The sequence below is a fragment of the Populus alba genome, chromosome 14, assembly GCF_005239225.2.
Source record: "Populus alba chromosome 14, ASM523922v2, whole genome shotgun sequence".
Lineage (NCBI taxonomy): Eukaryota > Viridiplantae > Streptophyta > Magnoliopsida > Malpighiales > Salicaceae > Populus > Populus alba.
The window spans coordinates 16,906,181-17,050,359 of record NC_133297.1 but is presented as its reverse complement, the minus strand read 5'-3'; the positions used below and the strand labels follow the sequence as shown (position 1 = coordinate 17,050,359).

The window sequence follows — 144,179 nt, the reverse complement described above, 5'->3', positions numbered from 1 at the left end:
CTTAGGATGTATGTGATATCATTATTTGCATTAGTACAAACTCTTCTTGAAGCATCTTGAACTCAAGACTTGTGGGTGACACAATGGTTGTCACTCAGAAAATTTTCATTGTAGAGTTTGGGCAAAAATCATGATTCTTGTTCCATCATACAAGAGTTACGACCATATTGGCACCCCTCGAAGGGCGAGTTCATCATATAGATTACATGTTCATACATTTGGCATGCATGCATCCGGATGAAAGATAGGTCCCCTACGAGTCTACAACACCTGACACAAAAGATGAAAAGTGTGCTCGCCGTAAAGTCCATTTTTTAAGAGGAGTTAAAGTTTCTGAATACAAGTTTGACCCGTCTCTAGCTTACTCGAGCATATACTGAAAAATAACTCTAGGGAAGTTCCTTTCAACTGACTTATCATCTTTGTTCAAAACCCAACAACGACTCAGCCCGAGGAAATTGGGGGCAAACATGGTTAAGATGCCTCAACACAATCTAGCATTTCTGCAAAAAGCTTTTGTACGAAGGCTGATCAAAGGGGAATGGCACTATTGATGCAGAATGGAGCCTGTTCTTGTTCTGCAAAAAAAAAAAAAAAAAAAAAAAAACACCTCAGTTTGATTATGCCTAGAAAACTTCTTGATTTTGATTTAACCTGTTCCAGTTTTTTGTTGATAACTTGGCTTAAAATTCCACAACACTTTCCTTGTCAAATGAGCTTTTCTTGTTAATAAGATCATGTGTTTTCCTGTGTTCATAACATATCTTCATTTTTGTTGTTGTTTCATATAAAGAACATTTTGAACATAATTGTTAAGCATGAAACCATTACATCAAGAATCCTTGGGTATGTTTCCCCTTTCTTCCAAAACTATGCATGATCGCACATGAGGATTTTTGAGAATTCAAAGTTTAGTACAAAAATAGAAATCATGTTGATGTTTGTCCGAAACAAACGAGTTCTGGAAATTCAGGTGATTCCTTAGAAAGGTAACCATATGCCTAGAAAACCTTGAAAAAATCATGAAGTGACTCCAAAAGCTAAGTTTTATTTGAATGAATAATGAGAAATTACATTGTATACTCGCATGAAAGCAAGGCTTACCGATCCTAAATGCATGAGTTTGAAATGAAGAAATGCCATCTTTGATAATCTTTTCACGAGGCTAAAATATATCCTTTGTAATCCCCTTTTGAGCCTGGTAACATTTTTTGGAAATAACCTTGGCTAGGATCACACTCCACACTAGGGGCAAGTGCGATGACATAGCAGAAAAAAGCCTTAATGATTGAAAGTGTCAAGCAAAACTGGGGGTAATAAAAGAAAATTCTCAATCATCAAAGGTGCCCAAACATAGCTTGGGGGCATGAAGAAAAATACAAAGGATCCAAAACTTTTGAGCAAAAAAAAACCAATATGATGATGCTCAAAACCATATGAAGAAAACAAAGAAAAAGAGAAAAAGCCCAAGCCCAACACAAGAGGGCACGATAGACAATTTTGAAAAGACATTCAAATGATAAAAGGTCAAGAAATAAGCATAAGTGATCCTTAGTCTTCAAATCCCTTAAACACCTTTTGAGCCTACAGGTATCATTTTCTTCATAGCCAATAGCCCAAGCCTACATTACGTGCCTAATCAAGCCCTTTCTGATCAAAGGCAAGCAATCTGGATCGGTAGGCAATGCTTTCTAATGTGAATAAAATCACTATTCATGCAAATAAGATAAATTCTTTGAAAATCAGTTCTCTGTAACCCTCAAATTGAAATTTGAACCATATTTGACTAGCCAAATGTCACTTCATATTTTTCACCAAAAGCAAAACAAAAAGTTTTCATCACTTTTGATAACGTCTCAATAGGAATCACTTGAATTTCTTCAGAATGAGTTCGCTTTGAATCGATGTCAAAATGATTTCTGTGTTTGGAATAACTTTAAAATTCCAAAAATTACTGCATGAAAACAACCCTTTGTCAAACCTTCCTTCATATAGCCACATCCCCAAACCCGAATTGAACACTTGTAAGCATGATCAAGCTGGGGGGCAAAAAAAAAATGCATGATAGGGCTAGCTCCACGATTCTTTTTAAGAAAAAATGCCGGGCAAAATTGGCAACCCCTTTAGATAAAAGGGTAGAGGACAAAGGAGTATGACGACATCAAGTCTTCCCTAGAGGTCAAGATTGCAGGATATTACTCGAGTAAGCAAGAGGGATAAAAGCCATCGAAGTTCACTGCCAACACTCCAACTTTTAAGAAAAGAAAGACATCATGAAGAAATGGGGCCTTATATTTCTCAGGTACGTGTACATGCATAGTGATCATAATGCATTGTTTTTAACATTGTTAGATCGGTGTTTCATCATCATTTTTTAGGTAGTGCATTTTCTAACTCTACCTCATTTCGAGTGCGCCTTTGAGCCCTCACTTCATTTTTTTTGTGCGCCTTTGAGCCATCATTTTTTAGGTAGTGCGTTTTCTAACTCTACCTCATTTTGAGTGCGCCTTTGAGCCCTCACCACTTTAGGTAATGCGTTTTCCAACCTTACCTCTTTTCGAGTGCACCTATAAGCCCTCGATCACTTTCGGTAGTGTGTTTTCTAACCCTACCTCTTTTTGAGTGTGCCTTCAAGCCCTCAACCACCTTGGGTAGTGTGTTTACAAACCCTACCTCATTATGAGTGCGCCTTAGAGCCCTCAAAAACGTTTTGTAGTGCGTTTTTCAACCCTACCTCTTTTTAAGTGCGCTTTAGAGCCCTCAACCACTTTCGGTAGTGCGTTTTCCAACCCTATCTCTTTTCAAGTACGCCTTTGAGCCCTCACCACTTTAGGTAATGCTTTTTCCAACCTTACCTCTTTTCGAGTGCACCTATAAGCCCTCAATCACTTTCAGTAGTGTGCTTTCTAACCCTACCTCTTTTTGAGTGCGCCTTCAAGCCTTCAACCACTTTCGGTAGTGCGTTTTCCAACCCTACCTCTTTTTGAGTGCACCTTGGAGCCCTCACCTCATGGGAAGTGCGTTTTCTAACCCTACCTCCTTTCGAGTGCGCTTTGAGCCCTCAATCACCTCTCAGGTAGTGCGTTTTCTAACCATACCTCCTTTCAAGTATGCTTTTTAGCCATCGTTCCTCTTTGAGTCCTATCTCTTTTCGAACGTTCCTTTGAGCTTCCATCTCTTGAATAATGTGCTTTTAAGATCTATCATGTCGCCTCTTCAAGACATTTCATTTTTTTTCACTTGGGTAGGTCACCCATCATAATCAGACCTCTTTGAAAACTCTTTTCATCTTTCATTTTTTGGGTCGGTTACCCATTACAATGAAACCATTCTCTGAGAAATCCTTGCATTTCTCACCACCTTCAAAATCTTCCATTTTTTGGTCGGTTACCCATTACAATGAAACTATTCTCTGAGAAATCCTTGGATTTCTCACCACTTTTAAAATCTTTCATTTTTGGGTCGGTTACCCATTACAATAAAACTATTTTGAGAAATTCCCGCATTTCTCACCACCTCCAAAATTTTCACCTAGGCAGGTCGCCCATTACAACAAGACCATTTTGAAAAATCTTTGTATTTTTCACCACTTTGAAAAATCTTTTCATTTTTCACCATTTTGAGAAATCTTCGCATTTCTCACCACTTTGAAAAATCTCTGTATTTTTCATCTCTTTGAAAAATCTTTGTATTTTTCATCACTTTTCATCTGGGCAGGTCGCCCATCACAACAAGACTACTTTGAAAATTTTTGTATTTTTGAAAAAATCTTTGTATTTTTCAAAACCTTTCACCTGGGCAGGTCGCCTATTACAACAAGACCACTTTGAAAAATCATTGCATTTTTCACCACTTTGAGACATCTTCACATTTCTCACCACTTTGAAAAATCTTCGCATTTCTCACCACTTTGAAAAATCTTCGTATTTTTCACCACTTCGAAAACTCTTTTCATTTTCAACCTGGGCAGGTCGCCCATCACAATAAGACCACTTTGAAAAATCCCTGTATTTTTCACCTCTTTGAAAAATCTTTGTATTTTTCACTACTTTGGAACATCTTCGTGTTTTTCACCTGGGTAGGTCACCCATTACAATGAGACCACCACTTTGAGAAAACATCGTATTTTTCATCTCTGTAAAAAATTCTTTATGTTTTTCACTTGGGTAGGTCACTCATTACAATGAGACCACCTCAAAAATTTTCTTCGCTGGGTAGGTCACCCATGACAATTCGACCATTTCAAATCTTTGAATTTTCAAAAAAATATTCCAGTTTTTACTCTAAGTGCGCTTTCTAACCCTCAAGAGGATTCATCATTCCTCAACAAGAAGAGTCAATCATATCTCATCCTTTTTCTTCTTCTTTACAACGCTAAGTCTCTTACGAGACTTTCTATCATAAGCATTGTAAAGAGGGGGGCAATTGTCATAACCCAATTCTTGGTTATTCCCCAAAATTCACTTTGTTTTACAAAATAAAAATTAAAAAATAAAATAAAGGCTGGCAATGTGGAGAAAGATAATAAAAAAAGACTGCAAAAATAGGCAAAAATCAAGCTGCAATTTTCAGAGGAATTTCAAGGCCTAATTGTACCCCAATATGCCCAAGAATAGAAAAATGCAAATTCGAAGGTCAAATTAAATGATTATTGGACGAATTTGCATAACAATTAAGTCCAATGACATAATTAAATTTTTAATGGGCCAATTTGATTTAATCATGGGCCAAATTAAATTTTAATTATATTTAAGAATTAATTTAGGTCCAATTGAAGGATTTAATTAAGTGCAAGGAATTAATTATACTTTAAATGGGTCAAATTAATTTGGGGGCTTAATTGGTGAAAAATTAAGGTTGGGAGCCTAATTTGGACTTAATTGAAAAGATTGAAATTTTAAGAGACTCAATTTAATTTTTACCAAGTGAATTGATTGAAATTAGGGGCCAAACACAAAAATTAAGGGACCAATTTTGAAGCACAAGTAACATTTTGCCTATAAATAGCAACCTTCAACACACAAATAAAAGGGGAGGCAATTTTGACAAATAAAAAAAGGGAAGAGAAACCCTAAACCTATCTCTTTCACACCCAGACGCTGCCGCCCACCAAAGAAATTTTTCTTCTCTGCACACAGCTCCCGGTGGCCTTCATTTTTCGGACCCGGCTGGTTCCACCATTTCCTTCCACTCTTCACTGTTTCCCCCTCTCTTTGAAACTAGCCTCCACGTCGTTCCCCTATTTTCTTCTCCTTTTCCAGCCAACAACACAGAGCCCCTCCCATTGCAACAAACTGGAGCAACCACCCAGCTTTCGTCTCTCCCTCTTGACAGCCATTCGCCCCTTCTCCTCACCCAAAAAAAAAAGACCTTATTCTTCTTCCATTTCCCTCAGCCGGTTCTCTCCTCCTCTCCTTCACCAACAACGCCCCCCATCTCCTTGACCTCTGCATTTTCCCCCTTGAACCGACAGACTCGATGCTCGATCTTTTCATCTCCATCAACCCGAAGCCTTCCTCTCAGCAGCGTCTTCTTCACCTTCGATCTCTTCAACAGAAACAACCACAGATCAACCCTCGGCCGCGCGCTGTGCACCAAGCCTCCTCCCTCCCAACTGCTCTTCAATCAGCCTCCAGCGGTAGCTAAACTCAGCAACAGCACCAGCACCGGCAACCACCGGTCTGTCCATTCCTCTGCCTCAACACCGCCAGCGAGCCCATCTCCACCGTGGTTTCAGCAACCACGAACGATAGCCGCTGGATCAGAAGAAGGAGAAGACCGAGAACAGACCTGCCACCAGTTGAAGACGGAATGAACGGACGCCACAAAGAAGAAAGATGACAGAAAATAATAGATCTAAAAAAGGAAAATCAGAATAGATCTGGACAAAAATGGAGTAAAATCAATTGTTGTGTGTGTTCTCTTTTCTTGTTTATAGGTCGCCGCCGGCGAGAAAGAGAAAAGGGGAGCAACCCGTTTCGAGCCACCTTGCTGCCTGTGTTTCGCGGCGACGTGTGAACCCACGCACCGCCACTGTTCATGTTGTTCCAGAAGTCCTTCCCTGGAATTTCTGGAGTTTTTAGTGACTATTTTGTAAATTTTAAATTGATTAATGTAATTTTTATTTAGTTGTTTGAATTTGTATTGTGTAAATGTGGATGTAAAAGAAAAAAAGAAAAGAAAAGAAAAGAAAAATAAATAATAATAAAAAGAGTTGTGTGTGTGTGTTTGTATTTATTTTGTTATACATGTAATTGAATAAAAAATATATTTAATATTTTAATGCACAAATATCTAAGGATAGATAAAATCATGTTGTATTTTCCATGAAAATATAAGAACATGTTTCTACATATATTCTGGGAATTAATAATTGATTTATCAAAGCCTTAGAATTGGGCTAAAATTTTATTTTTAAAATTACATCAAGCCCACGAAACTTGAAAGTGAATGTGTGGTGTGTATTTTGTTTGTGAATTTTTTTTTTATGATAAAATTGCAAGAATAAAGAAGAATTTAATATTTTGATTTGTTCATGGATAAAAAAATATAAACTTACCTCAAGTAAGGTGCGTAGGGGTGCTAATACCTTCCCTAGCCATAATGAATCCCTTACCCATGAATCTCTGACAAGACCAGTACATCCGGTTTCCTAGTATCCCTTAATAAATTACTAGGTGGCGACTCCTAAGAAACCAATTGAAGCAATGCAACAACGAGAAAAATCGTCAGCCGATGTCGCGTGGAATTTTAACGTGCAACAAAGGGCATGAGTAAACTTGGTTTAATAGATAGACTTTATGGGTTTATGGGCCATTTCAAGAAAGCTTATTTTTAACCAGGATAGTTCATTTTCAGAATGATTCAATGTGTTTGACATTGCTTGATTAGATTTATCTCTAGTTTAGTTAATCCAGTGTTGCAGCTTGCTGTCATGAAAATGTTGAAGCTTGCCCCTTTAATTTTGTACTTATTGTAAACTTGTTCTGTTAACGCTAGAATCATTATGGAGATTGACAAAATTGTCAAGCTGAAGAGTTTTCTCAAGGTTCTTCCCCTAGTTGGATTTTGTTGCGTCTATGGCTCATCTCTCCATCCAAATCATAAAGACAAGGTTTTGGTTTTCATTTTTCCAATTCTATTGATTTGTTTCTTTACGTTTCATCTTTCTTTAAATTTTTTAAATATATGGTCTTCTTTATCAGTGACTATTGGTTGTTTAGTCATCCATGGTAGATTATATTATTGGCGTATCAGATCCCAAGCAATAACATTCTGAGGTAGATTTATACTATTTAGAAACATACATAGTGATGTCTCTCCTTTTCAAGTTCTAATTATTTTGTATATCTCATTCTATTTTTGGTTATCACACTTTCAAGAATGCCTACAACCTCTCCTTTACCAATAGAATCAATATATCATTTGTCATTCATTATCATAAAGATCAATTTCATTGTCCATTTATAATTCAAATTCTCAATTTAATCACATTGGCAATCATAAATTCTTGCGATGCATAATTATCCATTTATTTCTTTCTTTTTTATTAAAAAAAAAACTCAAATCAACACAATTCTAAACAATTATAGCAAAAGTTTCCAATCTATTAAATTTTTTCCTTGGTCGAAAGCAATAAATGATGAGGGAGGAATTTTCATTCTTTTTTCTTCTGTCCCATTCTTTAAATTAAATCATTACCCACCCTTATTTCATGATAACAAACCTTATTCAATCATAATAGCAACATTTCAACAATCAAAGTCACGTAACACTACCATTTTCAATCTTCAACAAAATCACAAAATAATTCAAATTAATCTCTTTGGGTGAGTCTCTTACCTTAATTGGATGATGGTTCAAGTGATGAATACAAGAAAGTCAAAGTTCCCTTCATTTTTATTTTCCTTCGCCTCAACCCTCCTAAAAAAAAACCCTACCTCATTATTTTTTTCCTTCAAAGAACCCACTAAAACACCCAATCTCCTCTTTCGATTACTTATTTATACTTTTCTAACTCTACTTTAACCCTTTTTTTATTGATTTATGAAGAAACAAGAAAAAAATAAAATGATTCTCATCCTTTCTTGGAAGAAAAAACTGCCAGCCACAAGAGGAAAAAAAAAGGTATTTATAGTCTAAATTTCTATTATTTGCATATTGACCCTATTTATGTCATATATCCTATTTTGTCCCCACTACTTTTCCTTTTTAATTAATTACACCATATCACTTTTTTCCTTTATCCAATTTCACCCCTCTCATATTAATTAAATTTCTTTTATTTAATTTAACCCATTTTATTTTTAAATTAATTAATTAATTTTTTATTTCACTCAAGAAAAGTTTTAATTAGGTTTTACAAAGGCGATGTAGCAAAGGTTGTCTTAAAACAAGTGGATGACCAATTTCTCATTATGGTCAACTTTTGTCATCTTATTACGATAGGCTTTTAAATGAGTTAATGGACATTGAGTTCCTATATACTTAATAAACTTAGGCATTTATAATTTCTTCAATACTACAACAATGGGGCTTAGGAACATTTATACTGATTTTACTAGATCATATAGTTAGACCCTTCTATCACCCTCATTCTTTCTATTAAAGCTGTCTATTTTTCATAAGCCTATTCTTCCATTGGCTTCTCTTTTAGAACTTCTTCTCTAATCAAGTCTACCAAAGCGTCTTATCAAACAAGCAAGTTAGATATATAGATAGTGGCCTATGAAATGGGATTCTAAAGATGGTCCACTAGGGCTCCAACTATGTTGATGAAAAGGAGTCATAACAGTTAGATGAGTTGCTACTACTGGTTAATTATTTGAAGCTCTTACATATTTTTCCTTTAACACCTGCTCAAGTAGGCTGATGAGCCTTACTATATACCCTTTAAGGATTTACATTAACCTCCTAACAAGCTTGTTCCTTTTTTTTTTATTAGTTTTATTTTGGATTTGATATTATAAGTTCGCTGCAAATGAGGATCTATATTTCAATATTTTCAAGCACACATGACATTTAAGACTTAAAAAATGTTGAGTTCTAAACACATTATATGACAGAAGGTGGGTTGTAACCCTTTCATTACATAAATTCATCCATGTCATTCATAGCATTTTTCCACCTTGGTAATGTGGGGTAATTCACCAGCATTGAATCTTGGATGATTTCCCTCAATCAACTTGGCTAGCTCATATTCTTGCCCGAATTCTTAAAAACATATGCATTTTACGGAAGCCATAGTTTCAACTCAAAATATTGTAATACATGATTTTTATGGTCAAGTTTGCCTTCAATGCAATATGAATATTTAGGAACATTTACCTATATGCAAGTTTTAATCACTAAGTGAACGATGAGTAGGTTTACTACCTAGTCTCAAAAGGTTTCAAATTTGCCACCACAACCACCAAAAAAACCTCCAACATCATCAATCCATTTAACACTAAGACCTTAAACATCCCTTAACCTCCTTAACTCTAATTCAAAACAACCCTTAAGGAAAAACCCTACCACCACCCACATTAACACTATGACATTAAAGAACACCAACACCACTAACTCTACCCCTAACACCTCATGGGTTGATAGAGTAAAAGTTTCAAACTTAAGAACCAGAGCTAAGATAGCCTCTTTCCATGATAAAAGATTGACACTATTATGGAAATCCTAGATAATGTCATTGATAAGAGTACATCGAAATGGAACCAATGTTTAGTGAGATTTTTCCTTGATTATAGGATGCTCTACCATGCGACCAACTTTATTGCCTTTTAGGTTTGGAAGAATTGTGGCCTTAAGAGTGTTATAATGACACAACAAGGTTTATTGATTTATAATTTCAAAACTAAGGATGATGCTTAGTTAGGAAAAATGGTTGTGGATGTTTGGGGGAAAGATCATTATCGTCTAACCATGGCACCCTCACTTTGTTCTTGACAAGAATAAAATCTCAAAAGTGCGTACATGGATTCGCCTTCAAGAGTTACCTTTTCCTTTTTGGAATGAAACGGGCCTAACATGTTTGGAAGACCTTTTACTTATGATGAAAAACACCTAACAATAATTGACTTGACTATGCTCGTGTTTGTATTGAACTAGATAACTTATTGCCCATGGTTCATAGTTTCCAACTGAAATGTAGGTTATCTTTGGACTATATCAAAGTTATGGTTAAGTATGAATGAAAGCCACAAGCCTGTGACACTTGAAATGCACTTAGGCACTCCAGCAATGCCTCGGTTGAGGCCCCAAATGTTTTCAATAAGGACATGTTGAAGATCCAAAATGGGGGTGATGTCTTACATGCATGTAGCTCCCTAGTTAATATTGCTTATGGGGTTGCATCCTCTTTGAATTTAGTTGCTACCATAAAATCAATATTCTAGACAAATAGTTCTAGAGAAACCAGTTGACTGGTTCAAACTTGCCAGGAACTGAACAATCAATTGGATAAGACAAAAGCCCCAAGAGTTACTATTCAAGGAACCAGCCGACCGATTAAAATTCTCTAGAAATTAGTCAATCGGTTTAATGTTGTTGAATTTTCTGCCCAAACTACTAGAGAGGACACTTTGAATGATGATGTTGGGTTGGATTAAGACTCAGATGGGAACTATTCACAGCTTGGAAAGAACCAAGTTGGTTTTATTCAAGCAACTAGCAAAACTCTAAACTTTCCAAGTAGTGAGACTATGGATACCTAGGTACTGTTACGACTTTGGGTGTGAACACGAATGTTAAAGATGAGCTTCAACTAGAATAATCAAACCCATCTTCTAAAACTATTGATGAAAAGAATATGGTGAAAGGTTCTAATAACCGTTGATTTTGTTTCTTAATATCTCCTTACTATCTATTATATATGATAGGTTGTCGAAATATTTAGGGTCTAAATAGCCCATAAAAATATAAAATGATAAAGGATTGAATTAATAACTATAAATTGAGTTTTGTCAATCTTTTTTAAGCTAAGATTACTTTTAATAAGATGAAGGGAGTTGAAACAACTTGTAATCCTTAATTATAGTAGTCTTTAACTAATGTCTCGAATACAGTTAATTGTTGTATTCTTATTGGTTGCGAACTGATGCTTATATAATGTCTTTTTTATGCATTCTTTTTTTTTTTAATGAGTAACTTTTAAGGCTTCTAATTTGGTTGATGGGTGCTCTTTTGGTGTCACTTGTATTTTTTTTCCTCAATACATCTGCGAGGCGTTAAGCCTTATAGGATTATTTGTCATGTCACACTTGCATTTCAATTTAGATCATGGCTTATTTTGGAAGACTTTAATGCAATTATGAACGCTTCTAAAAAAATATGGGGGGGGGGGGCTTACCTGGCATGAAAACATGAATGACTTTGGCAATCATGTATAGACAACAAAACTAGTTAAAGTTCCTTACTTGGGATTAAGATACACTTGGCATAATTGTTAGCATGGTGGGGTACTATTCATGAGAAACTAGATTGGATATTTGGTAACTCATATTGGATCTCTACTTGGCCGGTTATTTGTTTTGAGTTTTTCCTAAGGATTTATATCATAATGATATGGTTATCCACTTTAGTTGTTCTCTTATCAGGGTAAAAACAACTTTTAAGTTCTTGAATCTATAGGTTGATATGGATGATTTCCTGGGTTTAGTTGTAGATAAATTGGAGAAGTACAATGGATGGTAACCATATATACAAGCTTACCAATAGACTAGTTTTGCTAAAGCCTAAGTTGAAGTCTTTTGCATTAGCAACACACTAGCCACATTTCTAATCGAGTGGTTAATGCAAAGACTAATTAGGTTATAGGATAGATACTTCTTTATGGTTTTCCTCACTTTAAAGAGTATCAAAAGGCATAAAAAGAGAGCTTGTTAGGGAGTTCTTATAATTGAGTAAAGATAAGGAGGTTTTTTACAAGTAGAGGTCTTAGATTCAGTTGCTAAACTTTAGAAATAGAAACACCAAGTTCTCTCACTTATCACTACTTTATAGATAGGTCAGGAACAAGATCTATTGGTTGACTGATGAAACAGGGTCTCGGGTTTAGGATCAACAATTCCCCGATGCTTCTCTAATAGGATTCCTCCTAACATTATGCCTATTTTGGAGTTATACATTATAGATTATGAGATATAGGAAGCTTTATTCTTTATCTTATATGATAAGACTCATGGTCTAGATGGTTATACTTCCTTTTCCTTTAGAAACGTTGTGACATTATTGGTAAGGATTTCATTGCTACTGTGAGGTACTTCTTTGATATATCTACTTTACCTAGATGTGTTTAAGCTAATGCATATCTAAAGTCATTGTGAGAATATTAAAAGGGATTTTTTTGTATGTTACTAGTCCTGTTGAGACTACCTTTGTCTTGGGTAGAAAAATATTAGATGTCATCCTGTTGACTCAATAGCTTATGCATATCTATTACTTAATTAGTCTTATACCTAGATATGCTTTGAAAATAAGCATCAGAAAAGCTTTTGATACAATTAGTTAGGATGTTATCTTAATAGGGCTAAAAGGTATTGGAGTGTCTAATGTCATGTTTAGATGGATTGAAATATGCATGTCTATAGCTCATTTCTCAATGGTCATGAATGGGGAAAGTCACGACTTTTTCCCATCTTTTAGGGGCTTTCATCAAGGTGACCCTTTATCTTTTTATTTTTTTGTCTTGGTTATAGAGGGTTTAAAAGGCATTCTTCAAGAGGATTTACAAAACATGAGGTTTTGATACCACTAGTGGTGTCAACAAACTATCGTTACTCACTTTTGTTTTGTAGATGACCTTATAATTTTCTATCAAGCATATACGGACTTAGCCAGGATTTTAAAGAAGGCTTTAGATGATTTTGTTAGGTAATGTAAACTTGTTACAAATCCAAATAAAAGCCATTTTTTCTTCTCAAGAGTCGATGATGAGTTTAGGGTCGTTTTGTGGACTCTTTTGGGTTTTAAAATGAGTTCTCTGCCAGTCAAGTTATTAGGAGTCCCATTGGTCTCTACTAAATTAACACATAGTGATTGTTTTCCTTTGTTGGAGTGAATTCTCTCCAAAATTAAATTATGGACTTTAGTTTCTCTTGCATGTCTATAATTGATCAAATACGTTCTCTTTTCCATCCAAGTATACTGGTGTTCCATGTTTATTCTTCCCTGCTCTGTTATCAGAAGGATTAAAGAGTATATTAGTTGCCATTCTTTGGAAGGGTTGTTCTCCCATTTATGGGCTAAAATAGTCTAGGCTTTAACTTATTATTCTCTCAATAAGGGAGGTCTAGGGATTAAGAGAGTTGGGACTTATAATAGAGCAGTTATTCTTAAGCACATCTAGACTTCTTTTAGAGAGATCATAGGTTTAGTTAGGATGTGTTCATATTGTCTTATTCAAGTGTGGATCTTTCTGGCATGTTAGGCCTCCTTCATAAAGAGATTTTTCTCATGCATTGTTAATAAGATTGTTACTTCCTTATGGTTAGACTATTGATTACTGGATGGGCTACGGTTCTATGACCTTTTTCCTTTCAAAGTGCTATCGTTAATTGGGCTTCCTTGGGATGCCAAAGTGTCAAACATCATTGAAGAGGGCATTTGGTCTTTTCCCTTAGGTAGTTAAGAGTTTAAGCCTATTTGATACTTAATTTTTTTCCATCCTATGATTGTATTGTCTAATCATTATACTTGAAAGGGTCATCCACCAGGGATATTTTCTATCGATTTGACATTGGAGGTTTTTAGAGACATAAGACCCATAGATTCTATGCATGACCTCCCCTAGTTTCTAGGTCATATTTTGAGATACTCTTTTATTCTATGGCTTGCTTCTATGGGTCACCTACACATCATGGACATACTTCATGCTTTTTAGGTCATCAGATCCATGATATGTAGCTTTTATGGGTCGCATGTTGAGACACAACACCACCATTTATTCTTTTAAGATGGGTTTGATAGTGTGGTAGCAATTTCTTTTTAAAGTGTTTTTCACTCATAAATGCATCAAAATAGTGGTTTATTTATATATATTTTTAACATCAACACATCAAAATCATTTGTCATTATAAGTTGGCCTTGTATGCCATGAAGACCTTTGCTTCATGGATATACATGCACTATAGGCACAATAAAGAGTTCATACATATGCTAGTTCGGTTGGTCCTCTCAGTCATGGTTTACTTCATCTAGTATGAGAGGAATAATCAGGATTTTCAATAGGTGTATCGGTCTCACCATAATAGTAGTAAGGAAATCTTTGAGCTTATCCGATCCAAGTTAATTGAGCTAGAACTAAAGTATCATATTTTTGTCACTCTTAGGTCCATATGGCGTCTACTAGAGTTATGAGGTACTTTTGCTTTACTTTCTTTGAGTTTCTTTTAGCATGTTTTCTATTTTTTTTTTTGTTATTGTCAAAGGTCAGATGGATCTAGGTGACAGGATGATGTACATCTTAGGGTATGTCTCTAGTATTTTTGTATACCTTTTCCCTTTAATACAATTATAGTTATCTAAAAAAAGTTATAATTGTACGATGAACTGATAGAAATCTCTTGTTTACGTGGGTTTTCCTAAAGCACATAAACTCAAAGCATTATTATATTTAAAAATATATTTTTCCAAAACAATATAAAAAACAAGATAGAAACACCAAATTACATCAATCAACATAGCATTGAAAACATGAGTTGACAACTAATTTCCTCCCAGAGCTTTTATCATTAGTGGTGAAAGTTCGTTTAGTAAAAGTAAAGACTAGACGTGGACTTGTGCTATGCCACGACGCCAAATTATTTTTTCTTCATAAAAAATGATGTCATTTGCCGCAAATGTATTTTTTAAAAAGGAAAGAAAATTCACAACTTGGGTTATAGACCTGACTAGGTCAAATAAGTTGGTTTTTATATTAATTGGACAAATAAAATATGCAATGACAACAAATTAACCAGATAAAAAAAGTGATCACAATAATTTAGAAAAAAAATATTTTTCCAAAAGGAAACAAAATTGATGTAGTTTAATTTTTAGCCAATAGAATACAAAATGACAAATTTGAGTAAAAGAAAATAAGAAAAATGACCTGAGTTAACCCAAGGTAACATGACAAACATGTAACCCAATAAAAGCCAAGTCAACCTAAGTTAACCTATCAAACCCACGACATGGTTTAAGAAATTGAAATAACCCAATAGAAAATAAAACAAAAAAAACCACAAGAAAAAAAAATTAAAATGATGTCAACTTGCAATAAAATCTCAAACTCATGAATCAAGTCAATAGACTAGAAGCATCATATCTTGAAAATTCACGAAACTCAATTTTCAATCAACTAAATATTAAAGCAAAAATTCAATTATACAAAACAATCCAAAACCAAAAATAGCAATAAAAGAATGAGGATCAAAATTGAAATTAAAATAAATTAGAGAAAAACTATAAATTTTTAATGAAGGGTTAAATTAAAAAAAAAAAAATCAATTTAACAAAAAGACAAAAAAAAAACAAGATCAAAATTAGAAATTGTTTTTATAAAAAATCAGGATTGAATTATGAAATTGAAAACAAATCAAAATTTTACAAAAGAGTCAAGAACAAAAACTAAAAATCAAAATAATAAGGACCAAAGTGAAAATGTCAATAAATAAAAAAAAACAACTTTGAAACTTTGAATGGCTAGTGTGAATTTCAAAAAAAGAAAAGAGAGAAAAATAAGGGGGGAAAAAGCACTGCAAATCACAAACCATCTCATTATTGTTGCAAGGCAATGCTTCACTTGGAAAAAAACACCACAATAATTTAAATGACATGACGGAAGGTAATTTTTAGCTTATGGGAGAAGTTGCACACTTCACCAGAAGATTTAGGGTTTAAAATAAATAATATTCTATATTTATAAAAAGATCAAGTTGTCCTTAATGAACTTAATAATTACAAAAAGTCATAAAAAAAAGATTAAAAAAAAACATGGATTCAAGTTTAAAAAAGTTTGCTTTTAAGAGTAATTGGGTTATTTTTACAGTGTTTAAAAAAGTTAAAAGACAAAAAAAAAAACTCAAAAAATTTTCTTTAAAAGGTAATTTAATCATTGAATTATGCTTAGAAAATAAAAAAGACAATCCTAAAGCCATGGAATCATCCTAACACCGAGAATATTGACTCTTTTTTTTTTTTGTTAAAATTTAATACAGTTTGTACTTTTTGAATTGTTTTGATATACTAATGTCAAAAATAATTTTTTAAAAATAAAAAAACATTATTGGCATGTATTTTAGCATGAAAACTTATTTAAAAAATAATCATTACTACATTATCAAACATGCTCTAATAAAGTTTATAAGAAGGATATCACTTTGACCAAATTTAATGTTTCTACATGCTCCATAGCATCTTTCATGCAAAACACGGTCAAGCTAGGACGATAAATGCAGATATGCATTCATAGCCCGCATCGCATGTCACCATTGATAACGACATAAGTCAAACAAAAAATCAAAGGGACTTCGGAACACTACTAGTCTACGAACAATAATTTGTCAGCTTCTAAAATGATTTAAGGCCAAAATTCAGCTTTTCATAAAAATTGTGATTCATCCTCCAAAAATAAAACAGAGAAGAAAGATATTGCAATATATAGCTCTAAATCAACAATACATTTCACTTTGTTGAATGAACACATTAAATTCTTTGGTGTCTATAGGAACAAAATTTGAATCAAATGTCAATGGAATTAAGCTAATCTCGTCAACACATAATAAAATATCAGCATGCTCATTTGAAACTTCATTGTCACAATCATCTTTAATCTCATTAATATTTATGACATCTACATTTAAAACACAATTAACAAATAAATATTATGTGTTAAACAATACTTTATTTAAAATAATATTTATCACAAAATGATCATTCATTAATTATCATTGTTTAAAGTATCTTGTATGGTCATTGTTGATAGAACTTGGTGAAAACTCTCTATTTCTTCATTTGTAAAAATTAACTGGTCATCTTCTACTATCCAATTTTCAATGTCACAAATTGTCTTAAAATTAATTGGATCATAATTTCATCCTTTTCAATAATTCCTATATATTAAAAGTGAAGGTAAACACAATATAAGTATTGATAATGCTACTAAATAAGATAAAATGATATTTAAGGAATTAGATAAAAGAAAAATACTTTCAATCTTATATTATAGTGGACGTAAACAAGGTCATTAAGCCTTTGGCTCCAATATATTGCTCTTCTTGGAGTGAATATGTTTAAAATACTTCAATTTCTCTTGCATCCCGAAGAAATACAAGTTTGACTTAACACACGGATAACCAAATGTTGTAGATTTAGAGCACTGGTTCCATATATCATTCACCATTCATCTATACAAAAAAATAATAAGTAAGACTATGTAAAGTAATATTTTTAAATATAAAAATTATATACTTGGAGGCATAAGGGTGTGATTATTTATTGCGGACACTCGACCAAAGTCATGTTCAACATTCCTAAACAATTTCATCCCATTTGTAATCTTACTTTGCAATGGTAGATTTTCATGTGCATACTTCTCAAAAACATATAGAAGTCCATAAATGGTACTTGTATGTTTATCCATTATATTTGCATCATATTGAAATCGAGGATTCAACCAAAAAGCCGCTACATTAAGATTTCTATATAGTTGTTCATCCCACCAATTATTGATAATGTCTATGAAAGGTTTCACTCTAGCCTTTCTCTTTTGAAATCTCCTTAACATTTATTCTTTTGCATAATGAATCGCATCTTACAAATATCCCATTGAAGGTCTATCATCACCATCAACCATTTATAGAACTTGAACTAAATGTTCACTCATTCGCATAATTATTGCACATTGTTCCTAAAATAAAGAGTCTAGCACACTCTCAACAAACTTTTTTCCTTTGCTATCTTTAGCGTAAGCAGATGAGACCCATTCCCTAGATGTCACCATAGCTCTCAACTCATTTTTATGAGCTAAAATGCTTGCAATGCAATGAAATTGGTAGCAAAACGAGTAGGAGTTGGACAAAGTATTTATTTTCCTCCAGTGAGCTTCCTTGTTAAATATAATGGATAACAATGATTATAAATGTACTTTGTGATACTAGAAACATGCTTAATAATATAACAAACTGACTATAATTTACCAATGCCCTAGAGTATGAGGTTGATGCAATGAGCAGCACAAGGAGACCAAAATATTAAAGGACATTCTTCTATCAATAACTTGCCAACAATAACATAATTTGCAGCATTATCAGTCATCATATGCACAATGTTTTCTACCCCAATATACAAAACAACTTCTCTAAACAACTGATGTAACAATCTAGCAGTCTTTGAGACATCTAATACATCTACAGTTTTAAAAAAAATTGTTCATTCAGGACAATATACTAAGAAGTTAATTAAAGTCCTCCTATTCTGATCTGTCCATCCATCAACCATTAATGTGCAACTAGTCTTCTTTCAAATCTCTTGATAACTCTCAACATAAATCTTCACTTCATCAATCGCTTTTACCAAGTAATAACAACGAATAGCATGCAAGTTTGGTCATTTATAACAAGGACCTATAGTTGTTATAGCATTTATGGCATGCTGATAATACACAGTCAACAACATTAAATGGCACACATGCATCAATCATCCACTTTGCTAAAGCAAGATCACACCGTTCAACTGCTTCCTTCCTTTGCCAACAATTATAAAGAGACTTTTGAGCACCAGGAGTTGTTCTTGACATGAAATATGTCCTTAATGTTGCATATTTATTCTGCTTTTCATAACTTGTAGTTACTTGTTTTACAATATTGGTGCTTAGAATCTTTTTTTTTTTTCAACCTTTGATGGTAAAATATGTTTTTTTAGTATTGACATCCTCATCATCATCTTCTAATTGCCTAATCATCATCTCTTCATGCTCCCTTTGTTGTGCATTAAATGGATTGAAATCTGCTTGCATTTCTCTAACTCTTTTTTTTTTGTTTCAACATTTCCTTTAAGATTCAAAAGCATTTGATGTCGAACATCAAGAGGACATTTGTGACATTGTTTTTCTCCTTTTGCTCCAACTAAATGTTGCTTAAATTGATTAATTCTACCACTCGCAAATACTTTAGCACAATATAAACATACTAATTTAGTTTTTTTTACATGTAACACTGTTTATGAGCTTCTTTACAATGACCCCATGCCAAATCTATTCTTCCTCTACTACCACTTGACATGGAAATTAAAGGTTGAGATAATTGGGTCGTTGAAGAATCACTTCTTGGAGTACTACCATCATATGAAGACATTTTAAGGACCTATATTAAATCAGAAAACAAAAGGCTCACAATATGAAAAATAAAGTTACATAATAAGGGGCATTATGGGAAGAAATAGAAACAGAAAAATCTATTCAATAGAGACTTCAAAATTAATTTGTTATTATCATATAAATGTATGATTTCTTAGTGTAGAGTTGTAACACCAGATAGTGCTATGTGATGTTCCATTAAGTTTTCATGATTGGTTATATATTCAAGATTTACAAATTTTATGCAATAGCTATTAAGAAACTGCTAGACTTTAATTATCTTTCTTTTTTTACTATATTTCTACTTAGAATCATCTCTGGAAACAATTCGGGTAAAGATCTGTTTTCATGTTTTGTATCTCCAATGTTGATTCTCCTGGCTATAAAGTTGCTTGCTTTTTTATTTTATATTCCTACACTAATGTTGCAGAATGCAACAAGTCAATTTGTATCCTGGAAAGAAGAAATGAACTGGAATGGGGTTGCAATTGGCTCTAAACATGTACTGTTGACATCAGTTAACTAATTTGTCTTTAAACATTGCACTCAAAAGAATAAATTGTCTCTAAACATGTATTATTGACATAATCAAAATTTGAGTTGCAATAAACACCAGCTAACTAATTTCATGTAGGAGCTGTTAAAAAAATAACACAAATTATCAAGATTGCAGAGCGATAAGGCTTGCACTACTAAATTGATCGACTAAGTCCTCTTCTTTGTTAGGGACATCAAACGAACATAAAGAAGAAAAATGAGACAGTTAACTAATATGAAACTTACAAAGAAATAAATCAAGAAAAAATATTTTTTTATTAAGCTGTAGAAATAACAATGAGACAAAAGCTTTATTAAGTTACAAGGAAAAAAAAATAAAGAAACATACATGTGGGTGTGAGAATGGTGAAGAATCGATGCCATATCAAGATGTTGTGATGTCGCGGTCGCACAAATTAATTATCCTAGCTTAAAACACAACACACAAGATAGTATAGAGCAAGCAAGGGGTCGATCCCACGAGGAAGATTCAAGTCAGATTTTTATGCTAGATGATATGCAATTTGGGGGGGGGGTGTTGGATGTTATATAGGCTAAGGCAAAAGAGAATAGAAAACTATCAAATAAAATTTAATAAAATCAAAAAATTATCAAGAGAACAAACCTTGGTCGCAAGCACACATCTACCTATAGAAATCAGAACTGATCCTTGAAATGAAATTCAAGTTTATATTCTGAATTTTTATCTTTTCTTAACATTGGTTAATTAACAGATCCGTCGTATAACTAACCCTAACCAACAAATAATCACAGTGTCTGCACTAATGATTTAATCCAATGGCAGCATTAAGATCTAGATAAATTCATTAATCTTAACAACTAAGTTGTCTGCTTATGTTGCTTTGATCGAATGTTCTCCCTAAGATTAATAACGTAGATCCGCTACAATTATTAAACTCAGTTGCTTCACAAGTTCATATACCACAACTCTGGTTTTGATATCAAACTTAGCAATAAATTGTCTACAATAATAACTTGGAATCCGCTCTAGCAATTAAAATAAACAATCATAGGATAAATAAGCATAGGAGAACAAACATATTCATCATATAAACTGAAAAGAAAATGTAACATAGATCTCACAGTTCTTGAAATCCGAAGGTTTTCGTGTCCTCGCAACCAAGAAAATGAGTTTAGCCTTGCATGTTTGTTGAACAACTAATCAAAAAGATGGAAGAATGCATGATTTAGGATTTCTTAGAGTAGGGGGGCGTTTTTCTCTTCTTGGGTGGTTGCCCCCCTTCTCTTCTCTCATTCTTTTTATATGCTAGGAAACTCTAATCTCTATTTTACAAAATAGTCCTCCCTTAAGTAGACAATTTACATTTAAGTAGTTCAATAACTATTTTCCTAAAAAAGGAGAAATAGCTTTGCATGAAATCTTCAAGCTTTGACTTAGAGGAGCTACATTGCTAAAATAAAAACTTGGATATCGGTTTAGATTCTTCAGAACGTAATTTGGACTCGTTTCTTCACAAAACCTGTTTGCTGGCAGAATTCAGTTGTCATTTTTGAAAAATCATATCTTCCTCATATGACATCGTTTTTGGCTGAAATTTGGAGCGTTTATAGGTCTTTGAGTCAGGAATCCAAAAAAATTGAGTTTGCATCAATTGGACTTCTGTAGCTCCAGCTATTCAAGTTGGAATAACCGAAGGTCAACATTGGCAGATTGCGAGATTTGACTTTGAAAGCTGCGATTTCCATGCTCTTCCTTATTTTATTGTCTTGCCTTAGATGTCCAGAAAGGTATGGATGTTAGCTTTTTAATGCCACTGGAATCACTTCATTTCAACCTTTAGAGCTCACGCTCTGCACAAAACATCTACTAAACGTCAAATCTGCCAATTACCTTCAATTTACTCCTTTTTGCATCTTTCATCCAAAAGTGCCTTCAAAACACAAAACAAAGAATATCAAGGCATTTTATATATAAAACATAGGCAAAACACTAGTTAAATGTGGGTGAAACTATTGAATAATATGGTTGCATCAAATACCCCCACAATTAGCTCTTGCTCGTCCTCGAGAAAAGATAGGTAAAATCAAATTGAAGTTAAATTAAATCAAATCACTATGACTAATCTCCTAATCTCCCATCAATATCCAAGAATATATGCATTATAAACAAGAATAAAGTCAAGAAGGATAAATAGTATAAATTTTCATGAATTTATTTACATGGAAATTTCAAAACTCAATTAATTGTCAGGATTTAAATGAAATCTATGCCATGCCAAAGTGATAGGTCCTCTCATTGATATACACTCCAACACTCACGTGTTTAGGGTTTATGTGTTTAAATCACTCAAATTCAATCAATGAATATGTTCTACTATAAGCTTGCTCTTCAATCTCATCTCCATTACTAACATATTACAAGCAATGCATGAATCAAAAGGTCTTATTTCCGGTTGTAATGGGGCCAAGGTTAAGGTGAGGTAAAAGAGAGTAAAAGAGAAGGTTCAAATCAAAGAAAGTATAGCATTCTAAAAAATAATATTTCAAACAAGATATTCCATCAAAGCACATAAATTTTTCATCTTTAACCACCAATGCTTAACTTCTTTTGATTTCAAGCTCTTTCAATATAAAATCTTAAGAACATAAAGGAACACTTCTTTCTTTCTTTCTTTCTTTCTTTCTTTCTTTTTGTTTTTTTTTTTTCACCTTTGGCAACTTGCTCATATTTTCATCAAGCATCACTTCTTCTTTCTTTTCACATAATTTCCAACCATAATTACATAAGATATCACAAGTATATGCTCTACTAATCCTTGGCCAGGGGAAAAGGAAAACATATAAAAAGTTAAGGCTTATACATGGATAAAGCAAAGAAAAGATAAACAAGCTCAAAAGGGGCTCACTAAGGATAATATGCTTTAGGTTAGCTTTTTTGGCTCAAATGGTTAAAATTCCTAATGCATTTATCATCTTCATGTATATATGTAATGCGAATGTAATCTCAACAAGATATGAAGCAAGTTCTAGAGATACATATCATTGAAAGAATGCACACTCAAAGAATATAATGTTGAAGGCTCAAAAGCTTACATTGGTATAACACTATAAAGTCAACATGGCATATTCTCAAAGTCAATCCTTAAACCAATTAAACCTTAAAATTTGCATGCATACTCCTTCATTTGATTTATATCTTCATCTATCTCAATTAATTCTCATATATAATACTCATATTCTCAAAAACCAATGGGAGTTAAAAAGATCAAACACAATTTTTTTTTTAAAAGAACAACAAAGAAAACTAAAATAAGAAAACCAAAATTCTCCCAATACCCCCACACTTAAAACATAACATTGTCCTCAATGTTGATATAAAAGCAAAGGAACATAAGAGAATGACAGAAAATAAATTAAAATGCGAAAAAATAAAAGATAACGAAAAAAAAAGCAAATCTGATTTTTTTTTTCTTTTTGTGCTGGGTTGCCTCCCAGTAAGCGCTTTTGTTTTATGTCATTGGCTTGACATGTGGCATGCTCATTCTTCATAGATTGGTTCAACTAACTCTACAGAAGTAGTGAGTTCTGTCGTCCATCCTTTATAGAAAGGTTTCAAACGATGCCCATTGACCTTGAGTACTTTGTTGATTTCTAAACTTGTAATTTCAACTGCACCATAAGGAAAAACATTAGAAACAACAAAGGGTCCAATCCAACGGGAGCGCAACTTTTCAGGAAAAAGTTTCAAACGTGAATGATAAAGAAGGACTTTGTCTCCAACATTAAATTCTTTTCTTATAATCATTCGGTCATGGAGACTCTTAGTCTTTTCTTTGTAAATCCTTGCATTCTCATAAGCATCATTTCGAATCTCTTCCAACTCTTGCAATTGCAACTTTCTTGCAATCCCGGCAGTATCATAATCCATGTTACATTTTTTAATGGCCCAAAAAGCTTTGTGTTCAAGCTCTACCGATAGATGACATGCTTTTCCATAAATCATCCTATAAGGTGACATTCCTATAGGTGATTTGTAAGCAATCCGATAAGCCCAAAGTGCATCACCAAGTTGTAGACTCCAATCTCGCCGGTTGGGTTGCACTGTCTTCTTCAAAATGGACTTGATTTCTCGATTTGAAATTTCAGCTTGGCCATTTGTTTGAGGATGGTATGCTGTGGAAGTCCGATGAGTCACATGATATTTGCGTAACAATGCTTCCATTGAACGATTGCAAAAATGAGTATCACGATCACTAATGATAGCTTTAGGGATTCCAAACCTGTCAAATATATGAGTCCTGATAAAATCTAAAACAACCTTAGCATCGTTAGTTCGTGTGGCTTTTGCCTCAATCCATTTGGACACATAATCAACAGCAAGAAGGATATAAAGATTGCCAAAAGAAGAAGGAAATGGACCCATAAAATCAATACCCCAAATATCAAAAATTTCACTTACAAGAATATTCATTAAAGGCATTTGATTCTTATGAGTGATATTACCTGTTTTTTGGTATTTTTCACATGATTTGCAAAACTGATATGCATCCTTAAAAATAAAAGGCCAATAAAACCGCTTTCAAATACATTGTGGGCCGTTCTTTTGCTCCAAAATGCCCACCACAAGAATGAGAATGACAAAAGGTAAGAATGGAATGAAATTCAGCTTGTAGTACACATCTCCTAACTACTTGATCCACACAAAATTTTCACAGATAAATAGTATCCCAAAAATAATATTTAGCATCAGCTCGTAACTTGTCTTTTTGGGATGTAGACAAACCTGGAGGGAATTCTTTGGTGACTAAATAGTTCACCAAATCAGCATACCATGGTCTTGTAGAGGAATGTAACACATACAACTGCTCATTAGGGAATGTATCTCGTATTGTTTTGGTTTGTATATCCTTAGTCCTTAGTCGGCTCAAGTGATCAGCCACATGGTTTTCGGCACCTTTTTTGTCTTTAATCTCAAGATCAAATTCTTATAAAAGCAAGATCCACTTAATCAATCTTGGTTTGGACTCCTTTTTCTTCAAAAGATACCTTAAAGCTACATGGTCAATAAAAACAATGACTTTTGTACCAAGTAGATATGACCTGAATTTTTCAAGAGCAAACACTACTGCAAAAAAGTTCCTTTTCAGTTGTATGGTAATTGCATTGTGCTCCGTCCAACATGCGAGAAGCATAAGCGATAACATGCAAATTCTTCCCTATTCTTTGCCCAAGGACAACCCCTATTGCATAGTCACTCGCATCACACATTATCTCAAAAGGCTCATCCCAATTTGGTGGTTGGATGATAGGTGCAGATGTGACACGCTTTTTAAGCTCATCATGGGCATCTTTACATGCTTGATCAAACACAAAATCCGCTTCTTTGGCTAATAGTTTGCACAAGGGTGCTGTAATCTTCAAGAAATCTTTGATAAAACGTCAATAGAAACCTGCATGGCCAAGAAAAGAACGAATTTCCCTCACGCAGGAGGGGTAAGGCAATGATGAAATAACATCTATTTTAGCTTTATCAACCTCTAATCCACGTGAAGACACAACATGCCCAAGAACTATTCCTTGTTCTACCATAAAATAACACTTTTCATAGTTTAAGACAAGGTTGGTTTCAATGCACCTTTTCAAGATCAAAGACAAATTTTCTTGACATTTATCAAAAGAATCACCATACACTGTGAAATCATCCATGAAAACCTCAATTATTCTTTCAACATAATCAGAAAAAATACTCATCATGCATCTTTGAAAAGTTGCAGGTGCATTACAGAGACCAAATGGCATTCTCATATATGCATATGTACCAAATGGACATGTAAATGTAGTCTTTTCTTGATCCTCAGGATTAATAACAATCTGATTGTATTCACTATATCCATCAAGAAAGCAATAAAAAGACTTACCTGCTAGGCGTTCAAGCATTTGATCCATGAATGGTAATGGGAAATGATCTTTGCATGTAGCAAGATTTAGCTTTCTATAATCAACACACATTCTCCATCCACTCGAGATGCGAGCAGGAATGAGCTCATCCTTTTTGTTTTTCACCAACAAGATTCCGGTCTTTTTGGGCACCACATGGATTGGCACTACCCATTTACTATCCGTGATGGGATAAATGACTAATGCATCTAACAGTTTCAAAATTTCAGCTTTCACTACCTCTATCATAGACGGGTTCAACCTCCTTTGCATTTCCCTTGTTGGTTTCGCACTGTCCTCTAATAGTATGTGATGCATACACATTGAGGGACTAATGCTCTTAATGTCAGCTAAAGTCCATCCAATGGCCGTCTTGTGATCACACAACAACTTCACAAGTTTTTCCTCTTGCGTATTTGTCAAACCTGTTGCTATAATAACGGGAAGTGTATTGTTTTCACCAATGAATACATACTTCAAATTATCGGGCAAAGGTTTCAATTCTAACTCGGGGGCCTGTAAAATAGATGGCAAAAGCTTTTTATGTGAAAGTATTAAATCAACAAAGACATTACCATGGGGAACAGTTTGCAAAGATTTCAAAGCCAATGCTGATTCATGCATGTTTTGGGGAACACATATGTGCCTCTCCATCTTTTCTATCTCGGTAAAATCATAGCCATAGCTCAAGGCTACACTTAATCCATCCTCACACTCAAAATCAAAAACTTGCTGCACATATTTATCAGCTTGGTCATAACATGTGATAGAATAAACATTGCTATAAGGATATTTCATTGCATCATGAAAATTAAATTCAATCTTTTCATCTCTTACTTCCATAAACAAAGTATCCTTACCACAATCAATCTTTGTATTGGCAGTTTTCAAGAATGGTCTCCCAAACAATATAGGAGTGTTGTTTGATGAATCACAAGAATCATGTTCCATATTAAGAATATAAAAATCACATGGAATGACCAAACTATCAATCTTGACTAGGACATCTTCTATCACACCAAGTGGGTAAACAGAACTACGATCCGCAAGTTGTATTACAATGCTAGTTTTATTCAAAGGCTCAAGACTAAGAGAATCATAAACATGTTTGGGCATAACACTAATGGATGCACCTAAATCACACAAGGCCCTTTTGAAACTAGCATTACCAATAACACATGGGATAGTAAACGCACCTGGGTCCTTTTGCTTCAAAGGCATATTCTTTTGAACAACAGCAGATACAACTTCACCCATACTTACCATTTCATGACCTTTCAGTTTGAAAGCTCTCTTGGTAGTACACAACTCCTTCAAAAATTTAGCATACTTAGGAATTTGTTTGATAGCATCAAGTAAAGGAATGTTGAGTTCTACTTTCTTGAAGACCTCTAAAATCTCTTTTTCTTTGTCCTCTTTCTTTGACCTAGAAGAACTTACAGGAAAGGGTGGAATTGTTTTAAAACTGGAATTTATTAAGTGAGGAGTTACCTTTAGAGTGTTGGTCTTTGTTTCAGTTTGTGGAGAAGGAGGATGTTCCTTATTTGTACTCAATTCAGTTTCTATCTCTTCTTCTTCCTCCATCTCAATTTGTTTTAACCTTTTCTCTTCAAGTTCTTTCCCACTTCGCAGCATGATCGCACTAACATTCTCTTTTGGATTCAATGCTTGGGAGGGCAATTTTCCATTCATTTGTGCTTCCAATTTCCCCACACTTGAAGCTACTTGCCCCATTTGCTTCTCCAAGTTGTGAATACTTGACCTTGTTTCTTGTTGAAAAGAGATGACATTTTGTTGCAAAGTCACAGTGTTAGAAGCCAAAGTTTTCATCATCTCACGAAGATCATCATTGGATGACAACCCCATAACATTGGAGTTTGTGAATGGAGGGGGCTGTCTTGCTTGATAATTCTGTTGGGATTGAAATCCATTGGGATGGAACGGTCGACCTTGATTGCCTTGTTGAGGTGGGTTCCCATAGCATAAGTTTGGATGATCTATCAATCCGGGATTGTACGTGTTTGAAAATGAATCATATTTTTGTTGGGGTTGTCCATTAAATCCTCCATCAACAGCATACACATGTTCAATGTAATCTTCTTGCATTGTTGGGCACATATCTGAGGTATGTCCTTGTAAGGAGCATATACTACAAGCTTTCACCTGCTGTACATTGCCATAAGCCAAAGAACGCACAAGAGAAGTAAGATCATTAACTTTATTCTCAAGGTTTGAAATACTTACCTCATCTACTCATTTGTTTACAAAGTCTCCACGAGTGCCAAACTATTTCGAGTTGGCTGCCATATTTGAGATCAATTGGCGTGCTGCCTTGGGTGTTTTATCTACTAATGCCCCTCCACTTGCAGCATCAATGATACTATAGTCAGTAGGCATCAATCCTTCATAGAAATATTGAATGAGCAACTGATCAGGTATTTGATGATGAGGGCATTGAATACATAGTTGCTCAAATCTTTCCCAATACTCGGAAAGTGTCTCCATGAGATTGTCGAATCCCACATATTTCTTTCCTTATGTTGGCAACTCGAGATGCTGGAAAATACTTCTCAAGGAAGATCTTTTTCATGCCATTCCAAGTTCCAATTGAACCTGGCAGAATGGAGAAAAGTCATACCTTTGCTGCCCCTTTTAAAGAGAAAGGGAAAGCTTTCAACTTAACATGTTCTTCGTCAACTCCATTCGGTTTCATGCCAACACAAACCATATGGAACTCCTTGAGATGAGTATGAGGATCTTCTCCTACAAGACCATTAAATGTTGGTAGCAAATGTATAAAACCAGATTTGAGCTCAAAGTTTACACTATTGTCGATGTTTATGCACAATGGCTGATTTTCCACGTTAGGAGCAGCAAGCTCCTTGAGTGTTTGTTGTCGTGCATTAGCCATGGTGTTGAGGCGAGCTTTCTTTCGTAACCTGCGTAAAGTTTTTTCTATTTTGAGATCTAACTGCACTTGACTTTGATTAGTAGAACGGGTTACTGGCATAAATCATCAAGAAAACTCAAAAGAAACCAATCACGCAAGAGATCGAAAACAATGCAAATTGTACGAAAATCTTACGTTAGAAAACTAAAACTGCCTAAAAACCCTAGAAAACAGCGGAATTTGGCCTTGATAGAGCGGGGCTAGTGGTATACCACTAGCCCTGTTTCAAACGTCGTTTCATTTCAGGAAACAAAAGGCCGATACCTAATTCCACCAAACAATCTGTTTTGAATAGTACCGCTGCCGTAATGAACAGTACTGCAACAAGCAAAAATTCTGTTTTTTTTTTCAGAAAAAGAAATAAAAATCACAGCAAATAAAAATAATAGCACAAGAATCAACAAAAATTACTTCCCCGGCAACGGCTCCAAATTTTGTTGCGATGTCGCGGTCGCACAAATTAATTACCCTAGCTTAAAACACAACACACAAGATAGTATAGAGCAAGCAAGGGGTCGATCCCACGAGGAAGATTCAAGTCAGATTTTTATGCTAGATGATATGCAATTGGGGGGGGGTTGGATGTTATCTAGGCTAAAGCAAAAGAGAATAGAAAACTATCAAACAAAATTTAATAAAATCAAAAAATTATCAAGAGAACAAACCTTGGTCGCAAGCACACATCCACCTATAGAAATCAGAACTGATCCTTGAAATGAAATTCCAGTTTATATTCTGAATTTTTATCTTTTCTTAACGTTAGTTAATTAACGGATCCGCCGTACAACTAACCCTAACCAACAAATAATCACAGTGTCTGCACTAATGATTTAATCCAATGGCAGCCTTAAGATCTAGATAAATTCATTAATCTTAACAACTAAGTTGTCTGCTTATGTTGCTTTGATCAAATGTTCTCCCTAAAATTAATAACGTAGATCCGCTACAATTATTAAACTCAGTTGCTTCACAAGTTCATATACCACAACTCTGGTTTTGATATCAAACTTAGCAATAAATTGTCTACAATAATAACTTGGAGTCCACTCTAGCAATTAAAATAAAAAATCATAGGATAAATAAGCATAGGAGAACAAACATATTCATTATATAAACTGAAAAGAAAATGTAAAATAGATCTCACAGTTCTTGACATCCGAAGGTTTTCGTGTCCTTGCAACCAAGAAAATGAGTTTAGCCTTGAATGTTTGTTGAACAACTAATCAAAAAGATGGAAGAATGCATGATTTAGGATTTCTTAGAGTAGGGGGGCGTTTTTCTCTTCTTAGGTGGCTGCCCCCCTTCTCTTCTCTCATTCTTTTTATATACTAGGAAACCCTAATCTCTATTTTACAAAATAGTCCTCCCTTAAGTAGACAATTTACATTTAAGTAGTTCAATAACTATTTTCCTAAAAAAGAAGAAATAGCTTTGCATGAAATCTTCAAGCTTTGACTTAGAGGAGCTACATTGCTAAAATAAAAACTTGGATATCGGTTTAGATGCTTCGGAACGTAATTTGGACTCGTTTCTTCACAAAACCTGTTTGCTGGCAGAATTCAGTTGTCATCTTTGAAAAATCATATCTTCCTCATATAACATCGTTTTTGGCTGAAATTTGGAGTGTTTATAGGTCTTTGAGTCAAGAATCCAAAAAAATTGAGTTTGCATCAATTGGACTTCTGTAGCTCTAGATATTCAAGTCGGAATGATCGAAGGTCAACATTGGCAGATTGCGAGATTTGACTTTGAAAGTTGCGATTTCCATGCTCTTCCTTATTTTATTGTCTTGCCTTAGATGCCTAGAAAGGTATGGATGTTAGCTTTTTAATGTCACTGGAATCACTTCATTTCAACCTTTAGAGCTCACGCTCTGCACAAAACATTGACTAAACGTCAAATCTGTCAATTACCTTCAATTTACTCCTTTTTGCATCTTTCATCCAAAAGTGCCTTCAAAACATAAAACAAAGAATATCAAGGCATTTTATATATAAAACATAGGCAAAACACTAGTTAAATGTGGGTAAAACTATCAAATAATATGGTTGCATCACAAGAATTGCAAGTTCAAAACATAGGCACAAAATAAAGAAAACAAAAGAGTGAAAAAAAAAAAAAGATTCATTAAGAGAAACAAATAACAGCAGCTTCATCTAACCTTATTCACATATTTGAAACACTGATCAAGAGTCTTTTGCTCCTCTACTTTTTTTTGCAACTGAAATGGCTTTGAAGATTTCTTTTAATTAGGTCTTCTGCTCATTTTATCCTTATTCACAAATTTGAAATAGTAATCAAGAGTCTTCCGCTCCTCTACTTTTCTTCGCGACTAAAATGGCTTTAAAGATTTTTTTAATTGGATTTTCTTTAATTAGATCTTTTGCTCGTTTTGTCTTCAATTCTTCACATCCAAAACGATATATATTAAAAAAAATAAAACAGGGTTTACCCGGGTCGACTAGTTTCACTGAGCCAAATCCCCAGTTGTTTTTTACGTGGACTCAGCTCGGCCCCAAACTTGAGTCGGCCGGGTTCCGAGTTAAGCTGCTAGTGAATCCAGGAATGTAGGAATCAAATAAATTGCAAGATTCTCATAATATAGACAAACCGAAGCAATTTCAACACAATTTTTCGAGAAACAAAACAGCTATCTCGCTCATTTTGCGCCGGTAGCAACGGTTGGTCCTCAGTCCTTCTGTATGCAATGAATATTGCACATGATCCATATATGCAAAGCAATAGAAAGACTTATAGATGAACTCATGACTAGCTGCGACATAGACGTAAATCAGTTCAAAAATGGGCAAAGCAATGGTCTAACTAGTATCACACTTCTCAAGGAACAGGATTAGACTCAACATTGTTGGAAAAAATACTAAAATAAGTTATCAGACCTGGTTTACAATGATAGATTTGAATGTGTGTTGGTAGATTGAGCTAGTTTTCTTTCATCTGAAATGTGAAATTTCTATCAAATTGAGTTAACCAGTAACTAAGATGAAGGTACTTTAAATAAAATAAGAAAACTTGTACCAGCTAGCTAGTAGAATACCATTAGTACCTCAAATGGATGCAAAATCCTCGAGTTATCAAGATCTTTAAGCCATTGAGTTTGAATTAATTATCCCTTCAAACCATGCCCACAACAATCATAGCATCCAGCAAGGAACATTCATCAATAGCAAAGCAAGTGCTAAAAATTGAGAAATTCTCCTCAACCACAAACATTTAATTTCTTTTAAAAGTTGAGAACTTGATACCACTTTCATAAAGCTAAACAATCCATCTATCAGTGGAGAAAAGCATAAACAGCAGTGGAAATATAAACCAAGAGAGCAGAAGAAACTAAAAGAACCAAAGCAGTAACGGCATGAACAGTGCTCTTACTCCCACAAGACAACATCCCCAACCTAATCTGAATCACATTAATCATTGACAGCATCAAAAATACACAACCCATAACCGAACCAATAGCCGATCCCATCATCCCGAACCTCAAAGCCTTCAAGTTAATGTGTGCCCTGAAAGCCTCATCCACGTCTTTACTGTTCAACAAATTGATAGCCAGTTTCAGGCCCTGTGCTATTAGAGAAGAGAAGAGGAAGAAGCTGAAGGACACAACCTCGAAGACTAGTAGATTCTTGACCACGTCGACGCTTGCGTCGCAGGATGTGCGGTTTTCGAGGCTGTGCGGATGTGGGGTTGTAAGAGAGAGCCCAACAAAGACGGCGATTGTAAAAAGAGAGTTCACATTCACCAGGCCATCAAGGGCTGTCACGTGCACGCTGGTCGTTGAAATGGAGGATCTAGAGGATCCTCTTGTAGTCATGTTTGCGCTGTAATACGAGTCTTTTGGGTATGGATCAGATCTGTCAAGATAAGACAGAAAACGAGTTAGCAAGTTTCATATCATGAGCTCGAGACAAAAGGAGTTCAAGTTTAGAATATGAAAGCGAGAGAGAGAAAGGTGGGGATCATGGAGGAAATGAGTAACTCAGCCATTGCTTAATCCTTGATGCAGTTCTTCAAATGAGGAGGAGAGTGGAGAGAGGAGAGAGATTGGTTGCTAAAGCTAATGGGGCTCTGCTTCAGTGTTCTACAAGTTTGAGAAGGAAATTTCCCTTCTTTTTCATGTACTGGTTCTTTTTCTTGTACAACTTGTGGTCTTCGAGGAAGGAGAGAGAGGGAGATGCCTTGCTTTTCTGCTTTCTAATTCTTTCTTGTTTACTTTATATTAAACACGCACGACACAAAACAAGTGGGATTTGTTTCCAACCTCAAATGGATCTCTGTCTCGGTCTGTATTTTGATGACGCTATTGGAAACCTAGCGGCAACGATATTTATTATAAATTAAAATTATAAAAAATAAATTAACGGATTTGTTCCAAGACTTTAAAAAACTTAAAGATCTTTATGATATTTTCAAGAGTGTGGTTGTATTTTTTAAAAAAATATTTTTAATATAAAAAATATATTAAAATAATACTTTTTATATTTTTTAAAAAAATTAATTTTAATGTCAATGCATTAAAATAATTTAAAAACAACAAAAAATATTAATTTCAAATAAAAAATAAAAATAAAATTTATTTTAAAAAAAAAATATTTTTAAAACACAAAATCAAACAAAACAAAACCTTGAAATATCAAGTAAACTGAGATGCTGAACTATTTAATTTTTATATCCATGTCTCTTGAAAATATAGGTCAAGCAATTCCATTTATACCAGTGTTAGTTATAAATTTTAATTCTTATACAGGAAAGAATCTTAAAAAAAATTATTATAGAATCCTTTAAACTAAATAAGAAAAATAAAAGTATAAAGACAGTATTTAATATCCTAAAATTGCTCTCACATTTTTAAATCCAAAATTTATAGACCGCCTCTTTATTGATGTTGCAAGTTACATATGTAACATGTGGGATGGGTAGGGTAGGCATAATACAAGATGTTTTGTTTCGGCTTTCAAAAGATTAGCTTATGCAGGCAAATTCAAACCGACTCCTTCCTTTAAGAACAAAAAAACGAAAAATAAAAATAAAAATAAAAATGAACACAGGAGCTGGTATAATCCCATGCAAAAGGAATTGAATCAAAGAAAATTAATTCAGTCTCCTTGTGCTAAAAAAGATTGTCAAGTTTCTGAATTTTTATATAAATTAAGAAAGTTATTAATTGATATACCATGTTGCCATTTATTCATACTTTTTTCTAAACTATCCTCTTTTAACAATAGATGTTTAAAAAAGAGAGAGATTTAATTAGAGGTGTTATAGAAAAATAAATAAATAGTATCACATTTGATTTCCTACATAAATAATTATTAATTAATATATAATTGTTCAGGAATATGTTATGTAGCCAATCAATTGATTCCACGTAACATTGATTTCATTCATATAAACATATTTATTATTAATAAATTTTTTTCTTTATGTATAATATTATTTATATTTGATTAATTAATATAATATTTTATTGATGAATCTAGGGTAAAGATAAAATTTGTGGAACAAAAAAAAATATTTATATAGAAAATTATAAAGTTGTTATAATTATGAGATTTTTATTGTATTAAAGCATTGTTCCTAAATTTTCTATTAAGACTAGTCTATAATTAAAGCTGTTGAAATTGATGCATATTATGTTCCTTCATTTATGAAAAGAAACAATTGATTTTATAAATTAAGATAAGAAGATACTTGGAACTAATATGTAGGTGTTTGTCCGATTACAAACACACTAATTTGACTCATAAGAGAATTTCATATGGAAAGATCACTTATATCTATAAAAAAGCTCATATGACAGTTGTGTAAGTGATCTTTAAACTTGATATCACTAAGTTATCATATATAAGAAGTGTTTTGTTTTGATTCTAACAGACATATTACCCTAATCAAGGGTAACAAACAAACATGTGTTAGGTATAATATAAGTTATATAAAGATATTTGAGTAATCAAGAGATGATTCATCACCCTAGATGCATTAAGAAAAATATTTAATTTATTTTTAAGTAATATTGATTGTAAAATTCTTGGCCGGGATAAAGTGAGATTTGAAAATAGTTTCCAATCTTATTCAAAGAATCGATAACTGCAGTGTTGAGAACTAAAATGAATTAATAGAGCAAGCATATTTCATGCTATAACATCTAAATTAAAATATTCTTAATGAATGAATAATAATTACACTGAGAAACTATTCATTAAAATGTTAAGTCAAACCACTTATGACTTTCTTAATATTTGAGGAATCATAACAGGTTGTAAGACAATATACTTGATCTTCATATATAAATCAATAAGTTGTTGAATTGATAATAAATTAAATTATTTATTTTGTTTTATCCTATGTTATTTAGGATTATGATTTATATTTGAGTCATCTTATTAAAGAAACTAATGGATCATACACATAAGAACCATTAATCAAAAATTATAATAGGATAATTAATCAATATAACTTGATTGTATATCAATTTTAGAAATTGAGGACAATAATATAATTAATACAGGGGATTACAATTCTAAATCTGGAAAAAATTAAGTAGAGACTTGATTAAATAAATTTCTAAAATTATCCTAAAATAATATGTGTGATATTATCTAAGGGGTAAATTGATATATATATATATATATATATATATATATATATATATATATATATAGGGTTTTTTTAGGTTTCCTTATAAATAGAATGTTATGCTTGTTATTTTAATGTGAGTATAGTATAGTAACGAAACATCTAAAACACAAAAGAAAAAAGCGAGCACTCAAAGATATAGCAATATCTCTCTCCTAAAAGGGTTTAAGAGATGTCTCATTGGTGATTCATGTAGATTACTATTAGAGGCCGAATATTTTGATGATTTGTGGTTTGCAACAACTTAGCCTTGAAGTAAATATTCAAAACCAAAAAGTAATTTTAAAAAATTCTAAATTTACCATTTTAGCTATGTATATATGTTTTGGAAAATCCAATAGTGGTATTAGAGACTTTATTAGACAATTATGGGTTGTTGATAGCATGTTTTAATTGTTATTAACATTAATTGTGAATTAAATTTGTGTGCAAATTGATATTTTCCAGAAGTAATTTTTCTCTCTTGATTTTTTATTTAACTTTTTGGCTACTATTCCTACCAAAATCAACTAGTGAAATTTTAAAAATGGTTTTAAGTGGTTGTAACAACCACTAGTGGAGGCATAAGCGTTACCAGCCCACCTTGTTGCGCTACATGAACAGCTAGTCACTGGTAGCAGTAGCTAGAATAACATTAGTCACTATTGAGCACAATGCTAAACACAACATAAGGATTGTTGTCCTACGGTGTTGCTAGGTGCAGTTATAACAGTGCATTATTGTTGAAGGTTGTCGTCAATATTGGCAACCCACATTGATAATAGCAAGGTGAAGAAGATAAGGGCATAATCATGATTTTGTTCATGAGCTTTGTTCAGGGTTTTTTAGGGGTACAATTACAATTCTACCTCCATGAGCTTTGTTTAGAGTTTTTTAGGGGTAGAATTGTAATTGTACATCTACAACTTATATTTAATTATATCTAGGTATATTTGAAGTTGAAATTATAATTTTACCCCTCCATATAAAATAATGAATTTATATTAAAATTAAAACTCTAAATTAAATTAATTATAGAATTAATTTTTTTTAATTGGATTATGATTGAATTAAAATTTTTTAAGAGTTTTGCAATATCTTAATAAGATTAGGATTTATTTAAATAATGTTTAGAAAAATGATTTTCTAAAGTAAAGAGAGTTTTTAAGTCAAAAATATTTATTTAATTGATCCTAAAATAATTTAGGATATTAATAGTTATTTTAATATGATTAGTTTCTTATTAAATTTTGAAAAAATGGTTTTTCAATGAAAAAAAATTATATTAAATAAAATTTATTAATTTTGGAAAACTATCAAAATGGATTTGAATTTAATATTTATAAGTGTTAGAAATATTATTTTAAATTGTAAATAAAGCCAATAATTAGAATTGAAGCATGCAATAGTTTTATTTTGCATATTAATATGTTCTTATGCATGATGGATGATTATGAACATTAAAGACCAATGTAATTGTGTTTTTTATGATTGAATAGTTGTAATATTAAATAGGGTCTAGGTGTCCTATCTTTCTTTTTTTATTATTTTAGGATTATAAAATTCTTTTATCATAAATGTTTTTACCATCTAACTCGCAGTAAATGTAAGTTAAGATTTCTTAATTAATTATGTAAATGTTAAGTAATTTAGAAATATAAGAATTTAGGTAAGAAAAATATTTTTTAATCCAGGACAGAAAAAATTGTGGTGAAGGATAGAACCATGGTGTTTGTAAAAGGACTTATAAAGGTTTGTAATAACTACTTATATTTTGACCATCTAATTTTCTTCGATGGCTCAAGAGAATTAATTTACATATATTTATAATCATCAAATTAGAATGGCATGTTAGGGGTGTATGTTCATACATAATTGTTATGTATAATATATCACTAATGTCATCAAATTAGATTTAATTAAAATAATAAATCTCTCATTAATATATTAAGTACATGTTGATAATATGATTTGTTGTCTCTCAATTTTATATGCATAAAACTAGAGTTCTATTCATAGATAACTTGTTAAGTTACTCAAGGTTACTGGTAATTGAATATATTTAATACTATAAAATTAGAACTTACTTAACTAATTTATATGATTTAGATGAGTTACTTATGATAATATAAGATTAGATGCAATAGTTAGGTGAAATATATATGATATGTTTAGACATAGAGTTGTTACCAAACTAATATAAAAGTCACATAAAAATATGTTTGATAAGCTATTTTATCTACATAATATAATTTATTTTGATTTTTTGAGTTACTTAAGGTCATATAAATCAAATGAAATCCTAACCCACTAAGAGACCTAAACGAGATTTTTTAATTAATAGTGAGGGCTATTAATTTACAAGAAAATAGTGGGAGACTAAGTTAAGATTAAAGACCTTATATGAATTTAGTTATAAATATTTATGCATGAAACCAATACTCACTATCTTTATATGAATAGGTTGATAGATTACCATGAGTAGTAATATATCCCTACATAACATCATGATGTTAATAAATTGATTGAACAAAACTTCTTAAACTAGTACCAAAATATAAGAATTGTTCTCAAGTAAGAAACAATGTTATATGTTTTTGAAAATTCAATTCCTTTTATCCTTGATGAGAAAGCTGATAACGAAGTTAGGACTAAATATCAACGTCATACTTATAATGATGAGCAAGTAGCATATGTGATGTTACCCAACATGACACTTGAACTTCAAAGACATCATGAGAATATTGATGCCTATGTAATAATTATACTTCTCAAAAAGTTGTTTGTTGTGGCTAGATGCACTGAGAGATATGAGACCTCTAAAGAATTATTTTGGTGTAAGATGACAAAGGGTTCCTTGATTAACACCTATATGTTGAGGATGATTGGTTTTTTTAAAGAACTTACGCTAATTAGGATTTGCCATTGATCATGAGTTAAGTGTTCACTTGGTCTAACCGTCTAAGCATAGAAAGCTTCTTGGGGCATCAATAATGACAAAGGTATTTGTCATTATTGTGACAAGGAAAGCCATTATAAGAGAAACTACAAAGATTATCTCACAACCGTGAAGGCTAAAAAGCATAATAAAGCTTATGCCTCATAGATGTTTATGACTAAATAAATGTAAAGTGGACCTACAAGTTAGCATTGAAGTAAGGGTTGTTGCATTAAGTTTGTCAAATAAGCTTATACTAGAACTTATAATTTTTATTATGTTCTAGCACTTTTTAGTAACAATATATCCATTTTCTGAATGGATTTAAATTTATTTTTTTAAGACAAATGTTGTTCTTTATATAATAATAATGTTTATTATGGATCTAGTAGTTATACAAATGGTTTATACATACATAATCTTAAAATGGCCATATTCAATATGAATAGCAAGAAGAACATATTAGATAATCAATGGCTATATTATTAATGGCATTGAAGACTATGTCATATCAATGAAACAAGAATAACTAAGTTACATTAAGAAGGATATTTGATCCTTTTGATTATGGATAGTATAAAACCTGTTAAGCTTGTTTAATGATTACGATGATCAAAATACCCCTTAGTAAAAAAGTGAAAGATCTAATAAATTATTTGGTCTAATACATACAGATGTATATGGACCAATAATGATTTTTTATCCTACATGAATATACATGTTTTATTGTTAATAACCATATTGGATATGGTCATGTGTATTTGAAAGGTTCAAAGAATTCAAAAATAAAGTTCAAATACAAATTAAAAAGAGTATTAAGATACTTTGATCAGATCAAGGTGATGAATACTCCAGCCAAGATTTTCAAGATTATTTTTTAAAAAATGAGATTCTCTCATAATGAGCACCTCTTAGAACACCACAACATAATAGAGTTTTTGAAAGGACAAATTACACCTTATTGGATATGATACAATCTATGATGAGCTATATAGACCTTCCACCTTTCTTGTAGGGTCATGCCTTATAAACTACCACTTACATTTTAAAAAGAGTTCCATCAAAATCTATTGCTAAGACTCCATATGAGATATGGAATGGTAGGAGACCAATCTTAACATTCTTAAATATTCTTAAAATAGTACGATTTTACGAGTCAAAACATGTTTTTATGGGTTGAATAGCTTGAAAAAATAAAAAATAGGTAAAACCGGGTTAAATCATAAAAATCGGATGAAATCACGCAAAATCGCGATTTCAGGACCGATTTTGTGATTGTGCTGAAATGAGGCACTGAAACAAAATTCCCCCCTATGGTTTAGCTGTCAGGCTCCTATTGGTTGTTTCTTGCACAGTCACGGACTCACGCGACTGTCTTCACTTCAGGGAATCAATTGATTAAATTCACTTTCTTCATTCTTCAATCTTCATAAATCAAAACACATAAAATGCTCTTTCCAATCGAACAAATCCCTAATCGGCTAATCCCTAATCCCCTTCTCTAATTAACCAACTGGGCACCGACAACCATAAAAACGGCAACAACAATCTCCATCCTCCACAAAAGAGGTCAGTGACAATGCTCACGGTCTAGTGACTCCAGTCTTCACTCCTTCTCTTTCCTCAGTGCTCACGGTCGCGGCTTCCTTTTCTGTTTATCTCCTCAACAACTCACGGCTTCGGGCTTCCTCTACAATCTTCATTAGCAGCGGCATGCTGGCAACGATCTCCTTTCTTTCTCATCTTCAACAGCAGCAAGCAACATCAAGCCTTTTCACCAGCAGTCGTTCAACCATCATCATCAACGACTCTTCACCGTAAGTTCATTTTGCCTTCATCATCATCACTGCAGTAGTTGATTTTGCCCCTGTAATAGATTTGTAGTTTGCCCTGTTAAGTGTTAATTGTTAGTCTATAAAATTGGATGGAATTGATCGGGTAATAGTCCTGTAAAATTGATTTTGCCCCTGTAATAGTCATGTAATTTGTATATGTATATGTATAATGTTGAATTGAATGGAATTGATCGGGTGAAAATTGGATGGATCGAAAATTGATGTAAAATTGTTGAATTGAATGCCACAGTATATACTATATATCTTGACTAAATTGGACTAAATATTACTCGGGTGAAAATTGAACTGAAAATTGTTGAATTGGACTAAATTGAATGCCATTTCAATATTATAGGACTAAATTAATTGGACTGAATTTAATTAAATTAATGGGGTGAAAATTGGACTGAAAAATGTTGAATTGGACTGAATTTAATGCCAATTCAGTATTATAGGACTGAATTAATAGGGTGAAAATTGCACTGAAAATTGTTGAATTTGACTGAATTGAATGCCATTTCAGTATTATAGGACTGAATTAATTTTATGAATTTTTATTTGAAGCATGAAGTTTTTTTGATGTATTTTAAAATTCCTTATGATTTTATGATCCGTTTTTACTATCCGAGTTTGTTTAGTACTTTCCGTGCCGTGTCAAAATCACGATTTTAACAACCTTGACACAACCTAAAGGTTTTGAATCTAAAACATTTACTAATAAAGTATGCAAGCTATAAAAATTCATTTATAGACTTAAGCAAGCTTCAAAGAGTTGGAATATCCATTTTAAATAGATAATAGTTTGATTTCATTAGAAATATAGATGAACCTTATGTTTAAAAGTGGAGTCATTTTTTTTAATAATATATATAAATGACTTATTATTGATAGGAAACAACATTCTTTTACTCTAATCAATAAAGATCTAGTTGTATAAGAATTTCTCCATCAAGTATATGAGAGAAGTAGCTTATATATTAGGAATAAAGATCTATAGAGATAAATCTAGAAGTTTGTTTGGATTGTCTTAATCCACATACATAGACAATATGCTAAAACAATTTAGCATGAAAGAATCAAAGAGAGGATACTTACCTATTTCGCAAGGAATACATCTCTCCAAAGATATATGTACTAAGAAATAAATAAAAAAAGATAGGATGAAAAGGGTGTCATATACTTCGGCTATAGGATCTATTATATATGCGATGTTATGTATCAGACCAGATGTAGCTTATGCTTTGTAGATAGCAATCTAATCCAAGTCATAGTCATTGGAAGATAATAAAAAATATTCTTAAGTACTTAAAAAGAACTAAGAATGTATTTATGGTCTATAAAAGATATGAACCGGAAGTTTATAGTTATTTAGATGCTAGTTTCAAATCCAATATTGATGATAACAAATCAGAGTCAAGATATGTTTTTACTTTAAATGGTGGTGTTGTGAGTTAGAAGACTTCCAAACAAGAAACCACAACATATTCTACAACTAAAGTTGAATATATCTTTGCGTCTAAGATAACAAAAAAGAATGTTTGAATCAAGAAGTTCATTACTAAACTAAGTGTGGTTTTTAACATTGTTGATCTTGTAGCCCTATACTTTGATAACAATAAATTAATTGCACAAGCAAAGGAACCAAGGTCTCATTAAAGATCTTAACATGTACTTAGGTAATTCTTTTGATTAGGGAAATAATAAAGAGGAAAGAGTAAAGATAGAACAAATGCCCACTAAAGAGAAACTTAAAATTCCTCTCACCAAGGCATTGTCCCAACAAAAGCATGATCATCATATAAAAGGATATTGTTTGTGAATATATGTCATGTAAAGAAGATGAAATTGCGATGGAGATGAGGACAGGTCAATAGATAAAAAAGAAGATAATTCTGATTAATTTGCACAATACGAATGTGTAATGCCATAAACTATAATGTAATGTTTATGGATGAAATTCATTTCAATAATAATGTGTAGATATAATTAAAATATCTTTTTACTTTTCAAAACAATAAAGTCCTATCATATGTCTATTTAAAGTATGGTTTGTTTTTTAAAGCCCATTAATAGGAAATATTCCTTCTCCCACGCCCTTCCTCTTCCTCTTTTTTTTTTTTTTTCTTTTGTATAACTTGATCATCGAATGAGTGAGAAGTGAAACACCTATAAATACTCGTGAACAAGATACTCCCTCTACAAAAAAAAAAGTAATTACCCCCCTTCAGATAATTGTCAGTGCTGATAATGTGGATTATAAAACCTCTACCAATTTGCTTACCTGAGGGTTATCCAATAATAAAAGAAGCCGACCATTGTTATCTTGAAAGTGTTCTATTAGTACTAGAAACTTACGATTGGCCTCACCCTTTTGCCTCGTTATTTATCAACAATTAAAAATGGAAGTCAAGCAAGCAACCAAAGTCATCTACAGAGGTCAATCCTCGAGAGGTGGAAAAAGGAACCATTCATTGAAAGTGTAAGTTGCTTGCTCGAAAAACGTGTGCACTAAGTCTTGGAAGTTTGTGGGCACAAGCGAAATTTAATATAAAAAACATTGCTGTCCCTGACATGTCATTGTCCCTGACATGTCATTGAATCAACAAGTCAGGGACAGCCATGCTTAACATCAATGGTGATAATTATCTTAGCCTTTCGTGTTCCCTTGGATTCTTGTAAATGCCACCATTTACAATCTTAGCAATGCCAAGTTGAGAGAATGTGTAGGAAATTAAGTATTGTCAATCCTTAGTTCGGATTATTATTCTTGTTTGTCAAATAAAAAATATAATCAATCCTCCCTTCAATCCATTTTGACAGTGTATGTTTGAGAGATTGTGCCATTATTACATGCAATTGGTATGTTTGGATGATTTGCTTTTTGTATGATGGGTTAAAATATTGAATCAGTCTTGACTCTTGGGAATAGCAGAGGAATGATTTATTCACCGTTCAAGTCTGCAAATACTACAAGAGACTAGAAAAATGATGAAGAATAAGCAGAAGAGAGATCTTCGGTGCACTTATTCCTGAAACCAGATGTCAAAGAATTATGAATTTGATCAGTTTCACCGAAAAAGGGTGGTAACTCACTAACTTTTCTGAAACAGAAAGCCAACAGAGTATTTGATGCAAGAGAGAAAATAAAAGGCACCCTCATAAAACCAGATGCATATTTCCAGGAGAGCCTTCAGAAAAGCCAAGTTCCTGAAGTGTTGCTGAGGCAAAACATCAGTGGGAACTGGGTCAAAGCAGTGCAGAGCAAGAGGTACTGATGCTTGCTTGAGTCATAACTCCTAACCTCAGACAATAGAGTTCGCTTCATTGTCTTGATCAAAAATATACCCATGCAAAGACATGTCCACAAAATTATCAGATAGTATGTATAGCCCAAAGTGATCCTCCCAAGCACAGCAACACACATCCCTGTAAATGTATACCCAGCATACGCTACCATGTCCAACAGAGGTGCCTCCCCACCTCCCAGTGAAAGAATTGAAACTTTCAGCAGCATCACTTCGGAAAACCAGCCTATCATTCCTTTAACAAACTGCCAATTTAAGGCCTCTGGTGTAAACCTGGCATAAAATTGGAATTGCGAATATGATCATATTCAGACAGGAATATATTGTTGTTAGAGAGATGTTTAGGAAGCTTGGTTACATCAAAGTTCCTACACTTACTTCCCAGAAAGGCCCAATGAGATGCCAGAAAGAACCAAGTAGGTAGCAAATGCCATGCAAGGAATGTATAAATCTGGAGCATTTATGTCATTAATTGGAGGTTTATAGGAAAGCCTGCCTCCAACTGGCTCAGTTATTCTTGTCCAGTGGCCCTAGAAAGAAGATAAGAGAGAACTGAATTACAGTTTCTTTAAGTTAACCAACTACTTGCAATCTTACATGTTTGTTTTTCTTAACCTTAATGCTTTGTGTAATGCCAATTAGAAACATTTCACTTACCCTGTTTAGAAAAGGAAGAAGAACAATCTTCAATTTGTTCCTGACATAATGGGCATTCACTTGGAAGTAATATTGAGGGTAAGAGAAGCACTTGCTTATCTGCTCATCGATAATAAAATCATAAGAAACACATTCAATTGTTGATGCCCAGCAATGTTTTCTTACCAAGTACTGATATCACATCCATTAACCTTACGAAAATAAATATTCATACAGAAGTTAATCAGTTATAGATGTCTAATGTGCTGTAATTCAAGCTGAAAAAAAAACAAGAATACTCGGGTCATTACATGAAAGAGTCATCTGAACTATTGAGCTTTGTAATTCTTTGTTTGCTATGCCAACCTATCTAGCTAGCAATATATCCACAGGGATAAAAGTACTCACATTGCTTTGTACATACTCAGAGCCTGACCCAAAAATTCTCTCTCCATAAGCACCCAATCCCCCTCTAATGAGCCCTGAACCAGCTGCAGAAAATGGATTGGATTTGGGATTCATTTTCACCTCCACCCTAAAATCCTACTTCTCATATGTCACTGCGAGAAACAAGAAATGTTCTTGAAGTATTGTAGATTTCGTTAGGACTTAAACGAGATGAATAAATAAATAAAAACAACTCAATCAAGCAACTATAACTTGTTTATCTGTCTCATGCCATCGTTCAAAACAGGCTTAGTGAGACAAGACAGGTCCCAAAGTAAAACAGCCTGCATTCTCAACTCTAGCTTTCGAATCTACATCATGCTACAGCCCAGAAGTACAAGAATGAAAATCTGATTAAACCTGTAAAAGGGAGCAATATCTTGATTCTGATCTAACATTAGCAAGAATTAATTCTAAAATTTGGCAACGCTTTTCGAGATTCCTCGGTTCAGCCCATGATCATGAAAACTCATTGTATTTTCCTTACATTCCCGTAAAAATGGAGAACGTTTGGATCTTAGTTTTGGGTGTGGTAAATTAATAGAAAGAATGTGAAATAGAAAGTGTGAAATGCGGAAAGGAATAAGAGAGAGGACCTGAAGCTTTGTTGCTAAATTTCTTTTTTCACTTACTGTATTGCTCAATCTGTGAAATGCAATGGCTAAGGACGCGCAGGGAGCTCTTTTATTCTTGCCTATAATGGAAACGTTGCCTTTTTATTTATTTCTTTTTTCCTCTTTTGTTGTTGTTTGTAAAAAAAATCACAATGGGATTTTATTAGTTTAATTTGTCATATTATTTACCTGTGATATTATTATATTAATATAATATATATTTATTATTAATAAAGACTTAATTTATTTTTAATATTCATATAATATTAGATTAATGAATCTAGAGTAAAAAATAAAGTTCATGAGAAAAAATATTTTTTTTTTTTAAAAATATAAAAGTTATTATAATTATGAGATTCATATTATATCAAATCATTATTTCTAAAATGTTTATGGTCGATGCCTTTTTAAGTATTGAACATTCATTAGAGTCGTATAAACTGATACATATTATATTTTTTTTCTTTATGAAAAGAAAGCAATTATTCTCATAAGCTAGGGTATAAGAAATACCCAAAACTAATATATAAGTGTTTGTCATAAGACATGTACATTGAACTGACCTGTATGAGAATTCCATATAAAAAGATCATATATGTCTATATGAAAAGATTCACATAATTATTGTGTACGTGATCCTTAAACTTGAAATCACTAAGTCATCTTATATAGAGAATGTTATGCTTTAATCTTGTTACATGTTATCTTAATCTAGGTGATGAAGGGTCAGACATTGGTATAGTATGAATTGTATGAAGGTACTTGAGTAATCAAAAAAGAATTTATCACCCTAGATGAATTAAGAAAAATATTTCATATATTCTTAAATAGTATTGACTGAGAAATCATAGGCCAAGATGAAATGATATTTGAAATTCTTTTCAAATCTTATTTAAATTATCAATGACTATTATGTAAAGAACAAACATGATTTAACATATCAGATATGCTTTATGTTTCAAAGTTAAATTAGAATATTATTGATGAAAAGATATTAATTATACTGAAAAATTAGTTACTGAAAGGTTAAGTCAAACCACTAATAATTTTTTCTAATATTTAGAGGATCATGAAACATTGTTAGATGATACACCTTATCTTCAAATATAAATTAATTAATTATTGAATTGATAATAAATTAATTTGTTTGATTTATTTAATTAGAATTATAATTATAATTTATATTTGGGCCAACATATTAAGAATTTAATATATCACAAACAATAACAATCATTAGTTAGAAATTAAACTCTTATCATTTAATTAAGTATGACTTAATTAAAATATATTTTAGAAATTAAAAACTACAATATAATTAATATACGGATTATATTTCTAGACTTAGAAAAATCAAGAAAAGACTTAATTGAGTTAATTTCTAAATTTTTCCTGAGTTAATATATGAATATTGTTTACATGACAAATTGATATTTTGTTAATTTATAAGTTTTTTCAGATTTCCCTATAAATAATAAGATATGCTTCTTATTATTTAAAAGTTGTTTGTTAGATAGAAAAATTACGTAAACATAAAATTAGAGCTAAAATTCTAAACATAGCAATCTCTCTCTTCTAAATAAAGATTTAAAGAATCATTCAAAGTAAAAGAATTATTTTTTAAAAAGTTGTTTATAACAACACAACTTTTAAAGAATTATTCAAAGTAAAAGAATATTAGATATTTTGATAATAAATCCATAAACAACTCTAGATATGTTTAACAAAAGCTTAGAGACTCCTGAATAATTTTATTTTATTGTTTATGCTACATATATGATATTCAAGGACCCAATAGATTTTTATAAAGAAAAATTATAAATATTAAATTAAAATAAAATAAAATGTTCCCAAAATACAAATGAATTTTTGCAATTGATTTGTTTCATGTATTGGTGGTGAATTATCCAATGACTTGGTTTGTATTGGATATTATAACATCTGTTTTAAGCTGAATCGCCAAAAATATTTCCTAGAAAAAATTCTCAATCCCTACATTTGTTCTTGCAAAATAAGTGGTTTCAACCTCACATTTGAGTTTTTCTAATTTTAAAATGAGCTGACTCGGCCTGATTATAGGGACTTTGGAGTTTCTTGGGAATTTATTTCTATTTGGATTTGCTAAATATTAGATTTGGCTAATCTTTTGAAGCAAAATTAACTTTATACTCAAACTATTCTTTATTTTCATTTTACCTTTAAATTATTTTAAATTTGTAATTAATTTTTTGTTAGAATCAATTAACAAAAAAGGATAAGTTTCTATAAAAAAAAAACACAGCATTTCATATAAAAAATGTACAATTTGAATGTAAATATGAATGAAAAATCTTATAATAGATAAAAGTCTTTAATCAAGAATTTTTGAAAATTTAGGAATAAAATTGATATAAAATTGAGACCGGAGAACATTTTGAGGTTTTCTCTATTAGTTTTTGACAAATTAGAGTAGATTATAATAGAACAAACTTAGTACGATGCACCTTGCAACAACTATATTATGAGGATGAAAATTAATCCTGGTTTAGTAAATCAGGGGTTGAATTACTAAGAGAGAAAAAAAAAATGAATAAGGTGCTCTTATGTATCACAATGGTTTTATATTTTTTTTTATATTAAAAATAAATAAATAATCATAATGATGAGATAATAATTTTTTAAAATATATACACACACTATATCATATTACACATGTTATCATCATTATACCACCACATTACTAATATCATCATTATTATGACTAACTATTGTTATTATTGTAATTCAAATAATATTATCATTTATATTGACACTTCACTATTATCTTTTTAATTTAATACTATTATTTATAGTTTTAAGACTCGGCTCGGTGAGTTGACCTAGGATCCGACTAACTTGTAGTTATAATTAGGCCGGGTTTAAGAAAAAATAAGTGAAGTAAAAAATTACAAATGACTTGCAAGACCTGATAAAAAATCCGATTGCAACTCATTGATTTTTTAAAAAATCAAAATGACATTATTTTGATTTTTTAAAAAAAATTATGGTTAACCTGATCAAAACTTGATAACTCAGGCAAAACCTATGACACGGGTCTTAGGCCGGGTTGAACACCAACAGAGTTTAAAAACTCTACTATTATCATTATATTATCACCATTAATACCTCTATAATTTTTTTTTCTTAACAGTATTATCTTTATAACATTTGCAATCATAAAATAAAAATCTGTCATTATTTGTAAGTGAACAAATCCCACACACAGTAAATTAAAAAAAAATACAAAGCAATATAGAAAGTTGAAAAAGTCACTGACAACAATGCTTAAGTTTTTTTTTTTTTTTTAATGCAATCCAAATTCAAACTATTGCATTCAATATTTTCTATTCTATTAAAATCACTTTGGTATTAGTATAATCATTATCACTACTATTATTATTATTATTATTATTATTATTATTATTATTATTATTATATTAATCATTACCATATGATTATTGCCCACTATCATCATGATACCTACATCACAATGATGCTATTTTACCATCATATTTAAATATAAAAACTACTAAAATTATATATTTTAGGTATTAATATATTGCTCTAATTCTTAAATTAAAATTAAAGATGTATTTTTTTTTTCTATTTATAACACGATCAAAAGATTGATGTCTTATCTCAAGTGCAGGAGTGTCGAAATAATAAATAACCTAGTAAGATCGAGGTCGAACCACAGGGAGGTGAATTATATAAAATTATAAACAACAAATGAAAAGGAGTTGAAGAGAACTTTTGAAATGTGATATTGATGTGAGTATTAATCGAAGATAAAAGAAATTATCAAAGTTAGAAGATCCACTAGTAGCATTAGAAATAAGTATAGTATAAACTCTTTTTATTAATCAACTGAAAACCACACACAAAGGAGGTTCCAATCGGATGATTTATCCTTAATAGTTCATTATAAATGTTTAACATGATCATATTAATTATCTTATTTTAATAACACCATACTTTTAAATATTGTTAGGAATTCATGATATTAACTTATGTTAACAACAAATCAAGTTTCTTTCATAGTACAAGTGTCAGTTATACCATACAGTAGGCTATAAAAGTGCCAAGTATTTGTTGTATCAAGGGTTATACAACACAAATCTAGATTTATCATTTAACAAGTAAGGTGTAACAATGTTAAATGTGCACGAGGTGCACGCTTTAGCAGGCTGTCCAAAACAGTGCCTAAGGGTGCTGGTAACTATGCCAACAGTGGGATAAATCGGCAGCATAAATTTGTGCAACTGTAGTTTTGTCAAAGGAAAATCGGCAGCACAGATTGTTGACGAACATGGGCTGGACGATGGAATGTCCAAGCTAGGCAGGAAAACTCGTCAGGGGCATAGGCTGATGAGAATAGGGGCTGTCGAGGAATTCAGCAGCAAAGACATTGGCAGCCTGCACGTAGATGCGAATTCGGCAGCGCAGGAATTGGCAGCCTACATGTAGATGCGAATTCAGCAGCGCACAATAGCTTATGCAAGTCAGGGGCTCGACTTGGCACGATCTAAAACTTGGACGAAGGACTGTCCAAGGCATACGAGTGACTCAACAGCTGACGGAGCAAGAGTTGGCAGATGGGGCTGCCAGGTGGGCATGCAGAACGTGGGCTAGTGGCACTCATGGTCTTCCTAGATCATGGGATCATGGGGCAAAATGTGGGTGAAGTGGCAGCCTCATGGGGGCAGAACATGGGAGCATGACTGGGGTGCTCTCCAAGCTATTGAGATCATGGAGAACATGGGGGAGAAAGTGCCCCACTATGTCCTAAAAAACAGGAGATCATGGGTGAGCCTTGCAGCTCACATACTTGGCTATAAATAGTTGTTGATGCTCTTAGATGTGGTAAAGAAGAGAGCATACGAGATAGGGAATGCATAGAGAGAAATAACGTGTGTAAGCTTGGTTGTGTAGCATGCGATTTATGTGCATAGCACACATAGTGATTGTGTAATCCTTTATTGACGAGATAAATAAAGGTTGAGAGTTTTTCTTGTATTCTTGGTGTGCTTTACTTTGTGGCGTGCAATCCACTTGTGTATTCCGCTTGTCTTTAACTTGGGAAAGTGAGGAAACCTCTTAGATGAGGGAAACACTTAGTTATTAGGCAAACACGAGTGGGATTGGCAAGGGAAGACTGAGTCTAGTAAGGGACTAGGCTGCCACACGAGTTTATTCGCAAAGCGAAAAATTACCCCGTGACACAAAGTATTAAAAATTAGAAAGATAAAAAGATAAGACATGTTAATAACAAACTTTTTTGGATATAAACATTGAAGTCCATGTTGAGTTTATATTATACCTATTCTAACACCATTAGTGAAACCTTTTCACCTTGATATAATAAACTTAGCTAAACATAATGAAGAAGAAAAACATAAATAAACAATATAAGAACATAAACATGATATAAGTTAACTAAGTATAGTAAAGGAAATAAAATAAATAAATAAGAGATTAATATAACATAAAATAAAACTTGAACATTACAAAATACAAAGAAAGAGAGTGATCTTGATATGAACACCAAGATGTCTAAATATATGGCAAATGCCTCCTTTTATAAGTTAAAATTCAGAACTATTGATTTCATGACTAATTATTGAGTGGGTTGCTAGCTCTTGACTCGATAACAACTATTATCTTCTTGTCTGAACAAAATGTTATTGCTAATGTCAAAATTTGAATAGATAGTCTTCAGAATTTGTCGCAGCTTTTCAAAAAAAAAGAATAAGCTCATTTCGACTTCTAAAACTCGAGATATAAGCTAAACACTAAACAGTGTCTAGTATGTTATACAAATTCCAACTTCTCTTTTGTTGCAATAACTTGAATTTGAAAATGATTGTTTTGAATCTTGGACTCCTCATGAAAGTTTTAGGCCTATGTCTTAGCTTTCCATCCATATAAACTATACCTAAATTCATGTTCTACAGCTCTAGTTATGATCCAATAACCAAATGATGTTCCAATTTGAATTAAACCAGCATCTCTTTTTTAAGCTTAACCATCTCTTTGTTTTTTCACTTTCAATAGTTAAACACATCAATCAATCCTTTAAATTGTGAGATATGCTTGCATTCAAAATGAGCATTTACCATAAATTAAAAATATCTTATGTTATCGGACTTGTTATTATAAAACGTGCTTAAGTTAGGGAATTTAATGATACTTTAAGTGAATATAATGATATAAAATCTTGATAAAAATGCACTTTTAAGTACTAATCAATATACCTTTTTTTTAAATAAAAAAAATTTTATTTGAAAATCATAATAAATAGAGTTAATTACCTCTTTGGCATCTTCTATTTTGAGTGTCATTACACTTTGTATCATGTGTTTTGAAAATCTTACACTTTCCACCCTTTATTTTATTTTTTGTTTTTTCACTTTTACTTTTTGATAAAAATGTTTTATTTGACCTTTAGAAATTGAGTTGAATTGTTTTTTTTTTTTTTTTCAAAATAACATAAAATGACCAAATAAGCCTTGAGGAGATAATGAATGACTTAAATGGACAAGCAAAATGTTTATTTAGCACTAAAAGATTCTGAAAAAAATAAAATTAATTTCACGTAATCTCATTTCATTTCAGTATCAGTGAAAAAAATCAAGCAAAATTGGTCGTTTTCCATTTATAAGTGAGCATGTTCTTTATTTTTTATTTTTTATTTTTTATTTTTTATTTTAGGATTTAATAAAAAAAACATTAAAACATAAATGACATGAATTCTCGTAAAAACATAAGATTTTCTTAGAAAAAAATTGAGACTTGGCTATAAGAAAATACATAAGTTTTTCTTACCAAAAATTAAGTCACTTTCTTTTTTGTCCTTTTTGTTTGGGGATTTCATGTTTTGGTCCAAAACTTTATTTTTGTCTCATCTTGATCCTTGATTTGAGAGAGGAGAGAGAGAGAGAGAAAGAGTCGCTAAAAACATATGAAGGAGAGAGAGTTATTGGTTTGGTCCCATTCCGATCATAATAGAGTTCATCTTAGTGTAAACGAGTTCATTTCAACAATAGAAGTTCCATTGAAGTATTTGTTTTGGCCTTCATCTTGTCTAAAAAAATAGATCAAGATTCAAAAGATTTATAGAATCGGGTTGATTTTGAGACCATTTTTTCAAAGTTTAAGACCGCAAATGGGTTTTTTAAAAGCATCTAAAGTATTTTTTAGGTGTTTTCAAGTGAAAAAATGGTTGAAAATAGGTTTTTTAAGGTTTAAAAAACCAGACCTTGATTTTCAACCACCATTGTGGTTAAAAACTAGGTTTCTAGAAGATGCATCTTATGCTATAGTAGATTATGCTTTGTCTATATTTTTTTTAAAATGATGGACGTAAGAAGAAGAAGAAGAAGAAGAAGAAGAAGAAGAAATCAATGATTGGGTTTTTACATGCATAAGTGTTACAACAATTATATTTGTTGCATTGTTAATAGTAAGGCCAAGGTAATAATGTGGCTTGAGGTTAATATGAATACTATAAATATCCATAGACATGTGTATCAACTAATATATAACATTTAGCATGTATAATCATAGGCTATAACGATATGTCCAAATCTAAGAAGAAGTACGAACGAGTCAAACAAGTTTGCTAATAAATATTATCATAACTTTTAATCTAATTATTAGACAGAGCTAAAATTTATGAGTGCTTCTATAAGATCGATTCTATAAGGATTTAGCTTCATGTAACCAACTAAGGTCATTTTCATGTCCAAATTAGATTTAGGAGTTTATGTTTTGGAATTTTTATTTTATTTTCCTTGTTATTTTACTTTTATTATGTAATTTATGAATCTTAATGTTAGTTGGATTTCTACTTTATATATTTAGTTTTGGAATTTTAATGCAGTTGGATTCTATATTAGACATCTTACTTTCAATTAAGATTCTTTTTTCTATAAGGACTAGAATTTAGGTCTAGGACTAGTATAAATAGGATTGCCTAACTTATTTTTAGAATAATTAAGAATTATTAACATTTAATATTTATCAAATTAGAGTTTTCTTTAAAGTTTAGTTATAATTTTAGAGTTTATAACACCCTGGTTTCTTTCTTCCTATTATATGATATGATTATGGTATCAAAGTTGGTTCACATGTTCAATAGAAAATGACATTAAGACTTTTTGAAATGTTATGAAGACTCAAAAGGTTTAAAGGTTCGAACCTTATTACAAAGATTTGAATGATTGGGGTGTTCAGTAGCAAACATAATTAAGTATTGTATTAATTGCTAGGGAAAGGTGAGAACAATGATAGTGATGAGGAGAGCAATGTGCCTAGAAACTTATCTCAAGATAGACTAGACCCCAAACATGTTCCTATAATTCCATATAGATAACTTGTCTATTTGAAGGAATTTGACGAAGATGAAATTGATAAAGGCTATAAAATTATGTTGATTATAATACGCATGGGCCTAAAAGAAGTTATCATGAGATGAATGAATTATGTTTAAGAATTGATGTCCCTAGCTTTATTACAAATATGAAGATAAAGGAGTTCTTTTATTAGGTTGCTAAATTTGATAAACTTATAAAATACATGAATACCTTATAGTAAAGGATGGCAAGATTATTCATATATATGTTGAAAGGTAGAGCTTCTTTCTAGTAGATAAAAATTCAAGATGATTTGATCATATAAGGTAGGCCACCTATTATGCCTTGGTTTCATATGAGATAATTATTGAGAGATAGTTTGTTCTCTTGGATAATGAGTAAGAAAATAAAGGTCAAATCATCTTATAAGAAAATAGTTGATTGAAGAAATGGTCTCAAAGTAGTTAACTCAAAGCTAACAAAATAAAAATTCATTTAGTGTTTTCAAGTCCAAATATAAAAAGGTCAGAGATAGATTTGTTTTCTTAGATAACGAGCATAAAAAATAAAAGTCATATCATCTTATAAAGAACTATTTGATTGAAGAAATGATCCCAAAGTAGTTAACTCAACGTCGACTAAATTTGAAGACGCTTGTATTGTTTTCAAATCTTAAAAAAAAAAAGGTAATTAATATAGATTTCCTGCATACTAAAATTATCATGCTTGATGTAGGTGAAGATTTGGGTCAAATTGAGAAAATAGAAGACATGCATGATATTTCTAAAGTTCATTAGAATATTGAAGAAACTTTGGATATTTCACATATAGATCAAGAAATTAAGAGGTAATTATGATTTTTATTTCTAATGTTGATTTTATAAACTATAAAATTTAAAAGGGTCAATAATTGAATACTTTTTTTTGAAAGAAAAGATTTCAAAATGCTGATATAGATAATGTAAAATTTAATGATACAAATAAACTTGATGAAACAAGTTATTAAGTAATTCACTTATTTATATTACTATATTGAATATTGTTTTCTTTGACATGGTTGTGTTCAATTTCTAACAATTAATTCAAGAAAAAGTTTTTTTCAAGTAGAAAAGCTTGACATGGAACATTTATGACACAAATAAAAATGATAAAAAGTCAGCTGACATGATCAAAAGATTGATGTCTTATCCCAAGTGCAAAAGTATCAAAGTAATAAATAACTCGACAAAATCGAGGTCGAACCACAGGAAGGTGAACTATATAAAATGAGATGTGATAATGATGTAAGGATTTAAACAAAGATAAAACAATTATCAAGATTAGAGGAGCCATTAATGGTATTTCAAATAAATATAGTATAAACTTTTTTTATTACTCAACTAGAAACCACACATAAAGGAGGTTTTAGTCGGATTATAAATTATTAACATGATTATATTAATTATCTTATTTGAGTAATGTCAATACTTGTAAATGTGGTCAGGTATTCATGGTAATAACTTATGTTAACAACAAATCAAATTCCTTTTATAGCACAAATATCGACTGCGAAAGTGCCAATTATTTGTTGTATCAAGGGTTGTACAACACAAATTTAGATTAACCATTTAAGAAGCAATGTATTAAGAGTGAGTAAGATAACAAATACAAAATATGTTAGTATCAAACATTAAAGTCCATGTTGAGTTTATATCATACTTATTCTTACACCATTAATGTACCATTTTCACCTTAACAAAATTAACTTAGCTAAACACCATGAAAAAGAAAAATATAAATAAATAATATAAGAACATAAACATGATATAAGTTAACTAAGTATAGTAAAGCAAATGAAAAAGTATAAACAAGATATTAATAAAACATAAAATAAAACTTGAACATTATAAAATACAAAGAAAAAGAGTGATCTTGATCTGAACACCAAGATGTTTGCATATATAGCAAATGCCTCCTTTTATAGGCTAAAATTTAGAACTATTAATTTGATGACTAATTATTGAGTGGGTGGCTATTTCTTGACTTTGTGATAACTATTATTTTTTCATCTGGACAAAACATCATTGCTAACATCAGAATTGAAACACTTAATGTTTGCAATTTTCTATACATTTTTGCTCCCTTTGCTAAAATTAGTGGTATCCATAAGATATCCCTACTCGATTTCAATATGGACATTCTCAACTCAGAATTGGTCTAGTTGTCTTTTTTTTTCCCGTTAAAATCGTTAAGAGAGAGGGACTTAATTTCAATTAACTAGTAAGTTGGCATAGAACCAAAAACAGAGAGAAGTATGGGCATTAAAAACCATCTTGAAACCATTTTTGCTCGACAATGAACTCTACACTAAGTTTTTCTTAATGTTAGCAACACGAAGCACATTTTTTAGGGTGAGACGCTTTTCAAATGTCATCTTCAATATGAACTTCTCAATGCCTAGTATCTTGAAAATTGATGAATTTCTCATGTACAAGTGTTCACCATCCACTTTTTATAAGTGAAAAAAATGTTCTTCTCAACACACACATATCTTGTTGCACCATTATCAACATACCACTGCTTATGATTGACTTTAGAGACAATAAAAGACAAAATCATTTTTGAAACTTTGTTTATGAGGTCATTGACCTCGGTAATATTGGATTGAGCAATCCTTCCCTCTTTAAGGTTCTTTTGTTGAGATCTATTTCTATAATTCTTGGTTGGGTGTTTAGTCTTTTTATAGATAAAACATTTGTCATTAAACTTTATAGCAATCATCTTCTCCTTCATAACAAGCCTTTTCTTTAGTTTTTATTGTAGGACTTTGCCACTTATTCAACGATATTTGCTATAAAGGTCATACTAGGAGAGTTGGCTCTTCTTTCAAATAACTTATTGTCCTATTCTATCCTCAACTTCAAAATGATGACTTCAACTCTCATTTCCTTGCATTTATTATTTATGTAATTCTTGAATTGTTTTCAAGATTGTGATTAATTTTCAATAATTATAGTCACTTAAAAGAATTCACTCATAACTATAACTTTAACATGAATATTATGCAAGATGAGATAAAACTCTTAAAATTAGCTTATAACAAGTGTAGAATCAACCATCTTGAAATTCAAAGATCTACCGATTATGAACTTTTTCATGCCAACTTGGCTTTGGAATTTGATGTTTTGTGTTAAAGAAACAATTATTCACATTAAAGAAGAAGACTGTTTAAACTTTTTATTCATTAGCTGCACAAACAAATGGTTTGAAAAAAAAAATTATGGGCCAAAAAATTATTTTATAACAAATTCAAACGCAAGCCTAGTCCCAAGGGCCAGGCTTAAAACTGAAAGCCACCTTGTTTAGGTTTATTTATGATTTTTTAATTTTTCACTGCATAAACTATAAGAAATATTTATTTATTTATCCACTTTGCTTAGGCTGATTTGTGACTCCTTAACTTATTACCATATAAAATATAATAAAATCTTATAATTATTCATTGTGGGATAAATGGTTTTAGGTTTTACAAAAACATGTCAAGCAGATATTTTTTAGATTAATTTTATTTGCTTATAATATATTTTAATTATATTAATATTTCATGTTAAAAAATTTTTGTTGGAAAATAATTCTTAAAACCTTAAAAGTGATCAGATTCCACTTTTAATTTGACATTAAAAATGTAGATGGTTCTAAAAGTAGCTAGTTTTAGTTTGTCATGTAAGTTAGTTTGCTTATTAGAGGTACGTCCTTTGATAAATGATGTCTAGACTCTATGGTGCTTAATGTTAGCAATTTTCTATACATTTTTGCTCCCTGTGCTAAAATTAGTGGTATCCATAAGATTTCAATATGGACATTCTCAACTCAGACTTGGTCTGGTTGTCCTTTTCTCTCTCGTTAAAATCGTTAAGAGAGAGGGGCTTAATTTCAATTAACTAGTAAGTTGGCCTAGAACCAAAAACAGAAAGAAGTATGCTTATGAAAAGCCCTTAGCATCTAAGAAAACTTTTTCCACAACTGCATGCTGCTACTCTGAACTTAATTTGGAAGCCTGTTGCTGTTGATTTGTTATCAGGAACCGTTTGTTTTTGGGAGCACTGCTCTACTCTTATGAATTTCCATGCTCTTTTGTGGCTAATCTACTGGTTTTGCTTCTATTTTTATATCATGATGACGATAATAAAAGCTTCCTGTATGTTGTGTCCTCATTGCTTCCTATTCATGAATTTTTCTCCCTCTAAAAAAAAAAAAAGGAGAAGAAAAGAAAATATCGCATAAAAAATGGTTTCTTGAAAGCTTGAAGGGCATGAGTGCGATTTAGTCTCAGGTGCACGAATCTGATGCAATCATGCCAACCTGATAGGAATGCCAGTAAGCAATTCTGATTATTTTATTTTTTGGGGGGATTTCCAATGAAGATTAGAGGACAAAAAGACTGAAAAAACGTGAATTTTATAAAAAATGGCGTGTGTTACAATAACTGATAGAAAGGATGAGGATTGTTGCTTCTAAAGCAGGAAACTTTTAGCCCTTTTTATTCTAATAATCTGGATCTTCCCACGTGATTTAGGCAAAGATTATCACGCAATGCATGTTAGATGCATATATTTTAAGAGATAACTAGACTATTTTAAAGCTAAAAATCCATTTCTATGTTCCCTTTTCTAATAGAACTTTTGCAGTCCCAAGTAACTTAATAAAAAACAACAAAAAAGTCTTTTCTGACTGCATCTGCACTCTTGTTTTTTCTTCTTCTGCTTTCATCTATTGTCATGTAAAACAGTACTAGACCCTTGTACTTTTTCACAAGCTCATTGCATGAAGATGAAGATGAACATGTCAACTTCCGTAAGCCTCCCAGCTCCCTTGTAGCTTTAATACGTTGTTTTCAGTTTTCACTAGAATAATAATGAGGGTGGTGTGAATGAGCTTGATTTCTGTATGAGGAGATGTGAATTAGTAATCATGGAAAAAAGTTTGATTTTTATGTTGGGTTTCTTTCTGTAGTCTTTTGAGTTTTTGTGTGACTTTCTTCGTAGTTTTATCAACGACACTGCTGAAAATACAAGGCCTGGTTGAATTTGAGTTTCCACATATATTTACTTTCTTACTTGCTTCTTTGCTCTCAGATCCAGTCTAAGAACCATAAATTATGTCTTCGCCGAGTTCTCCCTTTATTATGCCTCCTTCCAGCAGGTTTTTTTATTGGGAGTGTACTTTTGTCCGCAGATTATAATCAGGTACATGCATATTCACTTCAGTCGCTCACGTTTGATTCAACAGTTTCACTAATACACATGTATCAGTGTCATTGGATCCTGTAAATGGCAAACACTGAGGTTTTATTTTTTATTTTTTGACAGAAGATTTCAGGATGGACATCAGTGAATGTTGTTTTATGGGACACAAGACCGAAGACTTGCGAGGTTTGTCGATCCAAATTCCTGTCCCTTTTCGAGTTGTGTAATGATTAACTCTATTAATTTCCTTTGTGTGTACATTTAGACTGAAACGAGACCTCAAGGAACTGAGACACTACCTAAAGGTATTGTGTCTCCAATGTCCGACATGGAAATGCGATCGTTATGGGGCGACGACAAAAAGGTACATAATCTCATATCACCATTTACATTTCAGAGCTTAAATTTCTTCTGTATAGATAGGATTTTGTCCTGCTCCAGAAAAATGACCGCCAGGTGCTGTCGAGCGTACGCATGCATGAACCAGACTTGTTTATGAGACACCATCTGCATATTCTGTTTTGATTTGGATAAAAGTAGATAATCTGACATGGTATGTATCATTTGCAATCTTGGGCACAGAAAACAAAGAAACCAAAACATGTGCTGGCCATGGCAGTTGGAATAAAGCAAAAACTGAGCGTCAAGAAGATTATCCAGAAGGTTTTTACAACCTGCTTAATTTCATTGCCTCTTTCGTATCTACAAAGGCTGATCTGTCTCTCTGTTGATTTGTTACAGTTTCCATCAACTGATTTTGTTCTGATGCTTTTCCATTATGATGGCATCATAGATGAATGGAGAGATATGGAATGGCATCATCGTGCTATACATGTGTCTGCCATAAATCAAACTAAGTGGTAACAAGCTATATCTTTTAAGAATTAAGATAAATTCTACACCTGGCTTTCTATATGTTCATTCAATTCTCGATGATGGTACAAATTTTGCCATGTTTACGTGAGTTAGGTGGTTTGCAAAGCGATTCTTACACCCGGATATTGTTTCCGAGTATGACTACATCTTCCTGTGGGATGAAGACCTTGGAGTCGACGATTTTCACGCTGGAAGGTATCGACATATGTATTACCTTTGTTTTAGTTGTCCCTTCGGTATCTACTCCCTCTGTAGTTGCCAAATTAATCCCTTTTTCCTCTGCTACTAATCTAAAGTAGAAGCAACTACAATGTCCTATCCTCAACACATTGCAATCTTGGAGTTGGACCAAGGCTTGCAAATCTCGCTGTTCTAAAACAACATCAAAGACAGATTTTATGTGTGGAAAACTTAATAGATGGTGTGTATTGCTCTTGGTAATGATCAAATAAACTAATGTTCCGTGTTCAATTACTGAAATACAGATATCTTTCGATCATTAAAGAAGAAGGGCTTGACATATCACAGCCGGCACTTGATCCAGAAAGTTCAGAGGTGCATCATCATCTTACGACGAGAAAACATGGATCAAGAATACACAGGTTTAACTTTTTCTGCAAGAAAGTTTGCTTCTCGATTTGTTCAAACAACAACAACAACAGCAAAAGAGAAAACTTTCTTTTGGAGGCTTTATTATCGTTCTTCTTTTGACATCAAATTCGTGTCTTCCTTGTCAGACTTGCTCTCGATGATAGCTAGATTTTGATGGGAGTAATGTTCTTTATCATTACTTTTTATTTTAATTTTAGTTCAAATAATGTGTTAACAGGAAGGTGTTCAGGATAATTGGTCAGACAAGGTGTGATGAAAACAGCAAAGGTCCTCCATGCGCAGGGTAGAAATTCTGCATTCATTACTTCCTAATTTTGTAGTTTCTGGGTTTCGGGCGTGTCCCCTCTACCTTTTCTTTCAGGTTGAGTCTCTCATGTGCTGTGAAAAGAAATAAGAATTTTGTTAGTGCAGATTTGTAGAAATGATGGCTCCGGTTTTCTCAAAAGCTTCCTGGCGCTGCACATGGCATATGATTCAGGTCTGGCATCTTTATAAAACTTAAGCTTTGGATGATCATTACAAAATAAATTTAAACACTGTCTCTTTTTGTTGTAATACTTCGTATAATTTCTTGCATTGATCTAACAACTGTGTCCTTACTCCCTTTCTTTCACGTTTTTGTCAGAATGACTTGGTTCATGGGTGGGGCTTAGATTTTCAGCTCGGTTACTGTGCTCAGGCAACTAAACCTCTTCTACAATTACATATGCCTTTATTTGGAAAAAAAAATGAAAAATATATCTACGGTGTTCTTTAAAAAAAATTTCTTCTCTCTTAACAGGGTGATCGAACCAAAAGCATTGGGATTGTTGACTCCGAGTACATAGTTCATTATGGTCTTCCTACACTAGGAGGCTCTGCGTCAGAAAAGGTTAGACATAGTTTGCTAAAAGAGCTCAGCAGTTTATCTATCTTATCTTCTATTGATGGATGATATGCTCTTGATGCCATATCTCATAGATTGTTTTTTGCAAGAGGCAAACAAAACTAACAGCTTCATCTATATCACATTTTTTCCATCCATCATCAATAGTTTGAGTTTTCATTACAAATCCAGTGTTATAATTAATGATGATTGAATTTGCAGGCACAATCATCGTCCGATCAATCTGCTGGCAGACTTTCGGTAAGCTCTGGTTCCTGAAGCGTAGAAACTTTTCCCTATTAGTTTCCCGCTGGTGGATGGCTCAGTAAGAAGCCAAAACTGTGTCAATATCGTCATCAAAAGCAGAAAGATGCCCTTTATTGGATTTGTTAAGTATTTTTTACATGGTCCTGTTCATCATTCCACAAACTGTCTTTTGCAGGTAAAAAAATGGTCATTTGTTGAGCTAGAGAGGTTCAAAAATAGATGGAAGAAGGCTGTTAAGGATGATGAATGTTGGACTGACACGTATCAATAATAACTGACGCAGATGAAATGCTAGAGCTTTATTTTGTGATATTGAACTCGTTTGAGCAAGGGAGGACAACAAAACTGTGTTCTGCAATAGACAACAATTACCAGATCGTACCAGGTTCTTATCGATGTGTAGTTGTGAATAAAGCTTGAGATCGTAGTCTATGCTGTCGATTCTTTTAAATGAAGAAAGCAACAATTCCTTTAGAAATGGATTGCGATTGAAGAAAAATATGTATTCTTGAAGAAGATTAAGAGGTAGTATCATTAAATTTGATAAACAAATGTTTTGATATATATATTTGATAGTTGCTACAAATAGGAGTGTTTAACTCTGAAAAGATAGCATGTCCAGACTCTGATTGAGGGATGCTCCTCCTGCATGTCTCTATCCTGAATCTTAGCTGAAAATGTAACATAACGTGCAAAAGACTAGGTAGTTAAATTCTTTGAACATTTAACTACCAGTACCACAGATGATTTTAGGACAGAATCAAATTCTGCTCCTTCTGCCTAGGATTCCAGAAATGATTCCTCCAAGTTCTTCACCACAATCCTCCTGTACATGATGACCAGCCTTCAAAATGCAAAAAAAGTTGGTGTCAGAAGCATAACTAAAGAAAGTGGATAAGAACGCAAGGAAAGAGAGGTCAGAACCCCAGGCCAAATGAATCAATCACAAAGCAATTTGGGTAGCAGAAGGGGTTAAAAACAATATAGAAGCAGGAAGGTATTCCTCAGGAATATGAACCAAGTGATAAATAAAGAATAACTTTGAAGACATTATTTGAGAATGGCTAGTAAACATATTAATTCGGGAGCAATTAGCTGAGGAGTAAGTACCTTAGAAGAGTCAATTCTACTCCTCTTAAACCCCAATAAGCAGAAGCAAAAGAAAAAAAAAAAAAAGAGTTGCTAAACAGATATTGATGAAACCACACACAAGAAAAATGGAAGAACAGCTATAAGGCAATGTTCTCTACATGTCTTTTCCAGTTTTTTAACAAAACAACAAATGCAAACTTACTAGTCCAGGAAAGAAAAAAGATGGCAGAGAAGGCACTTTATATCAATAATGATTGATGAGTAAGCATTTGTAAATCAAAATTGTGGTTGCAAAAGTAAACGGTACAAAATATGCTGCTGCTTCCTCTCCTAAGAGAAATGAATTTTGAGCTTTTCCAGAGAAGAGAAGAGTTTCTACCATTGGAAGCTCGATTAGTTTGTGTTTGGAATTCTTCAAGAAGTCTTCAACTCCATCATAGCTCAACCAACGATCTCTCTGGCCCCAACACACTGTGGTTTTAACTTTCCAATTTTCATCCAAGAGTGTTTTCCTTGTTTCTTCCACATAGGCCTGTGATGTAAAGAAAGAAAAACTCTAAGATGAATAGGGCAAGCATTAGCATGTGATAAACTAATTTCACAACAACAATCTGTAAGTTAGTTTGCTTTCAGGTTTCCACAAACTCCAGGAGCCCTTTACCAAGATAAAACGTTTGTGGCACAAAATGTAATAGAATCAACTTGTTCCAAATCTACAACTAAAAATATTAGTAGAGGCCGGTTGTAACCTCAAACACATGCCTTAAATTGTTTCCTGACAAAGAAATCCCCTGAGCTAAAATCTTGCATGGTGAACAGAAGAAAACTTTTTGACAAGATAATCTTTTTTTTTTCATCTAAGACCATCAAATAAATGGTATGTATGTTATCTTAAGAATGTGCACATTTAACACTGATGTCAAAACCCTTGACTCTTCGTGAAGATGATAACATGTGAGCATGCAGTGCATTTTTAGCCCGGGAATCATGCAAGAATTGTCATGTGGAATAATAATCAGGTTAAGATACAGACCAGCTCATGTCGTTTAACCTAAACTACAGAAATACAGACAAATAAAGTCATTCGGTTGGATTAATTCAAGCCTTTTTCTTGGTTGAGATGAGACTGATACTGCTAATGCTATTATGTTCTCTTTCTTTTTCTTGAAAAAACTAAAGAAAGTTCAGAAAAGCACAGGTGAATAGTAGAAGAAAGAACACTGATGAGATTGACTGCTCGAAGAAGCAGCAGATGCATAGATAGACGCCAGAGGCAATGGTGAAGTGCTGACTCGATTGAAGTTGGCCTTGAGAGTTGAGACTCAAAAAGAAAAGAGTCAAATTGTATTTTAACAAGCTCTTGGATGATGAGGAAAATGGAGATCTTATATATATATTGAACTTACTTTTAGATCCTTCTTCATGGCCTTACTAATCACGTTCAATGCAAACCCTGCAGACCCAGATGTGAGATAAGGTCTTCTATACACCATTGCATCATCTTCTTTCATTTTATAGGGTCCAGAGCTGGTCAAGGTTTTGTCACTTGCCCTTAAAGGATCCTATTTCGGCACAGGTGTGAAGTCATTAGTTGTGGGCCAATAGATGGACAAGCTCACAAAGATAGAAATAGAAATAGAAGCAGGAACATAAAATGAATCTTTTTACCTGGCAAAAGATTTCACCCAGTAAGAAGTTGCTGAAAATGGACAAGGCTGATGGAAGATTGGCATGTGTGGCAGTTAGCTTATAAACCAAGAAAAACAGCACGTTTCAGTAACTATCCTCAAATAAAAATTCAAGAAAACAGTATAGTTTTTTTCATGATTCTAATGATAGATATACATTGGAAGAAACCGAGCCTTACATACTCTCCGTTTTCAAGTGAAAAAACAAATATGTGTCACCATAGGGCAGGGAAGTTAGCTGTAGATGAAAAGAGAACATGGGAAATGTGGGTAATAGCTGGGAAAGGAGAAGAGCATGTAATAAGGAGGCGTGAGGGATGAGTAATAAGATTTGTGAAATTGCAGACATCTACAGTGTCTTTCTTCCTTTCATTTCTTCTATTCTCTCTTCATTTCTTGAACTTCTTCTGCTTGTTATGGTCCTACCATAACAATATGCTTCTTGACTGGAAAACTTGAATAGAGAAAAATGAAGGTAAGTCGGTACTGAAACTAAAGAAGTCACCGCTTAGCTGATAAAGTTTCTTGGCATCATGCCAAGACTTGGAATCAAATCCTGTTCACATCAAGAATTTGTTTATGTTATGGAGGCCGGGTTACTCTTGCATACTGCTGCTATATTACTGTATAGATAAGGATGCACTTGTTGTGTGGGTCAATTGTCGAATCCAAAGGGAGAAAAGATTACTATTTTAAAAACATCAAGGAAAATTTCACTGTATGACGTTTAGTTATGTACTCGGTTGATCTTAATAGTTCTAGGATGACGAAAATGATACATGAAGTGATGAACAAAAAGCGAGAACTAAATGGTGAGGTTTAAGAAACACGTACTGGGGGATTGAGGAGTATTAGATCATTGAGCTTTCCCTGAAGCTTGCTAGCATATTTGACAGCAATTGGTGAAAAGTATCCCTGAAAAGCACATCAAAAGTTAGAAGTTCTTCAGTTCCATATTACATGATAATAGATTTAACCTGTGCATCAATGGTTTTGGATGGAAAGTAGGAAAACACACCTGCACAACAAGTGATACCTTCTCAGTGGCAATTTCATTGATTAAGGACTCCAAGGATGCTACAAATTCTGCAAAGTCAAAAAAAAAAAAACTATATGAACATCGTTTCCTCTATAAGATATCACGATACGTCTTCTTTCCCCTAAGATACCCATTGGAGCATGAAACAATGGCAGAAGACCTAATCTTTAACCCTTCCCCCCTGCCACTGTTAAGGCATGGTATACTAAATACCATCCATAGTGTAGTCAAATCCGTATCTGGGTTGAGGCTTGTCTGAAAATCCAAATCCTGTAAAAGAAGTGAAGTCAAAACTGCAATCAATTCTAGCCTAAAGCTGATTACAGGGTAAATTCACAAAAAGCAGGTCACTTCAGGCAAATTGACATGTAATTAAAAAGATCTTCATAAAAGCGATTACAGGTGAAATCAACCGTTGAAGTTGAAGAATACTTTTCTAACCACTATTGTAACTGTGATCCACGTGGTTAAGACATTAAGAAAGCTCTGTGTATTGTCTATAAACTATTTCAAGCTTCATTGCCACACTCATGCATTAAATTTCCGATAATTTGACTGAAGCTTCCATACTTTGTCGTAAAATCAACACTATAATCTGAAAACAAACAATTCACAGTACAAGAATTACGATCTTACCTAACCAATCAAAAGCAATAGCATGATAGTTTTTGGACAGAGTGGGAAGAACTTTGCGGTACGAATATGCCTGTGACAGAATATATTAAGACCATGCATCAAACTCTTCTATAAGTCAAGAAAACGACAATGACAGACATGCATATCAAGGACAATATGCTAGTGAATGGGGTTGGAAATCAGATGAAAAGAACATGGACATCAGCTAGCTACATATAAAGTAATTCTAAAAAATCATGTAGCATCACATAGATTTCTACTATGAACAAATGCAGATATCTAACCAGCATCAAACACCATTAACTGAACTGTTCTATATCAAATTTGAGCATGGTTTAGGAACGTGAGCATTATGAGATCTTTCTTGATGGTTTGATGACTGCTATTCAATAACTATGCAAGTAAAAAGAAAAACGAAAGAGAAGAAAATACACATTGAATTACATGGCATAAGTTATAGAATGATAAATATAACAATCCAAAACATTATGATATGGCTGAATTTTCTGCGAAAATCACAAACATTCAGCCATGCTTGACTGAATTTTGGTCATAAAACATTCTGTGAGAGACAACTAAATGTCGTCCAAAAAATGGCAGTGCCTTTAGTTTTTAGACCAAGGCATTGTACCAAACACCTACAGGCACTTAGCTGCTGCTAAGCCAAACTGAAATATCACGATTCACTAACACAAGTTCATCCAAGAGATTGTATGAAAAATCACAAGTCCTCTAAGTGAGAGTGTGGAGAGAGAACAAGTATGCATGTTGCATGAAGATAATTGAATTCCCAATACCAGCCATTGAAGAAAGAGCTCACCTGTGAAGGGAAACCATGAATTAATATAACAGTGGGATTATCAGCATTTCCGCTTTCCACGCAAAACCATCTATTGCACAAAATCATATATAGAGAGAGCATGTTTCAATCGGTAAGCCCTGCAAATAATCCAATCTCAATTTCTTGATATTATATAGCTCAGCCTATAACAAAAACCCCTATAAAAAAACACACTAGTATAGCTGTTACGATCATAGTTCGAGATTTTTAACACCTGAAAAGATCATTTGAGGCCTGAGAAGCAGCACCCATTTTAAGTCCAAATATAGGATCTTTCGCCTTATCTCCAGAGCCAGAAACAGGATGAGCTTTCACCTGCAAAAGAGAACCCTCTATGATCAAACAAAATTTCCCTTTTTTTTCTTGCCAGGCAATAGACATTGTGAATATAATATCTACATGATACAAAAATACTACAGCATAAAATATATTAAGAAAAAATTGAGGACACCAAAACATACAATCTTTCCTTGCTTAAACCATTCATCGGACGGGCTAGGCCCGTCTGAATATTTCCCTGATACAAAAACACACGAATTATCAATGTCTTATCAAGTTCATAATTTTTATGTTTATAAGGAAAAAGGCAAGAATAGGAGGGCACCTCCAGAGAAAGAAAACCCATCTCCAGCAGAAACAGGAGCATCTATCAGATAATCCTGCTTTCAATTCAAGGGAGAAAAGGAATTACTTGTACATGACAAGCAAATTATTCAAAAGACAAAAAAAAGTTAAAAGAAGCGTACATCTTGGCCTTTGGTTGAGCAGGTGAGATTGAGTGGTTTTCTTGGTGTTTTGAAGGGTGTGCAAAGAAAAGGTGCTGCAGTAGGAGAGTGAAGAGGGAGATGGAAATGATGGGGGTAAAGAGACAAAGGGATTTGTGGTTGAAGAATTGCCATTGTTGATTGAGTTATGCTTATGCAAGTGCAAGCAGAAGAAAAGAGACCGTTAATGGCACGTAAGGAGGAGTAGTTGGACTTCTTCCCAAAAAGAAAATATAAAGTTTCGGTGAGAAGATAGGTATTCTCTGGCTCTCATATTTTTTTTTGGTTGAAACAATAACATCATATGCATGATACTAAAATTCCCCAAAAAAAGGAGTCAGAGTTATTGATTATCACTCTTCAAACTCAATTCTAATCACTAGCCAGTATGTATATGTTGTTATAATTAGATACTTTTACTGCTTGAGTTGTTGTGATTTTCAGCATTTCTCACTTAACCATACAAGGTTTTAATAACTTCAAGTTATATAGTAAATGTATGCTCTTTTCTTTTTCCTGGGTTTGTTTAGGTTTCTGCTCGGTAATAATGCTCAAGTTATAAACATTTATCACTATTCTTGTCAGGATCCGAATCCCGGATCTAATAACCAGCAATATAAGAATGGTGTTATAAAAACATTTTATTTATGCTAAGTCTCGTAATATACATATCAAAAATAAATTATTTAAAAATTTCAGAGTGTTTTATAATCTTTCAACAAATAATATTCTTCAAATAATAAAATTAAATGATACTTCAAAACTTCTTATCAAATAGAACAAAAACAAATATTTATAATATTTATTACATTGTCAAATTCTAAATTTAAATAAAACAGTATAATAGTAGAGTATTATCAAAGACATTAAATTAAAAACTAAAAGAAAAGCTTTGCGGAAGCAAGCAAAGCATACCAATAAACAAAGTAGCAGGAACTCTCAATAAAGTATCAACCTGTTAATGGAAGCTAAAAACTTGAAATAATATTAAAATGAAGGGGCAAGTTCAACCAACTTAGTAAAAAAATATCATTTAATACACATCTTAGATATTAATAATTTATAAGTCGTACATATCTTGATATAAATATACACACTAAGCATATTAATATAAGGTAGTGGAATACATGTCAGAGATCATATAACATCAGTATGTGACCAAATGACATTCAATGGTAACTACTGTAGGAGGATCAGTCGACATAGGATGATGCCTCTCTCACCAGTTAGGTATACAAAATAATATGTGCACATAGATTAACTACGTTTAACATAATAGATATTTATATAATTATCAAAGCAAATAAACATTATATCAAATAAAATTCAATTCAATAGAATACGAGTATAAATTCAAAAAATAGATGAGTACTTATATGATAAAGCAACATATATAAACATTCAAGAACTTATCAATTGTACTCATCATATAATCAACATACATATATTATTTATATTACATGTAAATTAAATATTTTCTTATTCACCTAGAAAACAAAAGCAAAAGACAAGAGGATGCAGAGCTAGAAACTACTGAAAATCATTAGAAGAAACATCAACAAAACATATAACGGATATGAAAAACACTAAAAAATAACTCAAAGCAAAGTAATATAAAAGATTAAAACTCTAAGTTTAGAGATCAAAATGTAATTATAAAGCTAAGCTGATTCACATGATCAATCTCTAATATAACTTAAATTAATCGAACCAAACATACTCAATTAACCCTTATTGTTTGGTCAACTAGTTGATAGCTATCATAAACCAACCGATGAGCTAGTTCAGACAACCTAATCGGTTTGTTCATCAAAAATCAAAATTTTTAGAATTCTAATTTATTAGTCATCAAATCTAATGATTTTATAAAAACACAAAATGTTTTTCAAAGCCTAAAATTCTAGATATCTAATCGATTTATTTTAATTCAACTCACACTCTAAAATATTAATTCAAGCCCTTAAATCCTTCGACCTTTCTCAAATTAAAAGGTTAAGTTTAAACTGAAATTCTTGTTATTTTTGGAGGAAGTCACGATAGAAAGAACGAAAAGAGAGAGAAACAAATCCACAAACTTTTTTTAAAATATCTAGGTCAGTTGGGTGAGGTTTGAGCTGAAATTTGCGTTTGGATTTGTTGGGTTAAAACATGGTTCCTACAATCCCTTGCTTTTGGCATTCTTTTTCATTTTCTTTACCTCGTGTAAATTTAAATCCCCATTAATTTCATGACCTCAATCTCACATATTTTTGACGAGAAATAAGAACCAAAAGAGAAGAAAATTTGTGAAAGGAAAACGACCCTCTAGCTTGAAGATCGTAGTGGGTGGAATTTGTAAACGAATGTGTTGCTTTTAAAAGAGAGTGCATGAGTAGTAGTAGTAGAGTTCGTAGCAAATGCTTAAATGGTTAAATACGTGCAACAAGCAAACAATTCCAATTTCTTGATCATACATTGATGTTCATCGAGACAAACATATTGCAGTTTCCATTTGCAAATGGCTATCCCAAATAAGTAAATATACATTGACAGAGAGAGTTGCAACAAACAAAGAAAAACGTAGATTTTCTCTACTTAACATAGTAAGGAAGGTTTATGACGTAGAGAAGGAAATATGCCCAGGTGACACCAGAAATCCCACCAAAGAAGAATCCTCCAGTGAACTTGGCCCAGCCATCTGCAGTTTGCAACTGGTCAGGCACCTTCTTCCTTCCAGTCAAGGTTAGACTTGGGGCAATGGATGGCTCCCCTTCAGTGAAGGATGCAGCTCCATACATGGTCAAGCAAAGGCTTAGGATTACGATCAGACCACCGGCAGCCAAAGATCCAGCAGCACCTGCATACTCTGTGTTCCTCAGTGGACCAGCCTTGACAAACGGACCTACGAGGAGGAAGCCATGAGCCAGCCCCACCTCGATTCCGCGGAGAAGTGGACTGACTGCTGTCCTGTAGGCGGGGAGGTTGGACAGGTACCATGCAATCAGCGGGCTTGATGTAACGGGAGTCTCAAGACTTCCGATGAAGGGGTCGCCATTGATTGGTTGAACCACTTGGTAAGTTGGCTGCAAGATTTGAACAAAGGATGTCCTTATTATCAGGAGCCCTTTTTATCCATTTCGATTTTCCACTACAAGTTATAACTTTTGACATAACAGAAGTACATGGTCAGCAACTAACTGGTTGTGCTCGGAGCATCTAAACAACAATAGTACTAGCTAGACATGGTCAGCAAGAAAAGGCAGGCAGGAGAAAAGAATGTTTCTTACCTTGTCTGCTTGAACGGCTTTGACAGTGAAGCTTCTCTTGTTGGGCGAAACTCTAAATGGAGCTCCAGAAATGCCCCTGGGGATGGCAAGCCTCCTTCCTAGAGATGGGGCAAGGCTGCTTTTGAGCTGGCTGGCCATTGGAGAAGCAGTAGTGGCCATTTGACTGCCTTCTTTTTTCTTTTGTTAAAACAGCTTGGAGTATGGAGCGTCCAAATATGCAGGCAACACGAGGAAGGAAGGTGTCTGATTCTCTTGAGTTAAGCTAAAAGAGAATCTATTGCTTACAAACTTGTGGCTGTTATTGGTGAGGTGTCAAACTTGTTCAATGTCCATTGGAGGGATTTCATTTGCAACCTTATCCATAGCCCTATCTACAATTGCAAAACGTGTTGACATGGTGAGGCTAAGGAGATTGCTTTTTAGAAAAAAGAAAAGAAAAAAAATGAATGAAAATGTTAGGGAAAACTTTAAAAAAGTTTACTCAAGTGATTTCTTTCTTCTTTTTCTTTTCATGTAGAAAAATGAATTTACTAAAACATCCCAATTACAAGAACAAACTATATAAAAAAATTAAGATACAAATGTTTTATGTCTCTTTGCATGGTTTTTTAGTTTATCATTTCAGTTCCACATGATGCAGGGCAAAGTTCTTAGGAACTCTAATGGAGTTTCATGTGACTACTTATTAATTTTATTAGCTAGAACTAAAGGGAAGAATCTTATTGAAAATCCATTGAGACATTATGGATCTAACTAATATTTTGATTTTATAGTAATTATAATAAATATCCATAACAATTTCAATGATCGATATTCTCTAGTAAAAAATATATTTTTAAGTAAAAACCTGCTTTTTTTTTCATGAATTTGAATATCTTTTTTTGAATGAAAACATGTCTTTATTATCATAATAAAAGTTTTTTAAATAAAAAAAATATCATAGTTTCAATATAAAAAAAAAACAAAAAATAAATCATGCCTCTATAATTTATACACAACTAATTGTAAAAAAAAAAAAGAATGATTAATTTGAGAAATTAAATAAAAAATAACTAAAAATATATTTTATTTTCACTGTGTTTTCTTGAAAAAGTCTTTGAAAAATTTACATATTAAATTCACATATAATTATTTTTAAAATAATTATTAATATTAACATAAAAGAATATAACTATATTTAAAAGTTATGGCATATATATATATATATATATATATATATATATATATATATATATATTTGTGTGTGTGTGGACAACAAGTTATCCATCCAATTTTTTTAAAAAAAAAAAATATTATTGGCAACATGTTATTTACTTGAGGAAACAACATGTCATCTTCTATTTTGTTCTCCAACTACCACTGATAGCTAAAGAGTTGGCATTCAAGTGTTGGACTCCCAAAACTCATATTTCAACCAAATTTCACCAAAAAAAATACATCAATAAACTAATTTTTTAACTTGGATGACCTATAATCACATTAAAAACTAAAATCCAAACTAAATTCAAAAAAACTTCATATAAAAAAATTTAATATAACCCATTCTACTTTTTCTAGCATTTTTGAAGGAAACAAAAAAAAAACAACTTTCTTGAACATCTCTCTCTAACACGAATTTATTGACACTAAGATTATTATTTTTTTGCCAATCAATTTTTTTATGGCTTAAATGTGATCCGTCATGCCATTTCTCTCTCTTCCCTAATTTTCATTTGCTTTCTCTCTACTTTCTTAACATACCGGAACTAAAGTGTGAAAAAAATAAATTTTAAGACTAATACATAAAATCCTAATTTTGTTTTATTTTTAGTCAACTGAGTAGTGTGTGGGTTGTGCACGCGCACGTGGCCCAGTGGTATTTTTTTGGTGATTTCTGATGTTTTCTACCCTAAGGTCAATTTCATGGACTCCAAATTTTACAAGATAGACATTTCAGCCCCTGCTGCGATGTCCACCAAGGTGCAACAATTGATGTAAGAGGTTTTAAAGGATATGAATAATAGGATTTGAATCTGTTGAAGTAAGATCATGTGAAAGGCCTAGAAAACACATTTATAGACCAAATGGATAGTGCATGATAGGTAATGCAACACATACACCCTCAACATAAAAAGAAAATGTATAATATTAATGCATAGAAAAGAAGAAGAAAAAAGGGTAGTTTTTATGGCTGAGCCAAATAAATAAATAAATAAAAGAGTTAGTTAACTATATCTTGATTTTTAAAGGAGTTCGATAATGAAATAGTGGTTTTTTAATTAATGTCTTCGAGTAACCTTGATGAAAATATTGATAGTATTACAAAGGTTTAAGAAGTATTGGTTGAATTTACAGATTTGATACCAGAAAAGTTGAATCAATGCTACCTCTAATGTCAAATCTCCAGCGCCAAATCAATCTAATTTTTTGTTCAAACTTGCCAAATAGTTTAGCATAATGACTCGATTCTAAAGAGTTGCAATGTTAGGTGATAGAGTTGCTAGAGATATCATATAGTTTATGCGTATAGACAGTAGACCGATCTACTAAATCATTATAAAGTATATGTACCTTATACCATAATTGGATGAGATGTTAGATTAGCTAGTTAGTTCTAAGTTCTTCTCTAAAACTGACCTTAAAAACGGTTACCACTATATTCAAATCAAGCTAAAGGATGAGTAAAAGATGGCGTTTAAGATGCAGCATTGGTTAATGAGTAGATGATGATGTCATTTAAACTATCCAATACACTAAGTATCTTCATTTAATTCATACATCGTGTGTTGTGGACCATTCATGGGCAAGTTTATGGTGGTTTACTTTGATAATATTTTGATTTATAGTCCATCATTAGATTATATTTAAAGCATCAATGAGCTATTTTTTATATATTAAAGCACGAGCAATTATTTATAAATGATAAGAAATGCATGTTCTTTACTAATACCATCACTTTTTTAGGTTTTATTGTTTTTGTTGATGGTGTGCATGTTAATCAAGCCAAGGTGGAAGCTATTTTGGAGTGTCCCACTTTTAAAAACATTCATAATGTTAACAGTTTTTATGAGTTAGCCTATTTCTATAGGCAGTTCATTCATAATTTTAGTTTTTTTAAATTATACATTATAGATTACTTTAAAGGGCACACTTTCTAATGAATAGAAGAAGTGAAAGCCAACTTTTAATTAGTGAAATAAAAGATTATTGAATCTCTTGTCCTAGTTCTTCCTAACTTTGATAGGTTATTTGAGGTGAATTATAATGCTTCAAGTTTAAAGATTGAAGGTTTTCTTAGCCAAAAGGATAATCTTAAGGTATTTTTCAATGAGAACTAACAAGTTCCAAAAAGAACACTTTATGTAAAACCTTAAGTTTTATGTCATTATTGAGTCATTAAAATATTAGTGACACTTCTTGTTACATAAAGAGTTCATACTAATTGCTAATCATGAGGCTTTAAAGTACATATAAGCATAGTAAGTTAAGTCATCAATATGCTAAAAAGATATCCTATCTTTAGGAATTCACTTTTTCCTTTAAAAACCAATCTAACAACCTTAACAAGGTAGATGATGCATTAAAGAGGCTCATATTCTCCCAAACACCATGTACACCTAGATTATAGGGTTTAATACTTTTCATGACTTGTACCTAAAAGATCTATCATTTAGATATATTTATTTTGAGTTATCTACTAATGCTAAACAAGGTGATTATATGCTTGTTAATAGTTACTTGTTTTGCGTTATATAATTGAGTATTCTTAGTTATGTCTTTATGGAGTATATAATTTGTGAATTATATTAGAATGGTCACTTCGAGCGTAATAAGATGTCGGCCTTATTATCATCTAATTATTTTTAGCCTGAGATGTCGGGTTAAATGTTAAAATTTATGAATAGGTGTATCACATATAAGTGGTTTGAGGGTTCTTTCATTAATGTTGGTTTGCTCACTTCTTTGTCCATACTTGATGCTCATTAGTTAGATGTTAGCATAGATTTCATGTTAGGTTTGCCTTGTATCCAACATGCTTAGGAATCTATTTTGGTGATACTGAACAAGTTCTTTAAGATAGTCTATTTTCTTACTTCTAGAAAAATTATGAATGTTACCTAGATTGCACATCTTTACTTTAAAAGGATGGTTCATTTCTACGAGGTTTTGAGGTCTATTACTTAAAACCAAGATACCAAGTTTATAAGCAATTTCTAGAAGAGTTTATGGAATAAGTTGAGAACTCAATTGGATTTTATTAATGCCTATCATCCTCAAACAAATAAACATGAAAAAGTGGTGAGTTAAAGATCAGGGAATCTACCATAAAGTTTAGCAGAAAACAAACCACATAAATGAGATCTTATCTTGTTAAAAGATGAGTTTGCTAATAACATATCCAAAAAACAAACCACTTAGCTGAGGGGTTTTTTTTATGGTCAAAATCCATCAAGTATACTTGAATTAGAGCATATTATTCATGTTGGGACTTTGAATGTCCAAGTTAAAGACATGACATATTATCTTCATGAAATGCATGGTCAGGTCAAGCATATGATTTTTTACAGTCATACCAAATACAAAGCCCAGATAGACAACCAATGTAAGAAGGTCACTTTTGAGGTTGATGAATTGGCATGGGTAATATTTACTCATGTTTGGTTTCATGTTACATAATGTAAAGGGATTCAAGAGAGGAAGATTAATTTTTGTAAGGTGTTGTAGAAGATCAATGGCAATGCCTACAAACTTTGCCTTCTTATATATCTAAAGACCTTTAACATCTTTAATATGTAGCATTTATTCTCATGTTTAATGGATGGTTAGAACTCGATGACAAGTTCTCTCCAATACTAGGAGACTAATGTAGAAGGTTCTAGAGGACTTGAATAGTTGAATATGAATTTATTACAATTAGATCACATAGAAATCTATCAGACTTATATATGGTTCAAGTGGGCAACTTCAAGCCTAATAAGAGGTTTAGTCAAGTCAAATGACCTGTTTAATGAAAAATAGTGTGTTTTTATCCGGCCATTGGATTAAGCTTAAATATTTTCAGGATATTCTACAGACCTTGTTTTATAGTGGATCGATTGGTTATAATTATTCGATGTTAGGAAGGTCATCAAATTAGGCCTAGAATATGTCTCTCTCTCTCCTTTTTAGTTTTATTTTTTTTCTTATTTAATTTTAGATTTTGGCTTTTAATTTTTCTATGGTTCTTTTTTTTTTCTTTCTAGTTAAGGTAGATATTTGCAGAAAAAATTTTATTCAAAAATTAGTAGTGTGGCTAGGGTTCTTATTTAGCCTATTTTGTGAATTTTATCTTTGTGTGTCCTATAAATCCTAATCTAGTTAATTCAAGCTGCATCACTTATCCATCAGTCAATATCAAAATATTTTAACTAATTATATATAAACACCAAACCTTTATTTAAAAAGAGAAAAATATAATACACATAGAAGTAGACTCCTAAAAAAAAATGAGGCAAAAGAAAGAGAAAATTCTATAAACATTTAGATCTAGACAAAAATCTAGATTCCACCTATAAAACATACTAATGATGTAATATAAATAAAAAATTATATCTTTATTAAAAACAAATCAAGATCTATAAAATAAAAATTTAAAAATACTAAAGAAAAAGAAAAGGAGGTAGAAAAGAAAAAAGAAAAGAGAAGAAAAGGATTTGTGTTGAACACTTACCAAAATAAAGAGGCAACGATCCTTAGATAAATAAGGATATTTTATGTTATCATATAACATTAAGTTTACACAATGAAAACATTTACTTATAACTTGTTTGGAACCCTCTAAATTGAAACTTACAACTTATTTGGAACTCTCTGAAGTGAATTCACTTCAAAGGTTAAATAATTTTTTATGTTTAAAACTTTTTTAAGGGTATTGATTTTAAATTCTAAATTGATTCATAAAAAAGAAGTAAAAGTAAATCATAAGAGAGACTCTCTAATTTTGCTACAATAAACTTTTTATTTGAAAATAATATTTCAAAAATACCCATTTTAATTGAAATCCTATTTTAAAGAGAGAGGGAGAAGATGAAGCCGGTGGTGTTGATGATGGTGTCGAATAATATATAGAAGTCAATGATGATGACGATTGACAAGTTCCATCATAAACTATACAATTTATACATCAATCAAACCTCTAAGTTTATGACTTACGACAAAAACAAGTTCTATAATATTGGTGATCGAGTTAGTCCTCTCTAACTCTCCTTCTTACTCTTTTTTTTTGTTCTCTTTCTTCTTCTTCTTCTTCTTATTTTTTTTTATTATTAGAAATAATTGATTGATTAATCAAACAAATAAAGAAATTAAATTAGATGAAAAGGAGAAACCTTTAATTTTTTTGGATCAATGATATTAGGTGGGTTTTTATGTTAGATTGGATCATTAAATGTTGTTAAGCAAATAGAAGAATTGGATTGTTGTTGAAATTCTCAAGAAAGTAAAGAAAAATGTACATGCTAATAGTTGTCCTTATTTAATGTGTTGTTAGTTATTTTACATTAAAGGTTAATTTTAGTCACTAAAATCAAATAGTTTTTATTTTTATAAATATATAATGTAAACTCGATTTATTTATATAAAATATAGAAGGGGAAATTTAAAGATAAATCACAATATTCTCTTCGAAGCATTATGAAACAAAAAAAAAATATTAATTACCATTTTAATAAAAAGTGAACAAAACTATTTAAAGAAGAAGATAAAATGTATTAATTAAGATTTAAATAAAAAAATAATGTAAAATAAATAACATAAAAAATAAGGGAATGTATTAATGGAAATTTAAATAAAAATTAAATAAAAAGCTTAAAAAGTGGGAAGTTGATGTGACTCGCAAGCCAAGACAACACGAGTTGATGACTCATCATCTACACTTGTATTTATAATGGATAACAAGTGACTCTTCTATAATAGATTGGCTTATTATATTTTGCACTAATCTTAGGTCACCTTCAATAACCAAAAAATCAATATAGTTTTTGGATATTAAAAACACATTTTCAATTTGTTTTTACTTAAAAACAAAAAAAAAAAAACAAAAACCTAAAAACCTTAATAAACTCATTTTGAACCTCAAAAGAGCCTCTAATCTTTATATATATATAAAAAGAAAAGGATCTCAATCTACAAAGTATGGTTAAAAGACAAATCCACTCCCTTTGAACTCTTCTTAAAAAGACAAATTCATTAACATTAAGACGACATTTAGATAAGCTTTTATAATGGATATAATGTCTTCTTCCATGCACTCTTTATTCACAATATTTTTTGACATTGTTCTCTCTTAGCATACAGGGACTTAAATATGAAAAAAAAAATTAAAGTTTTGGATTGAAAAGTAAAATTTTAAAACAATAAGGACCAAATAAATAGGTAAACTAAAAGTTTAGGGAGTAAATTAAATTTTTTGGTGATCATATCCCATTGGAGTTTCTTTTTTTTCCTTAAATTTTATTATTATTTATTTATTTATTTTTAACTACCAATAAAATTGTGTTTTGAAAAATTTTAATTTTGAATTCATCATTGAAATATTCCTCCATGTTTTCCATATGAAGCAAATGCAAATTGAAAGAAATATGAACTTACAAAACCATGCTAGTATAACTCAGGATAATAAAAATATAAATAAAAAAAGTTTGAAGATCAAAATAATAAAAAGATGTGTTATTTGGTCACAATATAATGCTTAATGGAACTATTTCTTTTTTTAAGTATTTTTTTTAATATATTTGATAATTAAATTGTAAAGATATTTAAAAAAATCAATTTATTTATAATATTTATATTATCTAATTTCACCCATAGTTAAAGTCGGATAATTTGGATTTGCTTGACATATTTTAAGCAGACGAACCCTAGAGAATTGAAAGCGGATTTTGCGATTTTATTCGGTTTTTAAAAACTACATACAAGGCTACACGTCGTTTATAAATATTTACGACATGTCATCTCTGACTATAAAATAGGACGTAGATATGGGAGTGTGGCTGGAGCTAGACAGGAGCAGCGAAGGCAAAAAATGGCGCAGTATCTCAAGCTTCCCATTATTTTCTCACGCTCCGCCTGTAGTACTGAAAATTCAAGCTTGCTTCTCTTATCCAGATCCTACCACTGCCACTACTACGCTTCTAATCTTCCTCCAGGTCTTCTTCTCTTTCCCCCTTTCCCCATGCATCTTTCCATGCAGTCAGTAATTTTCACAAACACTTGGAGGCTTCATAAATTAACATCATAACAAAGGGAGTTTTTCTTTTATCATGATGACCCATTAGTCTTTAAGGGGATTTCTTTTCCTTAATGTTGTTGCTGTTGATGATGATGATGATGATGGTGATTATTATTATTATTATTATTATTATTATTATTATTATTTATGGGGTGGGTGTTTGATTTTCTTCAAATTGATTTGCTAATTGATGAAATAACAGACTTGTTCATTTCTGAGCTGCAGCTTCTTAACATGCATTATCATTATTATTGTTGTTATTTCCTTTCTTGAACTTTCAGTTAGATGGGTCAAACCAGAAATGCACTGTAGTCCAATTAGAAGCTTTGCTGCTGCTCCTGCTAAGGCTGGAAAGTTTCAACTACCTAAAAAGTAAGCTAAGCTATCCTTCCTCTTCTCATTATGTTTCCCATGTTATACCATACATACATTTCCATGCTTACTTCCCATTGCTTTCGCTTGCTTGCTCAGCTTGTTAATTTTAGTCATGCTTTTATCCACCATAGTAAGTGCTTATAAGAGACAGGAAATAGCATTAAACTACAATTTTTTCTAATTTAAACACCATGTATTCAGGAATCAAGAAAGGACGGTAAGTTGTGCAATTAGTGTCGGAACTTGTCTCAAAAGCTCTTTTATATATTCTTTTCATTGTTTCACTTTTTTACTTTTGACAATTTCAGGAAACGGAGGCTGGATGAAATATGTCTTGAAAGGTTCCAGCAATACAGCCGAACATTTATACAATCATGGATTTTACAAGGTTAGCCATATTCTTGAATTGGTGATCACCTCAAGGTTTTAGTCCGCTGCAAGCTAAGCAATTGAATAACCTTTTTCAATAACTGGTGAAATAACTTAATTGTATTATCAACATTCTCTAGCCCTATGATTTAGTTACTTTGACAAGGAAGAGGTTATAAATCCAGTTTTTCTCCCATGAATATTATGGGAAACAAATAACTGGTATGGATTTTAGCTAATGTAAGTCTGCCACAAAGTGTTGTTATTGTTGCACATTACTAGTTTCCTCTGTATGAGCATGGCAATTTGTGTTGCTTAATAGCTGAGTTTGTTCATATACTACCATGTAACAGTGTCATGTCTGAGAGATAGCCTGCTTTGTAAACTCCTCAATTTTCATTCATCGTCGTAATATTAAGCATAGTTGATGTTGGGAGTTTGAGTTTAATAGTTTGATATGTTTTGGTGTAGGTAAAGTATTTGTGGATGGAAAGGTGGCGAACAAAGCTGGCACACCTGTGTCTGAGAAATCTGTTGTTGAGATAATTGCTGAAGTTCCAAAATATGTATGTAGGTGATTACCCCCCCTGAAACAACTCGTAATGCAATTTGAATACATGAAATTCCAGTCTGCAGTAAATTTGGTCAGGGTTGTGAGGCTTGAAGTGTTGAACTTTACTTTTTGGTTTGCTAATCCAGGGCAGGATATAAACTAGAAGCTGCCATTGAACAACTGGATGTTGATGTAGCTGGCAAAGTAGCTCTGGATTCAGGATTGTCCACTGGAGGATTTACTGATTGCTTGCTTCAGAATGGTGCATCATTTGTTTATGGAGTTGATGTAGGTTATGGACAGGTATGTAAATCTTTATTTTTTATTATAGCAAATTTATATGGACTTTTGTTCTAGAAATGATGGCGTAGCTGACCTTTAAACAGGAAACTCTTACTAGTAAGATCATGACTTTTGTTGCTCTATAAATGATAGTGTATGCAACCTTTAGACATCAAAGTCTTGGTGGTGGTTTCTTAGTGGCTGTTGATAAATATTTACAGTGACTTCCACATCAGGTGGCAGACAAGATACGTCGAGATGAACGTGTTTGTGTGATAGAAAGAACAAACTTAAGATACCTCTCTGAACTCCCCCAAAAAGTTGATTTGGTGACTCTGGACCTCTCATTCATCTCTATTCTCCTGGTAAGCCTTCAAACATTGGTAAAATAGTTTCTTGCTATATTTACAGATTTTTGACTGTTTCATTCAGCCACTCCTTTTTCTCCTTTCATGGGAGAGGCCTCTTTAGTCCAAGGTTGTGTTATACCTTTTTGTGGTGCTTCAAAGACTTTAGTTATTTTTGCAGGTCATGCCTGCTGTAGTCAATGTCATGAAGGAAGAGGCAACGTTAGTGACCCTGGTTAAACCCCAATTTGAAGCTCGCAGATCTCAAGTAAGAAAGTAGAATTTTAATATTCCTGTCTTTAAATTTTAACTGCTATCCAATTGTAATCCAGATTATTGTTCAAAATTGAATCTATGAAGTGTGTCTACACAAAACTTGAAAGAAAACCTTTCTAATTTTTTGGTAATAATGCTTTAGGTTTACCTTTTTTCTCTAAAAAATACTTGTAAAGACTTCTTTAGGTTTACCTTTGTTTATGATTGTCTTCACCATTCAATTATGGCTAAAGAAAGATGTTTCATATTAGTTAAATTTGATTATTTTTTCATGCAGAACCATTTACAATAAAGGTGAAAAGTTTAGGCTTTGGCTTAAGATTTCAAATTCCAATCAAGCAAGAGCATTAACATAGCAGCCTTTTGCATAGCCCAATTTATGCACTTTTTTTTCTTTTTTCTTTTTACCAGAATTTGCCACATAATTTAATAAACATTACAGCAGACTTAAGTGGAAGAAAGTTTTAAACATGCCTTGCTGGTGGAGTAGTAGTTTATCCTAATTTTTTTTGTTTTTCAGTTTTTTGTATGTCATGACCGTCGGTCTACATCAGTGAGGAGTACTAGTAGTGTACATGATATACAATGAGGGGGCCGTTTTATGTTTGAAAAACACTTTCCAATAACTTTAGTTTCTTTTACGAATGGCTGGCTATATGTGGACTCGTAGCGTGCCTTTTTCTTAGGCTTGAGTTGATACAAATGGTCTTTTCATTTTATTTTGCAAGTTAGCCTTTGTTCTTTCTTGGAGAACGCTGTTTAATTATCATCTCCAGAATAAATAATTCATAGTCCCTTCTCAGGTAGGAAGTGGCGGGATAGTAAGAGATTCCCAAGTCCACCAAGAGGTATGCATCCCCCGGGCCATCTCTAAATCTTTCATTAGATTGGGTTTCGCAACATGATTCTCAAGATTTTCAATTCACAATATATATATTTATAAAAAATATATAGGGTGTGGGATATCCACTCCAGAGAATTTACCATGGATTGTAATAGTAAAATAACGTTTTTGCCTTTCCTCAAATCAAGTCAGAAGACTAAGTTCAGGAGAAGACTAAGCTCAGGAGTAAAGTCTTTTCCATGTGATCCATATGTCATTCTCATTTTTGGTAGGGATACAAACGTATTTTCATCTTTCTTTTTAGCAATGAAAAACCGTGTTTTTGGTTGCCAGAGGCTTTTTTGAGATTTTATGTTTTTTTACATAGTTTAACTGCCACCTTACCCTTTATGTCAGAATCAATTAAGCCTTTCTGTTGGGGCATTTATGTATTTTCATTATTACAGTGAAATCACAAAGTTAACTTTTATCTCATAATTTTTTAAGGCTTGATTTTGGGGCAATTTCATGTTTTCACGTGAGTGTTTTTAGTTATAAATAGGTTAGTTAAGAGGTAGATTAGTCTTTTAAAGTGAAAAAAACAAAGTTGTCATGTGCATGGGAGAGATCATCGGGCTTCGGCGGCGCGGCACCTTCATATGACAACCAAACAAATCTCTAGTTGTGTCATTGGATTCCTCATAATGTCCTTTTTCATCCTAGGTGACGCTTGTTATTTTTTTATGGATTGATTGTCATTAGAGATATTTTCTCTCTCTCTATCTTCTCTCTTCTCCTTCGAGATTCGTGCCTAACATTTAAAATATCAAGACAATCCCCTTGATTGGGTATGTTTGTGTATTGGTCTATATTTTTTTTTGTTGTTTTAATTTTTATCTTTAGTCTTTTTGTGAGTTTTTTTTCCGATTATATTCTTCAATCTAGAATTTTTATTTTTCAATTTGATAGATTTAGCCCTGGTTCTTTTTTTTTTTTTTTTGCTTTTTTTGTAAACTTTCAATTGTTTTTAATTTTATCTTTCAATCAAGATTTTTAATTTGTTGATTTTATTTTTAGATTTGTTCCTTATTCTTTTAATTTTTTTTTTTGTTTCAAATTTTATCTTCGTTCTTATAATTTCTATTATTTCTTTTGAATTTTTTTTCATGCTTGTTTTTTTTTTTTTTTATTTCATCCTTTAACAGTTGATTTTTTTAAGTTTAAGAATTGTAGTTTTTCTGGATTTAGTGCCTCCAATCAAATGGCCTGGGTCACGGGTTTTATAAGCTGACTTGGGTTCCTGTATTTTCTTCTACTTTTTTTTCTTTTTTGGTCTCATTACTTGACGTTGGTTTTTTAAAAACAATAGGCTTCATGGTTTTCTTCGTTTTTCTTTTTATAGTTACTCGATTTCATGACCTAGCCCATGGATTTTACAGGTTAACCTAGGTGGTTTAGTCTTTTTTTTTTTTTTTCTTTAATAACTATTTTTTTCTTTTGGACCCTTTTGTGTTATTGAATTTTTTTTTTTTTATCTTTCAATATTTAATTTATTGAGAATTGATCTTTATGGTTTTTTCATATTTGGTATTTTTGATCATATGGCCCGAGTTTTATAAGCTAACAAGAGTTGACATCGGTTTTTTTTTTTTTACTTATTTTTGTTCCATATCATGAATCAATTTTGGTTTTTTTAAAAAATTGAATTTTGTAATTTTCTTTGTTTTCCTTTCGCAATAGGGTTATCTTGATCTCATAACATGACCCGTGAGTTTAGCGGGTTGACCTGAGTGGGCTCAAGCTTTTTTTTTTTTGCTTATAATTGTTATATTTCTAATCCTTTCCATCTCATGATTTAACAATGGTTTTTTTTAAAAAAATTAGGTTTTATTTTTTTTGTTTTATTTTTTATGGGGTTATACTGGTCTCATAACCTGACATGTAGGTTAGGCGGATTGGCCCGAGCAATCTCGAGTTGTTTTTTAACATATAATTGCTAATTTTTTTCTTTTTGTATGTTTGGTTTTTTTAAAAAAAAAAATTTAGTCACTGGGTAGTTAAAAATTGAGCTTTAAGGTTTTTTTTTTTTTTATGTTTATTGCTTCTTTTCAAATGACTTGGGTTACAGGTTTAATAGGTGAACATGGGATGATGTTTTTTTTTTTTCATTGTTTGTCATTGTTTTTTTTTCTTCTCTTTATTAGAACGTGTTTTTTTGTCAGCTGAGCATCATTTTTTTCTTCAAATTTTTTTTGTCCAGCCCGCGGTGAAGCGCAGGTTAAATAGCTAATTTGCTTCTAGACTCACTGGACAATTGAGATCATTCACAAAATAAACAAGAGTAGAAATTACTTGATATTGCTAAGCAAAAATATGGAATGAATTTGCTTCTAATGTTTAGGTTCTAGAGAAGATAACAAAAGGCGTGGAGGGCTTTGGATTCCGCAGCAATGGTTGGATTGAGTCTCCTCTAAAGGGTGCTGAGGGTAACATAGAATTTCTTGTGCACTTCAGTCGAATACATGAAAATAGTGCAGAATGATCACTACTGGCATGAAAAGAAAGACTTCGCATGATGCCAGAGGACCCCATGGATGAATTATGTTCCATGTGAAGTTCACTCACACCTTACAGAAACAAGAATCCATGGCTTCTAATGTATGTAAATTACATCCAGCTTTTTTTTTTTTCTAAATTGAAATCTCAAGAAATGCAAGATGTGATGCTATAACCCATCTCCTGTGACCTTAATTATGTGATTTTCTCGCACATGTTACAGTTGATTTGTTTTTGTTTTTTGCCTTCTGCTGGTGAGGAGTCCAGTTTGTCAAGCTCTATGCATTCTCCACCTTTCTGATGTAATTCTTGCTCTCCTGCGTCTGAGACAACTGACAATGTGTTCGATTTACAACTTAATGCATGTAATCTCTTGGAGAAAAACTACAGCCTTGCAATTGTAAAAGACAATTCTTGAATAAACCTTTACAGAAATATTTTGTTTATGAATTGAGGTTTACAGGCCTGCCATCTTTCAATCATCCATACAGCAGTCACCAAGATAGACAAACGAGGTGTGGATTATTGATCCAAATTTTATGGAAATCAAAAGGGTGTAAAACGCTTATGCAATAAGAAACGATTTCTAGGATCATCGATGAAGAATATAAACTATGGAACAAAAACACGAAAAACAGCCTGACATAAGACATGGGAATCGTCAAAATTGGATCCAGGATGCCTCCGTGCTGATTCATTTTTTGTCCGAAGCATTGCCGTCGATTACACTGATTTTTTCACCATTTCTAGGGGGGTCTTGAGACCAACCACCTGCCCAACGACCGAGAACCATGACACCAGATATAGTTCAATGGCCAGTCCATTCTTAGCTGCAACCTCATCGCCAAGGCAAAGCAACTTCATCCATTCACTGGTCCCACATGGATGTAATTTGTACCATGGCCTATTCAAGAATGGATGCTCCTGAATTGATAACATTCAACGAGTTACCATTTCCAAGTCCCGTGCATGACTCCAACAATTAAACACAAGTCTTTCTCAAGAAGAATTGACAAGTAATGCTTGATCAATATCCAAAATACATGCAGAAGCAGCTACTGGATAAAATTAGTATGTTATTTTTCATTATCCGGAGAGGGAAACTGTATGCAGTCAGTGCCCAAAGTCGTCGAATCCATGTGTATTATCCCTTCAATGTTTGCATCGCCGGACACCAGACAAGTGTAGATCTCATCATATAAACACTTAAGATATATTCATGAAATAAAAATGCTTCCAGCTTGATAGTGCTCAAAAAAATCAAAGATTTCTGTGAATCAACTGGTGCATTCCTTGATTATACAAAATCATATGCGTGGTACCCCCAACCCGAGCAAACATGGACTCACGCTTAAAAAACGGTCTCCTTGTTCATCCTACCAGAAACAAGGATCATATCTATCTAATGGTTTTGTTGCAATATAACAAACTTAGAGAAAACCAGAAAACAAATGTAGAGTGATAAGATAATTGAGAAGAAAAAAGAAGAAGAAAATGCACCTCCTGAGTTATGAAAGTCCACTTTGTTTCCAACAACACCTTCGAGGAGCAGGCTGGGAGGTCCTTTTCAATTTCATTCAACAGCAACGGCCTTCCATCTATACACTCAACAAAAATCAGTATGTTTAAACAACTCATTGACATCACTGTGAAAACAAGCATGGACACAATGGCTCAATTCCTCTGTCATTTACAGCTAGAAGCCTAGAATAATATCAGCCCAACATTTAGACTTGATCAATTCGTTGAATTAGCTTTAGTTAGATTACGTTGGATCATTTAGGATCAGTGACTGTAAGAATAGTTTGGTAAAGAGTCAGATGGAAGACATAACTCCAGATACCAAGATGTTCACAAAATTTAAGAGGCGTGCGTGCATAATATACATGTATGTCCATCAACATAGAGAAAGAGAGAAGCACATACCACTGCAGTATGCACGGAAATATAGCACAGGAACCCTGTATGATGCACTATAGACTATATGAAAATCGTAGTAATGCGCTTCATGACGATTGCTTTGAACCTGGCAGCAAAGGACAAGAACAACATCGATAATGGCAAGAAGATGAGAGTGAAAAAGGGGATAATTGTAACACATAACTTCCACAAGAGCAAGTTTCTAGGTACACAAGCTTAAGCCTGTATGAAGAAACAGTAACATAGAACATTGACTATCTGAGGAAGGAGGAAGGAAATACAAGTGTGGCACTATCAGCTGCCCCTTCTATCTCAGAGAAACCAGCCTCCTCTTCCACAGTGCAACTTACTTCTTCATTACTATCCTGTAAAAAAAATAAAAAATTCAATAACAATTTCTGGGGTTAAACTTAAGGAATTAGAGGTTCATTATATGATGAAGAACAGAGCAGACCTCAGCTGAGACAAGAACACAAATGCTCTCCAAAGACAAGTATCCCTCCACCTGGGAAAAGAAAGGAAAGATAAAACAAACAAAAAGTAAGAGAAGCAAAGGAGGAATTGAAGGTTAAAAAGAAATCGATAAGAAAGAAAGAACGGCAACATGTTGAGAAGAAGCAAGGAAAGGAGGTCCTTTTGGAGAATTAACCCAAAACCATGAAGGGGAAGAAGAGTTATTCCTCTCCCATCTCTCGGTAAAAACGTGAGCAGCAACAGAGAAATCATTCTGCGAGAGGGTTCCATCCCAAGACGAAGAAAAACAACTCATGATTTCGCCCACATGAGAAGATGTTTTTGCAATATATAAAATTATAAACAAACGCCCGTTGATTCTGATAGGTAGGCGACAATCAATCAAAGACTTGATTTTTTTTTTCTAAACCAGTAATATTAAATATTTAAGAAAAATAATAAGAAAAAACATGAGTTGTTAAATCATGATTTTAATTTGTAAATTTGAGGTGTTTTTTTTTTTTCATTTTATATTTTGTTGATGTTTAACAAAATTAATTACTTCCAACCATAATAACTGGTTTTTTAATTTTATTTTACAAATCAAGATGGTGTTTAGAATACTTAAATATATTAAAATAATATTTTTTTTTATTTTTTAAAAAAATTATTTTTAACATTAATATATAGTAATAAATAAAAAACTCCAGTTAATATTCAAAGTTTTCAAAAAATTTCATCGAGCTCTCTTTTTTGCAATTTTTCACTCAAGGACAGTAAAGGCGAGGAGATGATTTTATTATTTCATAAAAATAAAAAATAAAAAACAGAAGAAAAAGACGCGAACCCACTCCCATTGCTGCATCAAAATGACACTGAAAGCTAAGAAAATTCCTGGTGCCAGGCAATAGAGCGTGCATAGTGCAGTTAATTGCAGAGAATCATTTTGAGTAAAACATTTTTTAAATATTTTTATGAATTAATATTAAAATTAATTTTTTTAAAAATATTATTTTAATTAATTTATAAATAAAAAATATTTTAAAAAAACAACCACTTATTAATTAAATACACTTATGAATTACTATTTTCTTTTATTATTATTATTATTATTATTATTATGGTTATCCAAACCAATTTGCGTGTGCTTTAACTAATTTTACAGACTCTAAAGTTAACGACAATGTAAGCCTCCAATGATTTTGAGATTTGTGAGACTCGAACTGGTAATCTCTAAAAAACAAACCTAGTACCTGACCAATTGAGCTATACCCCTCAAGGTTTATGAATTACAATATATTTTATTATTATTCTTAATGTAGATGTCCAGACCAGTTTGCCCGTACCTCGACTAATTATATGGACCCTAAAATTAATGACTATATAAGTCTTTAATGACCATCATATTACCAACTACAAGACTCAAATTTAAAATTAAAAAAAAAAAATATTCCTAGACTGTTACCACTCTAACACCTTTTTATGAATTAGTCATAATCTTACTAGCATACAATGTTTAGCGCCTTAGAGTACTGCTTAGTAAGAACTATAAAAAAGAAAACACCTTATTCAGACATATTTGCTTCATAGCTAGTTTACAGGATGGCACTTACTTGTCCAAAATACACAAGATGGTATTTGCAGTGTCTTGAAAAACCCATCTTCATCTCCCTCGGAGAATTCAATCTGGTCTCCACTCTCATTGAACATCTTAAGATTGGGAGACCCCAAAGCGAAGACGCTCCTCCTATCCCAAATATCCAAAAGCTGCGCATCAATGGCAGAGATAAACTTGTACTTTCTCAAGTACTCTTCAGTTAGAGGTATAACAACAAGCCAAACGAATGCACAGCCAGCTACAAAAAAATGGGTTTCTGTTCAAGAAATCATCCATTGATACCAAGATTGATTCCAAGTTTATTTTTTCTGAAACTCGCTCAGTTTGGGAGGTTAGAGTTTCTAAAGCTAGGCAAGGAAGAGAATTGAAGAGCTGAATGGCAAAAGGATTTGTATATATTATTGTGCGAATGATTTTCTTAAGAAATTTTTATATATTTCCTAAATAAAATGAAAAGATGGGGTAAGATATCATCACATTCTCCGCGACAGAAAATATTGCGCCAGCCATTTTTATCATGTATAGTCTGTACTATGTACAAGATGAGACTGGTTTTAAGTTTTAACCATTACTGTGCGACTGAGATTTCTTATTAAAAGCAGTTGCAAAATCCTCCATGCATGCCCTGTAAGTCTCCATCCCTGAAACCTCCCTTGCAAGCTCCAACCCAGCATCCATCCACCTCTGCGCCGCGTCAACCTGCCCTAGCCTCACTGGGACCGCCGCCCTGTTCCATGCAGTCATTGCAAGCCATTTTCCCTCCTCCGTGGGATACTCGCCTTCTTTTAACCCGACCATTATCCTATATGCTTGCTTGTACAGATTATGCACAGCATTATCATCTGAATCACCTTTGTGAATGCTTGCTAGTGCAATCAGCCTTCGAACTATAAGAGCAACGTCGGGGTAGCCCGGTGAGGGGGAAGAAAGGAGACCTGAAAGACACTCGTTTAAAGCAAAGCTGGCTACTTCAGGGTTAGACCGTGGACCCTGTGAGGCGCTAAGACCAATTTGAAGAAGGTGCTTGGGATCGCAAGCTTTTGAACCGGCAAAACTCTTTACGAAGTGGAGCTGTTGCTGTGGCCCGCAATTATCAAGCCTTCCGTATATATCATAGGCATTGAAGGTGTGCACGAAGAAGAGGTCTGGCTCAACTGTGGTGATTTTGTCACCACCAAGTTGGGTTCCTGCTGAGATTGAAGTTAGGATCTGCATCCATGCACCAAAATGTTGATAAATGAGGGTGAAGAATATCAACAAACAGAGAATTTCCAACAAACAAGCTAGTCTGTTTTTTTCAACTCAGTGCATTATAATCAAGAAAACAACTAAAAGGGCATACCTTCCCTGCTCTATCTAGCAGTTCAACAGCTTGTTTCACTTCAGAGTCCGTCAATGCAGTCTTCTTTTGATTCTCTGAAGCCACCATGGCTGTGACAGACAATATCAATGACTTGCAGACCATAATGCTGTTTTCTTCCTCTTGACAATCAACCAGACCATAAAATCCTGATACCAGTCTCAAAAATTCTGCACATAATTCATATTTCTTCTCCTTTCCACATGTAGTCCCAATGTTCCATGAAGTCACAGCAAACCAATTCTTTTCTCGTCTGCCAGTCTCCTCTTTTCCAAAAAAGCACTCTGTCCCAAGCTCAGATGCCCGGTCGTGAACCCTTTTCATGAATTTGAGGACTTCTACCTCGTTTCCAGGGTCTTGAATGAGGATTGTGATCAATGTGCGTAGCACTACAACTTCTGTTGTTGGCATGGATCTTCCCAAGGTGTAGAAGCTCAGGAGATTGGATAGAGAGGAAATAGCAACAGGAAGAGCATGGCAAGCAACAGCTTCATGAGCTGAAAGACAGAGAAAGTCTGGTGTGAAATCAAAGCAAGTTTTCATTGCCTGGACCTGATTGATAGCACCACTATGGTCGTTGTTTTGCAGATAGATTTTGAACTGCATGAGCATGAAGAAATATCAAGATGTGGTAATCATCAATAAAATAATCTTAGGATGTCCGGGTATTGCGAAGTTGAAATAAAGGTTTGTGCTGATTCAACAGGAGAAAATTTCAGCAATCAATATGTTAAATACAGTGTGTATTTGTGTGTGTGTTTGTGTGTGTGTGTGAGAGAGAGAGAGAGAGAGAGAGAGAGAGAGAGAGTACCTTAAGAAAAGCACATGCTATGTTGGGCTCCAGCTGCAAAAATGGAAAGCATCCCAAAGAAATGGAATTACTACCCAGCTTAGCTTTTCCAAAGGTAATAAGATCATTTACACTTAGCTAATTTATACACCGAAACACCAGCTTGCAGTTGATTAAGATACCTTTTCAGCTTCGTTGATGTATTCTTGAGCTCTATCAAGCTGGGAGAGGCCAAGATAGCATAGACACAAAACTCTGAAGCCCTTTGCACGGAGAATTCTGTTCTCGATGTCATGTGATATATAGAGCAGTGATTTCTCAAACATCACTGCACTTGTCTCATAATCTTTCGATCTAAAATGTTCAGAAGCACTGCAAAAAAAAAGAGGGAGTGGTTAAAGGATCAGATATGAAAAGGAATGTTTTCAATGATTACCAGTTTCTAAAATGCTAGGCTTTTGTCTCCATGACTAATGAAACTCTCCCTTTTTTAAAGATTTCGGATAGAAATCATTTCCTTTCCTTTGACTTGCCTGTTAAATTCCAGCAGCAAGGAGAAATCTTAAAGGAAAAAATCCAATGTAATGAATCAAGTTTAGGAATACAGTTAATTTGCAGCAAATGAAGGTTCACACATGAATTGCTCTTTGTTCAGCAAAGGTGTGAGACAAATATTAAATCAGTGAAAAGAAGTGGACGGTAGGCAGGGTTTGCCGCAAAGGGCTTCAGAAACGATATACATGGCACCACTTAAAACAATAGATTGTGAAGGTTACGGAATAATGATCCATTCAGCTGCCTAGCATCTGAGGTCGCAGCACCATGGATCATATGATATCCCAGTATCTAGGATGTTTCCAATTATAGAGTTCTATTGTACTCCATCGAATGTGTTAACATGGGCTGAATAAATTTGAACAATCCTACATACCATCGCAATGCTTCCATACTTGGTAAACAACTTATTTTACTCCTGGAAACCACATTTTCTTTCTAAGAAAATCAAACAGCTTTTTCGGAATAATAATAAGAAGAAATTATAGGGATTCAGGTTTTCTTTTCTGTTTTCTTTCCCTTCTATTAAGCAATCCCGGGATAAAAGGAATAACAAGTCAAGTTTTAAGGAAACATTAGCCAAGCACGTGCCATGGGCATCCCAATTCCCGTTAAAAAAATTGATAATCCTAGCCAGTATCAACAAGCCTAAGTAACACAGGCCTTGATCAAAACAATTTCAAAACAATGAATGCAGGTCATCATTTTCATGTTTCACAGAAATCACAAACTCAGATAAAGAAACCAAAATTTTATAGTTCATCAAATGCAATACAAAGAAAAAAAAATAAAGAACATAAACAACTCTTCATTCAAAGCAGACACAAGTTTGGCGGGAAATTCTTTTGAAACTCACCAGTTCCAAAGAACAGCATGCATTGCCGCCCTTTCCTTAGCAGTCGCCTCGCTTGCAAAAAGCGCCACCACTCTCTCATCAGATACCAAATCTGCCACCACTTTAGTCCTTAGACTCGAACCTTCTCCGCCACTTCCAACACGCCCAAGCACTCTATTCGCCACCCTGAATGCAGCTCTGGCACTCACCTGGCACCTTCCTAAAAGCCCCAAAAACACTCCCTTCACTGTCTCCGCCCCTGCAGTCCCAGCAGCATCAAAGTACGCCTCTACTGCAGAAACCCAAACACTCTCAGGAATTCCCTTATTGACAACCATGTCCCTCAGCTCCTTCTCTGCCTCTCCATACCTCCCCAAACCCAACCACGCCTTCATTGCCAAAACAGGGAGACTGGCATGTTGGTCCCCGCCATCACCACCGCCATTTCCCTCCCTCAATACCTTAACGCATTTAATCACACTCTCGTACTCTCCTTTTTGTAAATGAACAGCCGAGATGAATCGGAGTGATTTTGATCTTAACTCCTTGAGTTCCATGATTTGCTCTCTTGTTCTCGCTGCACTGGATCCTTTCTCACTTAAATCCAGAGCTTCGCTCATTAGCTTCAAAGCTTCTTTTAAACTGCTATCAGTATCGTTGTTTTTGGATAACACGCTCTTTCCAAATATCAAGTACTGATTGGCTAGTTGTTTGTAGTGATCTGATGACCCGAAGAGGAGAGTTTTCGCCCGAGTTAACAGTATTATCGCGAGGTTTCGGTCCGATATCTCCCAGGCAGTTCGAGATCTCGCGAGATTTAAATCTAAAAGCATTTTTCTCTCTCCCGAGTCCGATATTGCAGCTATGTCGAGCTTTGAAACGATATCAGTAGCTCTCTCAAAGCAGGACGACGCGAGATCAAATGTTCTCAGATCGTGCCAGATGAGGCCGGTCTTGAGGTAGAAAGAGGCGGATTTGACAGCAGGAGAGGTAACGCTGGTGACGTCTCCGGCGAGAGAGATCATATCGGCGGCGATGTGACGGAGCTTGGCGTGGTTTTCGACAAAGGAGGAGGAGGGGGAGGGGGAGGGGGAGGAAGGGAGGATGGAGACGGCGTTGGATATGTCGATGCAGGCATTCCAGAGGCGGTAGGCAAGCTTCCAGATATGGAGCTTGAGTGAGTTAGGAAATGGAGGGAGTTGAGTGAGGTGAGTTAGGGTTTGGCGGAGATCCGAGGAGATAGTTTCCGGTAAGGAATGGTAGTTAGGGGAGAGGTTTTCGGTTTGTATGATTAGGGATTCGATCTGAGAGAGGAGATGTTGGTGGAGGTGGTTGGACTGAATAAATTGGTCTGGTTTCCGGAGATCCGGTGAGTACATCTCGGTGATTTTCATTTTGAGAAAGAGAGGGAGGGAGAAAATCTGAAATTAATTTTGAATTTGAAGGAGCGAAAACGGTTTTGTTTTTTGGAGGGAAGAGAGAGAGATAGAGAGAAAGGCGTGCCTGCCGATAACGCCTAGCTATACATATATAGTTGGGCTTCTAGTAGCCTGCATAAGGCTACAAGACAAGGTCGGGTAATTTCACTTGATTCATTCAATATTAAGTATTATTCAATTTTAGCATTATTGTTTTTGTATTTTAAAAAAATTAAAATGTTTTTTTATTTAAATTAATTATTTTTTATATTTTTAAATCATTTTAATATTATTGTGTTAAAATTAAATTTTAAAATATAAAAAAAATATTATTTCGATATATTTTCAAATAAAAAATATTTTAAAAATAACCACTTTTAAAATAATAGATATATTACTTAGATAAAATTTTTATTTAATTTATAAAAACTAAATTAAAAAATAATAAATTTAATTTAATTTAACCAAAATTGAGAGCAAAAACAGATAAGAGGTTCATTTGCCCCATTATTTTAATTTAATATTAACCAAAATTTTAATTTAATTTAATCAAATTAGAAGCTTTGATGTGTTTGTTCAAGCGTGCGGGCTGGCTTTTCAAAAAAAATTGCTTCAAATGAATTTTTTTATTTTTAAATAGTTTTAATGTAATAATATTAAAAATAAATTTTAAAAAATAAAAAGAAAATATTATTTTAATATATTTCTAAAAACAAAACAAAAAAATCTAAATTAGCTGGAGGTGGTTTTGCTGCTTTCTTCATTCAAGAGATACAAGGGTATCCATATTACTCTCCCATTTATCCTCCTTGTGGAATCTAAAACGACAACACTTCACACACACACTCGTAGTTTTCAACTTCTTCTAGTTCAATATGTTATAGCATGAGAAACTCCTTTGCCTCGCTAATTGCTGCACTTTATTCACACCATAGTCATCCACGTTCAAAAGGGTTTTTCATAAACAAAAGAGAGCTGGGGGGTCAAGACAAAACGAAACAGAAATATACAGAAAACAGAGTGCATATATTAGAGGATCAAATTATCTCTTGTACAGCAGATTAAAAATTCACATAGCAGTTTTTTTTTTTTTTTTGGTTTTTTAGATACTAAATTCATTCATACAACATCAACGACCTGACGGGTTAAGGCTAGCAGTTAAAATGAGGATCAAGGTCACCTTTTCGCCATCTTTGCTAACTAGTGATGATACGGGGTCTGGTACTGGTAGCCATTTCCAAAGTAGTTGCCGTGACTGGGAGAGAAGTTGTATGTAGCAGCAGAACTTATGAGTGCAGGAACATGGTTGTCAGCAGGTCCGGTGTAAATGTATGGTCTGTCGTACACGTACTGTGGGTACCTATCAGGTACTCTAGGATAGAATGTCCTCTCAGGAGCACCGCTAGTGACACGGGGCCCGCATCCGACGCCACTGGCGCGTGGTCTCTTGGGTTGAGGCTTGGCAGCTTCGGTTGCCCTTTTCTTTTCTGCCTTGGCCTTCTCTAGCTGAAGAAGGCGTTTTTGGAGCGGATCCCCAGGATACTGCTCCTCGAGTTTATGCTCTTCGATGCACTTGATCACAGCCTTGAGGGCAGCCAGCTCTCGTTCGTTGACCTCATTCTGAAACAACAGAAAATTTCTTAAAAGGTCCTCAAGAGTTTTTCAGAAGGGATGTAGCATGTGTGGCTTTACATCGAAAGCTAAGATAAGATTTCAATGGAAATTGTTCTTGAGCATATATGCAATACAATATCATCTATATATCCTTTCTTGGCATCGAACTAGAAAGCCCACTTTTATGTATAATAAGCACCTGCCACAATTCATTTAGGTGGGAGTCTTAGCATTAGCAATCCAAACCAATCTTAGCTACAAGTTGAAGTTATCAAACAACAATTTACTTCAGAATACACAACAGCATAATATCAAATTGTCAAGAGATAAATGGCAGAAAGGAAAGGGCAATTAATTAATCTAGCGGAGACGGAGACAGGACACGCACCTGCCCAGTGATGGGAGATGCATTTCCAGGCTTGACTGATGAAGAAACTTTTCTTGCCTCCTTCAAGTATGATTTCAGTAGAGGAACTGGTGAGAACTGTTCCGTTAAGTCAAATGCAAAGGCCAAGTTAACTGCATCAATTTGCCTTCCACTATTTACCAATACTTCAATTACACCTGAAGAATCCATGTGTATAAGAGGTAAAATGAAAAAGAAAAACAGTGGGAAATAAAAAGTAGCAAGATTGACAAAAAAAAAAAAAGGAACAAATAGCCTCTATGCTCTTTGCAGTTTGTACCAAATTCATTTGTCCAAGGTATGAACTTACCAATTGAGCAAAAGCCAACAAGATTTATGCAATGTTGCTTTAAACAAGAATCCAGAAAAAGGAAAAATTTACATGCTTGGTTCAATAAACACCAAAACAAAGTCATTGAATCATCATGATTCTAATCTAACACGAAAGTTTCATATTTTCTTTCTAAGGGAAGATTTCATATACTCTTCAGTAATAAGGTTTTTAACACAGTGCCACAGAATTTGTGTTATTGCCTGCATTTTTTAACTTAAGCAATGATATGATATCATCCTGATATGATGATTTAAGTGCAACAGGATTTCAACAAACCTGGCATTTTCTCTGACAGCCCTAGAAAGCGACATAGTTCAGCTGCTTGGCGACGACGAGAAACCATTGGGATTAGCCTGGATAACTCTTCCTCATCAAAATCAGAAGCAATCCCAAAGGTAGCTAAAAGTTGCAAAAAGGCATGTGCTTCCAAGGAGTTCCCATTGTTAGCATCCACGTCCAAAGAATCCAATCTTGGCTTCCACTCTTCAGCAATAGCCTTTGCCTGATCTTTAACATCTTCTGAAATTACATCAGATATAGAAACTGGATCTGTATACATTAACAAAATGCTAAGGCATTCCATCAACATGATACAGGTTCGGCGGACACCCAATAAGGTTGAGTCTTTCTTTCCATCAACATTTGACACTTCCTTGGGGTAAAAATCTTCCAGAGAGTTCAACACAAATTGAGCTGGGTTTGCTGCAGCCTTTAAAGCAAGTGGAATTTCCTCTTTTAGGACCGCAAGGTTCTTACGGTTGTCAGAAATAAATTTGTGCAGTCCTTCTGAGTCCATCTGTTCACATAGTTCGACTAACTGCGGATACTCCAAATTTCCATTTTCAGAAGGATCTATTATTTCACCTAAGTTACTTTCAGCAGTCATGGCTTCAGGTGGTTGGTCATCAATAGCCGGTGATCCAAATTGGTCATCATAGGACACAACAGCAGGTTCCACAGAAGATACCTTCCTGTGCTTCTGCAGAGCATTCGAAATGGAAAAGATAGCAGCATCTCGTTTCTCTTGGAGTTTGTCCAATGAAACTTGTTCTTTGGCCACAACGGCAGCTTCTCGTTTCTCTAATATTTCCCTGGCTCTCCTGGTTTTGGTTTCGTACTGCTTTTCTTGATCTTCCAACTCGTGAAACCGCCTCTTCAAAGATCTTTCAAGCCCATGGAAATGCTCCTCAAGTTCTTTCCATTTCAGGTTGAGTGTTACAGCCCGGTGACTTTCAAGTTCAGCAAATGCTTTCTGAAGTTGATGTATCTTAGACGTTGTTGAGTCCATGAGTGTTGCAACTGATTCAGAATCTTCCATAGCAGAAAGCTGAGGAAAATGAGACAAATGATATTACAAAACAGAAGGAAGGCTATGTATGACAATTGTTTTTTAGAAAAAAAGTACATAAATTGACAACTATCATTTGCTAGATGATGCAGGTGGCTTTCTGGTACACAGAACAGATCAATGTGAAACCCAATGAAACCAATCAAAGTACATGAAAACAATATAGTGAAAAAATATGTTTACATATTAAGGTTAACACAAAATGACAGGTCAGGTACTTGAATAAAGTTGCTCATCAGTCATAACAAAATAGTGACAACATTTCTTTCTAACATCTTTGAAGACCAAAGTATGATAACTGATGTCAGAATTCTCCAAGTTTTCGCGACCAAGTTCTACTCCAGGGTGTAATACACCTACTCGGTCATGTGAAATAAACAACATGGACACCAAATGCTATGGCTAAAATCATGAGTCTATAAAGTGGACATTGGCATCAGAACTATCCTCCATACACAATCAATGCCAACACATTGGCTTGCAGGTTGGTATAACATGTGTCCAGTCAGTTCATATATGCATCGTCATAATATGCACGTCCCCTTTACAGAACTGGTTTGGAAGAAGGCAGCTCCCCCTTACGAACTCAAACAATCTGAGGAAGTAATAGTGGAGAATAAGGAAAAATACAGCATTCCAACCAAGGCTTCTGATGCACCAGAGAGGAACTCAAGTGGAACATATAGTTGTTGTCAAAGGTTTTATTCTTCTATTATCTTTTTTTATAATATTTTAACTTACCCAAGAACAAAAGTATGGCAGCATGAAAATCATCAGATGGCATGTGGTAGAGAATAGAAATAGACAATCTTTATCCACCTAGTGCCTAGCCCGGGTGAAAATCCAACAGGGTGAAGAAACTCTATCAAAGAACTTAACAGGTGCTAATTTGACTTTGATGTTGGAGGAATTGTGCAGGAACAGGCCTACAAACTAAAACTGAAAGCTTTCCAAAAGTACTATGAACTCGTTTCAAACTAACAATTTAAGATCATTAAAGCACCAAGATAGTAAATGCAATCATCTAAGGTCCTTTGCTACACCGCTTTTCTTATCCCCTTTGAACTGCAATGAAGTTATTGAATAAGATAAACACAAATTCCATCAAGGGAACAGCCATGCTAACTAAGTGTCAATTTTGTTGTGGACTATGAATCCAAGTGACAAAATACCAACAACCACCTCAATAAAAGCTTCTTTAGAAAAGACCAGAATACACTGCCTATATTTTTATTTTTATTTTTAACACAGAACGTAAATAATTACAGGCTGATCCAGGAGCAGCAAATAATTGATGTAACCTAAAATGATGACACACAAAAAAAAAAAAATCACAATCTCTAAGACGCTTCTCTTCATAACCAAAACTGACAGTACAGATAACGATCCAGTAACCTGTAATGGTAAAGCACAATTGTAAAGATCTTACTATTATTAAACTACATAAATCAAAATGAAGCAAGAATATTTCCCACTTTTTTTTTAATGAGTTGAATGTGATACAGCTGTGCAATGCGAGTTTATCACCTAACCTTGGTAGTCACACAAACACACATCAGGTATCTCAAAACCCTAAACAGCATGGATAACTAAACCTCCAAGATGTTTTAAAACTCGAAACCCAATAAATTAACAACAAGTGAGAGCAAACAGCAGCTCAAAGCAAAACAATTCTGAAATTTCATCACAGAGGAACGTTTGAGGAGGTAGAAATCAAATTAACACGCAATAATAACTTACCGCTGATTCCTCAACGAGCTGAAAGTGAGCTTAAACCAACAGACAAGTAAGAGATCGAGGAAAAACAGACAAACAAAATGACTGAAACCCTGAAGAAACAAAGCCTAACCATCAGAAACAGCGAAATTAACAGAGAACAAACAAACAAATAAACAAAACTGCAAATCTACAGTTCAATAAATCCGTGATTGAGTAACAGTTTTGTCTTTTCGTTTCCAAAGTATTACTAGCCAATAAGCACATCTAAGCCGAAATTGTAGCTAAATGGAGCTGATTTCTGGAGCAAACAAGGGAAGGCGATCTGCAAATCATATCAGCTTAAAAGAAAGAGTGACTTGCCTGAGTGATAATAAGTGAGAATTGAGCAGCGTAACGATCAATCCATGGCGGATTAGATTGAACTGTGTATGAGTGGGGTAGGTGGGTGGGTAGGTGGGTTTGGCTGCTTACCCTTCGATCCCTAGGAGGAGGAAAGAGAGGAAATTCAGAGAGAAGGAAGACAAAAGAAGGGAATGCGATACCGCAGCAGCCTTCTTTCCTTTTGCTTTTTCTTGTCCACACCTTTTTTTGCTATTTGCACTACCATGTGTGCTCTTCACCTCTCACCCTCACTTGATATGTAAACTAGTTTATTGTTCCGTGGTCTGCCGCAACTAAGATTAATTTTTTAAAAGTAAAAAAATATTAAAAGTAATAATAATTTTTTAATCTTGTCTGAATAATTTTTTAATCTATTATTAAAGCTGATATAATAGTTATAATTTATTTGTAGTTCTCAACTAAATTACATGGGATGGCTTAAATTAAATTAATTGATTTTATAAATTCAAATATAATTTCAATAATTGATAAAAATATGATTTAATTTTAAAAAAAAATTCAAGATAAAAACATGGAAAAAAAATATATTAAAACAACGACAAATTGAATTGATCTCAATTCTCCCATCAACCTCTGTCATGGATTTCATTGAATTTAATAATTATTTTTATAAACTATTTTTTTAGTTATATAGTAAAAATATATGATCACAAAATCGAGTATCATCTTAAAAATTAAAACTTATTTCAAACAATAATAACCATATGGAAAGCAAACAAAAATAAATCATGTAGTTTATTTCTCAATCAATTCAGTATTGAAAGATGTAATTGGAAAAAAAAAATTAAAACAATTAAAAGACAAAAAATATATATTTGGCCTATGGATGAACGAACTCGTCAAAATTATAAACTAGATAATCCAGGCTAGCACGTCAAACCTGTGAATTGGGTTATGGACTTCAATGGGATTATAATTTATTTTTTTCCAAAGCTAATTTTTAGTTAACTATATGATAACAAAAATAGACGATTGCAAAATTAAATATCAATCTATTACTGAGATGTTGAAAAAAAAAAACTAAACAAGTCAGATCTGCAAACCAGGTTAATCAGTCGAACCTATAAACATGTCCATAGACTTTATAAAGTTTAATAAATAACTTTGATCTAAAACTATTTTTTTACAATATGAGAAAAAAACTAGATGAAAAAACAAGTCAACTTCAATAAAAATAAAAATAAAAATAAAAATAAAAGACACCCTAACAAACTCATTTTGGCTTCATAATTTTTTTCTTAAATAAAAATAAAATTGAAAAAATCAAAAGGAAAAAAGTAAATCAAAATATTTAATATTGCAATATGAGTTATTTACTTAGTTATGTTTAATGAAATTATTTATTAAAATTAAATTGAAATAGAAAACGACACATTTAAGATTTATTGAATAAAAAAAATTATGCAAGGTTGTATATATAAAAAATATTATAAGAAATAAAAAATAATTTTAATATATAAAAAATATATAAAATGAATCATGTTAATCTCTTAAAAAATTAAACATATCCAAAATAATTAAAAATAATTAGTATTTAAAAAAGAATAAATAAGCAAAAAATCCCCAACAAGTAAAATACAAACTTAAAAGTTATTTAAAAATATATATAAAAAAAGATTTAAATAAAAATATTCCAAACTATAAAAATAGGGATGAGCCAGGCAAGCGTATAGTCCATAAATAAAGGCTCACATGCTAGCTTGCAAGGTGAGACCTTGTCACACAGGCCTTAATATTTTTTTTTTTTGGTAAGATAAGGGGACGGATGACATGTGATTCACCTTAATTGTCATCCATCCTAATTTAATTAAAAAAAAGTAGATGATGCATCGTTTGGAATCTCCATATTTTAGCCAATGTGGTAGCAAAAATATTAGGGTGGTTGGTTTTTTTTTCTTTCTAAAAAATCATTTTCAACTCGGACACCTATAAAACACTAATAACATTGTTAAACAAACCTTTAACCTCTAAAAGCTCAAAAAATCATTTCAAAGCCCAAAATCAACTCAAAACTTAATTTCTTCTGAAGTTCATATTTGTATTTTTATGCACTTTTAAGATAAAATAAAAATTTAATTCAAACTCCCTTTATCATATGGAACCATTTGAAACAAGAATCTACTATTTTGGTGGTCGAAATCATAGAAACAACATTTTTCTTTCTATGGGTCAGGAATTTGGCGATTCCTTTTCTTTTTTCTCACAAAATAAAGACTAAAAAATAATTAAAATAAAGTTTAATATTGAAATTAGTTTTTTATTTTTCTAGAATTAGAGGGACCAATCACCTAATAACTAAAAAGATGGGAGAACTTAAATGTATTTTTCAAACAAAATTAAAGACACCATCTATTTTACTCATGTTTTTCACTTTAGTTCTCTGTCTTTCAATTTAATCCTTTATTTAAAAAAAAAAAACAATTGGCTGCTAATCTGGGCTAATAAGGGCACCATCATGAAAGAAAAAGAAGTTTAAGGATTAAATTTTAAATTAAAAAAAAAAAAAAAAAAAAACCATTGCTTCAAACTATAATGACATGTGAGATGGTGAACGTGATTTTGAAAAAGTGAAAACACCACCACCACTAATCCCTCTAATTCTGAACAATAAATTAAATAGTTCCTTTAGTTTGAAAAATAAAAACTAAATTAATTAATGTGTTCATTATGCTTAATTTAATAGTACTTTATTTTTTAAAAAATATATCTTCTATTTTCATTAATCTTTTCATATTATCTGTTTTTTTTCTTTTGTATTTTTAAAACAAAAACTAAAAAGAACATGAAATGGATTAAGTCACCACTAAATTTAAAAATAAAAGGAATAATTGATTATTTTTAAAAAACTAAAAAGATTACTTTATTCATTTTGCAAAATTAAAGGGATTGATTTATAATTAACTCCCTTTTTATAGCTTCTTTTATAGTTTTTAATATGAACATGTGAAGCATAGTTTTGAAACCCAGCTTGATCCGACAGGTCGATCCAGAGCTGGAAACTGGGTCAGGTTGAAAAAAAATAGAAAGGAAAAAAAACCCGGTAACCCGGTAAGACTCGGTTGCAGCCCGTTTAATTTTTATATATATATATATATACTAAAATAATATCATTTTAATTTTAAAAAAAATAACTCGAATGATTAATAATCTGATTAAAATCTAGAATATAAGTTTTAAATTCAATCGGTTCTAAAAACTATGCTGCGAGGCGTGGAGTGAAGGGGGGTGCTCGTAAGTGGAGGAACGTGGGTGGGCAATGCAAGGCAAAAGAAAATTAAGAAGGATAAAGATATGGCTAGGCAATTTCAGTTTTTAGACAAAACTGAAAATTTACCCAAGCATTGCGACATTGTGTTTATTAAAAAATTGATATTGTAAAATGAGTTGGTAAATTAATTTTTTTAAATTTAATATATAATAAAATATATGTTTTTGCAAAATTAAAGTATTGAATCTCTAATGTATAATTAGTAAGTAAAGTTTTGATACACTAATAACTATGGATAACTCTAATCTTATCGGATATTATTGTAATATTCAATGCATCTTAAATAATTTAAAATTACACTTTTCAAATGTATTAGATTTTTTCTTTAAGCAATGGCCTGTATTTTGGAAGGAAGATGAATATTTTTTAACACGAGATAAAGACCAAAATAGAAAGAAAAAGAAGAACTGAAAAATGAGGTGGCAAGACTAGCTCACGCACTAGGTATGCTAAAATTATTTATCGTGAAAAAAAAAAAAAAAAACTATCATATGAGATACCCTATAGTATTTATAGGCAATAAATAATTTTCAAATTTATAAGATTCTGTGTCCAAAGCATTCACGTGTATGTTTCTGAACACCAAAATATCATTTACTTGGTTTATTTATTTTGAAAATCTTAATAATCATAAATATATTTTATACATGTTACATCAAGAAAATCAGAAATAATCAAATTCTCATTATAATTATATATATATATAAAAAAAAACAATCTACTTGTGAATAAAAAATAAAAGTGCTTATTTTTAGTTGTTTATTATTAGACGCCATATGAAGATTCTAAGACTAAAACTTTAACCAAAATCGAAGCATTCATATAAATTAAGGGCTAAAAAATATATTGCGGTCAATTTTTCACATCTCAAAAAATAAATAAATAAAATTGAAAATGAGAGGGGAAAAGTCAAAAGAAAATGAAAAACAAAAAAAGAAATCTAAAAAAATTAGGCGTGGGCTAGGCTCGCTGGCACAAGGCAGGAGCCCTAGGCCTAGCCTCAAATAACAAGAAGAAAAAATAAAAAAAAAAAAAATAATATAAAAAAAAAAGAACTACATGTCGCCTTCATCAAGAAACAACATATTTTTCGCATCACCTTCTCTAATTTTTTGATTAGTAAGAAGTTGGGATTCCCAAAAAATTGGAGAGGCACCGCTTTGATCGTCTTATCTATTTTTCAACACTATTTTACTTAAGAAAAACCTTATCATCAGCCCAGAAATATTTATAAATTATTTTAAACCTTAAACATGAACTGACCTAATATGAAAACCTATAATATCACATCAAATTCAAAAACTTAATTTTCTTTCTAGGTCTCATTTTTGTTCTTCAATTACTTGGTTAAAACAATTATCAATAAACTTCCATCATTAAAATGAATGCAGGTACAATAATATTATGGGATTGCGTGTTTAAATTGTAACTTGTGGAAGATTTCTCTAGCACAAATAAAGTTTAGGGATCATTCTATACATCTCTCATGCTTTAAGAAATAAAGTAGAAAAGGTCCTAAACAATCACTTAAAGTTTTTTGAAAAATTGAATCGAGATGATGTCCCAAAATATCCGAGTAGCTTAGGTACAAAGCTATTGTGTTGGGTAATCGGTTAATCTCTTAATTTAAGCAATATGATTCATTCTCCCTAGTCAAACTGTCTGGTGGCTTGATATGAAAAGTCTAGGTGGTTGGTAATTGGTGGTGCCTGATAAGCTAATATAGCCTGTAATTGGTAGCTGCAAAAGGTTCCCTCTAATAGATGTGAGGACTTCAGATACTTAGGTTAATAACTTTATAGAGAGATAGGCTCTGAATACCAGAAGTATGGTACCATGCTTAAGGTTGTAGGGGAAGATTTTGCATATTGAGTTATTGTTCTAAATGATAGAATCTAAGCTACCACACATATTTTACACATTCTCCCTCGACTTGGCCAAGTCAGTACAATTGTCAAGACTTATTTTTGTGGAAATGTAGTTTTCAGGTAGTCGAGTGTTTAATACTCATTTAGACAAGGGAGAACCCCTCCATTGATGGGGACTATAGACATTCTCTCGAGTATTCTTATGTATAGACTGTCTCTTAGTCCTTTATATGTTAGGCTTTTGTAAACCCGAGGAGTTTGGCATGGAATGTCGTTTACAATAATTTGTGTCTATCTCACATTAGCTAGAGGGAGTACGTTTGGAGTACCAACTTTGTAAATGGGTGTCACAATGACATAATTAATCCCTTAAATGACTCTTATGAATGTCATTTTACTTAGTCTGTTTTGGGTAGTGTAATCGGATATTGGTGCCTAGTGCGGTTAGTGGCTATGGTGTTATATTGCTAAAGATGTCAAGACTTATTGGGGTGACAAAGTCCTAATTTTGCCTTTAAGTTGTCAAAAGACCTAAGTGAGGAGTTGCACCTGACTTGTGAGTTATTGAAAGTCCAGCTGGGTAGTAGTGTCCATGGTAACAGGTAGATTTGTCTCGTGTCATATTCCATGTGTGTCTTGGTTATGTGCCATGGAATGACCTGAAAATGTTAAAACAAGTTTTATGAAGAAATTGATGGCTTTTTAATTAGTCTTTCATAGACGGTGCCAATTAATGATGTCCTAAAATATCTAAGTAACTTATAAACAAGGTTGTTATGTTGGATAATTAGTTAATCTCTTAGTCTAAGCAATATGATTCATTCTCCCTAGCCAATGTGTTAGATGGCTTGATATGGAAAGCCCAGGTGGGTGGTAGCTGGTGATGCTTGGAAGCCAATGTGGCTAGTGGTTGATAACTACAAAAAATCTTCATTTGATAGATATGAGGATTCTTAGATGCTTAAGTTGAAAATTTGAAGAGAGAGAAATTACAATGATATTTTGGAGAGATAAACTCTGAAAATATATATGCTGAAAATATTTAAATGATTCATGATGTATTTATAGTCTCCGAGTCTTGTCTTTTTATAAATAGAAGAGATTAAAATGTAATTTCATCATTTTAAATTTTGAATTGTGTTTTTAAAATAATATGTATTGTGTTAGTATAAAATATTAAGAGACTTATATAAAGTCCTAAAAAAATTTATAAGAGAGTGTTAGGATTGGACAAGTTGCCTAAGCTTATTAGAGCTAAAAAATGGAGCCAAACACATTATCTTAGCCCAAACATGTTGATTAGTACTTAAAAGTGTATTTTTATCAAGGTTTTATATCATCATTTTGCATTTGAAGTATCAATAACTCCTTAACTAAAGCATGTTTTATAATAACATACCTAATAATATAAGATACCTTTAATTTATGGTAAATGTTCATCTTAAATACATGCCTATCACATAAATGAAAGGATTGATTGATGAGTTTAAGTATTGAAATTGAAAGGACAAAAAGAGGGCCAAACTTAGAAAAGAGATGTTGGTGCAGTCCAAACTATAACATTGTTTGGTAATTGGATCATATCTCAAGTTTTAAATGTCCAAATGACCTCAATTTTTTTTTTTAGAAAGATAAGAAAATTTTCTATAACTTTCATGGTACAAGTGGTTCCAGTTCTGATGCTAGCAATGATGTTTTATTCAGACAAGAAGATAAGGATTTTCACCAAGTCAAGAGTTGGTCACCCACTTAACAATTACTCATCAAATCAATAGTTCCAAATTTTGGCCTATAAAAGGAGGCATTTACCATGCATTTAAGGGCTTGGTGATTCAGATCAAAAATTTGCTCTTGCTCTCTCTCTTTATATTTTTTTTTTTTTGTAATTCTTAAGTTTTGCTTTCATTAATATCTTGTTTATGTTTTTCATTTCATTTCCTTTACTTAGTTAACTTGTATCTTATTTATGTTCTTATTTTGTTTATTTATGTTTGTCTTCTTCATTATGTTTAGCTAAGTTTATTATGTCAACGTGAAAAGGTTACACTAATGGTGTAAGAATAAGTATGGTATAAACTCAACATGCACCTTAATGTTTAATATTAACATGTCTTATCTTTTTATCTTACTAATTATTAATACCTTGCTTGTTAAATGGTTAATCTAGATTTGTGTTGCATAACACTTGGTACAGCAAATGCTTGGCACTCTCATAACCCAACCGTATGGTATTACCTCCACATGTGCTATGAAAGGAACTTGATTTGTTGCTAACATAAGTTAGCATCATGAATTCTTGACAATATTTAAAAGTTTGGTGTTACGTAAATAAGATAATTAATATGATCATCTTAATAATTTATAATGAGCTATTAATGACAAATCATCCGATCGAAACCTCTTTTGTGTGTGGTTTCCAGTTGAATAATAAGAGTTTATATTATACTTGTTTGAAATACCATTAGTGGATCCTCTAACCTTGATATTTGTTTTACAATTGTTTAATCTTTACATTAATCTTCCATCTCAAAGTTCTCATCAACTTCTTTTTTTTTATTATCACTACTACTACTACTACTACTACTACTACTACTGTTATTGTTGTTGTTGTTATATTATTGTTGTTGTTGTTATATTATTGTTGTCTATAATTTATACAATTAACCTCCCTATGGTTCAACCCTGATCTTGTCAGGTTATTTATTACTTCGATACTCTTACACTTGGGAGAAGACATCAATATTTTAATTGTGTCACATGTTGGGCTTGAGCGTGGACTTCCAAGCCCATAGAGATGCATTGATGCATGCTCAGCACCAAGGGCAGTAGACAACATGTCCGACACTAACTAGGCGTGACAACATGCCTAACCTAAGTGTATGCCTAACATAAGCTCGAGCTACAACGTCCGATCCCACATGGATGCTTTTTTGAGTCTCTTGGGGTTTTTTTGGGTCCATTAAATTTAGGTTTATTACATCGTTTCATGCTAAAAGGTTTAAAACACCACCATTTTAACTCATGATGAATAATATGTACACTTGAGTCTTTTTATGTAGTAAAGCACCATTTTATTTATTTATTTATTTATTTATTGTTGGTTTAGACTAATGAATTCTTCACAATTTTGCATTCGAGTGAATTACACCTTATTTCTTAAATTTGTTTAAAAAAATATATTTTTTAATTTATTTATAACTTATTCCTTTACCAATTTATGTTATTTTTCAATTTATTTTATTTCATGAAAATTGGAATTAAGAAATGAGAAGTAAGCATTAGGTAATTTGGTGAGAAAATGAGGCATTTTAGAAAGAAAATAAACTACCAAGTTGAGAACAATCAACACTAGTTAAGAGACCAACTAAATATCAGGGCGTGTGTGTTGAGATCATTATAACATTACAAATATCAAATAAAATAAATTACGAAGCTCAATTCTCAACTAACTTAATATCAAATGATAGAATTAAAAGTAAAAGTATTAAATTAAAATAAGAACAAAAAACACCTTAATTAACCCCGGGCAAACATGGCACATCCTCTAAGGGATGCACCCAACCAAAATTAACAATTTTTTATCTCTATTTTTTTTTCATTTAACTACACTCCAACTAGGTGCGTGAGTTTTTTTCTCTCACGTAAAACAATAACAACAAAAAGAAGGAAAAGCAGGGGTGGCTCACGAGACTAAAATAAAAAGCATGCCTAATATTTTTAAATTTTGATAAAAAGAGCTTTTCTTTAAAGTCAAATAAAAAAAAGACATTTAAATACCAAATAAAGGATGAAATAGTATATTATTTTCGAGTCTAAAGGGTTGAAAATACCACTGCTATAAAACTTGGGTTACGCCGGTGGGATAACCATTGATCTCGAGTGACCCTAGGCCCAGGCCAGATCAGATTTAGAAAAAGGAGAGAACTGACCCGATACGGCTCTCTCAAAAGCCTGAGTTGACTCGTGACCTTTTCATCTCGAGTAAAACCCCCTCAAAACCTAATAGGAAACTTGTTGAATTTTTACAAAAATAAACTAAAAAAGATGTCATTTTGATTTTTTTTTTCTAAAAAATAAAATTTTATTGTGAACCCGAGTTAACCTCCTAATCCTTGTCCTAGGTTGGCTTAATAACTTTAGAAAATACATTAAAAAACAAATAGGCTAAGTGCAACACCTTTTTTTTTTTTAATTGTTAGTTTCGTCCACCCTTAATCTTTTCTATAAAACTCCACAGACAACACATCATCTTTTTCGTTAGAAAAACGTGTCATCTAAGGCTGTAGTTGCAAGCCCATAATCCAGTGACCAGAAGGTCGCTAGAAAATCAAGACAACGATTTTAAACCAAAAAACAAATCCATTTTCCAACTATTTTTTTTTTTTTTATGTAAAAAGACTCCTAGAAAACAATCTAGAAATCTAAGTAAAATCGTTTATTTCTTAAAACAATAAAAAATTAATCAAAAAAAAGAAAAAAAAAACTAACCTAAAACCCAAAAATTTCTTGATATCAAATATGTGTTTTCAGGTAATTTCAAGATAAAATAACACCCAAAATAAACTCCCTCATAGAATAGAACTTGTGCATAGCATTATCAACAATTTGAAAGAGAAGAAAATTAATCACACCTAGTTAGACAATTTGAAAGAAAAGTAACCTTTCATATTGCGTTTTCCTGGATACCCAGTATGAAAGAGAAGAAAAAACGAGAACCCCAAATTTCAATGAGCTCCAAATATAGATTTCCAAGAAAATTAATGACATTACGTAAACAATGAAAAGAAAAAACATAAAAAAAAACCATGTATTAAAGTAATATGTTTAATAGCATTTAGCAACCAAAAAAAAGACCCAGCTACACAATTGATAAACATGTATTAAAATAATATGTTTAATAGCATTTAGCAACAAAAAAAAAAAAAAAAGACCAAGCTACACAATTGATGAATAAAAACTATAGTTATTAAGCCTGTTTTAACCCATCAAGTTGATCTAACTTTTAGTTTGGGCTGGGTTTAAAAAAATCAATTCAAAGTTAATTTGACTTAACTTCTAACTAATTTGATCAAAACTTGGTTTGATATTTGTTTTTCAAATCAATGTTATATATATATATATATATTATATATATATATATATATATATATATATATATATATATATTTTTTTTTTTCCTTAATTTGGACTAACTTGAGATGACTCGCCTAACCAACTGTCCAAATCTTGAGTCAATTCATTGGCGAGATAATTTTAATAAATTGAATAAAAACCCCAACCTATTTAACAGTGGATGGCTTCTGATGAGAGGAAAGGTTGGTGAAGGTGGCATCTTTCCTAGTCATCTATAGGAGGGTGGTTGCATGGCTTCTCTTGCTGTGTAAGTTAGGCTTCTCGCATGGCTGTTGAGCTCATGACTCTTTTGCATGGTTTCAGGGTTTGGGTTTTAATCCATTTTATTCTTAAACTGTTGTGATTAGAAGTGTTATAAATATAAAAAAAAATACAAAATTAAATCCCTAACAAATAAAATATTAAAAAATGAAATCAGAAAAAATAAGAAGTTAAGTGCATAAAAAGATTTTAAAAAAAAATTATTAAAAAAATGAAGATGAACATAAAAAAAAAATTAATTAAAAGAAACAATGATTGTGTATGAACCATTTGCCTGAACTCCACGAGGGAACTCGAACCATATGATTGTGTCCTTTACGAGACGGTGGCGAGCAGGGAGAGTATGGAAAGTAGAAGAAATAATGGTGCTACAAAGAGAATGAAAGGTTCACCGCTAACATTATGGGGTGCCGAAAAATGGCTTTGACTCCTTCCGCTTGATTTTCAATTAGACTATTTTAATTACTATCGTCAACTGATTTTTTAAACTTTTTCTTTCAAAAAAAAAAATAAAATAATGTTTTTTTTTTTTTTTTTTATGTATTCATGTTATTTTTTAAACATGTAAAGTAGTTTTAAAAAAATTAAAAATTTATTTTTAATATTTTTTTATTTTTAACGCATTCATTTTAAAATTATTAATTAATTTTTCTTATTTAGTCGATATTAACTTTATTTTTAAAAAATATCAAAGTATAAAAAAAAAAAATACATCAAAAAAAAAAAAAGAAAAATATCAAATTACAAAAAAATAAGGATCAATATAATTTTGGGTTACTTGATTACTAAATTTGCTTGAGAACCAAGCAATTAAAAGGGAAAAAATAAATTATTTTGTTTATAAATAGTGAGAAATAAAAACAATTATTTTAGGAGTGTATTAGTCATAAAAATGGGGGAGAATTTTGAGAAGCATTAAAAAAAAAAAAGAACAAAGAATTAATTAATTTTTTTTTTTTTGGTATAACCATCCGAGCAGCATCAAAACTCTTCCAGAATACCCAAACTCGAACTCGTCTCAGCAGAGAAAGTCTCTCTCCCCCACCTAAAAAAAACCTAAAAATTGCCCCTGCTATTTTACGCGAAACCACCATTTTCAACATCTTCCCTCTGCTATTTTCTTAAGCCATCAGCCACCTTTCCTTTTCCACTCGTGACCATCACGTCACCAGCATCATACATCAACCCCATGCTCCATCCATTTCTCCTCTTTTTTTTTTTTTTTTTCCAGATCCCAAGCACAACAGCTCCTTCCACAACCGCCAACCATACAGACAAAGTAAACAAAAAATCCCATTGATTCCATCAATCTGCCGCTCCTCCTACCATGGCCTTCATTCCCAAAACCAGTACCATCTCTCTTGAAAAAAAATCAAGCTTCATCTTCAACCTCACTCTACCACAATCAACAGCATATCCCCTTTCTATCATTTTCGGGTGGACAATCCTTCTCATCTCTTTCCCTTTTATTTTTCTCCACTATCACCCACTGACCCAGCAACAACTCCCTTTCCCCACGATGACAGTCACCACTGGAACTAACCACTGTGAGCAGTACTCATTTTCCACCAAGAGATACAATAGAAGCATCCACCATGTACAGCAATCAGTGACCTCTTCAGCTTCAACAAAACCAGCCACGGACGACTGCGGCAGCAGCACAACCCCCTTGACACCTTGAGCTCCAGTTATCGCACAAGCTGACGCCGGCAACCACACCTAAAATCAGCAGTCATAGTGGAAGAAAACATTGAGAACCAGTAGAGTACTGATGGAGATAAAAACAGACCTGTAAATAAAGAGAGAGAGAGAGCCGCAGCTTCGTTGTGTGTGTGTGTGTGTTTTTTTTTGTTTTTATGTTTGAAGCAAGGTTGTTAATTCAGTTTTCAGTAGATATTTTATTTTTTTAATTGAAATATAATATTTTAGTTTTAAAGTGTTTGGTATGTGTGTGGGTTTCCAGATTATATTGTTTATATATATAAATATAATTTAAATTCAAGATAAATTTATCATAAATTATCAAATAGAAATACAATGTTAAACAAATATAATTTTTAAAATAGTCAAGATTAAATAGATCTTTAACTTAAAGTAATTCAACTTAAACAAAATATCAAAATATTATAAAAGTAAAATGTTTTAACACAAATATTTTAAATACAAAATTAGGTTAATAGGATCTAAATAATCTCTTACTTTTGCTCAAATTCCTACAAAGAATAAACATGAAAAAAAACAACATGAATATAAACTATATATATTAGTTCAGTTTGATTTTTTCGGTTTCAGGCTTACAAAACCGAAACCGAATCAAATCAATTAGCTTTTTAAAAAAATTCTAATCGGTTTTTTTTCACGATTCGGTTTTTTTCAATTTTTTTCTTCTAGTTTTCTCGGTTTTTTAGGTTTTTTTTCTCACCCCTAATAAGAAGGAATAAGAGTAAAAGTCAACCGTGAGGTGTAAAGCTCAACTGGTCAGGTTTTGGATTTGTTTCTAAATGTCACAAGTTCGAGTCTCATAAACCTCAGGGCCACTAGAGGCTTACGTGATTGTTAACTTCAGGGTCCGTGAGATTAGTCGAAGTGAGCGCAAGGTAGCACGGACACCCATGTTAATCTAAAAAATAAAAAAAGAGTAAACGTTGGTCCAGATGCACCAATTTCTTGAATCCACGCACCAATACTGTTCCTTCACTTCTCAAAGTTTTCTCACATTGTTTTCTTGGCTACAACGGTCTCTATATTTAACTCCCCATCTTTGAAAGATTAATATAGAATCTCAAATTATTTTTATTGATAAATTGTTAAAATTATGAATTTTAGAGTTAAATGCATATTATTGTATAATATTTAGACTATTTAGACATTATCAATCTGGTTTATTGTGTGTTTGGATTTTGAAATAATTTGATTATTTGTATTGGATTATAAGTTTATTTTTTTAGGTTGTGATTGCATTTTTGGACATTAATATTGATGCATGAATTATGTTTATGTTGATGTTATTTTATTTAAATTAATATGTGATTTGAATGAATTTTATAAAATTAAGAAGATTCATGTTGATTTTTTATTTTGCTTGGTCTTGAGTTGATGCATAATAATTAGTCTTGAGATAATATTATAATTAAAATAGTTTGATTTTAAAATGTATTTTTTATTTTGCCAAACATGATCTTAGTCTAATTTTAATAATTTTTCAAAAAAATTTTAAAGATAATCTTGTAAGTAATTTTGAATTCCTCACTTGTTTGCCCTCACCAATTTAATATATGAAATTGTGATGTATATGCGAGGTGTTTTTTTTTTATTAAATAAATCAGTTTCCTTCCTCAAAAATAACAAAAATCTTTCTTTCAAAAATATAATTTTTTATTTTAATTTGTATATAACCAAAACTCTCTAAAATAAAATAAAATTTTATTTGCATATAATAATAAAAAAGATACATGGTATGATTTACTATCTTTAAATATAAAAATTCAAGAAAAATAGTTTTGTTGATATCTTTGTATGTATTTTTATATTTAATAATCAGTTTATTAAATCCATTAGAACTTGGCCTCCATTTTCAAAATACAAAAAAAAAAATATTATTTTGTTTTTTTTTTAATTTTAGGTTACAAACTTATACATAAAAAATATTTTTGATATTAAAAGAAAAATGCAAAAAATATGTTTTGACATTAGAATTGTTAGATTTTAACTTAATAAGATAAATATCTTCTTATCAAGAAGGATTTTTCTTAAATCTTAAATAGATTAATAGTTAGAAAACACAATAATACTTTAATTTTATATCAGATAAACAAACAAACAATGCAGAATACCTTAGGTAAATTGTACCAAAATGATTCGTTTTTTTTTATACATAACTAGTTTTTTTATCCGGACTCTTAAATCAATTAGAATTTCTAGTGATCAAACTATTAGATGGTTACTTCATCTCTTTTTTAATGATGAAGAATAATTTCTTTTCATCCATTACCATAAATATCCTATCCAAAATAAATAATCGTTACAACACCACATATCTACAAGAATTACCAAGCTGAGAATTGACATCATGGGATCTGGATTATGAGACTTTGAAGATACTTTAGTTATAAACCAGTGACTTTCCCGTGCTATCTCCGCGTCCCTATTTTTCAACTGTTTAATTTGTTAATTTTACATGAGATGCTTTCGTTACCCAGCCCAGTTGAGAAGTTGAAGAGTTCAAGGAAAAAAGCATGGAGATGAATACGTTGATAAAGATGATGCGTTTGAGCATTTTAACTCATTAAAAGCGTGTTTGATAGTTTGATAACGGTTAATTTTTAAATAATTTTTCGTGCTGAAATACATAACAATGATGTTTTTTTATTTTTTAAAAATTATTTTTGACATCAGCACATCAAAACAATCCAAAAAAATACAAATCACACTCAATTTTAACAACAAAAAAAAAATTTGAATTTTTTTAAAATACGGGTTGAACTGCGTTCCCAAACAGCCCCTTAAATAGTAGAACAAGAAGATAAAGGGTGGGTGCTTCTCAAAGTGAGGGAATGGAAGGCACAAAGAAAACGAACAAAAACACAGCCGAGCATTCTTGCAGGAAGATGATAACGAAAACGTGTAATTAGAGAACTAAAATATAATGGCATGTCAAAGCACAACAGCAAAATTGGACTTTAATGGAGCATCAAGTTTATCAGAAAAACATGGCTTATATCATGTATCAAAATGCTAAAGAAAAATAGAAGCACAGTAAATTTAAGAGGTACATCAATTAATCAGGTCTTAAGTTTATTTTTTATTGGTTATGAATTTGAATCCTTTCATGATTACTGAAGATTTACATTGTCATTAACTTTAAAAGTCATGAGATTAATTAAGATGCATGCAAACTAATCTAGATACCTTAAAAAAAAAAAAAAAAAATTAGAAGCACAGTATGCAACGAAAACAATATATGTTGAGGATGACATGCTTGGCCAAAATAAGACACTTTGAGTAGGCATTGCGGGGACTATTCTTGGCAGTGAAAAGGCACAAAAAAAACAAGGTTTAATGGAGCCAAATGTGTCAGCTTGCATAAGTTCTGTCACTTAGGGACTGAATGGGGCAAAAGATTCCTGGAAAACAAGCAGATGGACTAACAATGTCAAACCCTTGTGAAGAGCTATTTGTGATGCAAATGGAGAAGAGGAAAATAGCAACATAATTGTTAAATAGCCAAGCAATGCATAGCTGAGTTGCTGCAGAAGAAAAAGTAAAGAAAGAACATTGTTTATAATAACTGGAAATATAAGATGAGGAGTAAAAGGAGCTAACTTTTAATTTCATTGTTACTATTATAAGATGACTTGTATGTAGAGGTGATTAAAAAAATAAAAAAATAAAAACGATTAAAAAACTGAGAAAACAAAAAAAAAATAACCGAAAAAGCCGAACCGTAAAAAAAACCGAATAAAATTTTGAAAAAACCGACCGGTTTGGTTTTATAAGCCTAAAACAAAAAAAACCGAACTCGAACTGAACCTAAACCGAAAAAAACTTAGGGCCAAACTTGAGCCAAAACTGAAAAAACTAAGCCAAACAGAAAAAACAAGTTAAACCAGTTTGAACTGGTTTTTGTCCTGAAAAAACCGAACCGAAACTGAAACCGATCGATTGAACTAGTTTTTTTTTTTTTTTTTTATATATAAAAATCCGAATTAAACTGAAAATAATCACCCCTAAGAAAATGAAATGAAGACTAGTGGATAGCATTATAATATAACAAACCAGGGCACAAGCTACTTTTTAAATGCACTGTGCTGTTCAGTTTTAACTTGGAAGAACTCCTAAAAATTACTCAAGAGAACATGCTGCCTAGATTCAAATTTTGTAATGGAGCAAGTGTAGTTCATAGTAGAGAATGGGCTTGAGAATCTGCGTGAATGAACAAATTGTTACTAGTTTGTGTTCTTTTCTTTTGCTAAATCAATCTGGCATTCATTTTCTTAGTTGATGTTGCAAATCTACATTGCAACATGAGATTAGATGCAAATAGATTATAAGATTGTTCAAAGAATCCAATTTTTTTAAAAATTTAAGCTGTTAAGTGAGGTTTCAAGATATAATTTATATTATTTTTTGACACATTCCTGTAAATAAAATCCTTTGGGCTTGAAACTTGCATAAGCCTACGTTATTTTATAATTAATTTTTATCAAATAAATAGGAATAGTGAAATTCGAACTCGTGATCGATTGGTCATTAAGGCTTTAATACTATATCAAAAAATCAATTCAACTAAAAAATTTAAATTATTAGATAAGATCTCAAAATATAATTTATATTTTTTTTAAATATTTTCTCAAGTTTACCAAGCAACTTAACAAATAGTTATCGCTTTTATTTAACAAACAAAGTGTTGGTTTAGTAATTAAGATACCGGTATATCCCTACAAGGATAAGAATACAAATTCAATTTCAGGAAACATACTTATTTAGAGGAGCAGCTACGAACCCCAAACAAAACTAGTCCAACCCTTTAAAAAAAATATGAGATAACCAAAAAAAAAAAAAATGTTGTCACTTTAATCTCCATAATTACCTGCCAAAACCCAACTAATAAGTAAGAAATAATTACCTAACATGTAATCCACCGTGAGAAACAACCATTTTTACAGGCAACTGAAAAATTAGAAGCAACAAAGCAAGCCTTGCAAATTCTTAATCCTGCAAGCATGTAAAGAATGAACGTAGAGTGGGTCTTAAGAAATTTAGTCATAAGAATTCATCTTTCAACTACTACCATGGCTGACAAAATGGATGACAGCTATGTGTTTGTTCACTGCAACAATGTAGAAAAAATAAAATAAAGATTTCATGTTCAGACTACCAACCACATCAAAATCAAGTTAACGTAAAACATCAAAATCTCATTCAATTCTGACTGATGAATTTTTTTACCAACCTGTAATTGGTAGAAAAAAAATAAAAAGACTTTCATGAATCACCATCAGCCAACAACTAGGTAAAAACACATTAGTTTGGCACAAACCATTTAATAGGCGGCCTAAAATAAAAACTTGGAACCAGGATGTTTGTTTTTTTTATGGTTTTAAATTCGAGCCCTGTAATTATTAATATAATAATTTTTAGAGACTTATATGGTTTTTAATTTAAGACTTGTAAGATTAGGTTAATAAAAAAAAATATTAGTTTAATGCAATGAAAGCAATCTGGCAATTAACATCAGTTTTGAAATTGCAAAATCCCAATACCAAAAAGCAAAAAGGGCTAAAAATTCATTTTGTTGGTGAGGCTCAACCAAATTAAAGGACCCAATTCCAAGAACACCAAGAACAATCAGCTAGTTTTCTACATTCCAGTGAAACCCAAGACCAGATTGTTTTGAATCATCAAGAGCCTAAAATAAACAACAAAGTTAAGAACTCAATCCTTAAATATTAGAAAATCATCTAAAAAAACAAATTAGCAAAACAATAAATAAACAAAACTTGAAGATTTGAAATAATAACATGAACAATAAGAAAAAAATAAAAAGGAAGTTGATACCTTTATTACAAATCAAGATTGAAAGAGAAAACCTATGAAATTGGCTCAATTTCTCCAAGAGAGAGAAACCCATGATCTGCATAAATAAGGTTTGGATTTAAGATGTTGCCCTGATCTCCTCTCTTGCTCTGTTCACATAAAAAAAAATGATAATGAAAGAAGAAAAGAAACCAAAAGAGCAGGAAAGAAGTAAAATGGTTGAAAGCTTCGCCACATCTCAAGGATCAAAAGAAAAGGAAGTCAAAATGTAAGGGTCAAATTTGATTTACTGTCGAAATCTACAATAACATGTAAAAAAAATCCACAATAATGTCCAGAATAATTCTTCCACACATTTTAGTTTTTTTTTTCATTAATGTTAATGTTAATATTGTCGCATAATAATTTAGGTTAGATGCCACCAAAATTTCAGCCAAAATTATACAGTGCCGGAGGAAGAGATAACCAATCTAAGCAATAACTTACTTTTTCTCTCTTTTTTTTTTTTATTAGCATGAATGTCTAGATTAGATTGTATATACGATTAAATCCTGAAATTAATAACTATTTAAGCTTTTAGTGATCTCAAGAAGACTCGAACTCGTAATCATTTAAAAACAAATCCAAAACTTCACCAGTTTAGCTACTCCTTGAAATTTAAGCAATAACATACCTTGAAAGCATGGATAAAGGTCCAACGCAGTTATTATAGGCTTTTACTGAGATATAGCAACAAACAGGTATTATAGGCTTTTACTTTGAAATCAACCTACATTAATAGAGAAAAAAAATTAACAATCCTTTCAAAATAGGCTTCTGGGATGCTTAATGACATGCATTGAATCCAAATAAACATATAGTAAAAAATAGAAAATAAAGAGCACCAAAGAGAAAATATTATGTAAGGGAAGTTAGAATGATTTTCCCACATTATTTTAGTTTTTCTATTAATTACAAAAAATGGAAAATCATGGAGGCTGTTCAAATGAATTTGCATTGCTTTCTCCTTGTTTTCCAAGCCGCAGAGCTGCATGCTAGGTCCTATAAGGGAGTGTTTTTCTCTTTTTAAATTGTTTTTTTTAAATAATATATATTTTTTATTTTTTTTTTTTTGGTTTGATTGACTTGAGGACTAGCAAGTATGGTGGAGGCCGGATAAGATTTATATTTGGCAAAGAGAAAGAGAAGGAGAGAGTGATAATTTTTTTTTTAAAAGTCAACACAGCAAGGGTTTCAACAAGAGATAATTCCAAATTTTTTAAATGGTAATTTCATAAATAATTCAAATTTTTTTATTGATTTTTTTTCTTGTGCAGATGTATAAAGTACTAGAGCTTAATTTCCCCACGCCTTTTATATATCAATTTTTCACATAAAACTTTTAATTTTTTTTTTAATTTGTTTTTTTTTTTAATTTGTTTTATTTATTTTTTGCTTTTTATGCCTTCATGGTTTTGTTTTGCCTTTTTCTTTGTGTTTTTTTTTCTTTTAAAGATTTTTTTTTGTTTAATTTAGTTTGTTAATAAAAAAAAAAAATATTTAGTTATTAGATTTTCATAACACGGATCTCGATTTGATGGCTTAACCTGGTTGATGAGTTAACCTAGTTTTTTTTTTTCCCTTTTAATCAATTGTTTTTGTTTAGTTTAGTTTGTTAATTTTTTTTTTCGTTTAACCCGTTGATTTTTTTTTATTTACTTATTAAACTTTCATGACACGAATTCCAGTTTGACAAATTACTGGGTTAATCAGTTGATTCAGATTTTTTTTTCTTCATTAGTAACATGCTTATGTCTTTTGTTTGTTTTTGTTTTTTTTATCTTTTTAATTAATTTTTTTCATTTAATTTAGGTTGTTAATGTTCAATTTTTTTCTATTTAGTTATATGGTTTGACGGGTTAACCCGTCAATTTTTTTTTTTTCAATTTAGTTATCAAACTTTCACTATACGAATCTAAGGTTTGACGGGTTAACCTGGTTTAAAGGGTTAACCCAGTTATTTCAGATTTTTTTTTTCTTTTTCGTCATTATTATTTTTTTCTTTCTATTAGTTTTTTTCTTTTTAATTAATTTATTTAATTATCACTTTGTTTGCTTTTTTCCTTTTTAATCAATTTTTTTCGTTTAGTTTAATTTGTTAGTTTTTTTTTTTTTAACCCATCAATTTTTTTTTATTTAGTTATTAAACTTTCATAACGCGAATCCTAGATTTGACGGGTTAACCTGATTTGACGGGTTACTCAGTTGATTTAAATTTGTTTTTTCCTCATTAGTAACAGGCTTATGTTTTTGTTTGTTTTTTTTTTTTAATCTTTTTAATTAATTTTTTTTTTTAATTTAGGTTGTTAATGTTCAATTTATTTTTATTTAGTTATCAAACTTTCATGCCGCGGATCCCGGGTTTGATAGGTAACCTGGTTTGACGGGTTAGCCCAACTAATTCTGGGTTAACCTGTCAATTTTTTTTTTCTATTTAATTATCAAACTTTCACGACACGAATCCAATGTTTGACAGGTTAACCTAGTTTAAAGAGTTAACCCAGTTAGTTTAGATTTTTTTTTTTTTTTCTTCATGAGTTTTTTCTTTCTATTGGTTTTTTTCTTTTTAATTAATTTATTTAATTATCATACTTTTATGACACGACCTTATAGCCAGACCCGCATCTAAGGCTATTGGCTTTGGTATTGCAGCTAGACCTACTGAGTCATTCAAGTTTAATGTTATTATTAATGTTATAAATATTACTTTTGGGTTAGGTGTTACAGCCAAACCTAAAATTCTTGAATATAGCTTTAAAAAAAAACCTAACACTTTTTATATCTTAATTTTTTCTATATATATATATATATATATATATATATAACCAGCAGCATCATCCAGGTCATGTAACTAGTAATAAACTATAAGATGTAAAGTGCGATCATTTCCCACATTCATTGAGGTAAAGTAAATAAAACAACTAAACTACTAGAGTTCAATGTAATTTTCCCTTATTTTTTTTTAATTTTTCATAAAACTTATAACCTTGAACCTATGAAAATAAGTTAAATGTTTTTTTTTAAATTACATTTTGAATTGAATTATGATTACCTTGCTATAGTTTAAAAAATTTATGATAAATAATATAATATAATTGAGAAGTTATTTTAAAAGATTTTTATCCCACATGAAAGATACAATACCTTTTCATTTTTAAATTCCAGAAATATTTAAACCTAAAATTAGATTGCAGCTAAGGATGCAAGTTTAGGAAAAACCTATGTTTGTAAGAGGAAACACCTTATGTTATATGCAAACCCGGTTGTATTGCAGTTTATAACTAGTTACATGAGCACAATTTTTTTTTTGCATAAAATTATATATTTTATATATTATAGTTATAGTAGCCTTGAATTCAAATGCCCAGAAGATGTTTGAAGATCCCTGTAAATTTCGATTTATTTTCCTAAAACCTATATGTTTTTGCAACAATTATTTATTTTCACTAATAAACTATATATTTAAATTCTTGCACTATTTAAGCAGCTTCCTCTTTTTAGGGGTGTAATTCTCCATTTTAATCTTTTTTTAGTAGATGTTCAAATCAAAGCAAATGCATATATACACAGCCTGTTTACACGTGCGACACTTTTGAAGAATATAACTATAATTCTTGCTAGACTTTCTTATTCTGCTTTGCTTCGTTGTTTTTGTTTCCCTTAATTCTAAAAGAGAAACCTGTTGAATTCTTAAATATAATCTTTTGTAGAGGAAATATCTTTAAGGATAGTGTCTTTAATGTTCTTCCTCCATTGTTTCCTTACCAACAATCTCAAGGAATCAACCATCATGGACAGAAACATTGCTGCCGTGACTCGTGCCAGCAACATTGTTGCCCACAACGCTGCTGCCATTGACACCTTTGCTGCAGCCGTGACCAATATTGTTGCTCAACCTGCCTAGCTGGCTAAACCTTTCCCTGATACTTACTTGAACTCTTCATGGAACTTTGAGAACTTTACTGAAGGATTCATTTGTACCTTTTTGGGGGTTGAATGGCATCGTGTGAGAATAGGGTATCGAATATCAGACATCCGGATATGGGTCTCAAGGGCAGGTTCCTTCTTGGCCTTAAACCAACCAGTAGCCACTGGTGTGTTCTTTCATTACCGTAGAATGTCTGTGATGAGGAAGCAGCAGAAGGACGATGATCTTGAGGGAGATAAATGGGCAAAGAGTTTAAAGGGTGTAAAAGGGATCAAGGCAAGTTTTTCGAACACATTTTGTTTGTTTGTTTGTCTATATTATTTTATTGCAAGACAGTTGAGATCATGTGTTCTGTCTGGAAAAATGCATTGACAATCCTTTTATTTCTCCTTGGCATACTTGTTCACTAGGTATGTACTGATTAAGAAGGTTTTGTGATTCCAGGTTTCCATGTTTGAGAAATCAGTTTCTAAAATGAGATTGAGTGACCTTTTGAAGGCTGCCAACAACTTCAACAAATAGCATATCGTTGGGTCAGGAAGAACAGGTTCTGTGTAAAAAGCAGTGGTTGGGGACGAAACTCCTCTTATGGTTAAGAGGTTGCAGGATTCTCAGCACTCAGAAAATGAATTTGTGTCTGAGATGGCTGCTCTGGGAAGTGTGAATCATTTCCTCTCTTAGGTTTCTGCGTGGCTAATAATTAAGGAAAGGCTTTTGGTTTTTAAGTACATGTCAAATGACAGTATTCTTCATGATCACATACGTATTGCAGATGAAAGCAGGAAGCCGATGGAATGGCCTCCGAGACTCCATCATAACTGTAACCCTCGCATCATCCACCAAAATATAAGCTCTAAGTGCATCTTGATGGATGCTGATTTCGAGCCAAAAACTTCTGATTTTGGACTGGCCAGGCTAGTGAATCCAATTGATACACATTTGAGCACATTTGTGAATGGAGAATTTGGAGACTTGGGTTATGTTGCTCCGGAGTATACAAGAACTCTAGTGGCCACTCCACCAAAAGGGGATGTCTACAGCTCTGGAACCGTGCTTCTTGAGCTGGTGACTGGGGAGAAACCTACCCATGTGGCGAAAGCTCCAAGGGAAATCTGGTTGAATGGATCACGCGGCTGTCAAGCAACTCTCAACTTCAGGATGACGTCGACAAATCATTGGTTGGGAAGGGTGTTGATAATGAGATTTCCCAATTCCTTAAAGTCGCATGCAGTTGTGTATCGCCGACTGCCAAGGAGAGGCCCACTGTGTCTGAAGTATACCAGCTTTTAAGAACCACAGCATCAGGGGCCAATGCTTGGTTCAAATGGTCGTCACTTTGAGCAAAAGTGCTAAAAATATGATAATCTCCTAATCATCACCGAGAAGTCCACTTTTGTTTGGTAATGACCATTTTCTCTTTCAATTAAGAAGTCACTGCCATGGCATCAAGATATCAACGCAGCTCTGTTTCGTTGCTGTATTGTTAAAATAGTTCTCAGCATCGCAATGCCTTGTTTTGATGGGAAAAAGTATTTCTCATCATGCTCAACATCTCTTTCAATTTCTTTTTCGCACACATTTCTCCATTCATGCCTTGTCTAGTTTCTTACTTTTCACAGATGGCCGCCTGTTTCTTTTTAAACCCGCCTCATCAAATCATTACCATTAGGAGTGCAAGTGAGATTTGCTCTTTTTTCTCTTGGAAAAAATGGTACGATGTTGCCAATTACATTCATGCTCATCAAGTAATATTTTATCTTGTCTCAAGATTCAGTTGAATTTGTTAAAATAATTGAGATCAAACATAAAAAGAAGGCTAGAATTTTGAATAATCTGTATATTATAAATGCATAGTCTTAACCTAAATACAAATAAAGTATATATAAGTTAAACTGAAAGTACTATTCTACCCTTAATAAATAAAACTACATAAATATTATTTAACATCTCCCCTTAAACTCACGATGCGGCAGCTACAAGCATTAAGAGTTTGCCAACCAGAAAATGAAAACGAGAGATGGAATGCGCCTTGGTAAAGAAATCTGCAATCTGCAAAGAAGAAGGAACAAAAAGCAAAGTAATGGTGCCATGCTTGAGATGATGACGAGTAAGATGACAATCGATCTCAATGTGCTTTGTTCGCTCATGAAAAACCAGGTTGTGAGCAATCTGAATAAAACTCTGGTTGTCACAATACATAGGAGTAGGATGAGAAAAGGAAACTCTCATATCAGCAAGTAACCAACGTAACCAAACAATCTCTTTGGTGGTAGATGTCATGGCACGATATTCTGCTTCGGTGGATGATTGAGAAACAATAGATTGTTTCTTGCTCTTCCAAGAAATAAGAGAATCACTTAAAAAGATACAAAACCCGGTAACAGACTTACGATCTATGGGATCACTACTATGATCAGCATCAGAGTATGCACGCAACTCCAAGGAAGAGGTGGATGAGAGTAAAAGACTCTGAAAAACTGTACCCCGAAGATATCGCAAAATACAAAGAATAATTGCCGTGTGAACAGCAGTAGGAGAAGCAACAAACTGACTAACAACATGAACAACATATGCAATATCTGGACGAGTAATGATGAGATATACCAAACTCCCAGCAATAGTGCGGTATAAAGTAGGATCTATCAAAGGTAAACCATCAGAAGAAGAGTACCTTGCATTAACCTCAATAGAAGTATCTACAGTCTTGTTATCAGTAAGTCTAGCTCGCTCAAGAATATCTGCAACATATTTTGACTTAGAAAGAAGGTAACGTCTAGGTGAGTATGCTACCTTAATACCCAAGAAATATCGAAGATAACACAAATCCTTCATTTCAAATCGTTGACACGACCAAAAGATTGATGTCTTCTCCCAAGTGCAGGAGTGTCGAAGTAATAAATAACCCGGCAAGATCGGGGTCAAATCCACAGAGAGGTTAATTGTATAAATTATAAATAACAAGACAACAACAACAACAATAACAAAAATAACAACAACAAGAATAATAATAATAATAATAATAATAATAATAATAGTAATAGTAATAATAATATTAATAGTAATAATAATAATAATAATAATAATAATAATACTCAGTACGTGGCGTTGTTATACCTAAGAATGATCTAAAAGATCGGGTCATAGGTTTCCAGCCTATATATTGAGTTTATGAAAAGATCAAAGAGATATATTATATAATATAAACAGATTTTTGATGTGAATGAATAAGGCAAGACCAACAATATCAGGATCCTTGATCAAACACAGAGAATACTTAACGTACATAAAATATAACAAGAATGTAAATAATAATAATAATAATAATAATAATAATAATAATAATAATAATATTAGTAGTAATAGGTTAGAGGATCCACCAATGGTATTTCAAACAAGTATAGTATAAACTCTTATTACTCAATTTGGAAACCACACACGAAGGAGGTTCCAATCGGATGATTTGTTATTAATATCTCATTATAAATTATTAACATGATCATATTAATTATCTTATTTACATAACACCAAACTTTTAAATATTGTCAGAAATTCATGATGTTAACTGATGTTAACAACAAATCAAGTTCCTTTCATAGCCCAGGTGTAGGTAATACCATACGGTTAGGCTATGAGAGTGCCAAGCATTTGTTGTACTAAGTATTATACAATACAAATCTAGATTAACCATTTAACAAGCAAGGTATTAAGAATTAGTAAGATAAAAAGATAAGACATGTTAATATTAAACATTAAGGTCCATGTTGAGTTTACACCATACTTGTTTTTACACCATTAGTGTAACCTTTTCACCTTGACATAATAAACTTAGCTAAACATAATGAAGAAGAGAAACATAAATAAACAAAACAAGAACATAAATAAGATACAATTTAACTAAGGAAAAGAAAGGAAATGAAAAGCATAAACAAGAAATTAATGAAAGTAAAACTTACGAATTACAAAAAATATAAAGAGAGAAATAAAGAGCATGAACTTGATCTGAACAACCAAGCCCCTAAATACATGGCAAATGCCTCCTTTTATAGCCCAAAATTCGGAATTATTGATTTGATGACTAATTGTTGAGTGGGTGGCCAAATTTTAACTTTGTGAAAATCCTTATCTTCTTGTCTGAATAAAACGAAAATGTTAGCGTCAGAACTGGGTCCACTTGAAAGCATGAAAGTTGTAGGAAATTGACTCAGTTTTCCAGGAAAAAAAAATGGAGGTGATTTGGACTTCTAGAACTTTAGATATGGGCCAAACACTGAACAGTGTTTGGGTTGCAGGACAGATTCGGACTTCTTCGTTGTTGCTATAATTTGGACTTGAAAATGGCCTTCTTAATCCTGATGAAAACATGAAAGTTGTAGGCCTATGTCTTACTGAATCTGTGTAAACATTTGAGGTCATTTGGACATCTAGAACTCGAGATATGACCCAAACACCGAACAGTATTTCAGTTTGGACTGCAGCAACATCTCTTTTCTAAGTTTCACGCTCTCTTTATCTTCACAAATTTCAGTAGTTGAATTCATCAATCATTCCTTTGATTTATGTGATAGGTCTGCATTTAAGATGAACATTTACCATATATTAGGGCATTTTATAGTATTAGACTTGTTATTATAAAACATGTTTTAGTTAAGGAGTTATTGATACTTTAAGTGCAAAATGATGATATAAAACCTTGATAGATATGCACTTTTAAGTACTAATCAATCGTTTAGCCAACTCTGTCTAAAAAATTGAAATACCATCAATGTCATCACCAGTAATAATCATGTCATCAACATATAAAGACAAAATGATACGACCTGCATCAGTGCACTTGATAAAAAGAGCAGAATCATGACTGCTAGAAATAAAGCCAAGAGACGAGATCACAATAGAGAATTTCTCAAACCAAGCACGGGGTGCTTGTTTGAGACCATATAATGTTTTCTTAAGCTTACAAACATATCCAGAGTGATGTGAAATACCAAGAGGGGGTGTCATATAAACTTCTTCTTGAAGATCTCCATTCAAGAAAGCATTTTTAACATCAAGCTGAGAAATATGCCACTGACAAATCGAAGCTACGACAATAAAAGTACGAATAGTAGTCATTTCTGCAACCGAGGCAAATGTCTTCTCATAGTCCATACCATACTGTTGAGAGTATCTTTTTGCAACCAGCCTAGCTTTGTATCGCTTTGGTTCTTCAATGGCCTCAAAGAGTCTTGATCTAATTGTCATTACTTTCTCTGGTTCCTTCTCGGCACTGGCATAATAAATCTCAGGGCTAGATCTGACTTTAAATAGCTGAAAGAATTACTAGTGTCAGCAACTCTGATGACAGGGAAAACATTGGCCATCCATTGATGGTACGACGAAGAAAAAGCTAAAGAACTTTATACGAAGAAGCTAAGGAATTACTAGCCCAATATTTTTTCTTCTTCTGGTATCTTAGTAACCAACTTCCAAAGCCCTTTTCTTTTTTTTTATTCCAATGACTTCGAATTTTTTCCGGTTTCTTGAGGTCAAGAACTCGTACTGGTAAGTTTCCAAAGATTTTCTTACGGATCTTTTTCTTACACTGCAAGGAAGATGGAGTTTTGGTGGAGAAAAAAGCGAAAAAAACAAATGAAAGAGATATCGAACGCGCATTGGGCAGCAGAGGCACCTTCCTGTCAAGAGCAGGCGTTGGGACACACACATAACAGTTGAAAAGTATTTTTTAATGAATTTTCAAACTAATAACTACAAAACTCTTACATTAAATATTATAAATTCCCATTGATTTTTTAAAAAATAAACTTAGCCACCACCCGATGAACTGGAACTAATTAACGAAAAACCAAAAAAAAAATCATATTAAATTGAGTTTAGAATCTCCAACTTTAATATTTTTATCACAAACAACCCAACTTTAATTCCTCTCCGATCCCAAATACAACTTCTTCTCCCATTCCCAATATCTCATCTCAAACCTTTTAACAACGGTGCTTGGATATATAATAGCAGTTATTTTTTTACAGTATGTTATTTTAAATATATTAAAATAATTTTTTTATTAATTGTTTTAAAAATAATTTTGATTTAAGTATGTTAAAACAATTTAAAAATATAAAAAAATTAATTTTTTAAAAAATCAAATTTCCAAACTGTCTGAAACCGCTTTCCCAATCCAACTTTTTGGGATATTGATTCGAATCTTTTTAAGCACTCTGTTACACAAATCATTAGGATTATTCTTGAGGTGCCAACACTACTTTTATAGAAAGGCCTTATTGAAATAATCAAATTCTTTAAAACTTATGTCGTCGTAAGCTTTTATTTTGATGGATATTTCCAACTTCTCCGGTGCACCTTCCAATTTTCCATAGATTTATAAGTTTCTGATTAAAAACTGGTAAGGAACTTGATACACAAGATCATATAATTTAGAGGGTGTTTGGGAGTGTGGTTGTGTTGCTTTTCAAAGTGTTTTTCACTTAGAAAAACATGTCAATAATATTTTTTTTTTATTTTTTAAAAATTATTTTTGAGATTAGCACATCAAAATGACTTGAAAACATCAAAAACATATTAATTTAAAGTAAAAAAAATAAAAAAAATTTAAATTTTTTTAAAAGTGCTTTTCAAAGAGACCCTTGGTGTTGCTGTCGCCAAAGCTTTCAATAACACTTCTCTTCCTACTAGTGATGTCATTTTTTGCTTTCAAGATTGGAGTTTTTCTGCATTTCTATCACTACAAAAACATCAATTCTTGATCACCCTCACCTTGTCAGAAACCTTAACCAATGAATTAGCCCCTCTGTCATCGTTGCAACAACTCCACTCCTTCACACCAACCCAAATAGCCATATCAGACCACCACAACATCCACCACCCATACCACCAGTCCCAACAACCACTCTACAATCACCTCTTTCCCTCTCGTCAACAATTCAATAATTATAGCTTTGTTGTTAGGAAGTCTTTTCTTTTTATTGCTCCCCCAAAAATTGCATAATGGTTTTTTTTGTTTTTTGTATTTTTGTTTTGGTCCTTCTTCTATTGATCTTTTATTTTCATCATTGAACCTTTAATAAAAGTTTTATTTCTTTTTAATTTAGTCCTTCAATTCCAATTTATAATATATTATACTTTTGAATTTGGTTCTTTTTTTTTATTTCTAGTTTTTTTAGTTGACCCTTTTATGACAATTTTTTTTTCAATTTCATCATTCAATCCAAGTTTATTTTATTTTATTGTTTTTAATTTGGTCCTCAATTTATATTTTTGTTTCTGTTTGCCCTTTTGTATAAGTGTTATTTCTTTTCAATTTAGTCCTTCGATTTTGAATTTTCATATATTTTTTTTTTTGTTTGGTCTATATTCTTTGGATTTCTTTCTTTTTTCCCTTAACTTTTTTTTATAAAAGTTTTATTGGTTTTTAATCTTACCATTCAATCTAAGTTTATAGTATGTTATTTTTTTTTCAATTTTATCTTTATTATTTTTTTATTTTTATTTTTGTTGAAGTTATTTTTCTTTCCAGTTAACCCTTCAATTGAAAAAATATAGTTATACTTTAATTTATTTTTTATTTTGATTTTTATCCTTATTTTTTTATCATTTTTTTAAATGTTTAATATACTAGTGCTTGTATAACAAAACTGAATCCAACCTCTAGGATAATGTAGCCACCATAGCTTGAACACCAAATGCAAACTCATAAAAATTGGTTCTCCGTCCAATAATGAAAATTCTTAACGCCACTCTGTCAAAATTAAGGCCGCTATTCATGAATGCATCCCAGCCACTCATCTCCCGACACTTTCTACCCGTAATTAAGATAGCATAGACGAAGACTCCAAGAGAAATCCAATATTTCTTCCTGCCTCAACTGTAATGCGGTTGATATTAATTGCAGCACCATTAAATACTCAGAGCTTCCTCAGCCCGTTTGGCCCAATATTTAAATAATCTTTGGAATTTTATTAAAAAAAATAATAAAAAATAAAGATTGATCTTAAGAGTTAAATTAAACAACAAATATAATTAACTGAGATTAAAAAAAAAACATTAAAATTAAACCAAAAAACATTCCTCGCCAACAACCCTTTTTTCACAGCTCCATCCTGGTAACAAAACATAAAATGTTTTTTAATTAAGAAAAAAACAAACATTATAAAGAATCGAGTTAAAATTAAATCCCAAACACAATTTCAACCATCAATACAAACATGACGGATTCCTCTATCATCAAACCATTTTTTTATAAAATCTTAAATAGTAAAATAAAAAAAATTTGTGGCAAAACAACATAAAAAATGGATTCTTTTTAAATATTATCCAAAAACAAGACCGAGGTCTCATTTGGGTTCATAGTGAGTTGTGAGGGGTTAATTTTGGGTTTGAGGGAGCCATTTGTATACTATTGATTTTATACAGACTAAAAACATTAATCTGAAATAAACTAAAAATCAATTCAACCAGCTTTATTAAGAGTGTTTATTGTCCTATTCATTTCATAAAAACATAATCTGAAATAAACTAAAAATCAATTCAACCAGCTTTAATTAGATTCATTTGAAATCAAGAAACCAAATAGCTTGATAAGACCTGCAAAAAGCTAAGGGATAATTTGATATTAAGGATAATCTAATTAAAGGAAGTTTACTTTTCAAAAATAAAAATGAGATGAAACAATTACAAACATGTAATATAATTTCAATTCACAAAAGAAAAAAAAGGGTCATCTCAGTGGAACAACATAAAAAAGCAAAAGAAAGTTTTTTTAAAAGTGAATGAATGATCAATGTTAATTTTTTTTTTCAAAAGCTCGTATAGAATAATAAATAATAACGGGAATATTAGTCCCTAACTTGATGTAGTCCAATCGGTTTTAGAATTTTAAAATTGAAATTGAATGAATTAAGTTTTTAATTTTTAATTTTTAATTAGTTTTTTTTTTTCACACAAAAGAACAAAAAAGGTCTGCTCAGTGGGACAGCATAAAAAAGGAAAAGAAAATTTTGGTCAAAAGTGCATAAATGAATTGACACAAACATGGGTAAATTCAGGGGTTTTGCGTTGTGTAAAAGGCTCAATCTTCACTTGCCTTCTCCTGAAGACCCTATGCTTCCTTGACCCTATTCCAGGGTTAGCATGTAGCCTCCTCCTCCTAAAGTGCTCCTCTTTCTCCTCTTCTTTCCTCATTTCTGGCTGCAACTCTTGCACTTAATCGGCACCAGACACATTATCTTCAACATCCGTTGATGACAATGCCTCAGCTACACTCACATACCCTCTTGGACAAAATCCACCACACCGATTCCCATTAGTACTATCAATATTTCTCAAAAAAAAACAAAACTGGGTTTTCCCATAAAATCTTCATGGGTTGATATTTCGCCAATTGCACGAAAACCCAGTCGTGGACTTGTGTTATTAAGCGAATGGAACTTGAGTTTCTAAAAAAAGATGGGTTCTTTAGAGGCTCCTAAAAAGCTGTAAGTTCTTGGAAATGAAGGGAAATTGAGGGACTTTGATTGGGATTTCAAACTGGCTTGTTTTGCGACGTTTCTCCACATAACTGTGGATGGTTTAGAGATAGAATTGTGGGTTTCTTATCAAAAGTAATCAAAGGATCAAAGTTTTTGGTAGAAAATATATGGGAGTTGGCACTCTAATTAAAGGAAATGAAAAAAAGAAAAAAGAAAGGAAATGGAATTGAAGTGATTGAGAGATGAATTAAAATGCGCGGGTAATGCAATTTGAGAAAGGAAATGAGTTCACAGAGAGGGTACGGTTGTGGTATACCGGCCGCCCTAAACCCTGCATAAACCTTCTTTGGGGTTTTTGGCCAAATCGTCTTGTTTGTTTCTCTCTTTTCACTCTTTGTGTTGCCATGGACTAGAAGGGGCATTTGTATAATCTTTATTGTTTGTAATTTGCAGAGCATAATTAGGAATGGAGAATTAAATTTTATTATTTTTGTCTCAAACCAGTTACAAACGAAGCAAGTCCAATTTTGGAGTAAGTGATTATATATATTAATATTTATGTGTTTATGTAGTTGTGAATATAAAGCTATTAATAATAAAAATTGTTGGTGCATCTCAAGAGAAAAGTATAACAAGTTTATTAATTACTAAAGAAATACCTTCCGAAATTCATATTCTATTGAAAAGCATGCCTACCAAAGCGACAATTTGTATTCATATTGTTACTAAATTAAAAACAATTTGTCAGGCTTATAAAAACAATTGTTACTAAATTATTTTTTTTATTAGAGTCAAGATATTTTGTATTCATATTTATATTAACATGTATGTTGTGTTTGTTTAGTAAAAACATAAAAATATATTTAACTTAAAAATAAAAGGAAATATATAAAATCCAAAACATAAATTATATATCCATATATTTTCTCTGTTTTTTATTTGTTTTAAAATAATAATAATCAAACCACAAATATAGAGAAGAAAAAAACATGCAGCTTATTTAGAAATCATTTTCAAAAGAAGGACATTGTATATATATAAAAAATATTTAAGAATAACTGAGAATTTGGCAAATTAAATCCAAGATGTTCACCAAAGATATAACCTAAAATTACTACCAGCAAACTTTAATTTCCAATATTTCAGGGTTTTGACAGCACCTAGCTAACTTTGGGGATGAAATAAAATAAAGAACCGTGAGAATTGTTTAGAATGATTAGAATGCATGCATACAGCTTGGTCCCATGTAAGATCAATTTTCATGTATTTTGAATGTAAAATGTATATTGTTGGTATTAGAAAATAATATAAATCAAGTTAAATTTGTTTTTTGTTATTATATTAGAAATCTTGATGATCAAACGGTCATAAGTTCAAATCTTATCATTCTTATTTAGTTAATAAAAATTAAAAAAAAGGTAATGTGACCTTATGCAAATTTAAATCCAAAATGCTTCCACTTAAAAAGGGTGTTAGAGAATAATATAAATAATATCTTGAGACCTCATCTAACAGTCTAAACTATTATATTGAATTGATTCTTTAACAATTATGAGAAATTAGTTTTAAAACGTAGTTATTATATTTAAATTTTAATCAAAAATTAAATTGATGAGTTAAGATTTTGTTGAAAAATATTTTTTTGCATGAATATTAATTATAACATGAAATATTAAAATACTTAAAATTAATTATAGATAAATAAAAAATTAATTTCAAAGAATTTTGAATGAAATTGAAGAAAAAAAAATTCATATTCATAAGAAATTATTGGTTTTATCTTTTAGAAATATATATTGTTTTTAATTTAAATCTAACACATACACCCAAAACCAGAGTTAAAAAAATAAGAAGACTAGCGATTCCAAAATAATGGTTGAAATTTTCCAGAGCACGGGCTTTCAGCCATGTAAAAGTTTTAATATGGAAACAATCCTTCCATCCGCAAAACATGAGATTATCCTAAATTTAAGAAGAAAATCCATACATAGTAAAATGTGAATCTAATTACCCCAAACCAAAACCATGAGAAAAAACTGACGAAGATCTTCAAGCTAAAGCAAGTTAAATTCCTAACCAAAACCCAGGGAGCTGCTGCTGCTGTTGAAGCACCTGCCGCAACTGCCGCTTCCACTGATGCATCTGTTGCCGCTGCTGCTGCAGCTGCCCCTCCCGCGGCTGTAACACCTGTCCCCATCGCAACTGCAGCACTTGCTCCAGCAGGTGCTGCAGCACTTGCTCCAGCAGGTGCTGCAGCCCTTGCTCCTGCCGCTGCTGCAGCACCTGCTTGAGCACCTGCTGCAGCTGCTCATCAAGCTGCTGCTGCTGCAGCAGCTGCCCTAAGAGCTCCTGCTGCTCCTGCTGCTGGAGCACCTGCTCCTGCTCCTGGAGCAGCTGGAGCACCTGCTCCTGGAGCAGCTGGAGCACCTGCTCCTGCTCCTGGAGCAGCTGGAGCACCTGCTCCTGCTGCTGGATCTCCTGCTCCTGCTGCTGGAGCACCTGCTCCTGCTGAGATATAGTAAAACTATACATGGAATCGATGTTACATATTTTGTTGGGTGTTAAAAAATAATAAAAAAAAATTTATAGATAGATTTTTTCCACATGTTTTTGTATTTAAAAAATTCCAAGTCAAAATTAAAAAACAAATGCATAAATTCACATGAATAAAAAATTATGTGTGTTAATAAGTAAAAAAAAAAACAACAACTATAAACTATAACTAAAAAGTGAAAAAATTGAGAAACAAGTGTAGATTAAGATATTTAATTTTTTAAAAAAGATATTTACGCGATTATATTTACTAAATTTATTAATCAACTATAAACTATAACTAAAAATAAAAGTGGAAAAATCGAGAAACAAGTGTAGATTAGATTAAGATATTTAATTTTGAAAGACAAGATATTTACACGATTGTATTTACTAAATTTATTAATTAGAACAAGTTTTTTATTCAATCAAACGATAATAAAAATAAACATACACATTAAATTGATTGAATACAATAAAATAAAAAAAAATATATGTAAGGCTTCACATATTAAAAATATTATTTGAAAATAAAAATTTTTATTTTCAAGAATAAAGTTCATCTATACAAAAAATTTAAAAAAAATTATAAATGAATCAGAAAATTTTTCTCAAAAATTAAATGTATAACTAAAAAATAACAATCATTTCAAAGAGGATCTCTATACAACATATATAAAAAAAAGGGAGAGAGAGAGTTAATCTAAATATAAATTAAAAAAAAAACATATAATAAAAAAAAAAAAAAAGTAAACATAAGGCGTTATTGGAACTACTAAGTCAAGCCAATCCAATTGCCACATTTTGTTATGGCCCACGCCCACTAACCTTTTTTTTTTGTTGCAAGAAGTTTGCAAAAAAAAAAAAAATAAGATGATGCTTTTTATATGCCAAATATTTGTTTTTCTTACAAATACGTTATGCATGCATATTTTTTCGATGCAATTTTATACATAAAAAAATTTAAACTATATTTTAAAAAGCTCATATATATATATATAATCAAATAAATTAATAACTATGTAAATTAATAATAATAAAAATATATTAATGATAGCTAAAAATAAAATTAAAAATTCAAATGTGTTAATAAACGAAACATTTATCCAGCTATATTTTTCAAATTTATTTATTAAAATTTATTTTTTAATTCAATCAAATAATATTAAAAAAAACACACGTAGTAAATTAATTCAATCAAATTTATGCAAGGTTGTTGTACATATTATGTTATCTAAAAATAAATATTTTTTATTTTTTAAAATAAATTTCTTTTATACAAAAAGATAAAAAAAAAAATTATTGATGAATCATAATAAGTTTTTTAAAAATTAAAAATGAACAACACCATAAAAAACAATATCTATCCAAAAATAAATAAATAAACAAAAAAATAATCATAGATGTTGAATATTAATTGAAACATAAATTTAAAAAATATTTTAAAAAAAATATATAAAAAAACTATCAGTAAAAAAAGCAATATGAGAGAGGGAAAAAAAAACATTGTTTTGTTGTTGTGGATTAACTCGTTAAATCCGTGACCCGGAGCATAACCTCAACCGGGTTCAATATTGTTTTCCCTTTAAATTCATATTCTACCTTTAACAAAAAAGAAATTAAATATGTGACTCAGACCATGAACTCAACCAGACTCTATATTGTTTTCTCTTAAATTTATATTCAACATTTAAAAACAAATACATACAACATTATAAAAAACAATTTATATTAAAAAAAGGTTAAATAAACAAAACAAATCACATATGAGTGATATTAATTGAAATATAAATTGAAAATGAGCTAAAAAAGGATATATATATATATATATATATATATATATATATATATATATATATAAAAGATATCAGGAAAAAAAAGCAACATTAGAAAAAAAAAATAATTGTCCGGTTATTATGAACTTAACTCGTTAAACCTGCACCTCAGTTCATGAATTCAACCGGGTTCAATATATTTTTCTTTAAACCTTAAAAAAAATTAAATATATGACTCGGACCATGAATTCAATGAGGTTCAATAATTGTTTTCTCTTAAATTTATATTCAACTTTAAAAAAAAAATCGAAAATTAAAAATGCACAACACTATAAAAAATCAATCTTTAAATAAAAACCTCAACCAGGTTGAAATTGTTTTTTCTTAAATTTATTCTCAACCTTTAAAAAAAAAACTTGTGACCTGGATTATGCACTCAACCGGTTCAATATTTTTCTCCCTTTGAATTTATAACAAACCTAAAAAAAATAAAGGAAATAATATCGTCTACAATAAAACATATCGGTTTAATCCAGACCATAAATTCAACTAAGTTTAATATTAATTTTTCTTAAATTCATAATCTACCTTGAAATAAAAACTTGTGTACTGAACCTTGCACGGTGTTTTTCCCATGCAAAAAATAACAAACCTAAAAAAAAAATATTAAGTTTTGAAAGTTGATATTTTAGCATTCCCAATTTCATTTACTTGAAGTGGTTGATAAGTTGAGCTACATACACAAAAAAGAAGAAGTAATTATTACCTTTCCGTTGCAGATAAAATCTCAATTTCACTGAGAATATCCATCCATCTTTGTATCTTCTCCTTGTTTTCCCTGAGATTTTTTCCAATCTTATCAAAGACAATTGTGTAACTCTCTGTTTGATCATCTATCTTTGATTGTTCGACATCACAAGAAACTGGAAACATAGTGTTCGATCTCATCTCATCCACGAATCTGACAATCTTGACAAGTTCTTCATAGCACCAAGGTAAAGAAGCACAATCTCCTGAAAATATAATAATTGACAGGCCTGATTCTTTAATGGCCTCAAAGAGTCTTGATCTAATTGCCATTACTTTCTCTGGTTCCTTCCCGATTGGGACAATGAATCTCCTGGCTCGATTTGCGACTTTGAAGCCAGGGAAAACATTGGCCTTCCATTGATGGTACGAAGAAGATAAAGCTAAAGAAGCTTTCAATAAAGAAACTGCTTTTTTGCTTGTAACAATAAAATGGGCAGAAGATGGTCGTGGTCTAATATATACAGAAGATAATAAACAGACACCACAATTCTTCAACTTTACTCCTGGCTGGAAAGAATGAAATGACAACTCAATGTTGCTAAAGGATCCATGCTTCCATTCTTTAAGCTGATCAAAAGATAGATAGAATAGCCAAAGATGATCTGACAGAAGTTGGATAGAGTTACAACTAATACACATCGGCAAAGGATAATTCTCTCTTCCATTGGCTTTGAAATAACAAAGAAGAGAAGGACTTCCACCATTTGCACTAAATGCAACACACGCAACAAACCCCATGCTCGAACTAGGCACTTGCACACTAATTGAAGATCCCTTACTTTGATGGTTAAACCAGCTTGGAATTTCATTTCCTGGAACAACGATACCAAATCCAGGTCTTGGATTAGACAAACCCTGTACCATGAAGAACCAAAATGTTAGATAGATAGAGGGAGAGGGAGAGGTAGAGAGATAGAAAAAGGGTGGGGTTTGAATAAGAGAAGACCTGGAGGTATCTTTCAAGCATGGTCAACCCCAAGCTGTCTTGGCCTTTATGCTCGTACAATTCCCGACAATCAATACATAAGAACTCTAATCTTTTGGAACTGCTTAGCTTTATCGGATCTGGAATTTCTTTTAGGCGTATACAACCATTCAAATTTAATGTTTGAACTTTTGATGGAACCTCAGGCAATGATTCAAGCATCCTACAATCCTCCAAGACAAGCGTTTCAAGTCTAGAAAGCTTATTTATGCTTCTAGGAAGGCTAACAAAGTTATTCCGGCTCAGATCTAAAGACTTCAATGAAGATAAGCAACCAATATCTTCAGGAAGTGCCCCTTCTCTTAGATTGCAAGCGCATAAATCCAGTACTTCTAAAGAGCACAAACCCGACAAAGAAGGCAACCTTTGATCTGTGGGATTCACAGCTATTCTTTTGCATCCATCAAAAGATAATACTTTAAGATTCTTTAAAAGAAAAATGGATGCTGGCGGTTGTCTTATTGAAGTTCCACTTACATCAAACTCCTCCAAACTTTCAACTTTCCCCAAATTCTCTGGTATATTTTCAAGCTCAAAGCAGCCAGACATATCAAGTTTTTTAAGGGATTTCAAGCAATGTATGCTACTCGGAATGCTTTTAAGGTTCTTGCAGTTGTTCATGCTCAATACTTCTAAGCCAATCAAATGACGAATTGATGAAGATAGTTCAGCAATACCAGTCTCGTCCAAACAAAGCTTCATCAAACAGTTCATGTTTCCCACTATATTTGGAAACTTCTCAAGTTTTGAGCAACCATCAAGAGTGAAAAATTTAAGCGATTCCATTTCAAGGTTGCTTGGGAGAATCCTAATACTTTTGCAATTCACAAGATTCACATATTGAAGCTTCTTGTGATGTCCAAGTGATGCATGGACCTCAGACAAACTTGTACAACCTTCAAGAATAAGACTCTCGAGATTTGGAATTCCAGTAAGATCTGGAGTCTTGGACAGGTTTAGTGAGTTGCTGAGATTGATGACTTTCAAATTAACAGCACTCTGCAATCAGGCAGGGGTGAAGAAATATGGACACTATTAACATACATATATAGGAAAACGTTAAAAAGAAATACAAAGGCCCTTAAATTAGGTGATCTCACCTTACACCCATACCATAATTGCTCCAGACTACTGTTAGCCATGTGAATTTCAACTAGCCCATCCACCTGTAAACCAGCTGGCAATGATTTTGAAGGGTAAGAATGCCATTCAAGAAATCGTAACTCATTGGAAAGATCTTCAGGTCCTTCAGAAAGCTGCAGGTTGTCGATTTTGAGCAATCTTAGTCTGCTCATTTTAGAGAAGGCTTTCATGTTCCATTGTGCCTCTCTTATTCCAGGCATGTCTAAGAAAATGGCTTCTATTTTTTCTTTTCCCTGTCAACCAAAAGGGAATACAAGTTAAAAACAAATAAAAAGTAAAGATGGAGCATACATTAAAATAAACTTTATGAAATCTTATGGATAATGTTCTCTATTAGCTACTCACTGTGTTTTCCATCAGTGCAAGGCAGACATCCTCGTATGTCCACAATCTACTGCGCTTTCCAGGCTCTTTAGGGTCTTCACAACGAACAATTTCCTTACCCATTATCTGTAATAAATTATGCATCCAGACTTGATCCCCATAGACACTTATGAGAGATCTCTCAATAAGAATTGGTATTCCAATACCTGCATTGAATCCACAGATGTCAAGTATTCTTGTTATTCGATCTTTTTTAAACCCCTTCAGGAAACATGCAATGTCTAAAAATATTTTCTGATCTGATTCATGGAGACCATCAAAACTAATGCGAAGCACATCAATGATTTTGCAGTCAGGAATCTCATTCATTCTATTAATTGCACCTCTCCATTCAGGGATACTTCTTCCATACAAAAACGAACCTATAACTTCAAGAGCCAGTGGAAGGCCATTAGCATAACCCACAACTTGCTTGGATAGTTCCATGAAATCTTCAGCAGATTGGTCATTTTTGAAAGCTTTCTGGCTGAATAACATAAGAGCATCATCATCATTCAATTTTTCAGCCTCATAAATTTTAGTATCATCATTTCCAGTAAACACATTTGTATCTCTGCTTGTTATGATAATTCTGCTCCCTGGACCAAACCATCCAGGCTCTGCAGCCAAGAATTCTAGTTGTTTTTTGTCATCTACATCATCAAGGATAAGAAGAATCTTTTTAAGCCGTAACCACCGCTTGATCATCTCAATCCCTCTATAAGAATCACATACAGAAGCACGTTCCATTAAGATTTCAGAAAGAAGTTGTTCTTGTAAATGGCGTGGTCCATCTTTCTCAGCAAAAACTTCTCTGACATTTGCTAAGAAGCAACTGCCTTCAAATTTCCAACGAATCCTATCATATAGTACCCTTGCAACAGTCGTCTTACCTATGCCACCCATTCCGCAAATCCCTATGAAGATTGCTTTGCCTACTTCTTCACCTATATAGCCATTTAATACCTCTACACGAGAATCTATTCCAACTAATTTTTTGCTAATTGTTGGCAGAGTGACACTTAGTTTGTACGATATGTATTCAACAATTATTTTAATTGATTCCGATTCATTCCTGCATAGGAGGGTGCAAAATGTTAATCATGCAGTGTGCAGAAATCAAATCAGATAGTGATAATGGGAAAATAAACATTAGCATATTGTAGCTCGAAAATGTATGGCTGTTAGCCGGAAATTAATACACCAACCTTTGAGAAAAATAGGGCACTGATAATAGATAGCTTCAAGAACAAAAAGGAAAAGGAAAGAATAAACTGAAAAAGGAACTAGGATTGTATTGGAAGCATGCATACAAGACCAAAAGCTAGGAAATAAAATATCCACTAAGTTTGGTTTTCACATACCAAAAAGCAAATGGAGTTCTATCATATTTGTTTTACGACCACTAAGATATTTTTATAATTATTTTTAACAAAAATTTCAATTATCTTGCATAATTAACTTTTAAAAAATAGCTTTAAATTTATTAATTTTTAAGTTTTTTCCCATATTAGCATAGTCCTAAAAAAATTTCTCAGAATAACATAGTTTGGTTGCGCAAATTCAATCCACACAGATGGACTGATATGGCATATGCGTCTCACAACTCAAATTTTCATAACCCATTTCTTCGTCTTTCTTCTTCATTTAATCTTTTATTTGGTCTTTCAAGATCTATACAATCTTAAAATTAATTTCAATACAATGATCATTTCATTAACATATATATTATCTGTCATACCTTGAAAACTGAACTATACATGGTAACCTATTAAAAATACTAAATAACCCTTCAATAATTATATAATGATAAGATGTGTAGTTCTTTAAATAGATTTTTGGCTTTGCTGTGCTGTGTTATAGGTTAGATTTTTTTTTAATTTTTTAAAAAATATAATTTTATTGTGCTGTGAAAAGTGAATTTAAAAAAAAAGCTTCTAAACTAATTTTTTTTTTGTTTGCTTTTAAAGGCAACTATGTAATTACACCGTATAAAAAATTTAAAAAAAATACCAAATTACTCCCTAGTAATTCTATAACGACCATAAAAGACCTTGTTATCCCTAATAATTATTTTTTTTAGAGTGAAAAAATAGTAAATTCATTTTTCCGATCCATGGTAAATCAAGATATTTTTACTGTATTTTTCCCATGAGCTTTAAGTTTTTGTTAATACAATTGATATAATTGTCTTATTCTAAAATAGATTCAGAAAATAGTATTCTAATCATACTAAAAATGTCTTTGTAATATTGATATTTTTATAAAGATGCCACAATAAACTCAATTAAATAATAGAAAATCCTCTGTCCGAACAAGCTAATTTTACATTAATTTTATTTTAAAAAAAAAAAACAAAAAGACACCTATCAAATTTTAATTCCAAATTAAAAAGAAAAAAATATAAATATAAATTTTCACAAAAGATAAAAAGAAATTATAAATAAAGTTCTCTTTTATTTATAAATAGTTGGAATTTTTTAATTCATAATGGAAAATCTTTTTATTTTATTTTGAAAAGCTAAAACAAATATATCAAAAACTTTAGTCAATGTTTTATTTCTTATGATGAATATGTTGTCATTTCTTCACAATTTTTATTTTTTTAAGCAAACGTTTTATTTGTTAATGCTAGATTTGTTTTTCAACTTTTTTTTGACATTTTCATTTTTCTATCTAATATTTTTTTATTTTCAAAATATAAAGAAAAACCTAAGAAAAGAAAGAAATTTTATGTAAAATTAGAATGCATATGAAAAAAAATATACATTTACTACCAAGTTTTTCGTCAACAAATCCACAATTTTTTCATTCATTGAATATTATTTACCATCTTTTGATTAACAAAACTCAAAGAACACTAAAGCATTTGCTAATTGATTTGCTAGAAAAAAATATAATAAATTGAAAAATAATTTTTCTAGTGTGAACAAAACATTCAAAAAAGAAGTAGATAGATGATTTACCTATCTCGCACGTCCCAGCCTGATAGATTAGCCACCGTAGAGAGACAATCTTTCCAGTTCCGGACCTTCTCCAAGTTTTCCTTGAAATTTTGTTCATGCTCAACGAAGGCTTTCTCATATTGCCCTTTCTGCTCGGCTACCTCTGAGGGATCCACATCATAAAAAACTGGCAGAACAGTGTGCCCCGTCTCTTTCTTGCACTGAACAATCTTGACAAGTTCATCCAAGCACCATGGTGAAGAAGCGTAATCTCTTGAAAATATAATGACTGAAAACCTTGATTCTTCGATGGCCTTCCAGAGAGCAGGTTCGATGGTCTTTCCTCTCTCGAGCTCCCTATCATCTATGTACACATAGATGCCTCTCTGTGCCAGATTAGAATATAGATGACTAGTAAAGTTGTTCCGCGTGTCTTTGCCTCTAAAACTAAGGAACACATCATACATATCTAGTGGAGGAGGAGAAGATGAAGATGAGGTTATTCCTTTGACGCTGGTGGAAGCCATGAAAATCCCTATAGCGATAAACTAGTACCGATCCCTTCTGGCCTCAACTAGCTCGCTTGGTTCAGCAATTGTTTACCACGCTATTTTGTATCAGGCCTGCTCCTGTGGTCAAACATGAAACAGAAGGTAAGATCAAGAAATTCGGCAATTACATCTACCAATTAGCAATTTCAAGCTCGAACATGTACAATTCTACTTATAAATCAGAAAACACCAAATTTCTACAAGTATAACATGAATCTAGACGAAACAAACCGTGTGGTAAGTGTTGGCTAAAGAGGCACAAGATCCAGCCAGGCTCAATATTTTTTCTTCTTCTGGTATCTTAGTAACCAACTTCCAAAGCCCTTTACTTTCTTTTTATTCCATTGACTTCGAATTTTTTCCGATTCCTTTAAGTCAAGAACTCGTAGTGGTAAGTTTCCAATGATTTTCTTACGGATCTTACACTGTAAAGAAGATGGACTTTCGGTGGAGAAAAAGTAGAGAAAGAAATGAAAGGGATATCGAACGCGCATTGAGCAGCAGAGGCACCTTCCTGTCAAGAGCAGGGGTGGGGCCACGCACATCACAATTGTTAAAATAAATATTTTTGGACTTATTTTGTCTCTTTCCCTTTGGTGCCTTCCTCACCCTTGTAATTCTGCATAAGAGCAACTTCAATACGATTGTAGATACAATTTTGTGCACCTGAAATCAAACAAGCACACGTATACAAATATATGATTTTATTAAATATATGAAAGGGTATAATCTCTATGTAATATATTCTTTCAAAAAAATATGACAATCCTTTGATTCTTTCCTTGAATTTGATGTATGGTGACTTGATTTATTTAAGTAATCAAGCCAAGATTTGTGCTTTGCAAGAATGCGAATTTGGGCTTTTATTGCGAAGCGAGATGTTGTGATTTGATGCTTTGAAGAGTACCTTGATTTGTCTTCAAAGTATTGTTGAAGAACTCTTATGGGGCGTTTTGGCTTGATTCAACAGAGCTTCGTTTTTTTTAGACTTCAAGCGTAGATGAAGGAGGCTTGAGAACTCTTTGAGAGAGAGCTTCCTTGCTTGAAGAGAAAGTCTTGAAGAAAATTTGTATCTTCCGGAATCCAATCCCTTGCCTTTAGGTTGAGGCCCTCTATTTATAGAGATCTGTAGGGGCTCTAAAGTCCTTTTTCAATGCCACGTGGCATAATTTTATTGGTTGGTCTTTATTGACAGGATCTTGCATTTATGACAAGATATCTTGAATATCTCATCCCAAGTGTCAACTTTTCATTGACCAAGAAATATATGAAGGCTTATTTATTTTCCATGTCATTTATTTCAATTTTATTTTATCCTTTCTTTTAAAGAATAAAATAATACATGGTGAAATTTGATTGGTAGAAAATTTGTGTTTCTACAGATGCCTCCTCGAGACAAGTTCACTTATTTTTGGAACAAGTGGGCATATCTCGAAAAATATGATTGAGAGGATTTTATATTTCTGACTAAAATTTGATTTGATCATATTAGATTTTCACAAGAAGCAGATAAATTTTATTGTGAAAATAAAATATGATAATCAAAATTGAAATTTTATGGATCAATTTTGATTGAGATTTATCAAATCAAATGATAGAATATTCAGGTCCAACACCTCATTTGAAATTGGTGCACATTCAGGACTAAAGAAAATTTATCTTTATACCGGAATAGCAACTAACACTTTGATCGGGTTGCAGGATTTTTTTTTTTACTAGAAGTGATCACTGTAACATCTTGTTGTAAAGATCTTGTTGTTCTGAATCCCATGACTCAATTTGTTTGTGATTTCGAGTAGCGGTTGATGAATTATCACATATTAAAGATTTTGATTCATATTCTTTTTCTTCTCTTGATATGCGTGCAATCATTATTTGATGAATTATTTTCTTCCTTCCCGTTCAAATGTTCTTGCCTTTAACAGTATAGGAAATTTGTTGTTTCCTTTTCTTTTGGCGTTAAATGCTTTCACTGAATAGGAATTGTTCTCTTTGGTCTTTACTGTCATGCCTTTTTAACAGTATAGGAAATAGAATTTGACTCCCCTATGCAATTTTCATAGGAGAACACGGCACCCATGCAAGCAAACGGCCTTGTTTTCGCAAATGGGAACCCTTTTTCTTTTCCTCTTTTGTTGAACCGTAGATTTCTCAGAGCTTCATCAAAAAGTATGACTATAAAAGTACATCACCTTGCACTTCTTTCTGTTGTAAATAGCATAGGTTCTTCTTGTTTCTTTATCGTCAGCACAACACTCTCTACCACTCAACACGTTACTGG

The 144,179-nt window shown here is 32.2% G+C and overlaps 10 protein-coding genes and 1 pseudogene across 14 annotated transcripts; 3 read left to right on the top strand and 8 right to left on the bottom strand.

The window, feature by feature from the left end:
* Nucleotides 1–31,947: 31,947 nt before the first annotated feature.
* LOC118032335 (uncharacterized) lies at nt 31,948–33,004 on the bottom strand. The gene is made up of 2 exons (XM_035037050.2): nt 32,734–33,004; nt 31,948–32,608 (listed from the first exon to the last, which is right to left on the bottom strand). The coding sequence occupies exons 1-2, from the start codon at nt 32,739–32,741 to the stop codon at nt 32,029–32,031; spliced, it is 588 nt and encodes a 195-aa protein (XP_034892941.1). The 5' UTR covers nt 32,742–33,004; the 3' UTR covers nt 31,948–32,028.
* Nucleotides 33,005–43,138: 10,134 nt separating this feature from the next.
* On the bottom strand, nt 43,139–45,210 carry LOC118055752 (uncharacterized). 2 transcript variants are annotated; one of them, XM_035067775.2, is made up of 5 exons: nt 45,127–45,210; nt 44,492–44,643; nt 44,105–44,203; nt 43,826–43,977; nt 43,139–43,720 (listed from the first exon to the last, which is right to left on the bottom strand). In XM_035067775.2, the coding sequence occupies exons 2-5, from the start codon at nt 44,603–44,605 to the stop codon at nt 43,333–43,335; spliced, it is 753 nt and encodes a 250-aa protein (XP_034923666.1). In that variant the 5' UTR covers nt 44,606–44,643; nt 45,127–45,210; the 3' UTR covers nt 43,139–43,332. The 2 variants fall into 2 exon arrangements, with proteins under 2 accessions (XP_034923666.1, XP_073260284.1); XM_073404183.1 differs by having other exon boundaries at nt 44,891–45,170.
* A 12,992-nt stretch (nt 45,211–58,202) lies between these two features.
* Nucleotides 58,203–61,907, top strand: LOC118041250 (uncharacterized). Its single transcript, XM_035048514.2, has 14 exons — nt 58,203–58,346; nt 58,628–58,738; nt 58,862–58,924; nt 59,004–59,102; nt 59,321–59,401; nt 59,480–59,598; nt 59,708–59,809; nt 60,100–60,216; nt 60,444–60,509; nt 60,638–60,704; nt 60,852–60,905; nt 61,008–61,097; nt 61,314–61,352; nt 61,534–61,907. Exons 1-14 carry the CDS (start codon nt 58,317–58,319, stop codon nt 61,627–61,629), a joined length of 1,134 nt encoding a protein of 377 aa, XP_034904405.1. The 5' UTR covers nt 58,203–58,316; the 3' UTR covers nt 61,630–61,907.
* LOC118041240 (uncharacterized hydrolase YNR064C) lies at nt 61,841–67,757 on the bottom strand. The gene is made up of 13 exons (XM_035048503.2): nt 67,401–67,757; nt 67,259–67,313; nt 67,116–67,171; nt 66,869–66,969; nt 66,634–66,703; nt 65,814–65,883; nt 65,391–65,447; nt 65,157–65,224; nt 64,973–65,053; nt 64,119–64,196; nt 63,857–64,012; nt 62,830–62,982; nt 61,841–62,202 (listed from the first exon to the last, which is right to left on the bottom strand). Exons 1-13 carry the CDS (start codon nt 67,551–67,553, stop codon nt 62,119–62,121), a joined length of 1,182 nt encoding a protein of 393 aa, XP_034904394.1. The 5' UTR covers nt 67,554–67,757; the 3' UTR covers nt 61,841–62,118.
* Nucleotides 67,758–69,842: 2,085 nt separating this feature from the next.
* On the bottom strand, nt 69,843–70,951 carry LOC118055065 (photosystem I reaction center subunit XI, chloroplastic). The gene is made up of 2 exons (XM_035066893.2): nt 70,685–70,951; nt 69,843–70,480 (listed from the first exon to the last, which is right to left on the bottom strand). The coding sequence occupies exons 1-2, from the start codon at nt 70,841–70,843 to the stop codon at nt 69,989–69,991; spliced, it is 651 nt and encodes a 216-aa protein (XP_034922784.1). The 5' UTR covers nt 70,844–70,951; the 3' UTR covers nt 69,843–69,988.
* A 7,730-nt stretch (nt 70,952–78,681) lies between these two features.
* On the top strand, nt 78,682–84,963 carry LOC118041113 (uncharacterized). 2 transcript variants are annotated; one of them, XR_012167937.1, is made up of 10 exons: nt 78,682–78,849; nt 79,214–79,304; nt 79,616–79,695; nt 80,148–80,250; nt 80,376–80,532; nt 80,748–80,876; nt 81,040–81,126; nt 81,938–81,982; nt 84,359–84,615; nt 84,737–84,963. XR_012167937.1 is itself a non-coding variant. In XM_035048250.2 (9 exons), exons 1-9 carry the CDS (start codon nt 78,726–78,728, stop codon nt 84,497–84,499), a joined length of 957 nt encoding a protein of 318 aa, XP_034904141.1. In that variant the 5' UTR covers nt 78,682–78,725; the 3' UTR covers nt 84,500–84,788. The 2 variants fall into 2 exon arrangements, 1 of the variants encoding a protein (XP_034904141.1); XM_035048250.2 differs by having other exon boundaries at nt 84,359–84,788.
* LOC118041117 (ubiquitin-like-conjugating enzyme ATG10) lies at nt 84,903–87,319 on the bottom strand. Of its 2 annotated transcripts, none has more exons than XM_035048263.2 (6): nt 87,038–87,303; nt 86,888–86,938; nt 86,715–86,798; nt 86,440–86,539; nt 86,014–86,111; nt 84,903–85,437 (listed from the first exon to the last, which is right to left on the bottom strand). In XM_035048263.2, the coding sequence occupies exons 1-6, from the start codon at nt 87,200–87,202 to the stop codon at nt 85,237–85,239; spliced, it is 699 nt and encodes a 232-aa protein (XP_034904154.1). In that variant the 5' UTR covers nt 87,203–87,303; the 3' UTR covers nt 84,903–85,236. The 2 variants fall into 2 exon arrangements, with proteins under 2 accessions (XP_034904154.1, XP_034904172.1); XM_035048281.2 differs by lacking the exon at nt 84,903–85,437 and adding an exon at nt 85,444–85,889 and having other exon boundaries at nt 87,038–87,319.
* Nucleotides 87,320–88,632: 1,313 nt separating this feature from the next.
* LOC118041133 (TPR repeat-containing protein ZIP4) lies at nt 88,633–93,535 on the bottom strand. The gene is made up of 5 exons (XM_035048293.2): nt 92,066–93,535; nt 90,837–91,026; nt 90,676–90,708; nt 89,847–90,464; nt 88,633–89,713 (listed from the first exon to the last, which is right to left on the bottom strand). Exons 1-5 carry the CDS (start codon nt 93,436–93,438, stop codon nt 89,066–89,068), a joined length of 2,862 nt encoding a protein of 953 aa, XP_034904184.1. The 5' UTR covers nt 93,439–93,535; the 3' UTR covers nt 88,633–89,065.
* Nucleotides 93,536–94,469: 934 nt separating this feature from the next.
* LOC118041142 (FRIGIDA-like protein 3) lies at nt 94,470–99,495 on the bottom strand. Of its 2 annotated transcripts, XM_035048306.2 has the most exons (5): nt 99,244–99,495; nt 98,905–98,993; nt 96,093–97,143; nt 95,465–95,640; nt 94,470–95,082 (listed from the first exon to the last, which is right to left on the bottom strand). In XM_035048306.2, exons 3-5 carry the CDS (start codon nt 97,132–97,134, stop codon nt 94,663–94,665), a joined length of 1,638 nt encoding a protein of 545 aa, XP_034904197.1. In that variant the 5' UTR covers nt 97,135–97,143; nt 98,905–98,993; nt 99,244–99,495; the 3' UTR covers nt 94,470–94,662. The 2 variants fall into 2 exon arrangements, with proteins under 2 accessions (XP_034904197.1, XP_034904206.1); XM_035048315.2 differs by lacking the exon at nt 98,905–98,993.
* Nucleotides 99,496–121,180: 21,685 nt separating this feature from the next.
* On the top strand, nt 121,181–122,830 carry LOC118048447 (probably inactive leucine-rich repeat receptor-like protein kinase At5g48380; annotated as a pseudogene).
* Nucleotides 122,831–132,634: 9,804 nt separating this feature from the next.
* Nucleotides 132,635–142,271, bottom strand: LOC118041152 (TMV resistance protein N-like). The gene is made up of 7 exons (XM_035048326.2): nt 142,130–142,271; nt 141,369–141,976; nt 138,385–139,477; nt 137,997–138,272; nt 136,858–137,895; nt 135,868–136,766; nt 132,635–133,318 (listed from the first exon to the last, which is right to left on the bottom strand). The coding sequence occupies exons 2-7, from the start codon at nt 141,872–141,874 to the stop codon at nt 132,859–132,861; spliced, it is 4,272 nt and encodes a 1,423-aa protein (XP_034904217.2). The 5' UTR covers nt 141,875–141,976; nt 142,130–142,271; the 3' UTR covers nt 132,635–132,858.
* Nucleotides 142,272–144,179: the final 1,908 nt, after the last annotated feature.

Coding starts and splice junctions, on each gene's coding strand:
- LOC118055752 (XM_035067775.2), bottom strand. CDS start 44,605: ATGAATCCCAAATCCAATCCATTTTCTGCAGCTGGTTCAGGGCTCATT. Junction 44,204..44,491: donor CTGAGTATGTACAAAGCAAT/GTGAGTACTTTT, acceptor ATCGATGAGCAG/ATAAGCAAGTGCTTCTCTTA. Junction 43,721..43,825: donor TCATTGGGCCTTTCTGGGAA/GTAAGTGTAGGA, acceptor ATTTTATGCCAG/GTTTACACCAGAGGCCTTAA.
- LOC118041250 (XM_035048514.2), top strand. CDS start 58,317: ATGAAGATGAAGATGAACATGTCAACTTCC. Junction 59,103..59,320: donor TATGGGGCGACGACAAAAAG/GTACATAATCTC, acceptor TCTTGGGCACAG/AAAACAAAGAAACCAAAACA. Junction 60,217..60,443: donor CATGGATCAAGAATACACAG/GTTTAACTTTTT, acceptor ATGTGTTAACAG/GAAGGTGTTCAGGATAATTG.
- LOC118041240 (XM_035048503.2), bottom strand. CDS start 67,553: ATGGCAATTCTTCAACCACAAATCCCTTTGTCTCTTTACCCCCATCAT. Junction 66,970..67,115: donor GGTTTAAGCAAGGAAAGATT/GTATGTTTTGGT, acceptor TCTCTTTTGCAG/GTGAAAGCTCATCCTGTTTC. Junction 62,983..63,856: donor CCATGAAGAAGGATCTAAAA/GTAAGTTCAATA, acceptor TTTACATCACAG/GCCTATGTGGAAGAAACAAG.
- LOC118055065 (XM_035066893.2), bottom strand. CDS start 70,843: ATGGCCACTACTGCTTCTCCAATGGCCAGCCAGCTCAAAAGCAGCCTT. Junction 70,481..70,684: donor AAGCCGTTCAAGCAGACAAG/GTAAGAAACATT, acceptor CAAATCTTGCAG/CCAACTTACCAAGTGGTTCA.
- LOC118041113 (XM_035048250.2), top strand. CDS start 78,726: ATGGCGCAGTATCTCAAGCTTCCCATTATTTTCTCACGCTCCGCCTGT. Junction 79,305..79,615: donor AAGTTTCAACTACCTAAAAA/GTAAGCTAAGCT, acceptor TGACAATTTCAG/GAAACGGAGGCTGGATGAAA. Junction 80,251..80,375: donor GTTCCAAAATATGTATGTAG/GTGATTACCCCC, acceptor TTGCTAATCCAG/GGCAGGATATAAACTAGAAG.
- LOC118041117 (XM_035048263.2), bottom strand. CDS start 87,202: ATGAGTTGTTTTTCTTCGTCTTGGGATGGAACCCTCTCGCAGAATGAT. Junction 86,939..87,037: donor TCCTTGCTTCTTCTCAACAT/GTTGCCGTTCTT, acceptor TTCTTTTCCCAG/GTGGAGGGATACTTGTCTTT. Junction 85,438..86,013: donor GGACTTTCATAACTCAGGAG/GTGCATTTTCTT, acceptor TTATCAATTCAG/GAGCATCCATTCTTGAATAG.
- LOC118041133 (XM_035048293.2), bottom strand. CDS start 93,438: ATGAAAATCACCGAGATGTACTCACCGGATCTCCGGAAACCAGACCAA. Junction 90,709..90,836: donor ACATCAACGAAGCTGAAAAG/GTATCTTAATCA, acceptor CCATTTTTGCAG/CTGGAGCCCAACATAGCATG. Junction 89,714..89,846: donor TGCTAGATAGAGCAGGGAAG/GTATGCCCTTTT, acceptor GCATGGATGCAG/ATCCTAACTTCAATCTCAGC.
- LOC118041142 (XM_035048306.2), bottom strand. CDS start 97,134: ATGGAAGATTCTGAATCAGTTGCAACACTCATGGACTCAACAACGTCT. Junction 95,641..96,092: donor GCTGTCAGAGAAAATGCCAG/GTTTGTTGAAAT, acceptor TGGATTCTTCAG/GTGTAATTGAAGTATTGGTA. Junction 95,083..95,464: donor CATCTCCCATCACTGGGCAG/GTGCGTGTCCTG, acceptor CTGTTGTTTCAG/AATGAGGTCAACGAACGAGA.
- LOC118041152 (XM_035048326.2), bottom strand. CDS start 141,874: ATGGCTTCCACCAGCGTCAAAGGAATAACCTCATCTTCATCTTCTCCT. Junction 138,273..138,384: donor TTGCACTGATGGAAAACACA/GTGAGTAGCTAA, acceptor TTTGGTTGACAG/GGAAAAGAAAAAATAGAAGC. Junction 136,767..136,857: donor TGCTTGAAAGATACCTCCAG/GTCTTCTCTTAT, acceptor TTCATGGTACAG/GGTTTGTCTAATCCAAGACC.